Genomic DNA, 144,179 nt, shown 5'->3' with positions numbered 1-144,179 from the left:
TAGGTTGGGTACTTATGTTAGGATTGACCATAAACCATAGTACCGATTCAACCCGACCTGTTTTGCATTCCAAACTCCCACATATCAGGTTCTAGTTTTCAAGACAAGGAAATGACTTTATTTGTAAAATATTCTAAGTGTTTCACCGAAAAAGTCCATTAAAAAAAAGGACTACACCAAAAACATAGAGAATAAAAGTCTTTTTTTGTGGTGATAAAAAGGATTTATAAGCATTGCAAGGGGAAGTGGTATTTCATAAAGTCATAGCTAGGGGTGCAAATGGATCAGATTCTAGTGTCCTTTGGTTCTATTTTGTCGGAATCAGACCTCCTCCTTATTTGGGTCTTCAGACAGATCAGGTGATACGATCCAATCAAAAATAGGATTGGATTCAAATCACCCCTTATTGGAGCTGAGGATAACTGATCCGATATATATATATATTATTTATTTATATAAATATATGTAACACATATATGTTATTTATTTATTTATAAATATATTATTTATATTGCATTTTTAAAACTTGTTATATTAATTTTTGTATAAAAAGACATGTATATATATGATGAAAATAGTTGAAAAGATACTTGTATTTTTTGTTTTTTGTTTTTTAATTATTATATTATATTTTTTCTTTTAATAAATTTAAAAAGAATCGGATTAGATCTAAAAATCTTACCTTTTTTTTTTCATCTGATTCAAATTCAAGTCCATACTTATGAGATCCGATCGGATATTTGGATCGAATCAGATTGACTCTTACTAATGTTGGATATGATCGATTTGACTCTTAATAGTGTCATATCGATTTTGGATATTATCATGATTCAAATCCAATCCGATCCATTTGCATCCCTAGTCACAACATATTGGTGCTTGCTTGCTTGGGCCGAATCGGTCCTGGTTCATCCAATATGTTTTAAAATACGATTCAAAAAATGGAACTGGTTTTGCTATTAGTTTTGTGGTCAACCCATAACATTATTAAATATTAAAAATACTTTTTTATACATAATCATTGTTCTAGTTAAATGATTTAACAGTTCAATCATACGAGTCAATGGTTCATTGACCAATTCAATGTATTTTTAGAAAGTTTGGATGAATAGATGACCAATTTTGAGTGAAATGGTTTAATCACCCGGATCCATTGTGCTTTTAAAACCATGATTCATATATTCATTACTTTTTTTTTCAATCTGTACTATAATTAAAAGTGTAGAGTTTTTCTTTGACTAAAATTAGGGGTGCAAGTCGGGTGAATTGGGCTAGGTTTATGGTCAGCCTAGGCTTGACCCTAAAACTTGGGCATAAGGCTTGAGCCCCAACTAATGTTTTAAAAAACGATTCAAAAAATGGAACTGGTTTTGCTATTAGTTTTGTGGTCGACCCATGACATTATTAAATATTAAAAAAACAATTAAAAATACTTTTTTATACATAATCATTATTCTAGTTAAATGATTTAACAGTTCAATCATACGAGTCAATGGTTCATTGACCAATTCAGTGTATTTTTAGAAAGTTTGGATGAATAGATGACCAATTTTGAGTGAAATGGTCTAATCACCCGGATCCATTGTGCTTTTAAAACCATGATTCATATATTCATTACTTTTTTTTTTCAATCCGTACTATAATTGAAAGTGTAAAGTTTTTCTTTGACTAAAATTAGGGGTGCAAGTCGGGTGAGTTGGGTTGGGTTTATGGTCAGCCTAGGCCCGACCCTAAAACTTGGGCTTAAGGCTTGAGCCCCAACTAAGCCTAAGGTCAAGCTCGATTTTCCCAACTCGAGCCCAGTTCACACTATAATTTGATGCACTTGGGTTGGGCTTGGGCCCAAGATAGGCTCGAATTGGTCAATAAACTCACTCTAAAATTATACATATATAAATACATTTATGCAAACATATATACATATATTTATGTATATATGGAAATATGTACGTAAAATATGTATACAAATGTTATATATATAAATATGTATGTATGTATATATATGTATGCAACATTTACATATATACACATATTATGTATACATGTATATAGTTGGGCCGGGCTTGGGCCAGGTTCGGACTGCCAAAAAAATATAAAAGTCCAACTTCTTGGGCTTGAGCCAAGCCCGAGAACCAAAAATCCAAGCTCAATCCGTGTAAAATTATGAGTTAGGCTGGTTCGGGCTTGCGTTGGGCCCACCCAAGTTGCACCCCTAACTAAAATACCCCAATTTTGAATTTCGGTCCCTCTAATTGTAATGATAGAAATGTAATTTGATCAACCACTTTTCTCGTCGTTTAAATTCCTATCATTAGTTATTATACTTATGGTATTAACTATTGTGGTGTAAAACAGGCCGTGCTGGGCTAACATAACACAGCCTACATGCGGCCCGTGCAAAGTGCTGGCCGGGCCGACATTGTTTCGGCCTGTGGGCTGTCCTGGGCCATGCCTCCCTCCCCTTGGATATTTTGGGATGTTGGCCCAACATGGCCCATGGCTCAAGCCCGCACGGGCCCATGTTGGTCTGTGGGTCAAGCCTTGGGCCAGGCCGGGTCGTGGACCGAGCCAAAGCTATTTATTTAAAAAAATTGAAAAAAAACTTAAAAATTTAATTTTATATGAATTTTGATGTATACAATTGCTTATATATACAATAAGTAAATAAAATAGTATAATTGATGAAGGGGAATTTGGCCCGACCTCGCAGTTACCCGACACGTGGCAGAAACAAGCAACTCGGGACAGTAGAGCGCTCGAAGCAAGCACCGAAAGCAAAGTCCAAGCTCGCTACTGAGCCCGAACTCCAGACCACCCTCCTAGGAGCCCGAGCTCCCCACCAAGGGCCCGAGCTCCCCGCCAAGAGTCCGAGCTCCCTACTGGGAGTCCGAGCTCCCTGTTAAGAGCCCGAGCTCCCTACCACGAGTCCGAGCTCCCTACCACGAGTCCGAGCTCCCTACTGGGAGTCCGAGCTCCCCGCCAAGAGCCCGAGCTCCCTACCAAGAGCCCGAGCTCCCTATTAAGAACTCGGAGCTCCCTACTGAGAACCCGAGCTCCCTGCAAGGAGCACAAACTATATTGGGCCCCAAGCCTCGCAAAGTTGTGACCCGAGCTGGCCCGTGGCAGCTCGGAACATTCCCCAAACCAAACTCAAGACATCTCGCTCACTCCAACACTTCGCCTCCGAAACACCAGGCTGATCAAACGTACATGACGCCAGGGACGTTCGTATCCTTGGGCGACGCACCTGATTGATTTGGGATCCGACGCCTGACAGCCGCACTTCAAACGGCCTCCTGCTACCGCCACCTGCCACCGTCGTTACTAACCGCAGAGACGGCTCTGACAAGGGAACAGTGGCGGTTCTGACCGGCCAGAGGAAATGACATCCGAACTGGCAAGAGTTCAGAAGTAATCATGCCCGATCTGACAGAAGCCTGGGAGTGAGTGCGCGAGGTGGCTATAAAAGGCTCCTACCCCCCAGAAATGAGGTATGCTAACTTTTGCGCTATCTGGTCTATCTTGCCTTTGAGAAACTCTAACTTGAGCTTCGGAGCCCTTACGCCGGGTTCTCCCCGGAGCTTCTCCTTTCCCTCCGTTTCAGGTCCCTGACCACCCGATTCAGAGGCAAGATCGTTGATAGCTAAGATCGGCCGGATCGTGCACCATCAATAATGAAATTGAAAACAATTGTTAATTTTATTAATATATTATATACTATATATTATTATATAATTTTAATTTATATAATATATAATATATTATAAATTATATATAAATCTCTCTCTCTATATATATATATTATATAGGTTGTGCTGGACCGTCCCTCTCTAATTGTAAGGGCACATAATCTAATTTGAGCTACTACATTTATCTTCATCCAATTACCTCTCATTAAGTTTTAAATTCAGTGTATTAACTCATTCTTTCAATAAATCCTATATTAATTAACTATATTAAAGAAAAATAAGTGTGGCAAAGAATAAATACTTTTATTAATGATAGAAACAAAATACAAATTTAAAACCAACCCAAAAATGTATTTATTTTATTCTTTCATGGCAATTCAACAATTTAACACTTTGGATTAAATGTGTCAATCCTTGATACCATTAATAAATAATAATAAAAATTTAAAAAACAAATAAAATATAAAAATTACAACCAAATTTGTAAAAAAACATTTAAACACCTCTCTCATGTCATATATTCATCATATTAAAAAATAAATATGACAAATATAAATAATATTTATAGACATAAAATTATAAAAAAATTGTACAAAAGTTTACAAATATATTATTTATTTTCATCACCATAAAAAATTGCCATATGAAAATCATATGCATACTTAGTAGTTGTTAGAAAACAAGGAAAATCTATGATGCCGATTGATTGATCAACACTGTGATTGGTTATCAGTTTTTTCCGGTATGATGTCTTTCCGGCATCATATCCGTTCAATAAGGTCCCGCACACGACGCCACACAGTACTACAGTGGACCGCACCAGTAGCAGGTATATAAATGGAATCATACTCCAGAATGTTGAAGATGAAAATCTTGAAGGATACCTATGAAATGGACGGCTTAGATAGATCATGTCATTCTTCACGTGCCCAAAAAGGCATTACCACGTGTCGGCTTCTGACGCGGGATGACAAACCAGAAAACATTTCGTCGAAAGAAAAACAAAATCAAGGACGGTCATTTGGTTAATCTACAAGAGTCGTTAGGGTATTTTGGTAAAATCGGAGTGTTAAATGGTGTGGGATCTCGAATTTATGGAATCTAGTAGGAGAGCCCTACTTTTCTCCCACTCTGTTCTCCCGGTTAGGGTTTTTGGCGAGGCGATCTATAGTGGAGGTTTTCTTCGGCCTAAGGTCAGATCTTTGCTCTATCACTTTTTATTTTCTAAATTCTTCAAAATTTCTAATTTAGCTTCCATTTTGATTGCGTTCTTCGTTTTCGTGAGCTTAAATCCTCGTTTCTCATTCCTTCTGTCGTGTTTTTCCCGACTTGTCGGTTTATTTGATATTTTCCAAGCTTTTTTTTAATAGTTTTGCGTTTCAAAACCCTAATCCTTGACTTTAAATGCGTAATAATTATTGAAGACTTCTGTTTATTTTAGCCAACCTGAGTTGCGATTCAAAGGAGAAAAGAAGCTTTTTATTTCAGAATCGCAACCCCAATTGGGAATTCTTCAATCTTCAGTTCTATTTATTTTTATCCTGCTATGTTTTCAATATTCTGTTCGAGTTATCTCCGAATTGTTTTCAATGTATAATGGCGTGACATGAAGCTTTTTGTAATGTTGAATGCGTTCCGCATTGCCGTTTGTTGATTTTCTGTTGCAATAGATATTGCAAGCAGAACCAATCATAAAGTTCATAACCAGTAGATGGTTCAGGTAACTCTTTTAGTTTAAAACTTCGAATATGGAACCTCTAATGTAGTCCCTCTTCATGAACTTTATATATTAAGCTACTAAGAGAAAAACGTTACATTTAAGAACTTCCTTATGGACATTTAAACCTCGTGAGTGGATTTATTCTGCTTTCAAGCCCCAACTATGTTAGTTTTAATTCATTAATTTATTTCTAGAAAATTCTTAGCTATATGGTTCGTTTGTATTGTAATGTCATAAACCATGGAATCTTTACCTGTCATTTAAATTAGCTGTGAGAACTGGGCCTTTTGCAAATGTATGAAGTAATGTATGACTTATTGGTTGGTTTGGAAAGAAACAAAAATCTACGTCTCTCTTTCAGATAGTGTGCATTACCAGATGCTTTAGATGCTGACAAAGACTCAAAGAGGACTATTGTGCCACTAAGGTTTAGAAATTAAGTGACAGTGGGCCACTTAATGCCCTTATTATTGATGGTCACTCCATATAAAATAGGAAATTTTGTTTGGGATGTGCATACTTGATGCTCGTTTCATTCAACCATGAACCAACCTTCCCACATATTGCCTAACTATCTCATTCACTGCCTTACTCTGATTACAGAAAATTGTCCTGTTCCTCTCTGACCACAAGGTCCAAACAATAGCATCTGGCACCAACTCCCAGATCTGCTTACCTTTCCTACTAAAACCAAGCAAGCTGCACCTCCTCAAGGGTCCTAGGCATCACCCAAACCAGATCAGCAGCTTTAATGAAGTGCCACCAAAGTGACTGAGCCACGTCACACTGTAAAAATAGGTGACCCACAGTTCCACACATTTTTGCACCTGACCACAAAGCCCTCAAGAGCAGTCTTGGATCTGCAAGTCTCTTTCTTGCCAAATTTTCCTTGGTGAGACATCTTTCCAGAGAAGGCAGCCACATTAGAAACCCACTTTCAATGGAATCCGGGCCTTCCAAATCACATTGTAGGGAAAATCAGACAGTGCAGGATCTCAGAGGCTCTTCACAAAAGATATGACAGATAACACACCAATTTTCTTCCACATCCATTGCCACTCATCAACTTGCCTGGGGCTGGGGCTGACATTTTGAGACCTCAACAGTTTCATCAGCTCTAACACTCCTAGCGACTCCAAGTCCTGAAAGTTCCTGCCAAAGCCTGGAGACCAGACCCAAGAACCACTAAGAATATGACACCAATCAATCACAGCTGCATCTTTACTCTTGGCAATCTGAAACAGGTGGGGGAACAACTCAGCAAGGGGTCTGTCATTGCACCATTTGTTCAGCCAGAAACACGCCCTACTACCATCTCCAAGTCTGAAAGGCACTCCTTTAGAGAAGGAATTGTGGTACCACACAATCCCCTTCCAAAAAGAGCAGTCATAGGAAGGAAGCGAGTCTTTTGAAATCCAATCTCCTTTAGACACCCCAAATATAAGCCATCAACCTCCTCTACCAACACCCTATTTCTATCTCAAACCTCCACAGCCACATGCCCAGCAGGCCCATGTTAACTTCTTTTTTTTTTTTGATAAATAACATCAATTCCATTAAAATAATGAATAGATACAAGAAGATCCCTTTAGAGGCGCGAGGAGCAGCCTCTCCAAACAGAAAATACACAAACTACAACAGAGAAAACATGAATGTTGAAATTAAAACAATAGTTACAATTGTGCCCAGAACAATGTTTCCCTATTTATCCCTTGTTTTGCCAAGACATCAGCAAAAGCATTAGCTGATCTCCCAACTCATTGTACTGTTATAGACATATTTCTTGTCAGCCATTTGAATTTCTTTAACTCATTTTTGTAGCCCCAAGTGACATCCTCTGGATTATTTAACCAGTCCACCACTGTCTTAGAGTCTCCTTCAATCAGAAGCTGCTCCACGCCCACTTCTTTTGCAAGAAGTATTCCTTGTATTGCAGCTAGCAGTTCTGCCTGGATAGAGTTCCCAACTCCTAAAGGGCCAGAGTAGATTAAGACAACCTCTCCAGCCTCATTCCTCAGTACACCTCCCATCCCAGAGGGACCCGGGTTACCCTGGCTACTCCCATCAAAATTCAGCTTCAAAGAACCAAGAGGAGGGGGGACCCAGCCAGTCACTGCCCTTCCCTTGTAGGAGGAACAGCTTGCTACCAACTTCCAATCCTTCCAACAATCAACAAAAGTAAAATGATTAAATAATTCTAGAGTCTTTGACCAATGTAAAGACCTGGACAAGATGCAGTCCTTTAAGGTTTGACTGCTTCTTCCTTTTTCTTGGAAGATTTTGGCATTCCTTTCTTTCCATACTGTCCATAACAATGCTGCTTGTGAGCATCTCCACATTTTCCTTCCTCTTTTATGGGGCCAAGAGAAAAAAGAAGGGTTAAAGATTGTGCTTACTTCTGCTGGCATATCCCAACTAGACCCAAACAAAGATAGAAGCCAAGCCCAGAGCTCTGCAGTGACACTACAAGATAAAAATAAATGATTACAATCCTCACCATGAGATTTGCAAAGAATGGACCAGTTTGGTGAAATACAAAGGACGGGTCTTCTCTTTTGTAGGTTGTCCATTGTGTTTACTTTACCATGCCACACTTCCCAACACAAAGCCATAACCTTGGGGGGGGGACCGGCCTACACCAGACTTCTTTGAAAGGGAAACTCTGATGAGAGGGAGATTGGCAGATGTACTTGAAAAAGGAACCACAAGAAAAAGACCCTTTGGGGTGAATGGCCCAAATCCTTTTATCAGGTTTCGAGGGATCCAACCAAACCTTATCAAGGAGACATAGAAGAGTAGACAAACACTCAATTTCCTCATCCCTTAATCCTCTACGGAAACCAAAATCCCAAGACAAAGTTGGTAAGGATAAATTCAATGGAAGGAATTTTGAGATCACCTCATTTTTTTACAAGGAAACAGAGTACAATGAAGGAAAAAGGTCTTTCAAAGGGAGATCTCCAACCCAAATGTCCTCCCTAAACCGAATAGAATTACTTGAACAAGCATCATACCTGACACAACTAAGGAACTGCGGAAGAACTTTGTGAATTGCTTTCCAAGGTGTGGCTAGGTTAACCCTACTTGATGCACCAACATCCCAATCACTCTCTGAACATCCATGAATACTCTTCACTACTTCGTGCTAGAGTCTATTCAGCTCCAAAGGCCATCTCCACAACCACTTCCCTAACAAAGCTGAGTTCTTTTTAAGCACATTCCCGAGCCCTAATCCTCCCTCCTCTTTGCTTCTACCCACAACCCCCCACTTAAAATGGCCTTTTTTACCTTCTCTCGGTTCCCACAGAAAATCTCTCATCAAATTTTCCATCTTCTTCGCTTCCCTAGACGATATCCTAAAGACAGAGAGATAATAGGTAGGTAGATTCATGAGGGTAGCTTTTATCAAAGTGATCCTCCCACCCAAAGAGATATAATTTTTCTTCCAAACAGCTTGTCTCTTTTCTAACTTCTCCAAGACTGGGGTCCAGAACCTACTCTCCCTAGGGTTTGCTCCCAACGGAAGCCCTAAGTAAGACAAAGGCCAGGAGGAAATGGAGCACTCAAGACAGCCTGCAATCGCCTCAACCTCCTCAAAAACTAAATTTACTCCGGCTATGCAGCTTTTTCCTTGATTTATTTTCAAATTAGAGACTCCTTCAAAAACTGTAATCAATTCTTTCAAATTTTCCACCTTCTCATCGAAACCTCCCTCACAGAAGATCATCAAGTCATCTGCAAACTGAAGGTGAGTGACTGGAATTCGGTTTGTGCCTACTCTCCAACCCCTTATCACATTTTCCCTATCAGCCCTAGTGATAATTCGACTAAACACATCAGCTACCAAGGTAAAGAGGAAGGGTGAAAGTGGGTCCCCTTGTCTGATTCCCCTACTAGTTGGAAAAAAATCCCTCACCAGCCCATGTTAACTTCTTTGATCTTTCTAATGCCCAAACCCCTTCCATTACTTTGGGCATGCCGCAAACTAAGCTTCTAGGTCATGGTAAAATAGTAAAAGCTCATGGTATTCATGAGCCGTTGGTTGATTTGGTATCTTCTCATTTTCTTTGGGGCACACTGGACTTCTAGGTCTGCTCTGCTCTGTGCTTGTTTTGGTAATAACATAGCATACTTTTACTGGATAGGTTGGAGACACAAAAACTGCTTATTGGTTAGCAGCTTTTCTTTTTTGTCACTATCTTGCTTTTTTGTCCTTTTCTTCATTTGTTTCTATCCTACTTATTTGTGACGATTCTGTGGCAGTCAGTTATAAAAGAAAAATATAACATTCACTTTACTCGATTAAATTTTGGTAACAATAACAGAGTAACATTGCCATGCCATGGAAATCTGTTTTTGCAATATTGCTTACTTTTCAGATCCATCAGGTGTGCCCTGTTGATTTTTAGTATTTTTCTTTCGGGAAGATTTTTGGTGGGGACTGGGAGATCCCACTCATTCAGAAACCTCCAAGCATTTACTTTGTTGTGAATGTGTTGCATGGATATGGGCACAGGAGTTGGACTCTTTACTCATGTCCAAGAGTTTGACTCGAGACAATTAGAGAACATGGATTTGAGGACATGTCTATGGAAAAGTATATACTATTAAAACAATTAATATTTTTAAAGTTCTAACATCACTATCATCTAAGCCTTCTCCCAACTATATCGGGTTTGCTACATGAGTCCTGTTTTACCACTCTATTCTGTTCAGTGCAGTATTCATTGTCAAATAGACTAGTTGATAAAAAAGGAAATGTACATTAGTAGTGTTCTCCAGAATATTCATCAAGAAAAAAAGTAGTGTTCTCCAGAATCTGTAAAGTGTCTGACACTGACATGCAACACATTTAGGAGAATCCATGCAAAACTAGTTTCAATGGTTGTAACTCTTTCTTTGCTCAGATGTTCTTTCTTGGGACCCTGAAAATAATGAGGCCCTATTTATTGTGTAAAGAAGTTTTCCTTCAATCCATTGGCAGGGGCTTAGGTGAATAGAATCATGGCTGTAGATACCAATGGTAAGCTATCCTTCTATTATGGGGTCCTGATGCGCCCCGTATTGGGTGTATTGTATTGTATCTTTGGGGCCCCGATACACCTGTTTATATATATATATATATATATATAAATGAAATTGAAAACCAAAGAAATAAAATAATAGGGGGAGTATCGTTATAAGTACCGATACACCTCTGCCAATACAAGAGGTGTATCGATATTTTGAACCATAGGTTCAATACAGCAGTTAGCAATGTTTGTGTTGATTAAACCCTAATAAATAAGAAAATAATAATGTCTATTTTATAATTATAATGTCAAAAATTTAAAATATAAGTATTTTATAACACAGTGCACAAAACTGCTTGGCGACTGGGAGAGGTGAGCCTCCAAGGGTGCCTTGTCGCCTTGACAACTATGACTTAGACAGGGTTTCATGGTGTAACAGTTGTTGGGCCTTGATAGGATTGTAGGTGGCGACTGATTGGATGGTAACCTCCCAGATGGTTAATGACAATTTGAAGCATTGCAATAAGGATGCAAGATTATTGGCAAGGTTCAAAATATAGGAAACCTGTTGGAAATGTTGTACGGAAATATTGTAAAAATTATAAGCATGGTGGAAAGTTGGTAACATTGTCAGATATGCAAACATATAGAATGCTATTTTATGTAATGATAAAAGATGCAGAGGTAGGTCTTTTTAAATTATTATCTTGTTCCGAATCATCAAATAAAGCTAAGAAACTAAGGTTAATAGGTAAAATGATATGCTACCACGTTGTCCTGTAAGCTTTAAGATCCAGATTCAAAACCACATAATTGAGTGAGTTCAAGCAAAATTTGAACTCATAGATAAAGTGCAAATGATTCTTATAGATCAACCAAATAATTTTTTGTACAACAAAAGCTAAGATTTAAGTTCATATTTGAAAAGAATTTTGAGGTGGCTGAAGGTGGCAATCATGTCTTTTAGGCAGGCAACAACACACTACTACTCCACATATCTAAAATATGGTTAGCAACATATGTAATGATACTATCTCTTGTGCTCCACATAGAACTAGTATATATGGATATGTTAAACCATGATTAATGGTTACATGAATAATGAGCAACTTGTTTAAATTCTTGCCGAGATTCATAAAATCCCTTGCAGGCCTGATAGGGAATGGAGTTTAGAATGGGCACATTTTGGAGGATGAGCTTTTTGAGTTAGCTTGTAATGTGTGTATAATATCTCTTCAATAGTGGCAGTAGTTAATGCTGTGCTGTTTTTTCTTCCATCTCTATGTTGATAGAAAGAGGGGTCCATACTTTTGATATCAAAACAATATACTATTTTTTTGGTAAGTACAATATACTATATTTTACTTCTCTCTTATATATATATATATATACAAACATATAAACAATAGATATTTTACCAACATTGTCTGATCTTGTTACTGATTAAAAAGGTATCCTCTTCTCATTGCAATTCATGTTCATATCTACCTTCCTTATATCCTAGAAATCTTTCATCGCAAAATCTATGTCTGTAACGCTTGAGCAAAATGATGGACCACCAGTGATTAGATAAAGGCACACTTATTTTATTCATAAAAAAGGCACACTTATTTTTGTATATGATTTAGGATTTCTCCCCTCATCTTTACTATTAATACAATACATTTCTTACCACTTATAAAAGAATGCTTGAGCAAAATCCCTTTGTTTATCTGTGAAAACACCCAAAATTTTCGTAAAAATTTCTTTAAATTTGTCATCTCCAAATGTCCCAAAATAGCACAAATAATATAATCTTTAATAAGATTCAGCCCCTCCTCAATAGGGTTGGAGGTGCATGTGATACTACCTATTTTGAGCTAGTAAATAGGAGGGCCTAAATTCATGTCTTTAAGCACCAAGACACATGCTGTTTCTAACTTTAGAGGGTAAAGAGTGATGATCAGATTGTGATAAAATATTGTCATATATTATTGGTATATTGGAGTTTGCAATTCTTCATAAATTATATGGACACACTGGTAGTTTTTATGAGATAATTTTTGAAATAAAATCAGGATGTTACTTTGTTCTCTGTTGCTGACCATCTTCTGTTTCATGGACAGGAAGCTACTATATGGTGGTGATGAGTTCACACAAGATTCAGTGGTAGACATTTTTGTCATTGTAGGGCGTTTTTCCTTTATTAACTGTATATCCCATTCTTGTAAAAGAGATAAACATGGCTGGATTGTTACCTGGGGATCCCTCACATCACGGAATGGTCGAAAGTGGGCCTTACAGTTTTTCTCAGGACAAGCCGGAGCATGCTGGCCGTTGGTATTTATCTAGAAGGGAAATTGAAGAAAATTCCCCATCTAGAAAAGATGGCATTGACTTGAAGAAAGAGACATACTTACGCAAGTCATACTGTACATTTCTGCAGGATTTAGGAATGAGACTTAAAGTGTGAGTTCACCTTAGCTCTTGAAAATTCTCTATGCCTTTTGCATTTTTCCTTGTTCTTTTTCATATTTTCCTTTTCTCCAGTCACATGAGGAATTTGTGTTAGGCTTTGGGTATGGACTATTCTTGTAGCAATTCATTTGTAGTTTTAGCTTTCAACTTTAAATCATGGGGTCAAGAAAAACAGCATAATAATAAATGTGGTGATTTTGGTGCATCCATTTTTTTCACTGGGGATGTGCCTGGTTTATAAAAAAATGTAATATGGGCAAATCTGTCTTCTAGCAATATCTATGGTTCATGTTAATCTGGTTGTATTCTGTCTTGTTTTACATTTTTGATTGATATTATTCTTTCATTCTTTGGTATATTGTCTGTTTGACTTAAGGCATAAGATGATGTTATCTCTTATATGGTTTTACACATCGAATTTATGTTTTTGCTCTTATACTGTAATTGCTATGTGGTGCCTAAAGCATTCATAGTAATTTTGTGAATATTACTTCTGACTGGAGTGTGACAGCAAATAGTTTTGATTGCAGACCCCAGGTAACAATAGCTACAGCGATAATATTTTGTCATCGCTTTTTCCTACGTCAATCTCATGCAAAGAATGATAGGAGGGTGAGTGATCATTGATTATGGTTGTTTTTGAAGCAAATTTAATTCTGTTTCATTTATTGTATGTATTGTTTTTCTTTGATCAGCAACAATTAGATTTCATTGATGAAGAGGGAGAGGAAGCATTTGAGCAAAACAAATATTGTATAAAACAGCTAAGTGTTAGTTAATGTCATAGGAAAAAAAAAGATGAAATAGAATGTTGGACTTGCATTATCAGCCCCAGGGCATTCTGCCTCCCAAGCTTTGGTCTCCTCACCTCACTTCTTGCTTATAGATCAACTAAGGCATTGCTGATCTTGGTTTCCAACTAAACAAGTATGCTAATATATTGGTTTCTCCTACAACAAATTTGAGTCTTAAGGACAAACCTTTCCAGCCCAAGGAATTTTCAAGTTGTAGCCCTAGTAGTAGTGCTAATTGCTCTGCCCTACTGAATTACTTTCACCAACAGGACCCAATAAACTGAGTAAATATTTTTTAAGATAAATAGAAAAGATAATTTATTAATGAAAAAAGTCCCCCTATTTCTTTTTTTTTAAGAGAAGGTAAAGTATTGTTATATTATAATGAACAAAAAAGGTACAACAAGATGATGTACTAAGGAAACAAGAAAAAAAAACTTGTTCCCTAAAACCTTGATCCCCACCCTGCTTTACAAAAAGATTATTCTGTACAAAAAGGATTCAAAACCTACACGGCTACACCCTTAAACAACCTGTGACTAGACAACCAAGAGAACATCTTTCCCACAACTTTCTAAAAAATGGAGTCAGCAGAACTTATCTTGCTCTTGAAGACCCATGCGCTTCTTTCTTGTCAAAGACACCAGAATACCACTGCTGGGGTTATATTCCAGATTAATTTTCCTCTTTTACTCGGTCTTTCCATCCTCCAACCTTTTACAAAGTCCTCTCCTGATCGTGGGCAGCAGTTTTGTACTTCAAACAAGTGTGAAATTCTGTTCCAGATCTCAGAGGAGTAACTGCAGTGCAGTAAAAGGTGATCCACTGTTTCCAGTTGTCCTTCGCATAGAACACAGCTAGCTGAATCCAGTATAGCATCTTTCCGGGTGAGGTTGTCCCTTGTAAGTATTCTGTTGAGGTAGGCCATCCAGACAAAAAAAGATGTTTTTGAAGGCACATTTTTAAACCAGATGATGTGAGTTGGGACTGAATGTCCTGCATTGTCCAATGCCTTGTAAAATGATTTAACTGTGAAGCTTCCAGTCTTCTTCCACTTCCAGATTCTACGATCAGACCTGGCAGACTACACATGTGTACCATTTAAGCACTGCAGTAATTCCATCCATTCATCCACTTCCCAATTGTTTAGATTCCTCCTGAGCTGTGGGATCCAGACCCTACTGTCTTGGATTTGCAAGCCTTCTGCAACCTTGGCTTCTTTGTCTACTGCAACTTAAAATAAAGCAGGGAATCTTTCATACAAGGGCCTCTCCCCACACCGAACATCCTTCCAAAATTTGACCCTCTCTCCATTTCCTACTTTCAACTTCACACCTTTTGCAAACAAGTAGTCAGCCTTTTCAGTATCACCTATGTGGTTTTTAAACAGTCCTATTTCAGATAGTCTTTGGTTACCTAAGGCCCATACAATAAAATTAAGTTTATGAGAGGCTATTTTGTGCCTTGCCTTAGCCTTTTTGTGCGGGAGGTTTACCAGTTTAGGTGTAGTGCATCTAAATTGTATCATACTCTATAAATCAGGCTAATAAGTGTGGAAGTGCATCACAATGGACTGGATTTCAATTTGAGAGGCCATAAATGGGCTTAGGACAAATCACAATAGCAGGCAAGAGTAATGTCTTTGTTGCAATAGCAATTCAAGTGGTAATCTTTATCATGTATATTTTTAATAATAAAGGAAATTTTCATTAAAAATAAAGCAAAAAATTAGAAAATTGGGTAGCCATTTGGAAAGGTCCAATCCCACCTAAGATTAGAGTTTCTGTTGGGAGTAGGGGTGAACAATCGGTTTATTCGGTTAAAACCAAAATAATGAAAAATCAAAATAAACAAAACCGAATCTTTTGGTTTGGTTTTCAGTTAAAACCGAATTTCATATATATATATATATATATATATATATTAACATATTAACTATATGTTGTGCAATGTATATAATACATTATATATTTTAATATATAATAGAATAGAATATTGATATACACACAAAAAAGCCAAAATTACCAAACCAAAATTTCTGGGTTGGTTTTTTTATTTTAACTGAACAATGCTCACCAGGGCTGCCATTCTTCTCCCCTGACCAATTTATAGTATTGGCAGAATCACCTTCAGTGGTTAGGGATTGGTAACAACTTCTCTGTATGTGTAGGTGTAGGTGGCAACATCTATCCCTCCCCAGACCTCGCATTGGTGGGAGTTTCATGCACTAGGCTGCCCCTTTAGTGGTTAGGGAAGACAAACCCAATTCTTTTGCAATTTGGAGCCTTGTGAGTGCAGCCAGACCTCTACCTTTGTAGAATTGACGGTCCCAATTAGTCCACTGGATGCCTACTAAACATGTCCATCCCTCCCCCTTAATGCATCCCAATCCCTGCTACTCCAGGGTTATCCAGGGCACTTTAATAAAAAATTAATCTCACCTCCACCCTCATCCTTCACAGCAAGGCTGTTCATAAAAACACCAAACTGACCAAACCGGCCTGACTTGAACTGATATATCCAGTCGGTTTTGATTCATCAATATGCATAACTGGATCGGTCAGTTCGGTTTTCGGTTTATAACCGACAATAATCCGAACCAAACCGATTATATGTTTGTATATAAAAAATAAAAATTGTCAACAGGTTAGCAATTTAGCAGTCCTATTTTGGTGATGTGTAAAGTTGTATCTACAAATTACTCTCAACTAAAAAAAGAAAAGCTGTAACATGTCAGGGAGAAGGAGAAATTAAAAGGCCATTCCTTTTTCAATTAAAGACTTAAAAAAGTGCAAAGCTGCATTGAAATTCTGTTATTGATAAAAGAAGTGCAAAGCTTAAGTTTTTTGATTTTTTCCATCCATTTTGTGGGTGGTAATCTGTAATCTTTTCAATTCTCTTGTGAAAGTTAACGTTTCCTATAAAAAAAGGTGTAAAGCTGCATAGACTTACTATCGTCTATCAATAGGTTACAGGCCGCCAGGCTGTCAGGCTTATTTTTCAATTCAACAGGCTTGGTTAGTGTTAACAGTTGGTTGGGTTTAAACTGACCAAACCAAGAGAAACTGACTACACATTTTTAAGCCAGTTTGTTTCAATTGGTAGATACCTCAACCTGAGTGGTTTGTTTCTGTTGAGAGAATTGTGTGCAACTGACCCGTGTACAGCCCTACTTCACAGGAAGGCCTGTAGGATTGCTTAAGATGCTGGGAGATGAATGAAGGATCTCCACCACATTCTTTTGTAGGTCATGCAAAGATATTCCTTTGAACTCCAATGAATTTACCACCCACATGTTACATAGGTAGGTTATATGAGAGATCCTATCTTCATAGGATCTTGCTTTGTTTTCAAGGCCTCTAGGATTGCTTAAGATGCTGGTTCAATGGTTTTCTACTATTTCAACACTTTTAAAGGTGGTAAGGTAAATGGAACAACAATTACAACTGGTTCACGACTTGAGTGGTTCAACCTTCCAGGTTAATGGAAGTTTAAAAACATTGGTTTCAAGAAGGTACCTTACGGCCATTTCCCAAGAAGGGTTAAGTTCCTCTCCTTCATGTGCCCTATGCCAACTCCCCCAACTTCCTTGGGTGTGCAAACTTGTTCCCAGCTTACCAAGTCACTTTTCTTCTCTCCACCCCCCATCCCAGAAGAAATCCCGTTCGAGTTTTTCAATCCTATTTTTGACTTCAGCCGAGATTTGGAGCATGGAGAGAGAGAGAGGGTAAATTGATAAAAAAGATAGTAAATTGATAAGTTGGCGAGAGGGGCCTTTGTTAAAGTGAGCCTTCCCCCAAATGTAAATTTCTCCCACAATGCTGCTTTTAGAGAAGTTCACTTGAAGACCAGACACAAACCCAAAACATATGATCACCCGTTTCAGATTGATGATATTCTCGAAGTCAACCTCCAAGAATAATATAATATTAATATTGTCTGCAAATAGTAAATGAGAAATTTGAATTGCTTCCCTTCCCATTTCAAAATCCTTTCAGCAAGTTCAGCCTTTTATCTTTCTCAACAAAATATCTTAGAATAGCAACTACCAAGGTGAAGAGTAAACGGGAGAGAGGGAAGCCTTGCCTAAGACCCTGGCTAGCATTAAAATGACCTTTAGGTTCTCCATTTAATATCACTGAAAGCAAGGCAGAGCTGATGCACCCTTTTACCCACGAGCCTCTCCTTCCTAATCCTTTTAATTTCATGATCATTATGAGGCATTCCCAATACTTTATCATATGCCTTTAGATCAAGTTTAATTACCACACCCAGCTTGCCCCTCTGTCTTGCTTCAAAAAGATGCACATCTCACTTTGCACCTTGGGCACTAAAAGGCCCTTGTGCATTTATTGTGCCTTCAGTCTGAAAACACAGATTTCCACTAGGAAGGAATTTGTAAGAGTGCCTATGAACTCTCTTCTTTGGGGGTGGCAAGTCTTAGCAATCTTTGCACCATATTGTGAAAAAATCTAATTTTAATTTGATGGATGTAGTGTTGAGTCTGTTGACTATCCTTGGCAATCTAGAGTTGGAGCTTTTTTTTTTTCCAGGAATTTTATCGGGATGCTTTATTGAGCTTTTTGGGAAAGGTAACCTTCATTCGGGCAGAACTGTTGGCACTTTTTGTAGGGCCTTAAGTCTGCTTATTGTTCATAATAGTCAGGTTATTGATCAAAAAGATAGTGGTCAGGTTTGCCTTATACTGATGGTAATAGACTTGCTGTCCTCTGATTCAGTGTGTCCTTGGAATTTTGGATTTCACTACACAGGCTATTCCATGTTGAACAGCTTGTTCATGTGGAACTCATAAAAAAGCTTGTTCATGTGGATTATGAGATGAGATAATGCTGATTCTATTTCTTGCAGTGGGGATTCGGAGAATCAAGTCTGGTTTGGGGGTTACCAGGCCCTGGGTAAGGGTCTCTGTGGTGACAGTGGTGTACTTATCCTGCTGGCTTTGTTTCTTAAAAGTGTGTTCCCTTCCATACAATTTTTAAATGGAGCCATCACAACTTACTGACCGTTATTGATCAATTATTTTTGTGCACCTCCGAACATGATATTTTTTATGATCATTATTCAAAATGCTATAGGAGCTGTTCAATGGTTGAGAACATTGGAGCTGTTCAAAGTGTTCTCAGTTGATGAGCTGTTAAGGAATTGGAAGGAGATTGCAGATTCAGGTTTATGTAGAAAGATATTAAAAGTGTGCTGGACTCCTCCATCCCTTGGGTTCACTAAATTGAACTTTGATGGCAGCAGCATAGGCAACCCAGGGCCTTCTGGAATTGGGGGTGTGATAAGGGATGAAACAGGGAACTTGTTAGCCTTGTACTCTGGGCCGATTGGGGTGGGTGACTCCTTGAGGGCTGAGATTTTAGGAGCTATTGAAGGGATACAAAAGGTCAAGGAAATGAATATCAAAAAGGTGGTTATAGAAGGTGATTCTGAAACGGTGGTGAAATGGCTAAAAGAGGACAGTGCTATGATGTGGAAATACAGCAATGAAAAGAGGAAGTATAAGTGGTTAACCAAGGACATGGAAATTCAATGTACATGGATAAAGAGAAGTGCAAATGCATTGGCTGATGGTCTAGCTAGGCAAGGGGTAAACAGAGATACATTATTTTGGGCTGTTTTGTAATCACTGCATGGTCAGAAAGTTTCTTGGGTAGCTGGAGTTAAAGACTTTTTAGCTCCATCCCTTTGTAAACCTGATTTTTATTATTAATAAATTTTCACTGTTACTGATAAAAAAATGCTATAGTTTCAATGACTATGAACATCCAATTCAGCTTTAAAATTTTGACCAGGGGATCTCTTGGTGTTAAACCCCCACTATGCTGCTTACTAAGCATTTGTACAGTCTTCCTCAATTGCACTTAACTTCCTCGTATCTTATTTGATCTTACACTATTTCTGCTATTGGATTGCATTGTGATCTATGTGGCTAAAGATATGCTGACATTTAAGGAATCTGGTAATTTTACTTGCTTGATATGAAGTTTTTCAAGGAGTTAATAGATTTTCTTTATGGATGCTGAGTATAATACATTTCCTCCCAATAGATAACATAATTAGTATTGTTTGTAGATGTTATATTTATAGCAGTAAGAATGGGCACACATGTTGATGTTGGAAGGAGAAGTGATAAATGTTGCTTGTGCTATATTTTTATTGATCAATTTTTAGTTCCTTACTCCTGTCAAAAATGCTCTGCAGACCATTGCAACAGTGTGTATGTTCCTTGCGGGTAAGGTTGAAGAGACACCTCGGCCACTGAAGGATGTTATTCTTGTTTCTTACGAAATCATTCATAAAAAGGACCCAGCTGCTGTCCAGAGAATCAAGCAGAAGGTACTACTGCATTTGGTGCTTCTTGCATGTTTATTCACCTAATTGCTTGTTCTGATGTTGATTTGGTTTTGTTTCTACATTTAGCACATTTCCGTATTTGATTTGAATGGGACCAAGAGATACTGCAAGACTACTTTCTACTCATCTCAAACCATTCCTTCATCATTTGTTTTGTGGTTACTAAGCTCTGTATCTGCATCCATTACACAGGAAGTGTATGAACAACAAAAAGAGCTGATTTTACTTGGTGAGAGGGTTGTTCTAGCAACACTTGGTTTTGATCTCAATGTTCACCACCCGTATAAACCACTCGTGGAAGCAATAAAGAAATTCAAGGTTGCCCAGAATGCTCTTGCCCAAGTTGCATGGAATTTTGTCAATGATGGGTATGCTATAGCTACTGTATTTCTTTTGTACTCCTTATTCCAGTTCCAATATTGTGCATTCAATAGTCTCTCTTCCTTTTATTTTCTTCACATACTGGAGAGCGACATGCAGGCTGCGGACGTCGCTCTGCCTGCAATTTAAGCCCCACCACATTGCGGCAGGTGCCATATTCCTTGCTGCCAAATTCCTAAAAGTGAAGCTCCCATCGGATGGTGAGAAGGTCTGGTGGCAAGAATTTGATGTCACCCCACGCCAATTGGAGGGTATCTTCCCTTTCCATAGTCACATTGAAGACCATAGAGGCAGTATACTAAAGGCACAGTGGTGCACATGATACAGATGGTGGGACCTACCATTAGGAGCGTTCTACCAATACCATTGATGTATGTGTTGCCAAACATTGACACAAGTGGATGAATGCATCCATTCTATGCTATTTTTTTGTGCTTGGCCATTTAAAATGGGCAAGCCTTCAAGCATCAAATGTGTTGAGTGGATGGTTGCAGTCATCAGATAAGGTCAATGGTCTTGACATTTTTAGATGGAGACATCGTAGTGTGTCCCATCAACTTAAATATTGGTTTGTGCATCTCTGTGTCATTTATATCCTGTCCTTATGCGTCTTCCAGACAGATACCTTTTGACTTCTCTAATAGGTTATTATGGCAATATTTCTTGCAGAGGTTAGCAATCAAATGTTGGAATTGTATGAGCAAAACAGAGTACCGCCTTCCCAGGGGAGTGAAATGGAAGGAAGTGCTCAAGGTGGACCAAGTCACCGGGCCCAAGGGAAAACTCCATCTACTAATGACGAACCAGTGTCGGCCAATGGACATGTTCAAGCTGGGGGGGCATCAACAGCAAAGCCTGGAGCTTCAGTGCCATCGTCACGTGCTACTTCTGACCAATCATATGCTGAAAATCAAGGTGGATCTCAGAGGAATAACCAAAACCGGAGCAATGACCATGGGAGCACAGAGACAAGAAGTGTTATTTTGGACCAAAAGGTGGATGCTGAAAGTAAAGAGCGTTGGCATTCTGAACATGATCCATTGCCTTATAACAGGGATATTGGAGAAGCTTCCAACAGGTCAAAATATGGATCAGATGGACATGCGGAAGAAGATCAAGAAAGGAATGGTGGGAGAAGTGAATCTGCTGAACCAGGAGAGTTGAAAAATGAAGGTGCACCATATAAATCCAGTAATGCCCCTAGTCGAACTTTGGAGTTTAGAGAAGGTCCTGTAGGTCAATCTCCACAGGATGTAATCAAGAAGATTGACAAGGATAAGGTGAAGGCGGCATTAGAAAAGCGTAGGAAGTCTCGTGGTGATGTGACTCGAAAAATGGAGTTAATGGATGAAGATGACCTCATTGAGAGGGAGCTGGAAGATGGGGTTGAATTGGCAGTTGAGGATGAGAAAAACAAGCGCGAGAGAAGGCAGAGCTGGTCCAAACCATCGAACAGATCAGAATTTGAGAACCCGGTTTATGGGAAGGATCATAATGATGCTGCAGATGGAAAATACCCTGGAAGAGAAGGGCAGTCGTCGTGGGGTCCTGATGGGGAAATTGTGGAAGAGGGGGAAGTATCGTTGTATGATGAAGCTGAGCATGGACGCCGCTCACCCAAATTGAGCAACCGCAAAAGAAAGGCAGCCAGCCCACCTGATAAACAGTTGGAAGGAAAGCATCGGCATGATTATACACCAGGATATCACCACAGTCATAACCATCATGATCTTATGGAGGATGGGAACAGGATGGGACGTCATGGCTATGCAGAAAGGGATCACAAAAGGCATGCGCAGGAAAATCACGTCTGATGGCGTGATTATTCCCATCATGTCTGCTTGATAGTGTAGTAAAATGGAAACAACATTTATTGGATATATTTTTATCATTCCTAAAAAATGGGAGGGATGCTTCAAGTTTCATTCTGCTACGGCTGTGGAACCTAATAATGCTGTTTATTCTTGTTATCTTGGGCTTTTTCTGTATGGAAAAACAGAGGAAAAAGAAAGAAAAAAGAAAGAAAAACCTTGAAGCTTCAACTCAAAATCATCAAACTGTGGAGATCCTATTCTCTCTCTCCGTCTCTCTCTCTCTCTTGTGCTGCTCTACAACATGCATAGTGAAAATTTTTGACTTGTTGCATTAGATCGGTGATCTCATGTGGACAGTGGAGCAAGGTTTAAAGTATCGATAGCCCATATGTATCGTTCTGGGACTTTTGATACGCCCGCGAGTGTATTGGAGGTTTGACCGGTTTAGGGGTAGAGGACACCTAAATTGGCCCCCTGAACCGGCTGAAAAAAAAAAGACTAAAATGTGTATTGATTCGCCCGATACGCTCATATCTAATTGAACACAAGACAGGGATTGCCTAGCTTTTCAACCTTTGAATTGAATCTAATTGAACACAAGACAGGGATTGCCACTTTTGCTTGGTTCAGCATTGCGTATCGAGATTGAAACTCCTATTTTCTTGGTTCGGCAATTTGTCATTGATTTGAGGTGTCATTTTCAAATACTGTAAACTGGTGATAAGAAATGGGAAAGTGTGCATGACTAATGATGATTGCACCAATGCCGAATAACTGATGCAAGTAGGTGTGAAAACTGAAGAATAAGAGAGGTCAAAGATTGACAGATGGGTATGTTGAAATGTAATAAGGGGAGGTTAAATTCTTGGAGTTCAGAACTGAGGCTTGATATGAGAGGGAATTTTTTGGGTTCTCATTAGGATAGTTGGATTTGATCATGTCAGTGATTGACAGATGGGAGTGAACAGGATAGTTGGGCTGGAATCCATAAGTGTAACATGGATTTGTGGAATTGGGGCTAACATTTGGTGTACCGAAATTGTTGGTGGGTTTCTCATTGCGATGCGGATTAGGGGTTTTAGAATGTTTATGGTCAAATCTTGATTTTGCAGGTGGTTCAAGTTTTTATGTTTTAGTTTCACAAAATATATTTTAAATTCATTTTTACATAATATACAACATCAAAATCAATTTTCATTCATTTTATTTAATAATATGTAATATATTGATTATGGGTAAATTTTGTTTTAAAGTATTCTTGAGTTTTTTGATAATTATCTAAAACTTCCTCTATTGTTAATTTTTTATCACACTCCATTTACATCTATATTTTTAAAATTCTTAAAATACCCTTTCTCAGCATCTTCGCAGAAGAACATTTTGATCCCAATTTCTCAAAAGAACTTAAAAGGATATACGGAGAGAAGATGAGGTTCTCTAGACATCTGAATTTGGGATTGACAATGTTGAAGCGGGCTACAAATCCCTGGAGACTTCAGAGCGATGCTACAACTACCCTCAGAAACAGAGGAGCTCAAAGTAGCAGTTGACTGTTTTCGAAACAACACTGCAGACTGCGCATGTTTCACATCAGTCGTCATTTTCTAGGACAATCACCAAAACCCAACATCCTGATATAGAAGAAAACTAAACAAATTAACTATTTGTGAAACAATTTCATGTAAAGAACTTCTCTATAACTAGGTTTATCAAGCTGGTCGTCAGTCGAAGCCTTAGATTTTCCATTTAACATCGGCTTCCGAGTTGCTGCTCTGTCGAGGACCTCAACTTGTCTCAAACGAGTAACTTTCCTCTTAACTCCCGTTGGGCTGTGAGCAAATAAAAAAAAAAAAATCTGAATCGATCGAAATTGAACTGAAAAATTGGTTAACTGAATTGGTCGGTTCGGTTTCAATTAATCAATATAAAAAATCAGTGATTAACCGAATCGATCGATATATATATATTTCTGTATATTTATATATATTATATATATTATAAATTAATAAATATATATTATATATAAATATATAAATATGTGATATATTATTTATTATTTAAAATATAATATTATATATTTTTTTATAATATATATTATAAAAATTAAAAAACTGACAAACCGAACCGACAGTTAATCAAACCAGTCATTCGGTTAACCGATTAGCTTCAGCTCAGTTTCAGTTATCGATTTTCCAAAAACCAGTAATACCAGATCAGTTGTAAAAAAGGCCCACAATTCGGTTAATCAAACCATGAGCACCCCTAACTTCGATACTATCATCATCTATAGTCTAATGAAATTTGTACAAGTTCTGTGAATTAACAGGTGCCCTACTTAGCAATTTCTATCCCTGCAATAAATGATTATTCAAAGTAAAAACCCTCCGATACATTCGATTATTCAAAGTAAAAGCCACCATATCATTACCGCTTTTTCGGTGTTTTTTATGTTTTTATTCCACATGACCACCAATTCAGAACGATGGTCCTTTACAAGATGGACATACCCAAATGACACACAGAGTCTCATCTTTGTAGTCGGCCATCTCAAAGCACATACTATGGCTGTGTTTGAAAACGATGCAAATATGTAGAGTGTAAAACAGTTCATATAAATTGGAAAGTTGGGTTAGTTTTGCATTGACAAATTTACCTTCTTACCAAACAAACTTTTAGTAGTAACGGATGCAAACATGAATTCCAATAAAACATATGTTTTTTTTTATCAAAAGCCAACTTGAATGCAAATTTACTTCTTTTTTATTGATATACTTTTACATCTTATTATCAATGCAAAAATATGCATTGGTCTGTCATTTGTCAATGCAAAAAAGTAATGTTGCCAAACACAAGCAAAATTGAACCAGAGTGCAAATTTACCCTGAACCGGGATTTACACTCCATTTGCATCATTTCCAAATGCAACCGAAAGAAAAAAAAAGGAGGAAGAAAAACCTAATAGTTTTATAACGGTTACAACTCAAAAACTCTATAGTGGCTTAGTTTTTTTATTTTCTTTCGGTATAGGTTTTACATCCGAAAGAAAATGGTTAGACAATATGTAGAGTGTAAAATGGTTCATATAAATTGCAAAGTTGGGTTAGTTTTGCATTGACAAAATTACCTTCTTACCAAATAGACTTTTAGCAGTAATGGATGCAAACATGAATTCCAATAAAACATATGCTTTTTTTTTCATCAAAAGCCAACTCGAATGCAAATTTACATCTTACCAAATAGAGTGCAATTTATATGAACCGTTTTACACTCTACATATTGCTTAACCATTTTCTTTCGGCTGTAAAACCTATACTGAAAGAAAATAAAAAATAAAAAGCAATTTACATAATGTAAAGTAAATTTTCTTTCGGTATAGGTTTTTTGATGTGTCCAACAGAGTCCCATGTTGGCAACAAACACATGAGCCTCCAATGACATGGCGGGGGTTTTGATAATTTGAAATGTAGAGTTGGTTGTCAGAGTTTTGTTGGTTTTTAGACAAACCTACAACCTAATTTTAAATGTACAATTGACTGTGACTATAATTTTCCCTTTAAATTATATATTTCATTTACATTATATGAAATACTTTTTTACTTATCACACTTAATTTTTGTTTGTATGGTATAATTGACTGTGACTATATTTCATTTACATTTACATTATATGGTATCATTTGACTCAAACCACTAACCCACCATCTAAATAAAAAAATTGTTTGATTTCTAAGTTGACATTAAATTTTGTATTACATTTCCATCATTGATAAAAGTATTCCTTATGTATAAAACTTATTTTTGTTCAATATAATGAATGCACAATATTAGAGATGTACCTAATATTTTATCTTTTATAAATATATAACATTAAATATGTACCCAAAATTTTTCTATCTTTTTTTTTTATTTTTGTGATTCTTTGTATTTTCTATTATTAAAAGTTTTATTATTTGACTATGACATCATTTCATTTCTAGGTAGATTTTGAATTTCACATCCATTTTCATCATTAATAAAAAATACTTCTTATATTTCATAGTTATTTATTTTAATTTTTTATTATTTAATTATGGCATTATTTATTAATCCATTTGACCCCAAATGGTCGAATTGCTTGCCCACCACCAAGAGGGAAGAAAATGGTTTTGTTTTCAAATTATTTTTTAAAATATTTATTTTTGTACTATTAAAATTAATATTGTGGATTTAATTACAAGAATTTAATGATAAGAAAAATATATCTTAAAATATAGGATTTAATGAGAGAATAGGAAAATATTTTTATTTCATTTAATTTTAAATTTTACATTCCATTTCCATCATTAATAAAAACATTTTTTATTTATCATACTTATTATTGTTTAATATGTATGTTAAAATTGTTCCCAATTTTTTTAATTTCTATTTTTTTGATTTTATCTATTGTTTAATTTTATTATTTAATTGTGGTAACATGGATTAACCCATTTGACCCAAAATGATTTAATTTCTTACCACCACCTAGATGAAAACACTATTTTTACTAGGTATATTTTAAAAGTATAAGCTTTTATGTTCTTGGAATTATTATTTTATTAAGTATGGATTTAATTAATAGAACTTATTGATGAGAAGAAATAAAAATGACTTAAATATATGATTCAATGAACACAAATGCAAGTTAGTAACTTAAATGTTGGATTTAATGAGAGGGAATTTAATGCACTGAATATATTTAAATTACCTTTTTTCAACTCATTTATTATCAAGAACCAATTACCCTATTTGCCCTCATTTTTTTAAAAAATATTTAAATATAGAGGGATAAATTTTGTCCTTAGAAAATTCCAGAAATATTCTTGAGGACATTCATGCTTTTTAAAGTAACTAGTAATTATGCACCTGCTTTACACGTGATAACTAAAAATTTGATTTATATGATTAACATATTAAAAATGGTGCATAAGTGAGATACAAAGAAACATACAACACTAAAGAGACAATATCATGTCAAAAAAAAAAGAGACAACACTAAAGAGACAATATTAGGCATTTAATTTAGCAGTTGGGCTTGTGCCCCCTATTGCGAAAAAAAAAAAAAAGGTCTTAGCATTGCCTTTAACCAAAGCCTTAACTTATTTAAAGAAACTTCTAAGGGAGGCCTTAACAACTAAATTCCCATTAAATAAAACAACAAAAAGATGTTAAATAAGACTTAAGAAATTTTAAACAAAAAACATGAACACTATTTTAATAAAAAATAACAATGTAAAACAAAATCAGCATAAATTTTACAAACATAAATAAAAGTGTTTACTTTCAAGCTTTGGCCTAAAAAACAAAATTGATCCTAAAAAATTTTATGTTTTGAGCATTAATAGTTACTTTTGAAAAACACAACATTCTAAAGCCAAAACACTTTTTAAGCCCCAAAGCACAAAGCCTAACATTGGGGCTTTCTATTTTTAGGCTTTAAAAGCAAAATTCCTAATGCTATATCAATGATGGAGGGAAAATTTGAAAAAGTAACAATAAACAATCACATTAAGACAGCTAAAGGTGAAGCTTCACCAGGCAATGTAGCTTATAGGCAACCAATGTTATCTCTTGGAGCATTGCTCGAATTCATCCATCTTTGTGAATGTTTCTCACTTATCCTTTCAAAAAGGTATCCAAAAAGATTTAGATGAAATTTCTTCCAACTACATAAGAGCATGTTTGAATTCTTTAGGAATTGATCCATTTGACAATATTCTTATTTTCACAATGTTTAAGGGATAAAAATAAAAATGCTACAGTTTTCATTAGATAGTTTCTGTCCCTACATCTTGGTGCTTACCAAACCCTAAAATCTTAAAGTTTTTCTCTTACCTCCCCCTGGCACATCACCACCAGTGATACCTTGTTCTGCTATTTCTGTCACCCTAAAAAACAACCACAAGCCCATCAAGTCGGGTTCCTCATGTCTACAATCTATAGTTTAGATGGCAAAGCTTTGCAATTCAAAACCTTGTTGCCGGGGAAGAAATTGGAGGTGCAGGCCACACTTCTCCCTGCCTTCTATCTTTATTCCTTAATGTTAGATCCTATATGAATGGATGGAAGTTTTCTTTCTTTCTTTTTTTTCTTTTTTTTTTTTTTGAAAAGAGCTTGTATAAAACATGATTACCAGAAAAAAAAAAATTAACAAAGCAAGGGAGTAGGGGATCAATTTTTAAAGAAAGTAGTCGTTTATTGTTGTTTTTATTTTTATTTTTATTTTTTACAAATGAAGAGAAATAAAAAAAGAGAAACATATCTACAAAACGTATAGGTATAGAAGAAAATAGCACATTTTAATAGAGAATTTTCCGTAAGAAATAAACAAATGAATGAACAATTCATTCCTTCAATAAGCTTCAATATTAGCACTTTCAAGCCAGGTAACAAACATAGAAAGATTGCTTATCTTCTTGTATCATGTGTTTTTTTTGGACTATATAAGAGAAATGCTGCTAGAAGTGCCTTGTCTAAGCTCTTGGAGATACTTTTGGAGTCATCCAAGAAACTATCCCAAGTTGACCGGTCACATCTCTTTTAAATATGACTCACTCAAATCCTTTCACCGATCACATCTCCTGTCGTCTCTCCTCCCATGTTAACCTATTGGAGGACATGCAAGAGATACCTGAAAGAATCCATCAATTCCGTGAATAGTTTCAATCAGTGTTTTAAAAACTGACGTGGAGGTCAAACCGTTTTTGCCTCTAGGTCATGGGTTATCAGTTTGATCATTTGGGTCAAATGGGTTAGACCGTGACACATTAACAGATGTACATTTTAAATATATATCTTTATACACACATATACGTGTGAAAATACATATTTTATCAATAAAAATGTATAGTTATGTTTTAAATATGATATATGCATTATTTTATATTTTAATTTTTTATTTATAAAAATATTAAAAATTACAATTTAAGGGCAAAAAAAGGATTTTTTTTTCATGAAAATAGTGAGGCAAGGTGTTTATGGCTCATTGGGACGCATAGATCTCAAAAATTACTTTAAATAAAAAAAAAATCACCTCAATTGGACATCGAAGTACAAAGTTATGGCCTCCCAAAATTTATATACACATATAGTGTGTAACACATGACCCAATCACCGAGTCGAATGGGTAAACGGTTCAATTGTCCAAATCGGATGATATTTTACTAAATTTCGGGTTTTGACATAATCGAACCCAAGTCCTGACTAAGTGATGGTTCGAACGGTTTAATCGGTTGAGTCAAGAACGGGTTGAAAACACTCGTTTCAACAACACGTGATGGTCATGAGCACGGTGACGAAATCACAACTTCCAACCCTAGTGGGTAGCCACCACTCACAGACTCCGAGAAGACCCGAGCCTTCTACGTCAGGAGCATGCTTCTAAACAATCTAGGGTTTCCGATTCACAAAGTGTTTGTTTCACCCTTTCCCCAATGCATCCAGACTGCTGCGGAGGCTGTATTCACCCTCTTCACCTTCTAGGACAACCCTTTCAATATGACAAGCAAAAGTTTAGACGTCAATCCCTCCAAACTCAAGACCAGATCACCGGAACTGGATCGTATTAGCTTTCTCCTTTTTCCTTAATCTAGTTTAATTGTGTGACTAATATTAATTAATGAACATTTATATTTTTGATGTAGCGTAATTCCATATTTCCATGGGCTGCTTTGGTATTATTCCCAAGTTGCAAAGAAAGGTTCCTTTGTTTATTTGTTTTCGTATGTGTTTCTGCTATGCCAGAATATTCTTTCTACCTTCCACTAGTCCTTGCCTTCCTCCATTGTTCTGTGTTGATCCCTTATGCGTTTTGCTTTCTGCGCCAATGCTTTCACTTTATGATTTTGAAACACGACAGCTCTCTGCAAAGTGAACCATACATCCGAACAGCTTACAACCCTTCTACCTTGTCCTCCCATGCCCTTCATTATTATTCTTAATTAAGGGTGTCGTTTTGAATCCGATGCAGAATTTGAAACGATGAGGATTCATTCTTTTGCATTTCATTCCGCGAATTTGGAGAAGTCATCATCCAAAATGAAAACTAGAAAAATCCGTTCTTTAAATGCGTTAATTGATATAGGGGTAAAAGTCTTTCAATGAAAATTCCAGAAGCCCCTATATAAATTGAAAATTAAAAAAAGTAACAATATGATTAAAAACATATTTATCATTCAATTATAACATCATGGGTTTTTTTGAAAAGTTGGATCACTGATTCACCATCCAGATAAGAAATAACTTTGTTTTTGAATTAATTTAAAATTAGGGAAATTATAGTTAGAGCCAGCTATACATTTAAAATTAGGATACGAATTGGCTCATAAACCAACAAAACTCTGACAACCAGTTCTACATTTAAAATTATAAAAACCCTTTCCCATGTCATTGAAGGTTTATGTTGTTGTTGCCAATATGAGACTCTTAATCCATGTTGGACACAACAAAAATCTTATACTAAAATTGTCCTTTAATGTTGGGTGATTGGAAAATAAAAAAAAGGGTTTTTACTCTCTCTCTCTCACAATCTCCCTCACACTCTCTCACTCACAATCATCTTTATCTACTAAAAAATTGTGTGATTTGAAAATAAATAAAAATGGTTTTTGGTTTGTATATTTACATTCTCTATATCAATTTCTCTCATTCTCTCTCTACCTATTGTTTTCCCTCAATCTCTCTCATTCTCTTTCTTGATTAATCTCTCATTCTCCCTTAATTTCTATCATTTTCCCTTAGTTTCTCTCATGCTCCCTCTCTCATTTTTTTTTAATTTTCTTACACACATATATGGTATTAATTATATTGTATAAAAGAACATGAAACCAACTTGGTATGATTCAAAAATTATTACACCAATTTAATAAAAATCCACAAAAAGTTCTTGGCTATGAGATTTGCATCAACTAGAGAATGATAAAGATTGAGGGAGAAGAATGAGAAAGATTGAGGGAGAGGGAGAGAGAGAGAGAGGTTTTGATTTGACTACAAACTAAAGCTGAGAGAGTGGAAGAGAGAGAGGGAGTTGGAGATCGAGAGATGACTATGAGAGTGAGAGAGAGAAGGGAGGGAGATTGAGAGATAGAGGGAGTGGGAGATAAACTGTAAACCTATTTTTGGTATAAGTTTATTGTTGTGTCCAACATAGACTAAGAGTCTTATGTTGGCAACAACCACATAAGCCTCTAATGACATGACAGAGGTTTTTATAATTTGAAATGTAGAGCCAGTTGTCAGAGTTTTGTTGGTTTTTGGACTAACTTGCAACCTAATTTTGGGGTCAAATTGCTTACCCATCACCGGGAGGAAAGAAAATGGTTTTGTTTTCAATTTACTTTTCAAAATATTTATTTTTATACAATTAAAATTAATATTGTGGATTTAATTATAATAATTTAATGATGAGAAAACTATATATTAAATATAGGATTAATGAGAGAGAATAGGAAAATATTTTATTTCCAATTGGTTTTAAATTTTACATTCCATTTCCATCATTAATAAAAACATTTCTTATTTATCATACTTATTATTGTTTGATATGTATGTTAAAAATGTTCCCAATTTTTTTTATTTTCTATTTTTTTTTTCATTTTATCTTTTTATTTTATTTTATTTTATTATTTAATCGTGGCAACATGGATTAACCCATTTGACCCAAAATGATTTCATTTTTTACCATCACTTAGAAGAAAACATTATTTTTGCTAGGTAGATTTTAAAAGTATAAGATTTTATGTTATTGAAATTATTAATTTATTAAGTATGGATTTAATTAATAGAACTTAATGATGAAAAGAAACAAAAATGACTTAAATATATGATTCAATGAACATGAATGCAAGTTAATAACTTAAATGTTGGATTTAATGAGAGAATTGAATGTATTGAATATCTTTAAATTACCTCTTTTTAACTCTTTTAATATTAAGAACCGATTACCCTATTTGCCATCAGTTTTTATCAATAGATTTAAGTATAGAGGGGTAAATTTTATCCTTAGAAAATTCCAGAAATATTCTTGAGGCCATTCATGCTTTTTAATGTAGTATTATTCCTAATCCATTATTTGACGTTTGGGCACAAAAGCACTTTGATACGGGGAGATTAAATTCTCGAGGAAAGGTTTTATCCTATTAACCAAGATCTTTGGTACGACCTTGTAGATAACACTACATAGTCTAATAGGCCGAAAATTGTTGATAGTTTAAGGATTCTCCGTTTTGAGAACGAGGGTGATGAAAGTTTTGTTTAAAATTGTGCACAATTTCCTAGAGTGCAAAAAAACTCTAACTGTGTTGTAGAAGGAATCTTAACAATGGCCTAGCATTTTTTGAACTTATGGATTTGAGGTCCTAGGCTTTTAAGGTCCTTTATGGAATTGAGGGCTTCATAAATTTCATTTTCTATGACGTCCCTAATAATGCCTCTATTCTGCTCCTCTAATACATACTATCTTGTCAATTTCTTTAGGGATTTTTGGACTTCAAGCCCCCTCAATTTTTTTTTTTTGCAGCCCCCTCCTAGTCTATTAGTAGCCCCCCTTTCCCTATAAACCACACCCTGCCTGTGAATTTGGCATCAGGTAGGATTCGGTCTACCCCTAGGAAATCCTAGCTCCACCTAGGGGTGGAAAAAGGTAGGGAAAGGAAGGGAATGGTAGGGAAACTCATACAAGGTTTGTAAAGGTTTCCCTAACTTTTCCTTCCTTTCCCTACTTTCTCCTTCAAACCAAACACAACGTTAATGAAGTCATCAGTAGTTCCTTGTGTTCCCTCAAACTAGAATCTCTTTTCAAACTCCTCTTTGAAATAATTGGAAATTCCTACATGATCCTCAATTCTTTCCCCCTAACTATTTTAATGAACATAATTTGATCATTGCCCTTAGTAGCTACAAAACTTATTACTTTTATCTCCTAAGTTCAACCATTTTCTGAGCCCAGAAAATTTCTTTTCTACCAAGGATTTTCGTAATTTGGTTCTGAAGGGTTTTTTCTAGGTTTAAAGAGGCTCTATCATTGTTATATGTATCCATCAAAATTTTCTGAACGTCCTCTATAGCTTTCAAAAGCTCCTTATTTTTTTCGTAAAAATGTTTCCGAATTTCTCTTTGTTCCAAATTTCTACTTAATTAGAATGCCAACGGTGTCGACAAATTTACTATAGTGCCCCTTTATTTATAGCAATCAAAATATTGGAAAAAAATATGCCTTCATTTTGGTTAGAAAATCCCAAAACGGGAGTGTCAAATCTGGGAAGTGTGCAATTTGTGCATAACTAACTATAGAGAAGGAAACAAATCCACTAGTTCATTTGCCAACTTCGTGTGTTATTGTGAATCGGACTCTCTCTCTCTCTTTTATATATATATATATATATATATATATATATTAAAATTGGTGTGTCCGTGTCACAGTATCCTTTGAGTTTTTCAATGCATGTTATTATTACATTTAAAAAGACATTAAGAGAGAGATACCTTTGAATTTTTCAATGCCTCTTATTTTAATGCATGTTATTATCACATTTAAAAGAGAGAGAGAGAAGGAGATTAGTAATAATATAAATCAAGGTTTTTAAAACCGAATCAGTCAGAGGTCCGGTTCCCAGGTTGAATTGTCTGACCGTTCGAACCGAATAGACGCCCCATTCTGACAAATAAATAAATAAAATTAAAAAATAAAAAACGGCCAAAACCATTGAATGGTTCAAACGGTTTGACCGCCCAGGTCAATGGTTTGTTGACCAAATCAATGGTTTTTGACAAAATAATGGTTCTGGGGTAAAACGGAGCAGGTCACCTGACCGGTTCCCAATTTTTTCGGTCTGGTCCGGTTTTGAAAACCATGATATAAATCAAATAATATAAATAGGTTAAGGTTAAATAATCAAAAAAAATTAATTTAAAAATTCACTAAACTTTCACTATAAATAAATATTAACAAAACTTAGTAAATATTAAAAATGTGTTTCAATTCCACTTAAAAATCCAACTTAATAAACGCTGATAAAAATAAGAAATTTAAATATAAAAATATTAATTGATAGTTTTAAAATACCAAGAATTAATTAAAAATCCAAAAAATTCTGAAAAACCTAAACATAAATAAAATACTAAAAATAATTAAAAATTATTAAAAAATTAATAATATTTTATATTAATAAGGGTATTTATTGAAAATAATTAAAAGTACAATTATAGTATTTTATTATTAAAAAATACCAAAAATTATTTAAAAAAATACCCAAGCCATAAATTATTAAAAAATATTGAAAATTAGCTATGTTTTTATTAACTATGGTATTTATTTAGTTATTTAATATATTTTTACTAAAAGCAAGTGCAAATTAATTTTGTAGTGACTAATATGCAAAAATAAATTATGAAAATAATGAAAATTATTAAAAAATACTCATGCAAAAATTACTAAATAATAATGAAAAAACACAATAAATTAATTAAATCCCGAAAATTCTAAAAATCCTAAAGCATAATTAAAACAATAATCATTACTTATCTTAATTAGATTAATAAAACTGCACACTATTAGAGAGACCTTTGGGTTTTCCAAAGTCTTATTTTAATACATGTTATTATTACATTTAAGAGAGAGAGAAAGAGAGATCTTTGGATTTTCAAAGGCCACTTATTTTAATGCATCTTATTATTACATTTAAGAGAGAGAGAATAGTAGAAATAGTAGTAATATAAAAGGTTTCTGGCATATAAGGGCAACTTTTTGCCCAGAATATTAAAAAAGGATAATATTTTTATAAAATAACAAAAATAACATAACATTTTTTGAAAAATGTTAATGACACTATTCATCTTGTATTCATTCGAATACACTGTTCATGCGAGAGGCGGAGTAGGGCACAGTTGGCGTTCTCCTTCGCGGTTGCTGTTCCGGTCTTTAGAGCTCTCACCAGGGGCTTAATTGCTCCCGAGGAGGCCGCCAGAGCTGTGGAACTGTTCCCCCCCAAGCCTATGTAACAGGCGGCCTTATTTTGAGAGCTCTGAAGGCCTCTGTAACAGGCAAGACGATGAACAGGCGGTTTCTGTTCCGGTCTTGACAGGAAGGGCTTAATTTCTCCCGAGGAGGCCATCAGATCTGTTTCGCCAGGCCTGTTACAGAGGCCACCAGAGCATGGCACAGGCAGCGTTCTCCCGGCGACGTCTTTTATATGCTCAGCTTCCGATGATCGGTTGCTGTTCCGCCCATCTTAGTGAGCAAGTCTAGCGGCCTTTGTAACAGCTGCTGCCTCGCCCCCATCCAGAATGGCGACAGAACATTCTGGGCATCCTGGCTTGTATCGTAGCTGCACTGGCTTGTCACTCTGATCGTCGTCGCATCCTGGCTTGTACGCACTAGCTTCGCCGTCGCATCCTGGCTTGTCACCGGTTTATCACGCACTATCTCCGCACCTGGCAGCGTGTATTGTCCAACCACCTATTAAAAATAATCACAGAGGCGGAGGAACAGTGTTATTGCCTTCCTTGATATTTTTACGAAAAAGTTACTTAAAAAATAACCTTATTTTAGTTATTTTATAAAAATATTATCTTTTATTGATATTCAAGGCAAAAAGTTGCCTTCTCTACTAGAAACCCTAATATAAATCAAGGTTTTTAAAACTAAATCATACAACAAACTAGTTAGAGGTCTGGTTCCCGGGTCAAACGATCCAATCGTTCGAACTGAACAGACGGCCCATTCTGACAAAAAAAAATGAAAAAAGGCCAAAAATGTTGGACGGTTCAAATGGTTTGACCGCTTGGGTTAGCGGTTTGCTAACTTGACCGGTTCCCTATTTTTTTGGTTCGGTTTGGTTTTGAAAACCATGATATAAATCAAATAATATAAATAGGTTGAGGATAAACAATAAAAAAATTATTAATTTAAAAATCTACTAAACTTTCACTAAAAATAAAATATTAACAAAACTTAGTAAATATTAAAAATATGTTTCAATTCCACTTAAAAATCCAACTTAATAAACGCCAATAAAAATAATAAATTTAAATATAAAAACAATAATTGGAAGTTTTAATAATATTATTAGATAACTTATGAGTTGAAACCTTAATAAACGCTAATAAAAATATTAATTGATAGTTTTAAAATACCAACATTTAATTAAAAATCTGAAAAATTCTGAAAATCCTAAACATAATTAAAATACTAAAAATAATTAAAAAATATTAAAAATTAATAATATTTTATATTAAAGTTAATATAAATTAACGGTTAAACAATTTATTCATATTAAATTGGACGGATATTCAATATAAATATCAATTTACTATTAGGAATTTTTTGACCTCAACCTATTTATGGCTTGGATGGTTATTAAGGAAGATTCCCCATCCTTTCTTGACATGTTGACATTTATTCGTATTTATATTATTAAAATAATACCCAAGCCAGAAATTATTGAAAATTAGTTGTATTTTTTATTAACTACTGTATTTATTTAGTTATTTAATTTATTTTTACTAAAAGCAATTGCAAATTAATTTTGTAGTGACTAATATGCAAAAAAAAAATGATGAAAATACTGAAAATTATTGAAAAATACTCATATGCAAAAATTAATGAATAATATGAAAAACATAAAAGTAATTAAAATTCTGAAAAGCCTAAAGCTTAATTAAAAAATTAAATTAATTGTATGCAAACCCCAAATGGGACAAGTTTTCTCGAATTTTAAATAGTGATGGGGAAGAAACAAAGTGGGATGAGGAAAATATTTTTGCTCTCAATAGATTCAACATTGATTTTTTAAAATATCTCTAAGTTTTCCTCATATTCTTATAATCCTAGGATCCCACAATGCCATTTATAAAATACCCTTAAATTGTCATAATCCAATCCTAAAATACCCCCAAATTTCCATAATCCTATTTATTAAAATATCCACAAATTAAATTAGATTATTTTTAGGTGGTTGTCTCGAGTGGGGAAAATTTGGAGATTCCCCATCCCTAACAGGGAATGGAGTAGAATGTCCTGACAACAGGGGTGAGGGACAAGGAGTGTGATCCCGTGCATCGCAGGGGGCCCCACTAGTTTACCTTAATATATTCAAAGATTAGTTGGTTAAGACAAGATGGGTTTACTATTCATGCACTGGAACAATCAACAACAGGTGGTATTTATCAAATTTCACTGTGCACGAGTTGATTGGTCAAAGCTCTTTTGGTATCATGTATTTTTCAGTAGCATACATTTTTTTCTAAATAATATATATGTAAGCTAAGAGGGCCTTGTGTGGTGTACGAGTTTTATTAAATGAAATTGATTTTAACTTAATTGAAAATTTTATAAAAGCTAATAAAATTTTAATCAAATGTAAGATTTTTATTTTAATTAAATTCAATTAAAATAAGAAATTAATCTTAATTTAATTATTTTTAAAATTTTATTTATATACTTATTTTAAATGGGATTAAAAATTAAAATGATTAATTTATTTTTAAAATATTTAAAATTAATAAATAATGAATTTTTTATTTTAAAATAGATGTTATTTTCTTCTTAAGTAATTAATTTTAAAATTTATCAATGCAAATGTTTTTAATGGATTTGAAATTGATTCAGAATTAATAAATATTAAATTTAATTTTAAAGTGTTAAAATTTTAATTCAAGGCCCGAAAAATGATAATAAAATATTAACAGAAAACACTAAAATGATAATAAAATTGATGGGTGTGAATAATTGGTGGATCTAAGTAATAAAAGTAGTAAAAAAATGTCGTTAGCAGAAAAATAAGAATTACAACAATCCATCATTTGTGAAATTGATGGGTCTGAAAAAATTGGTGGATCCAAGTAATAAAAGTAGTACGAGTTAACGTGGTTACATGGGACCATATAAATCATGGATCAACTTTAATGGATTCCCATTGATTCATCTTATTCGGGTTATATTAAACCCGATGGAATCACCCTAATTTCAGAAAGGGTTTTGTCATATGTGAACACATTTTTGCAAATTTCCACCCTTTTGTCTCCTTGCATACGCAAACAAAAGGACGAAAACCATTCATGGACCGGCAATATCTCTTGCCTCTTAGGTCCTGTTTATTTTTTCGATAAGTTTTTTTTTAGAAAATACTTACCAGGTATTAAATAAATACACTTTTAACTGGTAAGTGTTTCCTAAAAAAACTTATCCGAATAAGTAACTTACCGAAAAATGAACGGGACCTAAGAGGCCAGAGATATTATCGGTCCATGAATGGCAATATCTCTTACCTTTTAAACACTACAAAGAAACTCCTTGCAGGAAAGCTTGGCACTATCACTGCTGATTTGGAAGGAGCAGGTAATAATGCCTTCATGTGTCCCAACCTTTAGTGTTAGAATAACTTTTCTAAATGTGTTTCCATCCATTGTGCTTTAAAAGGAGTCAGTATGAATTTCCAGTAGACACATCACAAGAAAATGTAAAGTTATAAACCAAAAGCTCTTCTATTGTTGACTGTTGCTAGTTCTTTTTGAGCATCTCATTTATCTCAATCCATGGATAAGTAGTTATGTTTTACCAATAAATTTTCTTATAGCCCTGTTTTCTGTTGCTTTTGCGAAGAAAGTTATCTCTACGTCTCTCATGTTTTGATGGAAACCATCTCTTTTCTTTCTTTCAATTTTATTAAGGTCTGGGCATTTAAATATTAATCTACCCAAGTTTGCTGCTGCTATTTGAAGCAAATGCCTTTTCTTTCTGTATTTCAACCTAAATTTGGCAGTAATTTTTTTGATTGGAAAAGTATTTTTATTTATTAAACTTAAAACAGGTTACAAGTGTTTTAGGCTTTTAGCTACTTTGTATTCTAGAGTACTAAATGGAGAATTTATTAAGAAGAATAAACAAGGTAGACAAGAGGATCAGCCCTCAAAGTACAACTTGGCATAGATGCCGAGCTAGAACTGTGACAGAGATACAACAGTTAATCCCCATTAATGTCTCCATGAAGAGAAAATCATCCATCTATTATCTGATGTGATCATTAGAATATTCATAAAAGTCTTTAGAATTAACTGACCACCTAATCAATGGTTCTTAAATCTCCCAATTAAAACCTCTGTGGTGCTGCTTTTAAGATCAAAGATAATACTGTTCCTGTTCTTCCAGATTCATGAAAATATTGTGAAAAGTAGAAGGTTCCAAAGGATTGTACTTATTTTAAAATATCCTTTTGAAAGCCATGAAAGCAACAGTATTTGGTTTCCTGGGATCAGCCAAGGGCTTCTAAAGAGCCAGCTGAAGTGACACTAAACCTCATAAGTCACCTTGCAATGAATCAGAAACTAAGGAACTTATTCACTATCTTACTGATGTAGGCAACACATCTTGGTCAGCATCATGCCTTTAGAGATCAAGTGATTGAACTTAGCAAAAAAAGATCAGGTGATTGATTGTTAGCATTCTGTCCAAAACTGCGGTATACAAGAAGAGTGGTACCTTGGATGGGACATGGGCATTCCAGATAACCTTCAAGGGAAGAGTCCTAAAGGGGGCCAATTATGGAATTCTAGAAGGAACTCAATGAAGAAACCTTCATCTTTAGTAAGCTTCCAGATTCTTGTGTCATGCTTCTTTTCACAAGGAGAGCAGGGTGGCTACCTCTCAATCATTTATGTTCCATCTCAGCCTTGGGTCACACCACCTGGCCAGCCTCTACTTCATAACAGTCACCATTGCGAATTTTTCTGCACCAATATGGAGCAGATTCTTGTAGGCTTCAGCAAGAGGTCCATCACCATACCAAGAATCTGTCCAGAACAGAATGTGAGAGCCTTCACCAGCTTTAGATGTCATGTGCTTGAGGAACTGTCCCTAAACTTGCATTGTTCCTTTCCGCAAATTGCTGCCATGGGGGATTGTTGCCTGGCATGAGCAACACCTAAACTGAGGAAAACCATATTTACCACAGATAGCTTTCCTCCGTAGATGCTCTTGTTCTTCAGGCTTTATTCGTAGCACTTAATGACCTGGCGCCCATCTCTTCGCTTGCTTTCTTCTTGCCTGTGACCATGCCACAAGGTGGAACTTCTGATTGCCAGGACCATTCCATGGAAAATCATTTCCCATCTTCTCTAAAACAATCACTACAAAGTCAAGCATGTAGAAACCATCCATGTTTCTCCATGCTTTTCAACAAGGTTATCTTCCTGCATTTGAAAATATAACCATCAATGGGAATTGGGAAGAAGGTGGTCCCAATTAGAAGTACTTGAATGAATGGGGAATATGGTATTGCTTATTGCCCTGAAGAATACCTTGAAATTTATGTTGGATAATAGAACTGCCCAAGAATAACCCATCCATATTTAGGAGCCACACCTGCAGGGGGAGGGGGGTGGTGCTCCCATCTACATGGTCTTAATGGAAGATGGATTAATTTGATGTGGAGGATCCATGAGCTAAAAAAGTTGCTATTGGAAACTATAGTAAGTTCTTCACCAGAGAACAAATGGTCTCAACTGCTGATATCTTGATTACCCAACACTGCTAGAACATGGAGAAGAGACTCATGTTGAATGAGGTAAACAAGGAGGAGACCAAATGCTTTCACCAATATCAATAAAATTGTTTCTTAGATATTGGGAATTTAGTTGCAAAAAGACTCATGTTGTTTCCTCTAAGAAGACTTTTTTATCTTTATAATAGGGTTGAGGAAGAGAGATTGGGAATGCCTCTTATGCATACAAGAGAGAGACCTTTGAAAAACCTTTGGGCATACTCAAATACAAAATAAATATAGGTAACCTATTTTTAAACTATGGATCTCAATTGCCATTTGTTAATCTAAATATTTGGACCGTTTTTTGTACATAGGAGGTAATTGTTGTTAGCAACAGATTGGTGGAGCCACGACTCTTTCGAGATATTCCATATCTCAAAAAATGCACATTGTCATACAGAAATTATATAGAGATTCACTTCTCTTTTGAATCACAGCAACATGAGGATATTTGATTGAAATGTTCAAATGACAAATAAGTATGTTTTAGATTGTTGTATTCTTTACCCTCTTTGAGAACCATTTTAAAATTTTTGTGAGTTATATTGTTAATATCTTCTTTTATGGAAATATTAGGTTGTAGTTGTTTCAATGTCATAGGGGTGAGGATGAGACCTACACAAATGGAAATATTAATCTTATTTAAAGGAACATCTCTTTATATATAAATTATTTTTTCTTTATTCTATATTATTTCTATTAAGAATCAAGAATTGGGATTGTCAATATAATTGCTATCAATTTTCTTTATTTTTTAATCTCCCAATTATTCAGTATTATTCGCCCGTACTAATTTCTGAAGGATAAAGAAGATTATTCAGTATCATCTCCAGATGATACTATTATTCGCCCAATTATTCAGTATCATCACCAGAAGTACTGGCTTTACTTGAAGAGGGTGCAAGGACTTTTCTGTAGTGGCGGTGGTGGTGCTGGGGTGGCGGGGTTACCTCCTGCTGATCCTGCGACGGATCATTTGTTTGCCAGTGAACTTCTGGGTTCAGAAAAAAAAAATGATATAGACGGGTTTTCAGTTCAAAGGATAGATCGGTGAAACGAGGAACGAGGAAAGAGGAGAGCAGACAAAATAGAAACACACAGAGAAAGAGAGTAAGAGAAAAGCAATGAAGAAGAAGAAGAAGAATGAAGATTTTTCAGAGCTTGAACTTCTCCTGAATGGATTGTTGAAAGTTTGTTCCTTCGGGGTTTCTTTTCTAATATTACAATGAAGAGCTTCAATTTGAAGATTTTCATTTTCCATGTTTGTGCTGTTCTACAACTATTTTATTTGAACACGCTTCTCAGGCTTTCTTTTTATTGTAGGTGTTTTCTTCTTCATCGTAATCAACCAAATGCTGTATTCAGGTGCTTCAGTACTCTATTTTTTTTTCTTCTTCTTGAAACCTAAAATATGGATTCAATCTCAGTTCATGTATCTATCTTTATTTTTTATTTATTTTTGCTTCTAACTTGATGCTGAAATAGGGTTAAAATAGGGATTCTATCTTCCTTAAAGCTTAAAATAGGGTTTTGATGATTGAACGAGGTATTGTGTTTTTTTCTGGTGGTCCATTTTACTTTCAACCAAGAGGCTTTTCTCGAACATTACCCTGTTCATTTTTAGTTGGTTTTCTTGTAGAAGAAACAGCGAGCAATCTGAGGTTGTTCTCCGTATTTCCTTTTTGTCCTACCTTCGTTTGACAATACGAGTAATGACGACTATTGAAGTAATACCTTTGATATTTTAGTTGTCAGGTTTGAAACCACATCTTTCTTATAGAGGTTTTTCCGTAAAATCTGTTGGTTTGCGTTATGGCTTTAATCCATGTAGGCAAATTAAGTGAGGATGATTGTTGCATGTTACATTGCAAAATCTTTTGACATATTACAAAAACTTACGATGTCATTTACTGTAATAAAATTCTTTTTTCTTCCTTGTACTCAAAGAAGTGCTTGAATAAGGACATGATCAATTAACCCTTTTTTTTATTTTCTTTAATTTGGGTGGGGAAGAAATGTTGTACCAAAGAGATTTTAATGATTTTCTGATGCAGCATTGAAGGACAGGATAGATATTCTCTGTTAAGTACAATAATGCTGAGCATAATGATTTATCAAATTCAAAGGATTTAAGCATCAGAATTTGAAACTATTTTTTTGAAACTGGATGACTTGGCATGATAAGGAATCTTGCATACATGACAAAAACAAACAAGGAATGCAAATTTTCTTTTATTAATGACCATCTTTCTAATCAACAATGTTTTTTTCAATGTTAATTAATTTAGGAAAAAGGTATATGCTTATGTTTTAATGGTAATTGTTGCAGATTTATCTGTTGTTTTATACTGCAAAAGTTATCGGATCTATGCCTCTATCTCCAAGTGATGTTAGAAAGCTATAGTTTCTTTTTGTCCATTTCAATTTTTTCGATGTTCTTAAATTCAGGTTTATGGGTTCTTTCTATTGCAGATCACAAACATGATGTGGCCAGAGCAGAGGATGCCCTGACCCTTTCATATGGCAGTGAGCTAATTGGCATGCAGAGGGACTGGAATGAGGAACTACAGTCTTGTTGGGAGTTCCTCATACGACTCCTCAGGAAAGGTGTAGTTTTAACATTTTTCTGTTATGCATCCATTTCATGTCTACCTGATGTTCTCATCATCCATGGATTTTTAGTTTTAACTATTTATTGATAACTTTCTTGACATTATATCGCCCCCCCAAGTGTTTTGTCAATTACAAGTGGCGTCAGTGGTTTTCATTAATTATCAAGATAATTTTTGTTGCAGGATCTTGCATGATAGGGCTCTCTATATAAGGTTACATCTGATTTTGTTGATGCAGCAATTAGTGGTGCAATTGGAGTCATTAATAGATGCATACCCCTATTAATCCAACAGATCCAGAGTGTTTTCACATATAAGCTTGTACCAAAATATACCAAAATGTTTTTACATCTCATTTTGTTCTAAATGATAGAATAATATTTCTGAAAAATAGGTCTAAGGTGGCATGATCTGTAAAAAACACAGGTTGGGGGAATTTCAACTTGACTCATGTCAACTCAGGAAGCATTGCCCTTGGGAGTCACATTGCAAAACTGAATGGACTAACACACTTCATAATTTAAATGGACTCGGGTGTTTGGGTTGGATTATTAGCTGGATGTTGAACCCAAATTTTTTTTGGTGTACTGCAAAGTTTCATCTGCACTGGTATAATTTGCATGAAAGTGTAAATGGGTTAATTTGAGTTGTGTTTTTTCTTTCTTTTAATTGAAGCTGAGGTTTCTTTGAGGAAGGAAGAGAGAGCTTTTTGATTTCTACAAGTAAGCTTTTAGGAGAGGAATGGATAGAAGTAGACAGAAATACAAAGTTTGGATTCCGAGTATAATGCAAACCTTGCTAAGTGGACAGAAAAGTTTGTTTTACATTCTATGAAAGAAAACTGAAAAACACATTTTTTATTAGTAACAGAGCATTTTATTAAAAGAGAAATATTAAGAGAATAATACAGAGTTGGGAAGTTGTTACTTTGTATTGAAAATATACCAAAGGAAAGTTCCATGGAAGGCATTTCTATAGAGGGCCATCATTATGAAAGTTTCTAATTGGGTGGCAAAATCTTGATCAGCAAGGTCTCTACTCATCTCATAATGGAAGCCTCCACATGTAAATATGATAAAACTGAATTTTGACTGTTGAAGTAGAGGAACCCCGGATATTCAGGTGGGGGGAGGAGGATTTACTGACTTTGGGGGGGCCAAGGCTAGCAAAATCTCTTAACTACACAAGATTGATAGTGGAAGAGGACTCCAAAGTATTGGTGGGTTGGCCGAAAAAGGAAGGACCGGTTCATGGCAATATGGCATTACAGTATGAGGGAGACAGGGGATGATAAGCCACATACAGATTCATAATCAGCTGATCAACCAACAGTTTGCCTGATGCCATGGCTATAAAGGGGTTAACATAAAAGAAAGTTGGGTAACAGTTTCGCTGTCTCCGTTGGTATTTGTTGGTTTATCTTTACGTTTCTCTCTATTTGAGCCGATGGTGTGAGCGTAGTGTTTACTATACACTGTCCTTCCTGAGTTTTTTTGGCAACTGACAATTGAGAAAGGTGGTGGGTTTTTCAAAATCGATGAATTAGAATTTTTAATCATTTTTTAGTGAAATGAGTTTATATGATTCCATTATGATACATATAAAATTTGTATTTCTTTTGGGAGTTATATGCTTAATAACTTTGCAAGATTTATAAAATTTGTATTTCTTCTATTTATTATGTAATATATATTTTTCATAGATTAATTGGTTCATTACATTAGAGACCCGGATTCAGATTCCACAACTACAATTTCTATTTTTTCTTTTTTATTCTCCCACTTACTCGATATTACTTGCACGTGCTGAGCACGCGCGCCCCTCACTAGTTTATTATTAAAAATAGGTCAGAATTTACACTCAAATCATTTGCATTGGCATGGTTTTGCATTAATGCAAATTTATTTGCATTGCAACCAAACACAGCCTTATGTTCAACCACATTTTTGTATTTATCACCTCTCAAGCGCATTTCTTCCATCTTTTGTCTCACAGTTACTGACTCCCTAGTCTCTCTTGCAAAACCCTTTTTTTTCTTGGGCTTTATTCGCCTATTCTGCAGCTGAAATTCAAGGCTCAGTTTGGAAGCAGTACAAATGCAAATATGTACAGCATAAATACATACAAAATATAAGGTTTTGCACTCTATATATTTACATTTGTACTCCTTCCAAACTCAGCCTAAAGGGGTAATTCTTTTTTTTTTAACATGATCAAGGTACAAAGAAGACTGAGAAGACTCATCTTTGCTACTTACACTGGCCATCTCCAACCAACAAATATGTTTGGGTGAACAAAAATGTTGTAAAATGTATGTCTACTCCTCTAATCCCAAATGGGAGTTCTGGAAACATCTCCAGAAGTTGTCAGTGGGAGATGTTTCCAATACATGGTTGGAATATGCTGTGGGGCGCCCTCTGTGGGGCACAGATGTGAATTTGTCAAATGGGTGATGCTATTTGACTGTCCATGCAAAACTTGTTATTCTCTCTCTATTGTCTGAATTCAGATCTCATACTCACAAGAATCCTATTCACGTGACACTACAGCTATGCATTGGGAATATCTCCCCATGAATGATAAATGCAAATACAGGAGATGTTCTCTGTCTTTCCAATCTTCCGTAAAGATGGGAGGTGTTCTGCAGTGTCTTTCTTGTTTTTCCATCAATAAGGGATTAAAGAGGTATACGTTTTTGGATAATTTATTTCTACATCATGATTCTAAATTGTTAAAAGGTAAGATCTTAAGTTAAGGTGGGGTTGGGGAAAAAAAAAAGAAAACCATGAAAATAGGAGATAAAGTTATAAGTTAACAACGAAAAGAAAGCCCATGTGATATGAGACGTGTATTTGTTTATTGGAAAATTTCCTAATCCTTTAAGATGGTGAATGGTGGATTTTGGAACATTTATCAATCCATCACGTTTGTGAATTGTGAATTGGTGGGGGTTTATTAGATAGACAAATGGAAAGCGAGAGGAGCTATGCCACATGGCCTAATGAAAGAGCTAGAAAGGAGTAAGGGAGAAAGGAGAAAAAGAGAGAAATATCATACAAAAATAATCTAATTTGTGAATATTTTAAAAATAGTATTATGAAAATTTATGATTATTTTAAGAATTGGATCATCACAATTTGGGGATACTTTATAAATGAAATTATGGGATAGTAGGATTTTAGAAATTTGAGAAAAAATTAGATATATTTTAAAAAATCAATATTAAATCTAGAGATATTTAACTAATTTACTATTAGATTTTGGACAGATTTTCGGAATTATATGTAAATCCCATCCTTCTACCTATCCCTGATTCAAAATAAAATTATGTTTCCTACCTCCGCTCTGCTACCATTTAAGATCGGAAAAAAACATCCTGCTTGGGATGGGGCTGGGCCGCTTTTACGGCCTGACGGAAAAATTGCCATCCCTAAAATTATGAATTTATTACCGCTATATTAAAATCAGTTAATATGGTTGATTGGTTAGTTGGGTTAGTTTTAGCATTAAAAAGTAATAAATATACCGTTGGACCACATGTTAAAACCCTACCAAATGAACCACCAACAGTTGGTAGATAAATGAAAGGGATTTTCACATAAAAACCCTTGATTTATAATGCTATTCAACAGCTTTTATTATCCGAAATTTGAATATTTGATTCTATAATAGTGAATTGAACTCGGATTTACGTATAACCGTATTCGACCCGATCCGTTTGCAATTCTATTAAATGATTGAAATGGTTAGTTGTGCTGTTGTACACTTGTACTCGCGCCGCGCAGTTGCGCTTAAACTGTCTGAATTCGTGGCCAGTGCGACGAATCCTCTCCTCACCGTCGGTCTCTCGTTTTGGTTTTTATCTCTCTTAAATCACCATCTTTCTTGAAATTTCTTTGTTTTTTCTTTTTGTTTTCAATTCACTAAAGTTCGAAATGTTGACCTTCATGAATTGGTTTTCTCTTTTGTTCCTGGGGTTTTCTCTCTTGTTCTACTTCTACAGTCAACCATCTACTACACCCCAAAACATGGCAGAAGGGTTGCCCAACTCCATTTACGATTTCACAGTCAAGGTAAGCGTTTTCTCCTTCTCTTCGCGTGTGTGGCTTTCTTTTCGTGTTTAAAATTTAATCCACGTTATTGGGTTGAACTCTTGATTGTTCTCGTCTTTGTTCAGTGCTCACGCTTATTTCAGCATCTCTCTGGATATATCAGCCAATAAAGTTACTTGTTTCTTTGGGCTGTGATGCTTTTATAGGTTCTCTTTGTTGATTAACCTTTATTTTGTTTCATTTTTGTTTTAGATCCGGATGGATCCATTTCAGCCTTATTTTTATTTGTATTCAAAGTCACGTTTATCTTCCTTTCTGCTTCAACTCCCCCATATTACTGATCAGTGATCACTTTCCGGTTTTCCTTAGCCGACCCTATATAGTTGGGATAAGGCATGGATGACAATGATGCTTAACCTTTTTCCTCTTTTTGCCGGTTTTTTTTTTCTTTAATTTAATGGGTACATGTTTTTAATCTAGGATATTCGTGGGAATGATGTGAGCTTGAGCACCTACAGGGGAAAAGTTCTTCTTATAGTCAATGTTGCTTCAAAGTGGTATTTGGTCTGATCTAATTTTATTTCTCATGACCATAACCTGGCTTCTAATTATTGATATGTTGCTACAAATTCTTTCTCCATAACCTGAATTTCTGAAACAATGATGAATAAATATTTGCATTTTCCAAATAGTATGGTGTTTAAAAGGATCTACATGTTTGTCTTTTGACCTCAGAGACCAAAAGAATTAAAGAAACCCTCAACCCCCATTCTCCACCACAAAAAAGGGGACAAGTAAAAGGAAGCTCAAGATCCTTATATTTGCTATCTTCCCTTGTAATATAATTTCCAGGTTTCTAAATTACATGTACAGAACCTCTCAAACTTGGATAACTCTGTGAATCTTATCTATCCAATTGAGGACAGAGCCCAAGCCTCTTAAACTTAGAAAGTTAGAAGAGGGTGTTTTGAAATAATCAAAATCTTTTGTTTTGATGACTAAAAAAAAGTATCAACGTTTATACATTCAGTAAGCTAACTTGGCAGAGCATTGCACCAAAAGGATTCAGAGTTAAACTTCTTAACTTTGTAAGCCACGAAATGAGCAACTTTGTTAAACCTGCTATTTACATAATAACATAAACAAAACATGTATAGTCTTACTGAGAAGCAACGTTTTTAATATCATCTAATAAAGCCCAGCAAAACCATGTAATTTTAGACTGAGAGCCATTTAAAGATGAAACTGAGATTTTTTAATCCAACTCCACCACCAAAATTACCCTGATTTATGCCAAGCGTGATTGTTTAAAGCCGAAATAATCAGGACTTAATTTTGTCCCCTGAGTTATGGCCTTCTCGTTAAAATTGTTGATTTTTTTATTATTGATGGTATTTTCTAATTAAATCATAGACAGCTTATTTTTGTATTAAATTTCTTATTTTATGCTTTCTTCATGTTTGGTTAGTGGCCTTACAGATTCAAACTACAAGGAACTGAACATTTTATATGAGAAATACAAAAACCAAGGTCTGTTGACCATTCCTGTTGTATAATTATGCTATTTCTATTATTACATTTTGGAAAGTGTCATGTTTGGGTATTACCACTATTGCTGCTATTTCTTGACAGGACTTGAGATCCTAGCATTTCCTTGCAACCAGTTTGCTGGTCAAGAGCCAGGAAATAATGATGAAATTCAGGAGTTTGCATGCACAATATACAAAGCTGAATTTCCCATCTTTGATAAGGTAACCTGGTGAATTGAACAACAAAAAATCAGAAAGAAAATTCAACTAATCTATAACTATATCAGAGGTTATTAAACAAAGACCATTTTTTCAGGATCTGCTTATCAAGCATCCAAGGTGTTTATATGCTTATTCCTCTTTTCCAAACCACTCATTGGTGCCACCTCTCATGTTGATATGTATGACTAGGATAATCACATTGAGCTTATCAATGGAATCTATGCCTCCTAGGCAGGAAATTTTGACTGCTGAAAATTCAAGTGGATTTGCTGAGCTCCTGGAAAAGCTTTCATGCTAGTATTCTCATTCCATGGTTCTGGGTATTGTAGGTAGAGGTGAATGGGAACAACGTGTCACCCATTTATACATTCTTAAAATCACAGAAAGGTGGGATACTTGGGAACAGAATCAAGTGGAACTTCACAAAGTTTTTAGTAGACAAAGATGGAAATGTTGTTGAAAGATACGCTCCAATCACCTCCCCTCTTAAAATTGAGGTTCAAAGTTCAAACTATATTAGCTATTTTGTATATCTGTCAAACAAAATTATATGCTTTGTCTGATGGTCCTTTTTCCCTGAATGTTGCAGAAGGACATCCAAAATCTGTTGGGAGTTTCCTAAGTTTGGCAAAGGTGGAATCCATTTTGACCAAATGCTTGTATGAACATGTAAGAGTAGATGAAATGGTGGGCATCTCTGGATAGTGCTGTTCAGGATATTTTTCTTGTAATAATTTACATCTTGCTATGATTCATCAATAAATCATGGGGAAGGGGTTGTATTGCTGTATTATCGGCTACATTATTTCAAATTTCTCTATTTCTTAGTTTTCTACATTTCTTGCAGCAATTGAGAATGAGATTTTCTTTTGATAGTACAATAGTATGTTTTTGTTAGTGTGGTTTACTGCTGCCTGCTGAATGGTTGGATAAATCAAAACTGTCACCTGATTCACGGATACCGAATATTGTTTGGGTGGTCAGAGTCCTCTTGGACTGCTAAAACTAGAGTCTATTCTTGGTATTGGATTCACCAGTTGACTTGGATTAAATTAAAAGCACAAATGAGGAAGTAACAATTGTGATGTCTGTTGCATGTCATCTGATAGAGAGCCAGAGCAAGCTCTTCAGTACTTTTACACCTAAGGCTACGGTTAGAGTGCAAAGCACGTATTGGTATAAATGCAAATTTGATCAAAAACCATAATGCAAACTTGGTTCAGTTTTGCATTGATACGTTTTATTGTATTTGGTTGTAATGGGTACAAAGACAAATTTCCTATTTTACATTGACCTCCCGCAGAATTGCTTCCCATTTTGATGCAAAAGTGTTAGAGAAAAATAAAAGTCACTCATTTTCAGTAAGACGTATCCTTATCAAATACCTGCAAAACCAATGAGTACAAATTCATGTAGATTTTGCATTTGCGCTCTTACCAATTGTCTGGAATCAGGACCCCTCCAATAAAGTAACAAACATGTCCAACAAGGTAAGAACATTTCAAATAATTCAAACCTCTATCTAGGGGTGTCCATTATATGGTCTAAACTGCTAAATCGCACTGAATCAAACTGTAATTGGTGGTTTGGTCTGGTTTAGCCTTAAAACAGTTTGGTTTGGTTTGAGAATTTCTTAAGGCTGCATTTGGAAACAATGCAAATGGAGTGTAAATCCCGGTTCAGGGTAAATTTACATTTTGGTTCACTTTTGCCTGTGTTACATTTATGTATTGACAAATGACAGATCAATGCATATTTACATTGATAATAAGATGTAAAAGTACATCAATAAAAAATAAGTAAATTTGCATTCAAGTGGGCTTCTGATTAAAAAAAATGAGTAAATTACAAAGACCCCCTTGTACTATGGGGTTTGTGACAACCCCCCCCCTTGTACTTTGTTTTGCGACAAAGACCCCCCCCTATACTATGACCGTGAGACAAAGACCCCCTTCCGTTAGCCTTCCGTCCAAAAAGGCCGTTACAATATTATTTAATCCTCATGCTATCCTTGTAATAACTAGATGAGAAAAAAATTGATCATCTTCCCTGACCTTTTTATACTATCCTTCCGTTCCTTCACATTTCTCTCTCTCCCTCTCACTCCTCTCTCTCCCCCGATCTCTCTTCTTGCCCTTACATTTCTCCATTCTCCATTCTCAGTTATCACATTTCTATGGTTCTTTCAACAGAGAATTCTACCTCCACGCTATGCATGCATCAGAAATATAAAAACACCAGAAACCTATTCTACCTCCACGCTATGCATCACATTTCTATGGTTGTCTGTTATGCTTCAAAAAGAAAACAAAATGTTGAGAGACTAGGAGGGGCACTTGATCTGGGACTGTGAAGAATAAAGACTAAACGCTAGCTGGTGGTTGCTACACCCTCTAGTAACCCAGGACCTCTAGGAGTCAATGGTCATTAATGGACCATTCTGCTAAGCTGTTCATACCCAATAAGGAAAAGACTTCTTGCCCTCCGCCCTCTTTCAGAATTCAGACACTATTGCTAAATATAATTATTCTTCATATTGGACTGGGTTGATAGTTGAAGGGGATTGTTATTTGTTAATGAGTAGTTAGTTGGTTTCTGATGAAGGAAGATTTGGTCCGACCTTGTAACCACTCAACACGTGGCAAAGGCAACAGCTCGGCACGACAGTAAGCCCAAGGCGCGAGCTCCGAAAGGAGGAACCAGCGGTCCGAACTCCCCACAAGGAGCCCGAACTCTCCCTTTAACCCTGGGCCTTACGAGGAGCACAAAGGGCAACAACCCGAACTGGCCCGCCCTAGGGTAGTTCGGGTCACACCTCTATCCGAACTCAAGACTTCACCTCGCACACCACTCCAGCACCTCGCCTCCAGGACGCCGAACTTAACAATCGTATCGTACCTGACACCAAAGGAGTCCGTATCCTGAGGCGGCGCACCTGACTGACTTGGGATCTGACGCTTGACAGCTGCACTTCAACGGCCACCTGCCACCGCCATCTCCAGTTACAGAGACAGCTCCGACAAAGAGTGCAGTGGCGGTTCTGCCTCAGCAGAGGTGATGACACCCGAACTGGCAGAAGCGTAGAGGTAATCATACCCGACCTAACAGGAGCTTGGGAGTGAGTGCGCGAAGTGGTTATAAAAGGCCCCCTTCCCCCCAAGAAGTTGCGCCATCTGGTTTTTTATCTTGCCTTTGAGGAAATACTAACTTGAGCTTCGAAGCACTCTCACCGGGTTCTTCCTTGGAGATTACTCGCTTTCTCCCCCGTTTCAGGCACCTTTTGCTCCAGCCCGAGGCAAGATCGTTGACAGTTAGGACCGACCGGACTGTGCACCATCAATTGGCGCCGTTTGTGGGAAACGCTTCTAAAAGCCTTCCTCTAAAACTCTCATAACCCCTTTTTTTCCAAGAAACCCCAACACTCGTGGCTTCTTCCAGCAATGTCGGACGTAGCACGGAGATGAACACCACCGGGGAACAACTTCAAGTCCCCGTAGTGTGCATCGAACAGTTCACCATCCCCCTTCCGGTGGAAGGGATCCCCGGCTTGAATGCACCACGAATAGTGGCGCCCGTGAACCTTCCCGCCATGAACGTCCCCCTTCCTCTCCCTGCCGAAACAACCTTTACCGAACCAACTGTTGTCCCCCTGGCGACCAGCTAGAACTAGTTTGATGACTTGATGCAATGCATGCGGGCAATGTAAGACCAAATGCAACAGTTCCAACAGCATCAGCTCCAGTAGCACCAAGTACTGCACCACATCTCTCAATATCACTATCAGCAGCAGTTCCCCCAACTGCCTCTAAACCAACCACAGCTTCCACCGCGGCACACTGCTCCAAAACCGGTTAAGCCCTCCCCTCAGGGCGAATGCCATCACCAAGGAGAAGCCTCCCAACTTCAGAACCCCCCTAACAGCCATGCCTCATCCCCGGGCCGGGGGGAAAGAAAAATCACCCCCGTCTCGCAGCTCACCGGCGGATCGGGAACCTCGCCCGCCAAGTCAGCACCTCGGCGCTCCAAGCCTGAGCTCCCGCTCACAGAGAACCGATTCAGCGTCCTAGCGGCGGACTACCAACAGTCCGGGCCCATCGAGCTCGGCAACACAGAGATCAGTAGCGCCAATACCAGGCCCACCCAGCAACGAAGACGCCGGCGAAGTCACCGAACTGCCACCCGTGTCCTGCCCGAGCTCCGAGGTAAAGAAGAGGCAAGCTCGGACGAGGTAAAAGCTGCCCCTATTCTCTCAATCCGTTCCCCCCTCTCATCAGAACTCCTTGCAGTCCCCATGCCCAGGGATTTTAAACTCCCTCCTTTAGACAAGTATGACGGGTCCTTCGACCCCAACGACCACGTCGATGCCGTCCAGTCCCAAATGCACCTGGCAAGGGCCAGCGAATCATGCATGTGCGTGGCCTTCACTATCACCTTCAGGGGGTGGCCCGCACCTGGTACAGGAACCTGGCCCCCGGGTCAATAAGAAGCTGGACCCAGTTCGTGCAAGTCTTCACCGCACACTTCGTTACCAGCAAGCGGTGCCCCAGAACCGAGGAAAGCATCTTCGGAGTAGTCCAGAGGGAAGGAGAGTCCATCCGGGGCTACATCAAGCGGTTCAATGACGCGTGCTTGCAGATACCGCGACTGGACCTCGCGGTGCAACTCGCGGCGGCCAAGAGAGGAGTAACACACAAGGATTTCAAATGGCACATGGTAGCTAGCCAGCCCGTGACCATAGCCGAATTCCTCAAGCTCGCGGATAAGCCACAAACTGCTATTAAGGCCCAAGCCTTAGTAGATTTTATCGCTGAGTGCACGTTCAACCTCGAAGTCCCTAGGTCGGTTGAGCCCGAGATCCCCAGTTCGGGTGAGCCCGGAGCTCCCAAGCCAATAGAGTCCGAACCCCGTGAAGTAGCAGCCAGGGTGGCATCTCTCCTAGTTAGGCCAAACGCGAACTGGGATGAGGAGTCCTGGATCCTTCACGTAGATGGCTCCTCGAACCAATAGGGCAGCGGGGCTGGAATAGTCCTGCGCGGCCCGGGTGGCACGAAATTGGAATACGCACTACGCTTTGAGTTCACGGCATCCAACAACGAGGCGGAGTACGAGGCATTGATAGCCGGGTTGAACCTAGCGCAAAAGGTAAGAGCAAAACACATAGTTATCTGCAGCGATTTCCAGCTTGTGGTCAACCAGGTTACGGGCGAATACGAAGCACGCGAGCTAACTATGATCGCCTACTTAGCAAAAGTAAAGGAGGCTCTACTCAACTTCGAGTCACACTTCATCAAGAAAATCCCGAGGTCAGAGAACACTGAGGCCGACGCCTTGTCCCGGTTAGCCAGCATCAGTCGCAATGCCATGAGAACTGTGTACATAGAGGACTTACCTCGGCCTAGCATTCTCGGTGGGGCAGAGGAGGTCGCTCCCGTCCTTGAAGCAGAGCTGAGCTGGATCGACCCACTCGCGAGCTTCTTGCTAGATGGAACCCTCCCTGCGGACCGCAATGCAGCCAGAAGGGTGCAGCGCCAGGCAGCCAAATATGTCATAATAGACAACCGGTTGTACCAACGGTCCTACACGCACCCCTACCTGCGTTGCTTGCGACCTGCCGAAGCCGAGCTCGTACTCCGCGACACTCATGAAGGTCTGTGCGGCGGACACTTGGGGGGTAGAGCCCTCGCCCAAAAGGCACTTCGACAAGGTTACTACTGGCCAACAATGAAGGTAGAGGCCGTTGAGCTCATCAGAAAATGCAACAAATGTTAGAAGCATGCCAATATCCACCATCAGCCTGCTGTCGACCTCAAGTATCTCACCAGCCCATGGCTCTTTGCGCAATGGGGCATCGACCTCCTGGGACCATTCCCGCCGGCAAAAGGTGGGAGAAAGTTCCTAGTGGTGGCGGTAGATTACTTCACAAAGTGGATAGAAGTTGAACCTCTTACAACAGTTACAGCTCGAAACGTACAGAACTTCTTTTGGAATAACATAGTATGTCGCTTCGGGTTATCTTGGGTACTGATCTCCGACAATGGAAAGCAATTCGAGGACATCAAGTTTCAGGAATGGTGCCAAGATATGGGGATTTGGCAGAACTTCACATCAGTCGCGCACCCGCAGGCAAATGGTCAAACAGAAGTAATGAACCAAGCTATCCTCCGCGGACTGAAAGCGCGACTAGACCGAGCTAAAGGGTTGTGGGCGGATGAGCTACCAAGTGTTTTATGGGCTCACCGAACTACGGAAAAAACCGCCACGGGAGAAACCCCCTTTAACCTCACTTACGGCACTGAAGCGGTAATCCCGGCGGAGATTGAATTACCTACACTGCGACTAGAAGCATATGACGATCAGACAAACGAAGACGAGTTACGTACCAACCTCGACCTACTGGACGAGGTAAGAGACCTCGCGTACATCCGGACCGCAGCTTACCAGCAAAGAGTATCTCGGTACTACAATGTCAGAGTAAAAAAGAGGAACTTCCCGTCGGCGACCTGGTTCTCCGTAAGATCATGGCACCCAACCCGACGTGGGCAAACTTGGACCAAATTGGGAAGGACCCTATCGAGTAAAGAGAGTGCTCGGGGGAGCATACGAGCTTGAAACTTTAAAGGGCAAACAAGTACCTCGAGCATGGAACGTCATTAGCTTGAGACGGTACTACCTATAGATCACCAAGCGAAGTGGACTAAGTCGCTACCAGAGCCTAAGGGCTAAAATTCCGAGCTAACAAGGACCTCGGCTTGGGCAAGCAAAGGCAAAGTAATAGCAACGAACTAATGAGGACATCGGCATCTCAGAGGACAAGTGTTAACACCAAAACAGGTCGCACGAGTGCAATAACCCGAGCAAAAAATGGATTGGGCATATGCTCAGTTCGGCAATACGGTCAGTTCGGAAGAAAGAGTGACCAACACTTAGCCAAAAGAAAATAATTCCATTGCAAAATACTTTGTTTACATTTCCCAAAAAAAAAACAAAACAACAGAAGCGAGCTCACAAGCCCGGAGGTACTTCTTCACCATCAGAAGGCACTTCAATGATACCCGAAGGTCCTGCCTTGTCCTCAGAATCCGGTTCACCGTCAGCAGCGTTGGCCATCTCCTGAGTAATGCGTGAAGTGGTTATGGCGCTAATATCGAGCTCGGGATATGTATTCCGGATCATCCACTGGCTCAGTTTAAAGCCCCTTCTATATGAGCCCACCATCAAGTCGTCAAAACGCGACGAGGCGATATAGTCATCGACGGCCTTCTTCTTGGCATCCTCAATGCCCTGAGAAAATATCTTTGTCCTCTCCCTAATATCCTCTCGAAGGTATTCAACCTAATGCTGCAAGTCCAGCCTCAGGTCCGCCATATGCTTCACCACCACTCCCACGACCTCGATGTCCCTCTAAGACCTTGCCAACCTGGCCTGTGCAGCGCGAGAAGCCACTTCAGCAGCCCGAGAAGCCGCCTCGGCAGCGCGGGAAGCCTCTTCAGCAGCTCGCGCCCGCCTCGAGCTCCTTTCCGCTTGGGCCACCAAGGGCATGGATGGAAGAGTTCACCTACCAAAATGAAAAATAATGAGTGTTCAAAGAGCAATAGCAAGAAAGGTAATGACAAAGAGCCCGACAAGAAGTCACTGACTTACCACCATGGCATGAGTGGCAGCACGACAGGCTACATGGTTCAAAGGAAGCTCGGTCCACGCCGCGACCTCCTCAGGGTAAACGGCCTCCCTACTTTTTTGAAGAGCGTGGTTCGGCGACAACAGGCACCTGAACTCGCCTTGGCCTCCCGAACCTGAAGGACCAGCTCGCGTATAAGCAGACTTAGTGTAAGCGGGAGCCCCCGTATAAGCAGTCTCAACGTAAGGGGCCCCTGCCGCTTCTTGTACTGGAGGGGCCATCTCGGGCTCCCTGGGCGGATCCACTGACAGGTAGTCCGGTACCTCAGGCTCCGCATCTCGAGGCAGCTTGGCACGGGTTCGTTTGGCGACTCGTTTCCTCCTCTTCATGACATGAAACAGGTTCCCACCGCGAGTCTTCTCTGCGTCCATCGCACCTGCAAAAAGAGCTCGGCATCAGAAAAACGAAAGAACAGAAAGCAAAACAAGACAAGCCTCTGAGTAAGGAACCTACCCGAACTCAGACCGGCCTCGATGAGCTTGGCCTCCGTCAGATAATGGTGGCATTTTAGCCCAAGCCGTGCCCATTCCCGGAGGCCCTTTGCCGTCTCCCTATCAAGCGTAACACCGGCATTGGGGGCAGCCATCCCCCACCCGGTTTGGAACAGCCACCCCATCGCACTTCGCACCCCGAAGTAGTCTCGTTTCCACGTCGGGACCTTGTTGGGAAGATCATGTAAAAGCTTAAACCCCGGGCGAGGAGACAGGTAATACACCCGCCTACGCCTGGGAAGGGGACCCGCTTGCTTCTTAAGCATTAGAATGGAAGAAAAGATCTTCAGGTCTAAAGGCAAGATCTGTTCGCAAAATAGGGAGATAGTCCCCACCAAGTTACGAATAGAATTTGGGTGAAGCTGGCCGACAGTAACGCTGAAGTGGTTCATAATCTCGACAATGAGGGGGTGGAAAGGCAGGCGCAACCCAGCGATGAGCTGCTCCCGGAATATCACGATCTCATCGGGACCATGTTCCCAAGGGAAACTGCCCGAGGGTATAAAGTAAGTGTACTCCCTAGGCAAGTTGAACTGAGTAATATGGGAGTAAAGCCCCTCAGGCGTCATGGTCGAGGGCCCAAACTTGTCTAACGTCCGACCTCGACGGGAGGAGGACGCCAAACTACTCGAGGCGACTCGGCATACGGGTTCGAACTCTTCCTCGAGCTCTACCTCAGGTTCACTAGGGCTGTCGGGGGATGCAACTCGGTTCGTAGAACCTGCATCTGACCCCCTCGAAGAACTGTCTGAGCTATCCGAGCTAGACATCGGGAGGAAAAGGATTCCAGGAAGAAAGTAGACTCACCCGGAAAAAGCAAACGGACTACGAGAACTTGGACGCGAGCTCAAGGAGCAAAATGCAGGAGAATGACAATGAAAAGCGACTAGGGTCCCCCACTATTTATACCCACAGTAACCGAAAATCAACGGTTCTGATCAAGGCAAATCCAACGGCCCACAATCGCGCTGACTGCACGTCTCCTAAGACCGAGACGTGACTGGTCGCATGTCTTTTGAAACTGAAGGAGCGCCTACGCACGTCTCCTCGCGTTAAAGACGGCAGCAACGCGTTTTTTCAAATTTGAAATAACGCCCGATGTCACGTCTCCCAGCGGCGCGTTTTTTAAATTTTGAAATGTACGCGCGTTGTCGCGTCTTTCAACATTTATAGACGGATTGGCGCGTTTCCTGACTTTTTGGTGCTCGAGAAACCCGAAAAACTCCTGACGAACGCGCACTTCGCGCTATCACTCAAACCAGTTCGAAGTACGGGTCAAATCCACCCGCCACCTCGCGAACTCCCCGCGTCAGGGCAAACCCCTTAGCGCGAGGAGTGGGGGGCAATTGATGAAGGAAGATTTGGCCCGACCTCGTAACCACTCAACACGTGGCAAAGGCAACAGCTCGACATGACAGTACGCCCAAGGCGCAAGCTCTGAAAGGAGGAACCAGCGGTCTGAACTCCCCACAAGGAGCCCGAACTCTCCCTTTGACCCCGGGCCTTACGAGGAGCACAAAGGGCAACAACCCGAACTGGCCCACCCCAGGGCAGTTCGGACCACACCTCTATCTGAACTCAAGACTTCACCTCGCACACCACTCCAGCACCTCGCCTCCAGGACGCCGAACTGAACAACCGTATCGTACCTGACACCAAAGGAGTCCGTATCCTGAGGCGGCTCACCTGACTGACTTGGGATCTGACGCTTGACAGCCGCACTTCAACGGCCACCTGCCCCCGCCATCTCCAGTTACAGAGACAGCTCCAACAAAGAGTGCAGTGGTGGTTCTGCCCCAGCAGAGGTGATGACACCCGAACTGGCAGAAGCACAAAGGTAATCATACCCGACCTGACAGGAGCTTGGGAGTGAGTGCGCGAAGTGGTTATAAAAGGCCCCCTTCCCCCCAAGAGGAGAAGTATGTGATAACTTTGCGCCATCTGGTTCTTTATCTTGCCTTTGAGGAAATACTAAGTTGAGCTTCGAAGCACTCTCACCGGGTTCTTCCCCGGAGATTACTCGCTTTCTCTCCCATTTCAGGCACCTTTTGCTCCAGCCCGAGGCAAGATTGTTGATAGTTAGGACCGGCCGGATTGCGCACCATCAGTTTCCATTAAGGACGGAAGGTCCTAGAGCAAAAGGCTTTGGCTTCCAATATGAACTTCTCATTCAGATGGAATACCTAGATATGCCAACAGCCTTCTAGACCAGTTAGCGAGAACATGGGTGAATAGAAAGACAAAGTTAATTGTGGGGAAAGGGGATACCAAGCCTGGGTCTGCATCTATGAATCTGCATGTAGTTCTGTAGTTCTTGGTCCTTAGGGGTTATGGGTCCTTATAACATATGTACTTGTCTGTCATCACTTGCACTAAGCTACCATGAATGGCTCTAACATGAATATCACTAGTCCAAAATTATAAATGCCAAGCGCAAAAATAGAACAACGCAAAGATTTTCAAGGGTTGTTACTATTGGATGTTAGTCTTAAAGTTAAACATGAGAGATGTTATATATGCTTGGAATGCAACATAGCCTTTGATCTATTGGGTTCAACATAAAATTTGTCAAGTGGTAGACCAATATGAGCACCGGCAATGATAAAATTCATCGTTCAAAACCACGGTTGATGACTCTGGAGACTATAAGCATCTATCTAGTGATAGAGGATAAGCTTTGCCTTTTCAACTGTTGATGTACTCACTTCAGATTTTTGGGTTCTGAGGCATCAAAATTTTTAATGGATTCTCGATCATGTAGACCTTTTGATTTTATTTGGGAATCCTTTACACATACATGATGATCCAACAGGCGCACTGGGAAAGGATCGAAGCCAATGTTGGTGAAAGACTGGATGAAGTAATGGCTAAATTTGAATGGGTTCAGCTTTATCCAGATGCCAAATGCTTCTATATCTCAAGCGATTAACTTTAGATCCCCTCTCGCCCCTGTGATAACGTTATTGTGTAGGCTAAGCTTTTTAAGAGCTTGAAGTTGGGCGATCTTCTCGGTGATATGGGCAGGCATCCTCCCTCCTTTCATTTTGGAGAGTTGGGAGAGAGAAAGAATGAGAGAGGACGGTGAAGGAGGGGAAAAGAAGAGAAGAAAGGGAAAACAATAGGTTAAATAAGTTTTAAGAGAAAAAAGGCAAAAAAAGAAAATAGAAAAAGTTATTGGGGTATTTTGATAGTTTAAAACATTCCGTCATCTGACTTAACGGTCAAGGGGGGTCTTTGTCTCATGGTCATAGTACGGGGGGGTCTTTGTCACAAAACAAAGTATAGGGGGTCTTTGTCACAAAATCAAGTATAGGGGGTCTTTGTCACAGACCCCATAGTATAGGAGGGTCATTGTAATTTACCCTAAAAAAAACATATACTTTATTGAAATTCATGTTTGCATCCATTAAAGTAAAAAGTTTGTTTGGTAAAAAGGTAAAATTTTCAATGCAAAACTAACCCAACTTTGCAATTTATATGAACCATAAAGGATAAATTTCTTAAACTACCCCTAGAGTTTAGAAAATCGATTAACTCTACTCTTTCTATTTCAGTATTATACTAAGGTACCCCTACTATTTTTGAAAATTGCCGTCATCTTTAAATTGTAGCAAATACACACAAAAGTCATCTTTGCCCTTACGTTAAAGAAAGGGTGTCAAATAGCAAGGGGTGAGTTGAATCAGTCCATCGAAGGGGGAGTCGACTGATTACATGCTAAATGCCAGTGCTGGTTACAAGTCCCACAATCACAATTGGGGTTTGACATCGGACAAGGGTAGAGCCAGTGAACGAGCGGAGACGGGGAGGTCGATCAAACTAGGGTTATGTACAATTGGGCCCCCGGAAATCAACTATTCACACCATTGTTCACTTCTTCCTCCTGACACCAAGAGGCAGTGGTTTTGGTTTGATCTTCCCCCTCTCTCCTCTTCTCCCTCTCTCTTTCTTTTCATTTTTACTTTATTTCCTCATTCCCTTTTCTCTCATCTTCTGCCCTTCTTATTTCTAGTCGGCGTCATTCTCAAGTCATCTTCAACTCTTGAACTCCAATCAGACATGGAGGAGATCTCATAGTAGTGACATTCATTATGTTTTTCATCAAATTCCCAATGATTTCTCACCATTTCCTCATATCTATTTTTCCCTCCCCACACTTGTATCAGTTCAACATTTAGGCTCCTAAATCATCATCCGCCCCCTGCACTCGATCTTCACTGCATCATAGTAACAATTGCCACTCAAATTTGTTATGTTCTCAATCTCAAGCAAAACAAGCACCCAAGCGGTTGATCTTTTCTTTCTTAAAGAATTCTCCATTGCTTCTTACGATCTCAGGAAAAAGATTAAGCAATTAAATGGTTTATTCCTCAACTAATCAGAAGGCAATCTTGAGGCATCCCATGCACTTAATATCTTCGACTGTTCTAGGCATTCTGCCTTCATCGTAGCAACTGGTTATGGGTATGCTGCATTCATTTGACAACTAGTTGCTCAACCTCACCAAAATGAACATCCTTGTGAATCCCAATGTCTCCTTGGTGACGAACGACACCATAGCAACAAACAACCCCAACAAGACTAGAATAAATATTTATAGGCAGAGCATAAGTAGCAGGAAGAGCATCTTGCTTCCTTTCTCTTGTTGCTACTCCCACCAAGGAGCTTGACAAGATCTACAACGATGCTCTCAAGTTATTGTCTAATGGCCTTTAAGGGTTTTCCCTTGCCGAAATGCCCCTCAACAAGCTTTGCTACAGTCTCTTTAGGTTTGCTCCCAAGAACGTCCCCAATTGTCAGACCTTCTAGACCGAATAGGCTCTATAGAAAGGCAACGGCGCACTCTAGTTGGAGTCCGATGACAATTGTGCCAAACCCCAGTTGGAGAGAGAGAGATCGGGGAGAACTAGAACTAGAGATGAGAGAGAAAAAACCTGTGCCTAAGGTTGTAGTGGCACCAATGGCTTCGTCGATAGTCGATCGTGTTAGGGGTGCTCACGGTTAGGTTAACCGAACCGTGGGGTTTTTTATGACCGAACCGCTATTATCGGTTTTTGGAAAACTGATAATCGATATTGAACCAAAATTAGTCGATTAACCGATTGACCAGTTCGATTAATCATCGGTTCGGTTCATTGATTTTTTAGTTTTTCAATTTTTATAATATATATTATAAAATATATAATAAAATTTATAAATATACATAAATATATATAGAATATATAGAATATGTGTATACGGGTCAGTTCGGTTAACCGCCAATTTTCTATATTGGTTAATCAATTTTTCTGTTCGATTTCGGTTGGTTTTTCAGTTTTTTTGCTCACCCCTAATCGTGTGTGAAGGAGGTGAGGAGAGAGTGTGTGAGAAAGATTGCGAGGGTATTTTTGAAAAAAAAGTGGTAATGTGATGTCATATGTGATCGAGTGTGATGGAATTAGTCAATTTCCTAAACTTTATGGGTAATTTAAGAAATTTACCCTTTCTTAAATGTAACTTTTTGGTTTGGTTTTCTAATTTTTAGAAACTAAACAAACCTGTAAAATGTTAAACTGAATTTTTAATGACATATTTATTAATGTATATAATCTATACTATTTGTAAAAGTGCGAATGAAAAGGTATTGGCTTCTGGAATTTTTCTTTACTGAAATACCCCTCCTCGTGAATTTAGTTCATCTCCATTAAAATAAGTACATTCAGTTACCTCTCATTAAGTCTCACATTTAAGTCATTGAATAAATCACATTCTCTTTCATTGAATCCAACACTTATACTTTTGTTTATCATTATTAAATTCCACTAATAAATCCATACACAATAATTATTAATAGAATAAAAGTTTATATTTTTAAAATAAACATAGAAATGAAATCATATTTTTTAGGTGGTGGGTAAGTAGTTCAACCATTTGGGTCAAATGGATAATTTCACGATGTCATAAATAAATAATACAAATTTAGAAATATAAAAAATAATTTTGTTTGTCATCATTAAATTCCACTAATAAATCTATACACAATAATTATTAATAGAATGAAATTTTGTATTTTTAAAATAAACCTATAAATGAAACCATATTTTTCATCTAAGTCGTGGATAAGTACTTCAACCATTTGGGTCAAGTGGATAATTTCATGATGTCATGATTAAATAATATAAATTTAAAATATAAAAAATACAAAGAAAAATATAGAAAATTTTGAAAAAATTGACACATTTCTATTTTATATATTTATCGTATTAAAAAATAACTATGATAAAATAGACATAATTTTATTAATGAAGGACGTCAAATATACAACTTAAAACCGATGGTAAATTAAACAATTTCATATCTAGGGGTGGGTTAGTGGTTTAACATTTCAGGTCAAATAGGTTAATTCATGATGTATAATTAAAAATATCTTTTTTAAATAGAATAGTACAAATAATATGAAACAATTTTGGGCACATCTATAATATTATATACTAGTAATATAAACAAAAATAAGTATGATAAATAATAATTATTTTATCAATGATATAAATGAAATGCAAAATTTAAACCCAATTTGAAAATGAAACCATTTCCATATCTAAATGGTAGGTAGGTCAATGATCTAACATTTCGGGTTAAATGGATCAATCTATGATGTCATAATTAAGTAACGAATATTAAATACATACATACATATATAAACTCAAATAAAAATATAAGCTTTGTATAAAGCATTTTGATACAATTCTATTGTTATAAATTCATCATATTAAACAAAAATAAATACGAAAATAAGAATTACTTCTATCAATGATGAAAATAAAAATGGAATACATGATTTAATCTATCCATGTCAAATGGATGTTATTATTAAATAATAAAATACATAAAATTCTAGAAAATGTAAAAATTTGTCTATAATTTTGGGTACATTCTATAATATTATATATTCATCATATAAAAAAGTGTGATTAATGATAAAAATGGGATAAAAAATAGGATACAAAATAAAGAGCATCAATGTCTAACACATGACCCGACTAACCATGTCAAATGGTTCAATAATTTAATTAACTAGGTCATCATAAGCAAGTGGTTTGGTAGGGATGCTAATAGATCAGATCATATTTGAACTAAGGTATATTCAAATATGATCTGATCCAAAGATTCGACTAGATCTCATAAATATTGATTTTAATCCAAATCTGATCAAGATGTCGAATATTCAAATATGATATCATCTAATTTAATATTTAAACAAAAAGTAATACATTATTAAAAGAAAAATAAAAATATAACAATTGAAATAAACAAAAAAAAAAAACAAAAAAAAAACAAAAAAAAGTATTTTTTCAACTATTTCCATCATATAAAAAGTTAAAAAGATGCAATATAAATAACATATTTATAAATAAGTAATAAAAAACATATATATTATATATAAATAATTGATTTGACCGCAATATAAAAACCAATGTTCAAACAATATATTGGAATTGCATTACCTCTTGATAAATAAGTAATTTTTATTATCTCATAAATTAAATAATAAAAATATAAATATAAATTTTATAGAAAATTTCGAACATGCATTAATATTATGTATTCTTCATATTAAACAAAAATATGTTTGAAAATAAGAATTATTGTTAGTAATGATAGAAATGGCTAAAATGCAAAGAAAAAATTAATTAATGTCTTAATCATAGTCCATTTTCCTGGTTAAATAGGTTAATGGTTTAACCAGTAAGATCATTTGGTTGCTGACTAGCTATTATCATCATCATCATTTGATATCGCCACGTGCAACGTGCGTACACTTTTACTAGTATATAATACATATATTTAAACAATATATGTATATGTATATATTTATTTAACATTTCATACATTATTGTTGTTTGTTTCAATTTTTAACTTGTAATTTGCTGCCCAAAGAGTTATTTATGTTCACCAAAGTGTGAATGTAATTCATATAATAGTAATAATAAGCGACACTTGTTAACATCTCAATTTGATATTTGAATTATATTTGTTATTTATATATGTATACATGTTATTTAGGTTTTCTAAAATGGTCCAATTTGGTTTGAGAATTTCTTGTTAAAGAAAATTACTGGTTTGGTTCAAGATCCTCTCTATACTGAACCAAACCGGACTGTAAACACCCATACCTCCATCCAAGGGTAGAGCTAGGGGAGGACCCAGGGGAGCCATGGCCCCCCCTATGGTTCAGAAAATCTTCATAGTAATATAGTTTTTTATGTAAAACTCCCCCTCCCCCCACTGTCCACCTTAGTGGTTGGCCCCTCTATGGGTCCATCTATATTTCATTTAGGTTTTGGCCCCCTTATAAAAATTTCCTAGCTCCGCCCCTGCCTCCATCAATGTTTCAAGTGCAACACAGGCCAAATGGCAAATAACTTGTGTCTTTAGCTCTTTGAAGAGTTCCTTTTGAATCCACCACCTTGCATGGGGGGTTTGCCTAGTTGTGGTCTCTTGCCAACAAAATCCATCCCAATAATTTTTTTTTTGATGAATGAATGAAGAATTTTAAAATGATTTTTTTAAGTGCCATTTTGGTCCCCAAACTTGATGACATGATCTATGCCCGCATATCATGTGCATGGTGGATCCTACGCATAATGTGCGAACATAGATCAAGTTCTACATGATGTGTGGACAAAGATCATGTTGTAATGTATTAGCGTGGATTTTTTGTTGGCAAAAAGATTCAAATGAATCTATATTTGCTCCTCATAGCACATCATTATCCATGTTAAAAATGTTTTCAGTTTTTTTTTTTAATTTCTATATTTTTTACACTTTATCTATTTTAGAGTTTTATTATTTAATCATGGCAACATAGATTGGCGTATTTGGCCCAAAATGGTTTAATTTATTATCACCACCTAGATTAAAATATTATTTATTTGGGTAAATTTTAAAATATAAGTTTTTATGTTATTGTAATCATTAATTTAATATGCATAGATTTAATTAATAGAATTTAATAATGAGAATAAACAAATATGCATTAAATATGTGATTCAGTGAAAGTGAATGCAACTTTAAATGTTTGATTTAATGAGAGAGAATTGAATGTACTGAATATCTTAAAATTAAGGGTAATGTACAAAAACCTCCCATAAATTTATGATAATCATAAAAACTTCCCCTATAGTTTCACTTTAATAAAAAACTCCCCTTAACTTTTAAATAACTCGACAAAACCTGCCTTCTGTCACTAACCCAGACGGAAAACCATTAAAATTATGAAAGTGCCCTTAATTAATTGTTTATGCATCATTAGAATATTTCAAAATATTGGAATTGCCCCTGCTTCCCCTTCATTTCGAAGCATAATGACCTAACGAGGGAATGACGTGAAATCCTTTCCCCCAATCTCCCCCCATTGGTTTATGCCCTTAATTTCTTCTTTTTCCATATCTCTTCTTCGTCCCCACTACCCCCCTCTCTTCCATCTAGCTAGAGCAACCGAAAGGCATTGTTCATCTTCTTTACAACGGCAACAAAAAGAGTTTTGACAACTAGCACCGGCAACCTCCTTAAAGCTCTCTCTTTCTCTCCACTCCGCTTCTCTCCCCTCTCCCATTTTCTTCATTTTTTTTCTATCTCTCCCTCTCTTCCTATTCTTCATTCTTCTTCTTTCTGTTTTCCCTTTACTCTATTTCGTTTGACCGCCAGTGCAACTCTTAACAACGGTGATCTGTTTTCTACTCACAAGCATTATTCTTCTCACGAGTTGTTCCAATCCACATCAGCTCTACCAAGGAAGAGGTTGCATTTGGCATCTATTCAATCAATTTTGTATACTCCTCAACTAAAACAAAAACAAGATAAACAAAGTGTAACAACTATTATATGCCAAAAATCTTTTGAAATGTTCAGTAGGGCTGCCCGTGGCATTCTCTTCTATTGATGGATCAGTTGTGGATAGAAGCTTTAATAATTCGAAGATTGTGCCCAAGGATTAAAAAAATGACATGATACGCCCGATATGGGGCGTATCGAACACGCGTATCGCACAGAAACTTCATAGCTTTCACTAGAAAAAATGGTCTTAACGTGATTCAATCCCTCATACCTGAGTCGCGCAACGTCCAAGAGTGTAAGGATATTAACCATCGGGCCAACTTCCATTTCTTGATAATAAGTGAAATAAATTATGTTTTATTATAATTAATATATTATATTTAATCTATACACTATTCGATAACTCATTTACCAAAAAAAAAAGTTCAATAACTCCAAGTCAAATTAACAAGAATTATATTCAAAAATATTATTTTATAAATCAATAAATTAAATAATTTATCAAACCCACATATATATAAATGGTTTTTAATTTCAATATGTTTATACAAATAAAAATATTATTAATAGAATAATCATTTTATAAATTATTAATTAATATTTCAATTTGCATTAAATAAAAATGTATTTATTATTACAAAGATAAAATATTGTTTACAAAATATTTGCGAATATAATATAAATTGAATCTATCAAATCCACTAAAATACATTTAAATAAAATTTAGTTTTTTTTATTTTAAAAAAATCATAAAAATAAAAATATTAATAATGAATAATTATTTTTGTAATCAAAATTTATGAATTTTTATATGATATGAATCTTCAAAATTTCATTTACATTTTATATAAACATATTTATTGTTAACAAAAGTGAAAATATTATTTACTGAAAATTTGCAAATTTATTTTTGGTTTATTTTTTTTTATGTTAAAATTTGAAATAGTAAAATAAATAATTGATATAATAATCCAAATATAATGTTTGCATAATTTTTGTGCCTTGGATTTTAATAAAAATAAAATTTGATGCATTATCAATAAATTTATATAATATTTATGCTTCTCGTTATATCAATAATAATATATTTCTTCAGATATACCATTAAAATATACAATCCCTATGTATTTATACGTTATTTATAGTTATTTTGATATTAAACTTTAAGTTATTAATATAATTATTGAATTTATATGCATTTCCTTAGCTTATCCAAACATTTTCATATTTTTCGTTCGTATTCAAGCGTTTCCCAAGTGTATCCGTATCCAAGTTGTCTGATACGATACCTGATACCGATACTGTAATCCTTAATTGTGCCTGCATCTGCTAAGAAATAATCGTTGAATATGCTTGATTTTGCAAGTAATCGGATCTCATAAGTAGCCTTCTTTCTCTCTTCACTCGTCCCCTTTGTAAGCTTGTCAGCTAAAAACCTAGCTAGCATTTTCATGGCTTCTTGTAGTTGCCATATTGCCAGCAAAAATCGTTCTTGTAATGTCACAACTCCTACCACCTATTTCAGCCACTGGTATTCGGTTGTCGGAAAAGAACTGTTGAATAAGCTTCTTTAAACCTAAATTAGAAACCAGTATTTTGAAATTTTTACAATTCCAATATTTTGAAATATTTTAATGACACCTTGACAATTAATTAAGGGCACTTTTATAATTTTAATGGTTTTCATCTCGATCAGTAAGTTTTTTGTCAAATTTTTTAAAAGTTTAGGGGATTGTTTTTGTTCAAGTAAAACTATAAGGGAGGTTCTTATGATTGTTAGAATTTCAGGAGAGGTTTTTGTATTTTATCCTAAAATTAACTATTTTCAACTCATTTAGTATCAATGATAAATTATCCTATTTGTCATATTTTTATCAATAAATTTATATATGAAAGAATAAATTTTGTCATCTGAAAATTTAAGAAACATTCTTGATACTATTAATGCTTTTTAAAAATAGTATAGATTTATTAAAACATAGGGGTGATTTAAGTATTTTACCTTTTTTTTTTCATCTGGTTGAGTGGAAATCTCAGGATTGCTCATAGAGTGCTCTTACAGACTTCACAGTATGTATTAGCCACATTATGGTACAACACACGGTGCAATGTGACTGTGATGTTGGTTTGAGGAGCAAAACCAGAGTGGGAGCGCTCTATGTAGGATGCATATCTGCTCCTCACACTTGGCGCCTCACACGCACATACTATCATGCATTGGGAATATTTTCTGTATTTTTTGGTTATTATAAACGGGAGATGTATCCATTTGTGAGAGATCAGCTTCAAACAGTGTAAGGCCTGTTCGAACAGTCTTTACAACCTTGCATTGGGAACATCTCCGTATGTATATGTTTTATTTTATGGGGAGATATTCCTAATACAAGGCTATGATGGTTGTTTGAATGGATTTTGCTCTGACTGAATCCGGTTTCCATTTGTGAGGAGCAGATCCCGTTACTCTGTGTAGAGGATTTCCCAATTCCGTTGCAACCCACGTCGATGTGAGACATTGCTGCTGGTGAATTGAGATTTGCTCCTCACACCAACCTCATAAATACATCCCATCGTGTATTGGGAGGAGACGGGATCTGCTCCTCACAAATGGGTGCCTCACATACACATCCACCGTGCATTGGTAACATTTCCCGTGAATAATACCGGGAGATGTTTCCAATGCATGATAGGATGTGCGTGTGAGGCGCCTGTGAAGCATCAGGTGTGAGGAGCAGATCTGGTCTCTATTGGGAGGGAGTATCTTCCAATAATAAGAAAGATGTTTCCGATGTGCGGCTGGATCATGCTGTGAGGTCGGTGTGAGGAGCGATTCGGTCTCGCCGCTGGGTCGGTAGCCAAATCCGGTAGATCAGACCGTTTCGTAGTATGTTATATCATTTATGTCCTTAAAAGCAAAAGATTCCAATCCGGAGGCAATCACACAAGGCCTACAAGCAGAGTCCGATCCTTTCTTCTCATCGTCAACAATTCAATATCCTTTACTTGTGAAGATAACGCGAACGCAAACATCTAAGTGAGTACATGTGCATAAGAAAAAGAAGCAATTAAGCATAACACTCTTCAAATCTCAATCAATCTCCCGCCGGTTTGACAGCGAACGAGAGAGAGAGAGAGAGAGAGAGAGAGGAAGCGATGAGTTTCGAGGAGTTCGACGACTGGGACGAGACGTTCCTGGATCAAGCTATTCGTGTGGAAGAAGGTCTCATGGCCATGTCTTCCACAAACCCTACTCAGAACTACCAGGACCACCATCACCACCACCACCACCACCAGCAGCTGTCTCAGCTCAGTACGGTGGCTTTCGATCCACCACCATTTTACCCTGCTCACCAAGATTTCTTGAGCTTCTCCCCTCCTCGAGAGTTCTCTCAGAGGCTTCCGGACCAACATCACCTCCAACCCTCAGCCATTACCAAAACCACATCAGTCGTTGCTCCTCAGTCTCCTGCTGCTCTTCGGGCTGCGAAGGAGAAAGATTTCGAAATCAACAGATTGAAGGTAGGGTTCCAATCAAATAGTACTTTTCTTTTCTTTCTCCACTTTTTATCTTCTGAAATGAACTGTCTCTTTATCGCTTTCTTTGTGATTTGTTTCTTTTGCTTCTATTGGTTTTATATAGAAAAATTATTGCTTCTAAGATTCGAATCAAGCGCTGATTATGATTTATGGATCGCGAGCCAAAATGAGGTTTATATGATAATGGAGCATAGCTGTAACTGACATTCGCTATTGCCTTTATTTGAATGACAGAGAGAACTGGGGCGTGTTTCGAAGCAGCTAGCTAACTTGGTATGTTGCTCTATGATCTCCTTATGCATAATGTTCAACAACCCGATTGATATTTATGTGTAAAATGCTTCGTATTTGATCTTTGGATAAAGTTTCTTGCTCACTTTTCTTTTCTGAAATACCAATTTATTTTTATTCGTCTTCATTCTTGAGATTCACAAGATTCACAAACTGCCTAAAGTTGGATGCGTGCTTTCTTTTATTTCTTAGGTCTAGGTCTTTATGGGAAATGGAGATGCATCCATCAGTTTTAGACGTAAAGCGAGCGGTTCAGTTGAACAAGACCGGTGTCATGGATGGACGAGCTTTTGATCCTTGTCCGCATAAACACTACACTTTTAAGCATCTTTACCTGTTCCGAAAATATAGCTAACATGGACTTGGAGAGCCATCTTTTATGAAGCTTCTGTCTGATAATTAGAGTCTTAGCATTTGCATCATAGGAGCTAGGACTATAATTTCTTTGGCATCACAGAATCCAGTACCGTAATTTCTTTGGAAAGGTTAAACTCCACTTCTTTGTGGAGAACCTTGCCAAATGGTCGCTGTGAAATGGAAGTGGGATGTAGTACACACTACCTGGTCAAATGTAAGCTGTCTCTTGGTCTAGAAATGCGAGAGGTTTATGTATCTCAAACCTTAAAATAGAAGGAGGGATGGAGGAATGAAAAAGATGAAAAAATGAAACCTTTCCTACTTGGGATGTTATTTCCCAGTTTTCTATCATTTCTATTTGTGTTAGCAACATTTGAGTTGCATTTCCATTTCCAAAGAATGCCACGAGCATCAAAACAATCATCTAAATTCTTGAATAGCATAATAAGGTCAATGATGTTTCTCATTTATCGAGGGACTGCAAGAACCAATATTATCACTGACTTCTAAATGATTGAGCATTTAAATATATTGTTGATAGGCCGTGCTTTACAGAGAAAGTATTTGATAACCATATAGAAGCATGCACATAAAACTGTTGTGTCTGAGACAAGGATTTAAAGCTACATAATTTGGTGGCAAGTTAGGGGGATGACATAAAAATACTGCAACTACAAAAAGTATCTCTGGTAAGAGGTAAACTAAGAGAAATCCCAACTGGAATTGTTTAGTTATGTAAAAAAGACTAATTATGGAACAGATGAAATGAGTTAATTAGTTCCAGTTGAAGTCTCTGAAAGGACAAGGGGAAGGCCAAAAAGGGCATGGGTTGCAGTACTGAGAAGATTACAAGGGTTTTGATTTAATTAGTGAATGAACCTTGATAGATTGAAATGGCAGAATGTTTTTTTTTTTTTTCCTGACTTCTATGAACTTCCTTTTCTATGAAGTTGGCAAAGCCTATCCATAACATTTTCTTGTACTTAAAAAAATTTTGTAGAAAAGGATATAGCTTTGTGGTCTCTTCTATGTGTCGAGTTCTTTTTTTTTTCCTTTTTTGATCATCTATGCATCAAATTCTTACTTTATTGCATTATTATTGATTCTATACCTTTTCTAATTAGCTAAGCTGCTTAAGGATTTACATTCTCATCAAGGTTTGTGAATAAAATGATCATGCATTTTTAGGAACAAGAATGTGTGGAGCTTCAGAAGGACAGGGATAAAAAAGAAAAGCAGCTTAATTCTCTTGTTTCACAGATTGAGGCAAAGGATGCTGAGATTGACCATTTGAAGAGCACAAATGTGTGAGTGAAACTGCAATTCCTTTTCAATTGGTGACTTCAACAAACTTTTAGGTGATGTTTGGCATTGATGATGATTTCTTGAAAATCACTGCCATGTCAGAGCCATATCAGCATTAGAGGAACCAGCGTTGAAATTTCTGTTTGATTTGCTGATTTTCGGAAAATCTGCCAAATATCGATTATTGAAATCAGCCCTTTTCAAGGATCACCTTTTTTGGTAGTTTCCTGATTTTTAGCTGATTCTGATTTTTTGAGGATGACATGGCATTGAATAATAACTCTAATACAAAGATAATTGGCCCTTGAAAATCAGTACCAAACAGACTCAAAGGCTATTTCTTAAAAATCAGCTTACATGGCATAAATGATACCAAACAACAAATTTTGGTGATTTTTCAAAAATCACCGATTTCTGGATAACCGGAAAGGGGGAATCATCATCGATACCAAACATCACCTTAGATGTTTCATAACATTAACTTTTATTTTCTAGAATTCAATTGAGCTTAAGAAATTTGATGTTAAGGAAAGGTAACTTACATGACATTTCTACCTCCTTTATTATTGTAATTTTTGAAGTGTAAATGTATATTTGTGTTTATTGAGTGAACTTTGGCAATGATTTTACTGGTAGTGGCCTGTCTTTGGCATTCTTCCTAAGATCTAATGAGGGTATATATGGGGCAATTATTTTGAGATTTTAGATAACCAGTTGATGTTGTCCCAATTCCTTTGCGTTTTGGGGTATTTTATGGTCTAGTGGTTTTGCACCATCCATGTGCTTATATGGAGCTATTGTTTTTCATGCTGTTTTCATTACTACTCTGTTCCCAGTTGTAATTTCTCAGTTGTAAATGAGATGCATTAAACCCTATAAGTGAAATGTCTAATCCAACTTGATGGCATCTTTAGGGTTGACCAAATATTTTGAAGATGTTCTCTGGTCAGATTGATAACCAGTGTCCAGATGAAGTAGAGACAGGCTGAAATTATGTAAATTTGTATTTATGTTCAGACAAATGGTATGGAGTCATCAATTGATTGGTATTGTGGTCTCAAGAGGTGATAACTTTTTGTGGGGATTCAAGTGAAGTTTATTTAGTTATCCCCTCTCCATGGGAATGAATAATGATGGAGAAAGAAAACATGAATTAACAGTTCTCTTTTTAGAAAAACAATTTCTTAATCAAATAAGCTGGGCAAGTTGGCATACTTAATTTAATTGCACATTAAGAAAAAGAAGCAAGAGTCCTCAGGAGAATTCTTGTTCTTATATTGCACTTGATTGTGGCTTATTTCTGGTTCACCACTTCACCTATATTTTCAGTAGTTGAGGCATATCATTCTTATTGTATTTTGAGTTTTGACCTATGTGAATCTTGTTAGTCCTTTTTAGGGTGTCCATTGATATTTCTTATTTGTATCACGATAACTTAGTTGCCCATATTTTCTGGAAAGTCATGGTTGAGAATGCTGCAATGGCAGGGAATGTGGAGCTCCTGTTGAGGACAATCCTCGCATTTCTTTACAATATCACTCTGCAAATTCTTCAATTGACTTAAATGGTCATCGGATCATTAATGGTAAGAGTTGGATTCAAAATGTGTTTGTAGTTTGGTGTTTCTTCTATCCTGTTATTTCATCACTTGATATTTTTGTTTTTCTTCTATTTTTTTGTGAAGATGTTGGAGCTTGGAGGTATCAAGGCATGCCTCTAGGCAAGGCCTAGCTGAGGTGCCTTGATGTCCAGGTATGAAGCATGGCATGTTGATGAGGCATATGCAAGGTTCAAAATATCGATATACCCGATATGCCTACTGGCGTATCGGTAGCTGTTACTTTCTTTATTTATTTTTTTTCAAATCTGGTTCCGAGGGGTTGGTTTAAGGTCCATCCACCCCCTGAACCAGTTGAGACCCCGAAACACCCCCTCTAAGGGCGTATCGGGAAGCCTCCGATATGTATCAATATTTTGAACCTTGGGCATAAGCTTTATGTGGGTTGCCTACATTTCCAAGCTTCTGGTTAGATCTGGGACCTTGTGGACATGTAAAGTGGTTTCAACAAAAATATGAATGCCCTAAAAGGAAAATAGAAATTGTGTTTTACTTGTGCCTCCACATGGTTTATGCATGATAACCTTAACCTGATAGAAGACACAAAGCCCATGAAGCATAAACTTGTATAATTAAATACATTGTTTTTGGCAGACATGCACACGCAGCTTAGGCCTTACATTTTAGGCTGGTGAAACACCTTGCCTCATGCTAAGTGTTGTAAGATATAGTTCTAACATATTTGCTATTTGGATTTTTTTTTTGTTAGCACAAATGAGCTGTAAAGCTGTAGGAGTCCAGACAGAGACATTTGATGCTTGTACTCCTCATCTGATGTTTGGTAGGCATCATGATCTTTCAAGCAAGTTGTGTTCCATCTGGGATACTGCGAATGAGCAAGGATCAGGAAGAAACCTGCTCTCTAGGTTGTTTTCAACATGCTCAGAAGACCTTCACATCCTTTTTAGTTGCACGGGCATGAACTTGTCCTCCAAATTAACTCAGGAAACTCTAGTAGATAAAAGCTTCTTTGATACTGCCTTACATGATTCTATCAAGTCTGCTCAATCCATTGAAGCTGCAAAAGTGTCTTGGTTCTATTCAATGTTAGCAAAGGTGCTTAGTTAAATGATGCCTGTATATATACCTTTGTGCTAGTGAGATGCATCTTTATGCTTGCTATTGTATGTAATATTTATTTTTTATTTAGTTTTTAAGGAAAAGTAATAACTTATTGTATTCTATTGCAAAAAAGAAGGTGGTTTACATGAAAGAAGGAGGCACAAATCTGCACAAAATATAAAAAATTAAAGACAGTGCTCTCACATAGAAAAGGTCCTCTCAATGCCTTTTTTGTCAAGTATATCAACTGTGGTATAATATTTACTCCCTTGGGGTTCTTCTAGATGGATATTCAACAGAGCCACAGTATTATTTATTAAATTAGCTAATCTCCAGAGTCCACTTCCACTTTTTGGCATAAATTGATTGCCTAAACATGTTATTTTGATTGGCATGATCTTGTTATGCTACTACTATTCTCATGGTATAAATTTGTAGGTTTGCAAGTTTGTCTAAAATTTTGATCCTACATTTCCTTGTATACCAAAAAAAAAAAACTGGTCCTTGAAGTTGTTGTTTGATGCTTCAAGAGCAACCTTGGAAGGCAATAAGGGGCAAGGTTTAATTCATTCATATCCAGAAAATGGTTTGTAGCCATGTTGGCTTCTTCGGTGGTTTACTTAATATTGCCTGTTAGTTTCATCATAAAGGGGAAACATTTAAGTCATTGAAGTCAACTGGAACAATTGCAACAGCAGAATTAAGCATCAAGTTGAGGTTGGCTTCTTGGGAGGGTTAAGAATAGCTTGTGAATGCTTTATGAAGCTGGATGAAAAGGATAAGGATCACCAATATGTTGAGAAGGACAATTATAGGGTAAATGAACATCCTGTCTTTAGTAGATGATTGGCATAGGTGGAAGAAGCTCTTTAAGGACAGGTGGAATAAACCCGAGACAGGAAGAGGAGAAAACAGGGGTAGGGGTTGAAGAGGCATGTATGTTTTTATTAAGTCTGGGTTTGGGGAATTGTGATTAGTTGATTCAGAGTTGTAAGGTATGCTGCAACTTTGGATGGGATCATTTAGTGGGTGGTGACAAGATGTTGGTTTTTCAATTGTTTGGTATTTTTTGCATACAATATTTTTTTCATGAATCTACTAAAAGAAAAAGTAAAAATTTCTTTCAATCAAACATTTCAATGCATATGAAAATTCTCTCCATGAACAAAAGAAAAATTGCAACTATGCATTTTAGATTGAGCTGGGTAGGGGATGGTAATTTCAAGGGCTTGAGGGTTTAGGTGCTCCCTTTTTTGGTGAGGTCATCAACTTCATTGCAGTTTACAAGATGTAATCTTGCTTGCCTTCTTCATGGCTTGCATTGTGTCCTATTCTATATCAATATATTATCTATAGTGACCAATCTGAAAAAAAGAATTTATTTTGAGTATATTTTGGTGCAAATAATCTTATGGAGTTACATTTGTTCCATGTTAAGAAATGGAAAACTATTGGGACATCATTTTTTTTTTTGATAAATGAGAGTAATTTTATTGAAATAAATATCAGAAATACAAGAAGCCTAGGAAGAGGCACGAGATGTTACCTCCCCCAAGGACTGAATCATAAACACTAAACATGCCCAAACCTTAGATACGAATTACAAAGTAGCCCAAAACAGATCACCCCTTGACACCCCTTGCTTGGCCAGAGAATCAGCCATTACATTTGCTGATCTGCTAACCCACTGGAACCTAACAGTCATATTTCTTGTCATCCATTTAACTTTCTCTAACAGATCCCTGTAGCCCCAACAAACTGTGTCTGGGCTATTCAGCCAGCCCACTACTACCTTGGAGTCTCCTACTAACAAATTGTTCACTCCTATTTGACTATCCATTTGTATACCTTGTACTGCTGCTAGTACCGCTGCTATTGGGACATCATTGTTTACATATGTCTATATGTAACCATGCATCAGTTTGCTTAATATGTTCGTGCTCATGAAAGTCCTCTCATCAGCTAGTGTGGAAATGTAAAATTGTTGGTTCATAAGTCCAAAGTTGTCCACAGCATTTGAGTCCTATAATCTATAGTTTTGCAACATGGTGGATATTGATTTGTTGTTGCTGGAGCCAAGGCATTTCTAGTGACAATATCCTTTTGCCCTCATCCTTTGGTTTATTGGAAAGGCTAGACTGATGAAAAGGATATGCATTTCATCAAATGAGGCTGCATTGTTGTCCTAAATGTATTTGTTAAAATTACTGTTGGCATGAACTATATTTTGCTTATTTGGTTTGATTTTTATAATTCTTTGATTGATGTGTTTCTTATCCATGTTACAGCTCAGCAATAGGTTGGTGCATTTGGATTCTGTATATGAAGCACTACTAGACCTCTGTGTTCTTCGAAATGTGAGTGATAAAAATCTGTTTTCATATTTGGAGTTTGTAGAACGAAATGGTGAGTCTTTTGGATGTGGTATTCCAATATTTAAACACATTTTGCATGGCAAGAATCTTTGATGTATCTCCTATTTGTTTTCTGAAGCAGTAGCACTACAATTTTTTTATGAATACAGTAGCACTACATTCACTAATTAATTAAAAGGAAAAAACTCCTTAGATTCTTCAAGGATGTAAAAAATACTGGAAGAAGAGGGAGTAGAGCTCCCTGGGAAAACCAGGAATTTCTGGAACTGGAGTTTTTGCATTCCCCAGTTCTTGACATTCCTGGGTTTCCCAGGGAGCTCCTATCAAAATTCATCTTCATTCTATTATTTGAAGGAGGCTTCCATTCTATGTTTTATATTTTTCCATACGGTTTTAAAAAGGGAAAGTTGTTTCTTAACCTATATTTCCAGTTCTTGGAACCACTAGTCTTGGGCACCTCTATTGTCTTTTAAAGAAAGAAGTTTGAGGTCCAGCTTTCTCAAAAAGTACCACACTTAAAATGAACCAGCAACTTAACACCCCTGGGTGTTGGTCAGTATTTACTGTTTACCACTTTGTTTTCCTCAATTGTTCTTTTAGATGGTAGGGCGTTTATCTCTCTTCTCATCTATGCCTTGTTAATTAAGTCACTTTCATCTGGTTGCTGATAAGAGAAGGATCTAAATGACTGATAAGAAATTTGCAAGTCTAAATCTTGATTTTTATACATTTATGATTATGTGGAACAGTTGATGTTGGTTTGAATTCCACGGACTGTTCTTTTCAACCATTTTGAGTCCTGCAGAAAACATCTAAGAGTAAAGGAGTAAATATGTAACCATGGCATATTGACATATTTTTGATCAATATGAGACAAACATAAAACAAAAAAGAGAATAGTGAGGTTGCTGGGGGGTATTTTTATGCCATTACTTTTTATCATCAATTTAGTATGTTTTCATGTTGTTGATCCAAAAAAGCAGCAGTGGCATGGGGGTATGCAGAGACCATGCCTCACTTTTTCCATATAGGGTCTTCTTTGTCAATTTCCTATTAGCTACCACCAAGCAAAAGGTACACAACTTTCAAGGAACAGGAATATTCCACAATTGTACCTTTTTGGAGGAATAGGGACATTCCATAATTCCTTATTGAGAGGCTGTTCTCAGTCTTTGCTCCCTTCTGGGAGGTCCTTTGTATGGTTCTGATTTCTATTAATAAATTTACCTTACCTTTTTCAAAAAAAAAATCCTTATTGAGGCTGGAGATGGGGGTATTCTCTTTGCAGTACAACACCTTAAGAGAGGATGGTGAAAAGAGCAAAGTGGATTTCAAGATCCATAACATATTACAATTCTTTTAGGCTGCCTACAAGAAAAATAATCTGCTCACCAAATTTCTTTATTTGTAATTTGTAATTTTCTGTTTTGTAGTTTTATCTTTATCAAAACTTCTTTTTAGTGATGTCTGATTTGCATCTATTTAGGTAGCTGGATAGTATTCAGTAATATGTTAATTACCTGGATATATATGCACATATATGGTGATTAGCACCGTCAAATCAGTGTATCCCATCACTTGATTCTATATGTATCCATTTTAATTGTAGTTTTTCCTAAAGGAAAACTCTTTCTACTCACATCATTTCATTGCTAGATGTTCTTGCTCTTTGCAAACTACAGAGGTACGCCTTGTAAATCAGTGTTGATCTTGTTTGTTTATGCAAAAGAATCTATTTCAATGAATATTGTCTGGCGTGTTAATCATATACATATATATCCTCACCCCCTTAATTTGCACCCTTGTCATTCCGTGACGTGAATATTGATTTCATTTTCATTAACTGTAGTGCTACTTTTATGGTATGAAAAAAGTCCTTTCTCTTGAGCTAATAAATCTGACAGTATAAATAGTTTTCATGGCACCAAGGTGAGGCTAGTTGGGGGGGTGCATTATCACCTAGTTGCCTAGGCAATGGATGTTTTGAAAAAAAAGACCATGAATTCTAGTGCAATTCCTTAAGTTCCACAGCAACCAGCGATTATCTTTAACTAGTAATCTTCTAAAATCTTCATAAAAAAGTATGAATTTTTAAAATATAGAAAATCAGTGTATTATTGAGAAGAAAAAGAAGAGAGAAAGGAAAATTTAGAAAATATTGGGGCTAAGCCCCTTTTGTCCTAGGAAGAAGAAGTTCTTTGGTTCTTCCTTGCTTATTGGTTCAGGTTTTGAAGTCTTCGAGGCTTCAAGATAACTTACACTAACATTTGTTTTTACTGAGCCCTAACAAAATGAGAAAATTATGAAAAGAAACTAGTATATAATCCCTCAAAGGCACTTATGCTAAGCAATCCTCCATAGGTGCCTTATTGCCTAGTTGTTGCCTTGTCAATTGATTGTAATGAAAATGACTCGATCATGACTATTATTTAATTCTTTAGCGTCTGTTTTTTGTCTTTTCCTTGGAGTATTCATGCCTGTTGTAATGTCAATTCTTTCTCTATCATTCTGTTTTCCAGTTTTAAATATATTACTCCATTGTGGTGCAGGCTGTTATTGGACATAGATCTCTGCACATCTTACACGTTCTCTTGCAATACATGTTGAAATCAGACAGATATGATGGAAGGTAGGACTTGAGACTACTCGTTTGTCTGATGTTTTCCAATATCTTGTCGAGTATTAGTTTTGATGCTTAAAGTGAAGAATGCTAAAGTTTTGATGCTAAACTACTCATTTAGATGTATTTCCCCCACTTTTCCCCCTTTGTTTCTTGGTTGGATTAGTTACCGTAGAAATAAGTATTGCTTGTGAGATTGAGATTTAGGCAGTGATTGTCAAAGATGTACAGTTTTCGTTATTAGAGGTTATTTGCACCATGAATGAATTAATAATCATAAATTTATACTGGTTGGCTTAAGATTTCCATCCTTGTCCATTTCGTTATTTAAAGCTTATGTAGAGCCTTACTTAAACATTTTCTTTTTGCCTGGGAAAGCTTGTAAACTTAGTAGTAGAAGTGTTCAAATTGATGGGACTACTTGTAGTAGGAGGAGAGGAATTTGTTCAGAAGATGTTTAAAGAATTGGAAGAGAATATTCATCCAAAAAAACAAAAGAATTGGAAGAGAATTGTCCATTACCTTCGAGGGAGACTGTTGTTAACTATGTAGAAAATCTTTCAGGGTTAATGAGAAAACTAAGGATGTAATGGAACTCAGGAAGGGTATTCTTGCAGTTAGAAGATTCAAAAGTTGAAAAAAGCATCAGCCTGTCAAATGTCTTTGGTAGACTAGAAGGAAGGCTATTTGAGTTTTGACCAAATAAGAAGATGCTGAAATACAGGAAAATCCAAAAGAAGTAAAAAGATTTGTTGCTTGTCTTGTTCGATTCGGAATGTTGGATGGGAAGTACCTGTTGGGTTTTTTATTTCATGTGTTCTTTGTATCTGTTAAGTAGGTTTGTTTTGCTTGAGTTTCATTGTTGTGAAGACTGATTGTGGGGTGTGATTGTGTTTTGGTGTGGTTGTTGGGAAACTTGGTATTTGTTATTCTGGTAATCTGGTTCATGTTTGGTTGGGCTATAATTTGATGGTGCTTGGGTGGGTTTGGAACTCTTTTGTGTCTTTCTTTCAGGTGACTTCTGGTCACCTTCCTTGTAATTCTTCTTTTTCTTTTAATAATTTTTTATTTTATTACCAAAAAAATATCCAAGGTGAGCTTTGAAGTTTCTAAACACTCCCAGAATAGCTTACAATAAATATCTTTGGATTTGAAAGGATTGTAATGATGATTACTACATGGCTTAGTGTTCAGTCTGTGTTCTCATTTTCCTGTACAAATTTATAATGGGTTTCTTCTTCCCTTTCAGGTTAGACATAGTCTAAGTTTGGAAGTGCTTAAAAATAAGCACTTGTTTTGGACCAGGACGACACCAATAAGTGCTTATTTGTGTTTGGGAAATAAGCCCAAATAAGTGGGTCCAAATTTTAGGCTTATTTTTAAGTGCTTATTTCATTTCTGGCCTGTCTTGGCCCACCATGTCATTTTGAAAATACCTATATTACCCCTGATTGAAATAAGTTTGTTTCACCAAACGCTCATGAGTGCTTATAATAAGCACCTACTTTTAAACATTTATTAAAGAAGCACTTATTTTTCAAATAAGCACTCCCAAACTTAGCCATAGTCAATTTCATTTAGGTGTATGGGTAGCTTATTATGATGCATCACAATTTTTTCCACTCATGCCCTTAGTTGTAGAAGTAGTCAATGAGGAATGAATTCATGCTATGCATTCATCGTCCTTTTTGTTTTTCTTAGTTTTTAAAATTACTAGTAAGCCCTTAACATGGAAGGTCTCTTTTTTTTTATAATCTTATACACTAAATCATTAGTATCTACCATAAAAAAGTGTAATAGTTATTAAAAAGGTGACCTATCAATACAAAGGTTGAAGGGGGTTGCTTCAGAATCTGAGAAGAGATGTGGGAAAATTATAAAACTAATTTATGAAAAGGATAACTGTTATAAATAAGGAGCTGACTAATTGAATACTACTAAAGTACTAAGTTGAATGGATAACATTGTTCCTTAAAAAATCAGGAGCTGACTAATTGCCTTATGCTGCTTTATGTATATTGTAATTTTTAAAATTATATTTGGTACCATTTTCTATTGTGTACTTTTTCTAGTTTTCTTTTTTGACTGAAGAATTTCCTTTTGGACTTGTGATCAGCCTTATTTTGTGGTTATGCTGCTTTGATGGATTTATGCTCCCAATATTTTCACCTATTTTTAAATGTAGATGCTTATGAACTTTGATTAGATGCTTATAAACTTTGATTTGATCTTTCAGTGTACTCTACTCAGGGACAATGTTATGGTTGAAGGCATGCATCGTATGAATATTTTGGAGCCCTGTGTATCCGGGAGGGTGGATGGTGGAGGCCAGTTTGGTGAAAAAGGGGATGAAACTTTCTTTTCAAATTATATCTCATCTAGTACAAGATTATTCAATGTTGAAACTCTATACAAGGAGCATGAAAATCCTGCCAATGCCACGTTTCTTTCACGTATAAACTGGGTTTCACTCTTTGGGCTGATGCATCAGATTGCTATGGAGAACACAGAAGAATGTATACGAGTGGAAGCAATATCTATCATGAACCTGGTTCTTATGAGAAGTAATCCATATTTAGAAAGAGAAAAGTAAGTTCAGTGGAATCATTTTTCATTAGATGTCTCCGGGCATTTTGCATTATTTTTTCTTCTGTCCTAACGAATACCTTGCAACAGGTTTGGTTTTGAAAAGCTGTTTGAAAGTTTGCCACGGTTGCTGAGGAAGGAAGCTGGATTTTGTGTGCAAAAGCAAGCTCTGCGGCTTCTATTTCTTCTCTTAAATTGTAGGTCCACATGCTTTGGTTTCATCAGATTGGTTGACTTTGGTTTTTTTGATTCAATTCTAGTTGATTATCCATGGGTTGGCAAGGTCATCTTAGGGATGATCAGTGTCCTTAAAAGATCCACTGATTTATAATATACTCAACTCAACTCAACTAGGCCTTGTCCCAGCTATATGGGGTTGGCTACATAAACCCTGTTTTGGCCATTCCACTCTGTTCAGTGCCATATCCTTTGTTAAAGTATGGGCCCTCAAGTCATTTCTTACTATTTCAAACCATGTTCTTTTTGGTATGCCCCTATCTCTTCTGGACCCTTCAACTTGTAAAAAATCAGTTTTTCTCATTGGTGCTGTATATAACCTTCTCTGTGTTTGACCAAACAATCCTGGTTTACTTTCTCTCATTTTATCACCAATCGGTGCTACTTCTATTGTCATTTCAGCAATAAAATTTTACGTTGACATCTTCGAAAAAAAAACCTTTCTAGTTTTTTTCGATCAATAGCAGAAACTTTTATTAATTAAAAGGATATGGAAAAGATACAACAAGAAGGGGGTAAAATCTCTTACCCCACCCAAAAAACATCACATTACAATACAGCTCAAAAGAAACTAGTTCTTCCCACCCCTTGTTTAGCTAGATAATCTGCAAAAGAATTGGCGCTCCTCTTGGACCACCGAAACTGAATTTGCATGTCTTGAGTGAGCTGGAAAATTTTCTTTTTTTTTTTTTTTCATTCGAGAACTTCCATAAATTAACCTCTTCCTTCTGCAGCCAGTTTAGAATCACCCTCCACCAACAGCTTCCTAAAATCCAGCTGTTTGGCTCTTTTAATTCCTTCTAATACTGCTGAAATTTCAGCTCTAAGAGAATACCCCCAGCCTATAGGCCCTGAAAACATAGCCATAATTCGACCTTCTTCATCCCTGAACACTCCTCCAATACCTGAAAGGTCTGGGTTCCCTTTGCTGCTATCATCAAAATTCAATTTAGTGAACCCCATAGTTGGAGGAGACCAAGTTGGAACAGTAGCATTAAACAGCCGAGCAGACCATGCAACTTCTTTCCAATTTCTAATGATGTCTCCTGCTGAAATACCTTCAAAAAGCTCCGTAGACTTGACCCAATGAACCACCCTAATGTAGATTAAATCAATGATGGCTTCTTTGTTCCTTTCTTTTTCCTGGAAGGTTCATTGATTTCTTTCCTCCCACACTGACCAACATACAGCTTCTCCTACACATCTCCACAAGATCTTACCTCTCTTTTTTAAACCCCTCACTGGGACATAGTTAAACAAGCTTAGTACACTTGGGGGAGTGGGCCACCTGCAACCAAAAAGAGAAAAACCAACACCAGATTTCTGAAACAAAAGGACAGGAAACAAATAAGTGATAACAGCTCTCACCATTCCTCTTACATAAGATACACCAGTGTGGGGATAAACACCATCTTGGCCTTTTCTTTTCAATTAAGTCACAAGTGTTACACTTTCCTAGGATAGCTTCCCAGCATAAAGCACCTACTTTGGGAGGAATTGGTCTACCCCAAACTTTCGGAGCTGGGAAAGGAGGATCAAGGGCCGAATGGGAATGGGTTAATTCCTTGAAGAAGGAAGAGCAAGAAAAAAATACCCGAAGGAGTAGGACCCAAATCCTATTGTCCAATCTAGAGGGGTCAACAACTACCTCCTCCAAAATCTTAATCAAATTAGAAATGGAATCCAATTCAGAGTCTCTAAGAGGTAGGGCTGTTCACGAGTTGGGTTGGGTCGGTTTACCAAGATTTTTCCAACTGACCCGACCTGGTCGGGTTACCTGAAATTGAAACCAAAATCGACCTTGTGTTAAGCAAAACCGAGCTGGTCGGTTTGAGTTGGGTTGGGTCGGTTTGGGTCGGTTTCGGCTCTAAGTTCAACCATGGTAATAAATTGGTAGATTGGGCGTCAGAGAAGTAGTTAGCAACATCATCCAGCAAGGAAAACACATAAATTAAGAGAAAACAGGCCAATAACTTTGTGAAGCAGGAGCACCCCCCAATCAAGTTATTAAGAAAATAGAAGACCTTCTAATCTAAGTAAAAAAGGACACCTAATTCTAATTGTAATTGGTTGCCTATTTGGTGTAAAAGACCATAGAAACTAGGATCCTTTGATTCTTTTCTTTAAACTTTTCCAAAAAAATTCCTTGTCTAGTTGTCTTACAATACTTGCCATTAATGTCATTCCTAACTAGAAGACTAGAAATTAAGTTAGGTTGTAACTAGGATAGAGACAACTTAGTTAAGTAGGAACTAAGTAGGTTGTAACTACTAACTAGGAACTAACTACTAAGTCGGTTCGGTTCGGGTCAGTTTCGATTTTCGCACATGAAAACCCATGAACAGCCCTACTAAGAGGCCTCTGAAAGCCCAAGTTCCAAACAGGGCCAAAAGTAGAATAGGTTAGGAAAGTAGCAACAAGTTCATTTTTAAACATTGAGAGAGAGAACAAAGAAGGAAACTGCTCTTTCAAAGGTGAGTTACCCACCCAAATGTGTTCCCAAAATCTTACAGAATTACTAGAGCAAAGGTCATACCTGATAAAAGGAAGGGTGGAAGAATTGTATGAATAGACTTCTAGGGGGAAGCTCTTGTAGCTCTAGATGAATACTTAGGATTATTTTAGCCCACAAATTATCCTTTTCTTTTGCCAGTCTCCATAACCATTTCCCCAACAAGGCTTCATTCTTCTTCTGCAAGTTACCTAAGTCAAGACCACCATCCTTTTAAGCTCTATTTATCAAATCCCACCTGACTCTATGATCCCTTTTCTCCCCCCCCAGGTTCCCATAGGAAATCTCTCATGAATTTCTCCAACACCCTACACACTTCCTCAGGAATCTTAAACACAGAAAATATATCGGGAGGTTCGCCAAGGTTGCTTTAATCAATGTTATCTTACCATCCAAAGGTAGATGGTTTTTCTTCCATGAAGCTAGCCTTTTTGTGAATTTCTCAATCACTGGATTCCAAAAGTCCTTTCTACTAGGATTATCCCCTAAGGGAAGTCCCAGATATTTCAGAGGCTACTGTGCAATCTTGCATCCCAATATTTGGGCCCTTTCTGCCACCTCTTCGGCCCTCATATTAACACCAATCATACAATTCTTATCAAAGTTGACTTTGAGGTTGGTCACATGTTCAAAGACATTAATCACCCGTTTTAAGTTTCTAACCCACCTTATCTCCTCCCCTCCACAAACTGTAAATGAGTGATCTGAATTCCATCCCTTCCAACTTTCCAACCACTTACCAGACCCCTAGAATCTGCCCTCCCCATAATCCTCCCCAAAACTTCAGCAATCAGGGTAAAAAGAAAGGGGGATAGGGGGTCCCCTTGCCTAATACCCCTAGTAGCTGGGAAATGGTCCACCACCCTACCATTCACCAAAATGGAATAGTGACAAGTCCGAATGCACCCGTTTATCCACTTACACCACCTTTGCCCAAAACCAAAGGACCCAAGCACTTCGAACAACACAGACCAATCAACCAGGTCATAAGCCTTTTCTATATCCAATTTACATACCAACCCTTTCTTCCCATTTCTTTTGAAATCTTCCACACTCTCGTTTGCTATTAGTATTTGATCCACAATTTGCCTATTCTTCACAAATGCACCTTGGTTAGGGGAGACAATTGTGGGGAGAACCTCTCTAATTTTGCGTGAGAGAACCTTGGCAATGATTTTGTATAGGCTATTAACCAAGCTGATGGGTCTGAACTCCTTCGAGTGGCAAGCACCCTCTTTTTTTGGGACTAATGCAATGAAAGTAGAGTTCAGACCAGGGTTGGTTAATCACTCCTCTTTCAAAGAATTCCGAGAACACCTTTTGGATGTCATCCTTAATAATCTCCCAGTAGTCTTGATAAAAAGCCATCGTAAAACCATCGGGTCCTGGGGCTTTAGCTCTATCTATAGAGAAGATGGCATCCCTTATTTCCTCCACCTCAAACTCTCTTTCCAACCAATCAATTAGCTCACTAGGGAGCCTGGGCGAATCCAAACCTTCAATCCTTAATCTCTCATTTAAGGGTCTCTTGAAAATAGATTTGAAATGATTCACAAAAGCCCCTTCAATTTCATTTTGTTGGGTTAAAGTTATACCATCAATCTCCAATTTAGAAATGCAATTCTTCTTCCTTCTACCATTAGCTATAGCATGGAAGAATTTTGTGTTCTTGTCTCCCTCCTTCACCCATTCGTGTCTGGATTTTTGCTTCCAACTGATCTCTTCTTTAAAAAGTAGATCCTTCAGATTTTTCCTCAATTCCCACCTCAACTCTCTCTCTCTTTCCCCAAAGCAGCCTTGGTCTTCCTTTGCATCTAGCTCCTCTAACTGGTTAATCAACTGTCGCTTCTTTTCTTCTGATCTCCCAAAGTGAAGAATGTTCCACTCTTTAATTTTATCTTTAAGCTCTTTTAACTTCCAATGGAATCTCATAGTTGCCCAATTCACCTCCGGGTTACTTGCATTCCACCATTTCTTCACATTCTCTTTAAAATCCGGATGAAGCAATCACATATTCTCAAATCTGAATGGGGAAGGTCCTCTATTTCTAAATTCAGACTTGAAGAGTGAGATTGGCCAATGATCAGAAGTTACTCTTGGAAGGGCCCTTGACACCATGTCTCTCCAATGCTCTTCCCAATCTGCAGTGAAAAGGAATGTGTCTAATTTGGAACAAATTGGATCAACTTGGAGGTTTGACCATGTGAATCTGTTATGTTGGAGTTCAAGTTCCTTGAGTTCAAAAACATTTATAAACTCATTGAATCTAATCACATTGAAATCCCCTCCTAGGGACCAAGGTCCATCCCATAATCTTCTAATATCTTCCAATTCTTCCCACAGTTCCTTCCTTTGTTTGTATCCAGTGGGGCCATAAACATTATTTAAGATCCATTCAAACCCATCTCCCACTTGTTTGAATTTAACAGACATTGAGAATCTTCCAACCAATTCTTCAACTCCCTTTACCACTTCATTCTTCCACATAGTGACTAGACCTGTTCATGGGCCGAGTAGCCCGATGGCCCGGCCTGGCCCGCACCCAACTCGGGCTTGACCTCGGACCTAACACAGTAAGCCCGACTGTGTTACGGGCCGGGCTCGGGATTTGTCAAAAAAGTCTGGCCCGAGCCCAGCCCGACCCGACTCAGCATTATATATTTTATAAAATACATAATATATATTTTATATATTATATAAAATATATAAATAATATAATATTTATTGAAATATATATATTTATAATTTAATATATACATTTTTTTATTTTTTCTTTATAATTTTTCTCTCACTCTCTCTCTCTATTCAGCCGCTTCAGCAGTAGTAACAACATGGGCTAAATTTCGGGCTTGGGCCTAGGCCCATGCTTCGGGCTTTTTATGAGGGCTTGGCTCGGGCCCAAGTTGTAGGCCCGATGGTCAGGCCGGGCTCAGGCTCGGGCTTAGAAAAATTCATTAATACAAAGTGAAAGCCCGTCCCGATCCAGCCCATGAACAGGTCTAATAGTGACTAATCCTCCTAATGAGCCCCAAGAAGGGTTCATAGCCCAGCTGAGACCGTTTGCCCTCCACACACTTCTAGCCCAACTCTTGTCAAAAGTCATGAGTTTAGATTCCTGGATTAAAAAAATTTCTGGGTTTTCTTTCCTTAGGACCTCCTTTATTAGTGCTCTCTTACTTGCTTTCCCCAATCCTCTCACACTCCAACTCACAATCTTCGTTGTACCGGAAAAAATCCACCCCACCCCTAAACTTTTCCCTTAATCTTCTCCTTCCCTTCCCCTACCCTTCCTCTCACTAAATTCCTTGTCACCTTCTACATCCTTTTTCAGCCTCTCAACCTCACTTGACCTTCTTTTTCTGACTTCCTTTCCTCTTTCTTATTCTTCAGATGCACTTTCAGCTCATTCAGATTTTTAATCTTGCAGCCTAGCTTTCCTACAAATTCAACTAAGGAATCCTCTCTTTCAATTCTTTTTTCAACGCCTTTATTTTCGTCCTCTCTATGCCTCCCGTACACCCCCTCCTGTTCCATTCCTCCTCTATCTTCTTAGAAATTGGCAGTGAGGCAGGCCTGGAATCTGGGAGACAACCATCAAGAGCAGAGCAAGGATTAGTTTCAAAACCCAAAACCACAAACATACCTGGGTCTGAAAGAAGAGGTTGTTCAACAACAATCTGGGTTTCACAATTCGGTGGCAGAGTATGCTTATGCTGGTCACACCCTAGGCATGATTCACCCTTGCTGGTACTTCTGGGGCTCTGTCGTTCATCTCCTCCTGATATATCTCAGTCTGAATTCTGGTGTTCAGTCATTTCCATCTCATTTATTCCCAGCCCCCTGTTCGTTATCTTGTTTGATTGTTTCCTTCCCAAGGTTCGGTTATACCCCCCAGCCTCCAAGTAGCACGCAGCATCATTTGTCAGCTCACCATCAGCAGGGATTCTCAGCGTGGAGGTAAAGTCTTCCCCCTTCTCAACGGCGGGTCTTAGCATAGATGAAGCGTCTTCCACATTCTCAGCAAAAAGAATGTCAGTGTTGAAGGTGTCTTCCAGCATTTCTATCCCATCCTTAACTTGATTTTCAGCTTCCAAGTCTGTTTCAGCATCGTCCTCCGAAGAGTCGCAACTTACCCAACCTGCGTCTTCTTCTTCCAATTCATCTCTCCCTGTTTTGGAGTATCTTGGGTTAGGCCTGTCTTCACCAGAGATTCCTTGTTCCCCCTCATCGGATTTGGCGACTGGAAGCCACTGAAGCTTCTGCCTCACTATAGGCTTACTCTCTGCGCGCATCCTGCGTTCTTTCGAGTGCAGCAGAAGTTGAGACGATGATAGACCAGCAATATGGTCTACCATCAAAGATTTAGGAGCCCGACTCACGTGACTACTTAAAGAGTCACCTGAGTCGGCATTAGCACCCTGGGCCACTATCAAACCGGTTGGGTCAGAGTGGGTTAATTTAACTCCAAACCCGGCTTTACTTGAACCCCTCCCTATATCTGACCGTATTCCCCTTTTAATTAGATCCGCATAGGACAAACCGGCTATTAACCTTTTTTTTAATTTCAAAATTACTTGAGAACTTTTCATTAATTACTGCTGTATTTTCTGCGCAAGACTTTTCAGTTCCCAAAACAATCTTCGCCTTTTCTCTAGAAGGAACTTCTTCTCTCCTATTTCTGACGTGGCTAAGCAACTTATCTTTGTTCCCGCCAAGTGTTATCCATCTTGCCAATTCATTGTCATCCTCAAGCTTCTGCCTCCCACACCATTGCAACGCTTCAACTTCTGAAGCGACCCAAACCTTGTGCCAGTATCTATCTGCACAGATGTTGATCGTTCTTGGCACAGCTTCAGCCATTAAACCAGCGATCTTTAAGTGAACTGCTCTCAGTTCTGAAGTTTTATACGAGAGAAGAACACCGCCCATCGCCATGACTAATTTCTCCAAAATGGTTCTCCACCATAGGTGAAAAGGTAAACCCAGGATTTTCAATCTGAAGTTTCCAACAACAGGACTTACTGAGTTAGCCAAAGGACACCAATTTTCAATCACTACAGTTCCTTCCTTTGTTTCCACTGTGGTGAAGTCAACTGTTGCCTCCCCCACATCAAGCAGTGCTCTCTTTTCATTGAATGGGATTAGAATAACAATCCCAGGGAGCCTTAGTTTCTCCGAAACCTCCTCTAATAACCCTTTCCAATCTTTAACCTCTGTCTTTGTTGAAATTTCCAGTCTCTTCTCCCAGATTCCTTTCTCTCCTACCAGTGAGAGTTTTGGTTCTGAATTTGTGAAAGCCACCGTTGGTTGATCTTGGCTTTCCACAGGCTCGTCTAGGCCCAACTTTTCTAATCTTTTCCTTCTTTCTGTCATTTCCTCCTTGCTCAATCCATTATCAACTCTATCTACCTTATACTTCACCGTCCCTGACTCCAACTTAGCAAGTCTTCCATGGAGTGCATTAGCCATCATGATCCAGCCCTGTAATTTGTCACCTTCAGGGATGATTATTGTTTGTTTCTTCTTTTTTTTCGAACCTTTCTTCCAGAGAAACAAACCATCCTTTATCATTTCTCCTTCTCTCAACATGGTATTCCCTCCGTAGCTGTCTGAAAGTACTACACCATTTTTCGCACCAGCTTACATGGATTGCTCCGTCCAGAAAGCTTTGAAACCAAGGAACAGCTCCACCCACAAGCAGTATCGAGCCTCTTCTTCCTTCTCTTATTTTTATCGTGAACTCTTTCTGATAATAAATCTCCTCCAAAAGAAAGTCTTTCCTTTCCACTATCAGTGTCTTTCTCCATTTTCTAGCCGGTGAGAAACCGTCGGCCTCCATCTGTCAACAATCTTCTTTAAATCCACACTTCCTTGCTTCAGCTTCTCCCCCCTCTGAAACCCCCTCCTTAACTTCCTCCCTTCCTCATTCTTCACCTCTGCCTTCCTCTCCTTTCTTCACCAACCTTTCTAGTTTTCTCACTCATCCATCTGAATTTCTGCTACACATTTTTTATTATTAATCTTTAATTGTATTGATATGAAACAGGGGAAAAACTTTTCCTTATCCAAGATGATAGAGAGGAATGCTACACCCATTGTTTTGGACATGTTTCTTGACTGCCCAAAACCTTGTTCCACAACATGCTGTATCTTTGATAGTAGAAGGTGATTCCAGGGATGTGATTGGCTTGGCTAATAAGTTTGGGGCTGGCTCATCTTCTCCATGAAATGAGTGAGACGTGTGTCCCTTGGCTGTAGTTACAGATGGATCCCAAGAGAATTGAACCAATTGTCTGACTCTGTGGCTTAATCTGGTTCAAGGAATTTTTTTAATAGTGCAAATACTTTACCTATTGCTTGACTGGGCTTTTGAATTTGTTTTTTAGTGGAGCCTTTTTTTTTGTAATAAGGCAATTATCTGGGTTTGAAAAAGTGTTCGAAAGCGCAAGGCGCAGGGGCCAATTTGCGCCTGAGGCGCAAGACGCAAGGCGAGGCGTGTGCCTTTTTCAAAAAGGCGCACAAAATTTTTCAGAAATGCATAAAGATAGAAAAAATATGTAAAAATTAAAAAAAATCAGAAAAAAATACAAAAACAATAAAATCTAAATTTCTAAGAGTTAATAGTTAAGATATGAGTATGACAATGCCATCTAAAGTTCTAATTTCTATTCTAAAGTCTAAAGTTCTAAACAATTGAATAATTAAAATAACATAGTATCAAAATTAAACACAGTAAAACCTATTAACATAACTATTAAGTTACAAGTATAATTATATTGAAAAAGATAAAAAAAACTATACACAGATACAGCAGATCTATAGAAAATTAGTGTATTTACCTGAACTGAATGTGATGTGAATCCCCAAGACTTCAAGACCACACCACAGTAAAACCTATTATGAGTCTAAGACAGAATCAATGTTTTAGTATAAAAATTAGAGAAAAAAAGAATAAAATCAGTAGCAGAAATAAAAAAAAGTGTAAAATGATAAAATCATTGGAAGAAAGAAAGAAAAATAAATGGAACTTGCACCACTGTTTTTGGTGTAAAACTGATGAAGGATACAGTGGAAAGATGAAAATAAAAACTAAGAAAGAAATAAAGAAATAAAACTAAAAAAGAAATAAAGAAAATAGGGAGGAAGAAGAAGAGGGCTGGAGCCGTGGAGCCCCTGTTTTCAGTGCAAACAGCAGACCAGTGGAACTGTGGAAGAAAAAAAATGAAGGGGTGGAGCCCCTGTTTTTGGTGCAAAACAGTGAAGAATGAAAAAAAAAGAAGTAAGAAAGAAAGAGGAAGAAGAAGAAGGGCCAAAGCCCCTGTTTTCGGTGCAAAACAGTGAAGAAAAAAATAGAAAGAATGAAATAAGGAGGAAGAAGAGGCGGAGCCCCTGTTTTCAGTGCAAAACCGTGAAGAACAAAAATAAAAAAGAAAGAAAGAAAAAGGAAGAAGAAGAAGGGGCGGAGCCCCTGTTTTCGGTGGAAAACAGTAAAGATGAAAAAAAAAATAGAAAGAAAGAAGAAGGGGTGGAGCCCCTGTTTTCAGTGCAAAACAGTTAGAAGAAAATAAAAGAGAAAGAAAGAAGAAGTTGCCTATTTCTGATTGAATGTGCCACTGGAAGATTGAAGAATGGATTGAATCTGGATGATCAAGAAGGTTTGTGCATGGAGACTTGGACTGGAGTTCGACGATCAGACTTCTTTTGCTTTTTTGGGAAGTTTTGATTCATTTCCCATTACTTTTTTTTATTCTTTTACTATATGGTATGCAACAAGTGTAAAAAAATAACTGTTATACATGATAATAACTATCTATAAACTGAATCTTTAGAGAATTAAACAACAAAATTCGAATACATGCATAAGGCATTCAGACTGAGCTGCCTGGCACCTGGCCTGAGGCGTGTGCCTAGGCTCAGAGGCGAGCGCCTTCCTGAAGGGCATGCACCTGGACCTGGGCGAGGCACAAAACCTGAAATGCGCCTTGCCTCTGCGCTTAGGCGTGACTTTTAAAACACTGGTTTGAGGTGATGAATCCCATGTAGGGTGTGCCCTTCATGAGAACCAGGACCTTGGTGGTGCAGGGTTCATGTGGGTGGGTGATTGAGACTATACATGTTCACGGGTAGCTTTGGGCTTGGCCCATGAACATTTTACACTGCTTCGGGCTTGGGTTTTGGGTCTGGCCCATTCAAAATTTGTCAAAAGCTAACCCTGAGCCTGACCCATGAACAGGTCTAATTGAGACCATAGGGAGCACGGTCTATGTTAAGGAAAATCCCACGAGTACTAAGAGCTGGTCTTTGTGCCATCTTTACTTGATGACTTTGGACCCAAGATGGTTGGATGCATTTATGGGCATGTGATGACCAGAAAAGAAGAAGTCATCTGATGCAGTGTAGATTGGATTCTTGCAGTTGCAGAGCTTCCCATTTATGAACATTGATCAGAAAATAAGAATATTTTATCAAAAAATCAGAAAAATAAGAATACAGTTTGGTAAAATTACACGAACTACATTTGAAGTGAAGTATATTTAGTTTCTGGTTGTACAATCCCTCACTGTAAAACTTTGATGATGTGTATTTTGGGGTTTTATTTCCCATTTTAATGAAAGTTATACTTTGCCTCTTCTCAAGGAAAAATTCCTATATAATCAATGTTCTCTATGGATTGTATATGTATATACGTATGTATTATGTGTTTGAGAAAGAAGAAAAACAGTGGGCAAGAATGGGCTTACTCTAGTAATTGAAGTAAAATATGACAAGAGGAGCATGAATATACCGACTGCTTTAGAGTCGTCAATGACATAGAAGTCTTGCAATGGACTTGGTCAGAGGCTAAAACAGCTTGATAGCAATGGGTCCAAGGCCCAAGAACCCATTTTCCACTTATAGTTTCTATTAATATAGCACTCTTAACAGAATAAATTGCTTGGTTGATGGGTGAGAAGGTTAGCATTAGAACCATGCCATTTGTAACATGAAGCCAATGAAATAGGATAAAGCACCTGCTTTGTTTATTAGAATACACATTCTTCAACTGCTTCCATTTCTTTTGTATCTTGTTCTTAGACTCCAACAATTGCAAGTTCTGCACTTTGCTTGAAAAGGGATTATCCTTGTTAATCCTTTTAAACTGCTTTCAAGGACCAACTCCATACAGATCCTCTTGGTTTCCAACATGTAGCAGATCCTCATCAAATGAATTGATGGCACTTTGTATTAGTTTCCTCCAATTTAATGTTTAAAATAATTAGTTTTACCCCAACTATCTGCTAATCTCACTCATTCTGTCCTCATAAAATATACAACCAGGTCACTGACATGTCATTTGGCTTTACTTGTGCTCTATTGAAGGTCCAAACCTTTTGATGATGTTCTGTTCTGCTTGTAAAGACAACGATGGTGCTGGATCACCAGTTTATGGTACAAAAGATGCTTCAGCTTTTCAAGGATTTAGTAGTATCCTGGACGGCTTGAGTGATTGCTTAACATGCAGTGGAAATGGTGAACAGGTATGCATTATGACAGAAAGATGTCATTGGATATTCTACTTTACCCATTTGTACCAGTTTGGCTTCTTATTTTATTTCTTCAAAGGCACCATGGTTATAACTTTATTCATAAAAGTGTACCTTCTAAGAGAATATGGCAATACTTCAATTCTAAAGTTGTTACTCATCTGCAGTAGGCTGGTAGGCCTGCTACATGTAGACAGTGGTAGACATGGATGTTGGTTTGGGAGACAGGGATATAACCAGCTATGTATGACTGTTGTAGCTGATAATGATTTTCTTGCTTGCTGCCAAATTCTGTGAATTTGTTTGGGGTGAAGTGATTACAGTTGAAAAAGGAGAGGCAGTTATACAATATACAGCGGTAGTTTTGGTGTCATATTGGGATGTTATATATACTTTATGGTGTTGATATTTCTAATACATTTTTCTGTTATGGGCAGTATTTTCAAACCGTCATTGATCTGGGTGGTCAAACCATTTGAACCATCACACAGCGTTAATTTTGGTCCGGGCGGTTAAACTATTAGGTCAAAACCTGTTTGACCCAGTTAAAATGTTGACCCGCTTGACCTGGTTGGTTGGTCATGAGTTACAAATTATGATTTGTAAGAAAACATTTTTTGGATGAATAATGGAAACTGAATTATTAAATTAATAAAGAAAGTGTACAGAGAGGAAAGAGGAGGGGTAAACTCTCTTAGCTCTCCCAAGTACAAACAATATAATTACGATACATCCCAAAATAGATGATCCCTTCCCACCCCCTGCTTTGCTAATGTATCAGCAAGGGAATTAACGTTCCTTTTCACCCATTGCACATTGATTTTCGTTCCTTGAGATAGCCATTTACACCTTTTCTCATTTATATAACACCATCCAGCCTCCTCTTCCTTTTGCAGCCATTCAATAACTATGAGTCCTCCAGAATTCCTAGCTTCTGGATATTCAGATCTTTAGCCTTTTTAAGTCCTTCCAGCACAACCATTATTTCAGCCCTCAAAAAATCTCTAGCACCAATTGATCCCGAGTAGGCAGCAATGATTCTTCCTTCCTCGTTTCTAAATACCTGAGACCCAGATTTCCTTCACTACTCCCATCAAAATTCAGCTTAACAAAACGACATGGTGGAGACCATATTGGTTTAGCCACAACCTTGCTAGGCATTGAGTCAACAACTACCTTCCAATTCCTCATCAAGGCATCTGCATGGACACCCTCAAAAATATCAAGAGGCTTCACCCAGTGGATCACCCTAATTGTAATGACTTCAATTAGGGTATCCCTACTTCTCTCCTAATCAAGAAAGATCCTTTGATTCCTTTCTTCCCATGCTGTCCAACACACAACTGCCCTTGTACATCACCATAAGGAACTTCCCCTCTTCTTTGGCCAATTAACAAAGATAGAGGCAAATAAGCTTCGAACATTTGGTGGGGGCCTGGGGGGTTCCACCTACACCTAAACAAAGAGAGAAACCAATTTGGTTTTTTTCTTTAAAGTAGGTCAAAGGTGTTAAATCTCTCCAGAAAGGCTTCCCAGTGAAAAGCGCTTACATGAGGAGGGGTAGGCTTGCTTCAAACCTCCCCAAACTATCCTTTGGCTGAACTAAGGCTGAAAAGAAAGAGGCACACGAAAGTGATCCAGAAGAGGAAAGACTCCAAATTCGACTATCCCTTTTAGAGTGATCAAAAAGACCCAATCCAACTGAACACGATGGAATGACGGATCTCTTCACTTTCCTGGGTATGTTAAGGAGAATGGAACGGGAGGAGAGAAACTTCCGGTCGGTGGGGAAGTGGAGGTTGGAGCTGGGCATTGAAGCTAAACACTTTCTGTTCGAACAGGGAGGGACAAGAGGTAAGGCTTATCTGAAAATCAGGGAAGGTAGTAGGGCCACACTATTATTACCAGAGGAGGCTTGCTACTGGCTGAAAGGCTTTGTTGATGGAACAGTAAACTCTATCAAGGTAGAAGGGTGGAAAAACTCAGTGGTATGTTGTGGGAAAAGTTATGAATCGGTTTTGAGAAGGAATGAGAGAGGATGGTTTATCATGGTAACAGAATACTTTGGTACTAACAAGAAACAAGTATTATGCATACCGGAAGGTTTGAGGGGTCAAAGCTGGACTTCCTTCGCCAATAATATCCAGGCCTTTCTCTTGGAATTTGAAAGGAAGGCTGTAGGAGGATTGGATAACAGATCGGTTGAAGATGCTCCTTTAAGCTGTGGTACCCCGGAGCAGAGCAAGAAGCATAGTCCCTGCTGTCAAGAGACTTTGATAGCAAGTTCGTTTGGTATCCGAAAGTTAGCACTTGAAGTAGGGAGAGGCAAATGGGAACACAGAATGGTGTTAATGGCTGATAGGATTGTAAGGGATTGGACGAAAGTGCTAGATGCAGTTGCAGAAAGACTGGGTTTAGAAGGTGATACAATAGTTCTACCGTTTGATGAGAAGAAAGCCATCCTCGATACAGGTGATGAAAAACTGAGTTTCAATACAGTCCAAGTAGATGGAGGACTGATACAAATACAAAAATGGGTTCCGTTGTGCAACGAAGTTGTGCTAAAGGACTGCAACTTCTGGATCAAACTCTTAGGACTCCCTTTTAATATCTGGAATGAACAGACCTTAAGAAGAATTGTTAGAGCCCTAGGGGGTGTTCTTCTGGAGCTGAACTTGAGAAGCTTGCGTGCTGCGGAGATCAGAGTTGCAGGGCTGAAGCCGGAGAGCTTGCCTCGTGCTCTCGAAATTCTTTCAGATGGAGCCTGGTATAAGGTTTGGCTGGCGACGGAAGTTGGGGGAGACGACCAGAGGTAGGGGATGATGACATGGCAGCGGGATGGAGCACATGTGGCACCCAAGGAGTAGAGAAGCAACCTGCTGCGCGTGACAGAGTAATTAGAGATAATGAACAGTTGCAGGGCTTTTCCACCTCTCGAAGCCTTCCTTTGAAAGCAATTAATTCAATTTTTTTTGAATTAAATTCAAGAGTTTTAGGTGGCCCTTCCCATGCTGACGTGGCCAGAAGAGATTGTAACTTGGCACATCTTAACAGGGCCACCACTTCTGAACCGGGTGTAAAATTGGCCGAGCCATCTTTTGGTCCACTCACCACTTGTAGTGGGCCACGTGACGACTTAAGTCATCACGTGGGGCGGGACAAGTTCTATTCGACTGTAGAAGGAAACGTCCGTCTATCTTCTTCCAGAAAAGAGGGGATTTCAGATGACTGTGCAAGTTTGGATGGCTCTACACAGGAAGATTCCCAAGTAGGACAGATCAGAGATGAGTTAAACTTAGAGCAACTCTTTCTTGAAAATCCGATGGGTGTACAGAAGACAGATTTGGAGACTCTGGTAAACTTGAACAGGGTAAACTTAAACAAGGTTCGGCCCCTTGCAAGTAGCTGTTAAGGTGGTAGGTCATGCTTACCCAGATTTGAACAAGAGTACATCACAGAGAGGTGGACAAACGGGTAAAGAAAAAGGTATTTGTGTAAACCAGTTGACGGGGAATAGTTCCCTCCAACCCGAGGAGACGGAAAGCTCCAATTGTTCTTTACAGGGTTTGAAAATCAACCACCCTCCTCTGCTTCTTTTCTACAACCCTCAGTTGGAACCAGGTAACTCTGACAACTCTGTCAATTCAGCTTGTGCTACTGATGAGTGTTCTGTGTCCATTGTTTCAGATTCCTTTTCCAACCAAGAGTCAAAAGCCCATGGATAGGAAGCTGCAATGAGATTACAAGGGGAGGAGGGGGAGACAATAGTAGGATTACAGGGCAGGGATAAAAGGATATGGGGTATCATTGAGAGGATAATGGGTGAAGTGGAGAGGAATGATTTGCAAAGGGAGGGTACAAATGGTACAGAAAGAGTGCCTAGTGGAGAGAAAGAGAAAAGGAATGAGGAGAGGGGTGTAAACTAAAGAACCAAAATGATTTAAAAGCATTTCTATGAAAAAAGGAGGATAGAAAGTAAGAGAAAAGAAAATTGAGTGAGGTTGAGAGATTAAAAAGTGATATTGAGGGGGATAAGAAATTTGGGGCCAGAGGGGACAGAAGGAAAGGGCCCAAGTAGATTTTGGTGGTGATAGGGTAGATTCTTGCAAAATTGTGATGAGAATCATAAGTTGGAATGTGAGGGGGCTAGGTAGTGCTAGAAAGAGAGCAACAATCAAAGAGGTGTTTAAGAAGTTCAATCCAGATGTGGTATTACTTCAGGAATCTAAAAGAATGGATTTTGATTGTAGGTGGGCGAGAAGTGTCTGGAGAGCTAAGGGGATTAAGTGGGCGGCTGCTCCGTTGTGGGGGTCCTCAAGTGGTAGTGACTTTGTGGAAAGAAGATGTGCTTATAGGACTGGAGGAGTTGATAGGGGATCATTCTGTTTCTTTGAAGTTTAGGCAGGTGGAAGATGGTTTCGAATGGTTTCTAACAAATGTTTATGGGCCCAATGACTATAGGTAGAGAAAGAAACTGTGGGAAGAGTTGAGTGATATTAGGGGCCTTTGGGAAGGACCATGGTGTCTGGGAGGGGATTTTAATGTAATGAGACTCACAGAGGAAACCAACAACCCTAGACAGAGAGTCACAACAAGTATGAGGAGCTTCAATCAGCTTGTGGATTCGTTTGAGCTTAAAGAACTCCCAATGCTTAACAATACCTTCACCTGGTCCAACCTCCAATCAAGCCCAATTTGCTCTAAGATGGACAGGTTTCTCTTTTCTATAAATTGGGAGGCACATCGAGGTAACTTAACATCTAGGGTGCTCCTGAGGCTTACCTCAGACCACTGGCCTATAGTAATGTGTAAGGAGGATTTGAGAGGTGATGGTCTTGCCCCGTTTAGGTTTGAAAACATGTGGTTGACCCCCCCGGGCTTCATTGAGAAAATCAAGGAATGGTGGTAGCACTATAATCCGCCAGTACAATGGGAAGGAATGAGGTTTCATAAAAAGCTTCAGTTCTTAAAATCCCAAATAAAGGAGTGGAACCGGTTGGAGTTTGGGAGAGTTGAGGAAAGGAAACAAGTGTTGGTAGAGCAGATAGAAGAGTTGGATAGGAAGGAAGGGGTCTTTTTGGTGAAGAAGACAGAGAAAGGAGATGGAGTGTAAGGAAGCAATTGGAGGATCTTTTGATTAAGGAGGAAATAAGCTGGAGGCAGAAATCTAGGTGCAAGTGGTTGAAGGAGGGGGATAGAAACACCGGGTTCTTTCACTTAGTGGCAAATGGTAGAAGAAGGAAGAATTTCATTTCAAAGTTGGAAGTCGAAGGAACAATTATTTCCCACCCGGTAGAAATAGCAGAAACCTTTGTTGGCCATTTCAAATCTATTTTCAGAAGATCTTTAAATGAAAGGATCTGGTTGGAGGGTTTAGATTGGCCGAATCTAAGTCCAGAAGACAGAGAGTGGTTAGAAAGGAGATTTGGTTTGGAGTAGATAAAGGAAGCAATCTTTTCAATGGATAGAACAAAAGCTCCAAGTCTGGATGGGTTCACTATGGCTTTTTATCAAGATTGTTGGGGTATTGTGGAGGAAGATATTGGGTCAGTGTTTGAGGAGTTTCATAGAAGGGGAATAATCAACCCAGGCTTGAACTCCGCTTTCATTGCTCTAGTTCCTAAGAAGAAAGAGGCTTCGCAACCAAGGGACTTCAGACCTATTAGTTTGGTGAACAGTTTGTACAAAATAATCGCAAAAGTGTTGTCTCTAAGGTTAAAGAAGGTTCTTCCTTCTATAATTGCACCTAACCAAGGTGCTTTTGTGATGGGAAAACAAATTACTAATCAAATCTTGATTGCAAATGAGGGTCTAGAGAGTTTTAGGAAATCCAAGAAGAAAGGAGTGGTGTGTAAACTGGACTTGGAGAAGGCTTATGACTTGGTTGATTGATCCTTCTTGTTGGAGGTGTTGAAAAATTTTGGCTTTGGAGACAGTTGGTGTAATTGGATTTAGGGTTGTATTAGAAGTTGCCACTACTCAATCTTGGTGAATGGAACTGTGGTGGATTTCTTCCCTGCCTCGAGAGGAATAAGACAAGGTGATCCACTATCCCCTTTCCTATTCTCTCTGATTGCTGATATACTTGGGAGATTGATTTAAAGAGCAGATTCAAGGAATTTAATAAAAGGATGGAGAGTAGGAAGGGAGGTTATACCTCTTACTCATCTACAATTCGCAGATGACACTATCCTTTTATGTGAAGGTGGGGACATTGAGTGGATTCGGAACCTAAAGTTGGCAATACAACTCTTTGAGCGGGTATCCAATCTCAAGGTGAATTTGGATAAAAGTAGTTTGGCGGGTGTGAATCTGGAGGAGAGGGAGCTTAGAGAGTATGTAGATGTCTTAGGGTGTGCAACCTTGGATTGGTCGATGGCTTACTTAGGCCTCCCCCTGGGGGATAACCCTAAGAAGGTAAGCTTTTGGAACTCGATGGTGAAGAGATTTGGGAAAAGGCTTGCCTCTTGGAGGAAAAACTATCTTTCCTTGGGGGGGAGAATCACTTTGATTAGATCAACCCTAGCTAATCTTCCTGTGTACTTCCTATCTGTGTTTAAGATCCCCACAGAGGTCTCTAACACATTGGAAAAGCTTATGAGGGATTTCTTGTGGGAGCTTGGAGAGGAGAAACGGGACCATACGGTGAGTTGGGAGGTGGTAACTAGAGGTAAAAAGCTAGGAGGTCTTGGGATTGGGAATCTTAGGAAGAGGAACATGGCATTATTGGGGAAATGGCTATGGAGGTTTCCGTTGGAAAGAGACAAGTGGTGGACAAAGATTGTGGCTAGTATACATGGGTTGGAAGACAATGGTTGGGAACCTGGAATCTTGGCAAGGACTACAACCGCTTCTCCTTGGTCAGCCATACACAAACTGCTTCCAGTATTCTCCCCTTGTATCAGGTATGGCCTTTACTCCGGTAATAAAATAAAATTTTGGGAACAACTTTGGGTCAGGGCATCACCTCTAATGGACCAATTCCCCTCTTTGTATGCTCTTTCTGATTTGAAAAATGAACCCATTTCTTCCTTCTTAACCCCCTCAGACTCTCCTTCAGGGTTTGGGTGGAACATAGGGCTGAGAAGGGCAATTAGGGACACAAACTTGGACCACATTTTGTCTTTGTTAGCCATCCTTGAAAATGTCTTCTTGGATTCCATTAAGGACACCAGATTTTGGGTTCCCTCCTCTTTAGGTGTTTTCTCTTGTGCCTCATTTTTCGAGACTTTAACTCAGCCTTCTGATCCCATTGGGTTGTCTTTCCTGGTTAAAGAAATTTGGAGTAGGCCCATTCCTCCTCGGGTTGGTAGTTTTTGTTGGGAAACTTTCTTGGAAAGAATTAACACAAATGACCTACTTCAGAAGAAGAGACCCTGATGGGGAAACTGGTTACCACCTTATGGTCACTTGTTCGGTTGCTAAATCAGTTTGGGAGTGGGTCTTTTCCCTTTTTGGGTGTGTTTGGATTCCCCCTGGGAGTGTCCAAAGCTTGTTCTCTCCATCTTTTTTCAGATGGCCGAAGAAGAGAGGGAAGACTATGTGGAGAAGCATTGGGGCTGCAGTGTGTTGGTCTCTATGGGAAGAAAGAAACTCACGAATATTTTCTGATAAGGAAAGAATCATTTGAAACTTATTAGATCTAATCCTGTTAAGGGTGGCACATTGGTTGAAAACTATGGAATTGCTCTTAGATTATTCTGTGGCTGATGTGGTGAGAAATTGGAAGGAGATAGCCTCCTCTGCCCTCTGTTAGAGGACCTGTAGTCCTTCGTGGTCCCCTCCTCCTCCTGGGTTCATAAAATTGAATTTTGATGGTAGTTGTATAAGGAACCCAGAGCCTTCTGGGATTGGGGGAGTATTCAGGAATGAGGTGGGGGCTATTATTGCTATGTTCTCAGACCCAATTGGGGAAGGAGACTCTCTTAGGGCTGAGATCCTCGCAGCCCTAGAAGGTATCCAAAGAGCAAGGGAGTTGAACATCAGATGTTTGGTTCTTGAAGGTGACTCGGAGGTGGTGATTAGGTGGCTAAAGGAGGGAGGCAGCGGATTATGGAGTTATAACAATGAGAAGAATAAATTTAACTGGCTGAGAAGGGATATTGTGGTTCATTACAACTGGGTGAAAAGGACTGCTAATTCTTTTGCTGATGGGTTAGCAAAGCAAGGGGTGGATAGGGTTTCGACTTTTTGGGCTAATTTATGAATTTTCCTTGTATTCTTTGGTGGGGAGTTAAGTCTTTTTACCTCCCCTTTGTACCTAAGCTTCACATAGTTTCATATCTTTAATAAAGTTTCTTGTTATTGATAAAAAAAGGACCAAATCCAATTGTTGGAGAATAGACAGGTGTGACAACATCATTTCCGATTCACGAAGCCCTCTCCTAAATTCAAAGTCCCAGTCAAAACCAGATGGTGAATTAGAAGGTTTGTCTCTATGAAAGAAGAGAATAGGTTTGTCTCTATGATTGGAAATGGCATAAAGAGAGGGAAATTGCTCCTTTAAAGGCAAATTATCCAACCACACATGATCCCAAAATTTGACACAATTTCCAGAACAAGGACTATACCTAACAAATGGCCAAAAAAAAGGTAAAATTTCATGGATGGACTTCTAGGGAGAAGCTCTAGAAGCCCTAATCAGAATCTGGGAATCGCAGCCATTAGCCGCAAGCTCATGAATACTGATGATCACTTTTGTCCACAGCTTGTCTCTATCCAGAGGTGATCTCTATAGCTATTTTCCTAACAGGGCAACATTCCTCTTTTGGATGTTCCCTAACCCGAATCCACCAAACTTCTTCCTTCTATTAATCACTTCCCACCTAACTCTTATGGTCCTTTTCCTTACCTGTCTCCCACCAAAGAAAAGTCTCTCATCAAAACCTGATTAGCATGATTCCTCCTCTTCCATGACACCAGTTTCTTTGTGAACCTTTCATCCACAGGATTTGAAAAATTACTTGTTCTTGGAATATCCCCCAACGGTAAGCCCAAATAGGTCAACGATCACTGAGACACCTCACAACCCAAAACCTGAGCACTTTCTGTGATCTCCTTCTCTTCCAAATTTAGACCCACAAGGCAACTTTTATCAAAATTAATTTTTAGGTTAAGACATCTGTTCAAAAACTTGAACCAACATCTTCAAATTCCTTAACCCAAGATTACCACCTTCACAAAACAAAATAGTGTCATCAACAAATTGTAAGTGGGTAAGACTAAGAGGCACTTCAGTCCTACCTACCCTCCATCCCTCACCAAGTTCCTATTATCAGCCCTAGTCACAAGTCTTCTAAAAACATTAGTAATCAGTGTGAACAGGAAGAGCGAAGGGGATCTCCCTTGTCTAAGACTTCTTAACATCGGAAAGTGATCCACCATGGATCCATTCACCAAATTGAATAATGGGAAGTCTTAATGCACCCTAAAATCCATTTGCACCATCTATCACCAAACCTGAAATTCTTCATTACCTCACACAAGAAGCCCCAATCAACCAAATCACAAGTCTTTTCCAGATCCAGTTTGCAGATGAAACCCTTTTTCTAGTTCTCATCTCATCAACACTTCCATTGGCAATTAGGATTATAGTGTCATCAGAAAACTTTTGGAGGTTACAACTTTGTGCTCAGTGGTTGGTTTGGGTTGACCTTTATTCTTTTTCTGATTTTGGGTAATTTTTCGTGGTCTATGCATTGCAAGGTGCCTTGACGCACTTTTTTTTGCCAAAGAATGCTTTTTTTGGCCTCAAATCTTAAATTTTAGTATAAAAAAGCTTAAACTAAAATAATAAATATATATAATATACAGAATATAATTATATATTCTAAATATTATATACATTTAATTATATAATTATGAACATCATACATAATTTTGTATATTTAACTATTATGTATACTATATATGATGACATGTCACGTGCTGACCCATTTGACCTGGACGGTCAAACTGCTGATCTGCAACCCAGAGGGAAAAATGATTCAGCCTCTTGCTGAATCAACATAATACATTTTAAACAATACAGCAATAATACATTTTAAACAATTTTAGTTGAAGAATTTGCTGTAGAAACAGCATTAAAAGAAAGAAAATGATAAAAGTACTTTGAGGGCTTGATACATGTATAATAAGGTTGTGCTCAAAATAATTGCCAATAAATTAGTTATACAGCTACTGATTATATGCATTCACATGTATTATGCATATATATGATACTATGATGTATACTGTGCATTTCCATAAGTGTATGTATACCGTGTGTAATAGAATCCACATTCAACCATGCTTGCCAATCTCTGAAATTGAACATATGAGTGAAATTTACAGGAGCTAAAGCTTCGTAGGCGTGCTGTCATCATTTTGGCTTTCATTGCATCTTCTGGAAAATTAGGCTTTGAAATCCTGTTGGGTTCAGGAATGTCCAGAAGGATCAATTTTTTAGAGTTGATTATTCGAGTTTTGGCATCAGAGTTGGACTCAGAGGAATCAGAATCAACTGAACTATCAGAAATCTGCAGAGAGAGGTAATCTTAATTTAACACCCAAGGATTTCTTTTTACATATTGTTTTTTTAAAGCCAAATTGAACACTCGTGAAATATAAATCAGAAAATGATTGGTTTCAACAGACACCAACAATGCTGAAAAACAAAATTCTTTTAAGAAACTAAAGTCTTCCAGGAAAGAGGACATTGAAACGATTAAGAACTACTAGGAATCATCCCTAGTTGAAGGATATCTTCTTATGGGTAAGATGTTATCATCAGTTCAGGGTTCTCCAGTTGATGGATGATTAGAGAACCTAATAATTTTTTCCAGTCATCTGAAGCCCTCAAAATATGCTTGAGCTGACTTTGAAGCCATCCTAGTCTGGGGGAAAAAAATAAAATAGAAAATATTAATAAATACTAATTGATTTTGAAGTTGAAAATTGGAGATAGGAAAATGTGAAATAAAATGTTCTAACTTGTAACGTTGTCTAGTATGCAACATGATTTGAAAAGGCTGTAAGCTGAGGTATTATGGTGAGGTGGAGCCAAGTGGTCTTGCCCCAGTTGCTTACACCTCACTCAACAATGCCTGATGCCTTTAGGTTATAAGAGGGCGGAAACTTTTTCTGTCTGGGAGTTTCCTCCTGCATGACACATATTTATCCCACTCAGTCCCTTGTTTATCTGTTTTGGCTAAATTGCAAATATTTTTTTACCCGACACCCATGGTAATGTGTCATGTGCAGGAAGCTCTCAAAGCAGCCAAAGTTTTTCCTGTAAGGGGTCTACACCTAAATGAGCGCCCATCCTTTTTTGTTTTTTGTTTTTTTTTTGTTGATGTCTTTAGAACCAATATTGTCAACCTTGGACCAGACACGATTGTTGCCGTCACTGGGTCACAGATTGAACAGTCTTTCTAGTTTCAGATCATGTTTTAAAGCTATTTTGTACCAAATCAAACTTAAAACACTAAATGGCAAGCGTCAGGCAAGGTGCCTGAAATCCATTTTGGTATTCAGTTTGGATATCATGTGCACATCTTTTTGGCAATTCACAAGTATTCTGTAACTCATGTTTTGATGTCTATTTGATTATCAGTGAGTTTTGACCTGTACAGGACCTTGTTCGTGCGGGAAGCACTGATTCTTCTGAATAGACTGGCATCAAGTCCTGCTTACTCAGCAGCCGTCCTAGGAGCACTAACAAGCAGTAGAGACGTGACAAGCTTGACCATAAATGTTGTAAACAGGAAGTCGCGGCAAAGCTGGGGTTTCCAAAAATATGATGTTGATGGCACAAAAAAGAAAGTGCAGGTGGAGGCTGAAATTGCCGATTTAGCTCGGGTGTTCAAGTCGAGAGTTTTCAACTATATGGGGGACAACATTTCGTGATTACATCCGCACATTTCTTTTATTTCTTCAACAGATTACTAATGAATGAACGCTTCCAGTCGCAATAACCGCGGCAACCAAATACCTATGGCAAAATACTTCTGTCTCAGAGGTGAGAAAGTGAAGCATCAAATTGGTACTTGGTAGCAAGGGACCCTTCATCATCAGGAGATTCTCGATAGGTGATATTAGTGACAATAATGATGGATCATGGTGGGGCGCATTTCCTCATTTTTGAGTTTGTGAGAGTATTGGGTCCCTTCTGTAATTTTGGAATTGTATATAAAATTTTATTATTATTTTTTATCTCATGCGGCATTCCAATTTTTTATTTGCTTCATCCCTACATTTTTTTTAATGAGGGCAGAAGTGACCAAGAGAAGGCCAACCCCAATATTTTCTTTTTTCTCTTTTCTGCAGTCTGGACAACTGAACTGCCTTGTAGTTTTAGTAGTTGCCAGAGTACCAAATGTTATTTGGCATTGTTCCAAGTATTCAGGCGGAAGGCAGGGAAAAGCTTATGAATCCCCAAAATATCAGTAACACTTAAATTGAGGTCCAAATGACTATAAAAGTATAAATTATAAACAAGTGTGAACTTGAGAAAACATGTTAAATAATAGAAATATTAATTTATTTTTTAAATAATTGTATATCAACCCTGCTTTTTTTTTTCCATTTGAAATAGACAAGAAATATCAATTATTCTAATACAAAAAACCTGCATAAATTATTGTTCATGTTTGTTGGGGAAAACCTCTTTTTTTGTTTGCAATTTCAGTCATAATAGAAAATTGCAGTCGTATAAAAATTCCACTAATTTAACGTGCTAAATATAATGAAATCGATACGACTAATGCAAATCCTTTTGACTTGAATTAGTTTGATTAAGCAAAACACTTTTCATGTCAACCTTAAAACATCAAATCCCAATGCTCAGAATTGGTCCTTGAGTTAGAATTGTGTTCTCTATTCTAGACGGAACAAGGACTTTGACATGTGGATAACAACTCGAAGCTGATCTATGACTAGTTTGAGATGCTGATGTTTATTTGCAAGCTAATTTCTTAAATTGGTGGCTCTCTTCCAAATATTAAATTTTAGCCTGATCTGCTTGGGGTTCAGAACTGGCAACAATAGAAACAGTTTTATATGCTTTTGCTTTCTGGGAGTTGGAATTACAGAAAGGATAACACGTCGGAATTTGTATAACCAAAATTCAACTTTAACCGGGTGGAGCTTATCGATCGATGTCAAAGTTAAAGCCTCTCAGTCTCTCACCATCTCACGCTAATGGTTGGAGGGAAAATGTTATTCTGTGCTAAAGTCACAAGGTATCTGTAAGTTCTTTTGAAAAACTATTAGGTTTTAAATCTTTCACCGAAAAAAAGATATCTATGTTCGGCATCAGGCTGCTTGTAGGATCCATATGTACAGATTACAGAATCATCATGATTGGTCCTGTATTATAACTGCAACTGTTATCAGGAGATTAACAAATAAAACTATTCACAGTGAATAAACGTGATGCGCAAGCAGGATTGAATAAACTTTACCTCGTAAGAGTAGATTGATCAGTCACATTGTATTTATTGACTTGTGATGAGCATGAAAACCATTTGGCACAAATGACAAATAAAAGAAACATAGCATATATTAATTCCATCAGGGGAAAAAACCCAAACGGGAGTCTTTGCTCTGCATGGCCATCCCAGGAATTCATCTCAAAAGATAAACCCTCGACACAAGGCTAGTGATGATGATGCTGAACATAGCGAAGCCCACAATACTTGCATACAGCTGGCTCTTTCAGGTCAAGGCATATGAACTCAATTGGGTGCCCCAGTGCAGGATTGTTGTCTGCAAGTAGAACAAGAAGTAAACAGTAGAAAGGATCAACTGAAGCAATCCATTAACTTGGTTGAGCAGATCTATCAATTTATATAAGCAGTTTTAAAAGGGGTACCTCCTTCACAGGCAACAATTCTTCCTTCCACCTCGATGGGTGGAACTTCACTGATCAATTCCATTGGTGATTTCTTACTTGTATCCTTTTAACAAAATCGTCAAGCAAATGCTCTTCAGTACAAATAGTTCACCAAGTTCCAGATAAAGCAAACTCCATAAAGCAGATCTAGAATATGAATATGTAGTAAAAGGAACTATATAACAAATCAACTTTCAACTACTAAGGACTATACCCCAGTGGTTATTTCTTTTCCCTAGAGACAAAATTAGGACAAACCGCACCTAAAAAAGAGGTGAAACAAGGCTTGCACAAAGAAGGTGGACAAAAGAAGGTTATTAAAGGAACAAAATAGCCCAACCGTATTGCCCCACAGAAAGATGTACTGGACTGCTGTAAAGGTACCCACCTTCCCCACTATCTTATTGGCTGATCTAGGCACTCCATACATCAATAAACAGCATTTTCATTTAGTAAAGCAACAAACTAATCTCTTCCCATTACCACATTACGAAAACTTCTGGCTCTTCCCTAATCTAGGAAGAAGCAAAGCCTTATTTGAATAACAATCCTCTCATGGACCTGATATGGCAAAAACCATCAACCTTCTCTGATCTTGAAACCAGCAAGACCACAATGCCTTGATCACCCACACAAGCATCAACTAAAATATTTACTAAAACAGTATTAACTTCCTATCAAGAGGAGTCAACAGTAAAACAAACCTTTCAATAGGAGAAAAGGCAGATGAAGAGTATTGCTCTAGGATTTTGTATTTTCTTTTAAAAAACCCATCATATAGGCAACGCTTAGGTGGGCACCTAGGCACTAGCTCCGCCTTGGTGCTTTGCAACTATGGTTAGTTGTATTGTTGCTTCATTAGTGGAAATTTTGCTACTTGAGATTCTGTTTGCAACTAAGGCTTCAAATATTGAATGATCTTTGTTTTCATTTATTTTAAAAGTTAATACTTATTAGGTCACTACTAGTGTACAAACAGCAATAATGGTGATTCAGAAGTTGATAAACCATCACAAAGCTGTAAAACACATAAGAATCGACAAAATAACAAAAGCCTAGGCTCAAGGTGCACTAGGTGCAGGCCTTTTGAAAGGGATGCACCTGGGCTTAGGCAAGGGACATTCCTTAAAATGCACCTCATTTTTGCACCCAGCTGCATGTTTCGAAACAATGACAATTATTAAAGCATGCTCATAGAAAAATACTTAGTGATTTGATTGAATTTTAGAATTGAAATTGATGAGGGGTGATTTGGCCCGACCTAGTAAACAGCAGACACGTGGACTCAATCAGGTGACTAGACACATGACTCAACATCCTCAGCTACCCGGCAGATTAACTTAGCATTCCCAGTCACCTCGGCATGTTGGGTCTACACCCCCGACCACCTCGATAGGTCGAATCAACACCCTCGGACGCCCCGGCAGGTCGTTTCACTTTGGGTACCTCGGCCACCTCGGATAGCACCAAGGCCCGGGTATCTTGAGATGACCAAGCTTGTCAAGGTGACACGTGGTGGGTATCTAGAAGACTGATAGTTGTCTCCGAGCCTCTCGGGATCACGCTGTGTAACCGTAGGCATTAATCTTATCCCGTCCAAATAGGAGGGAAGCAATAACCTTCGTCAGTTAGCAGAATCTCCGCCTTCCAGAAACGGACCCCAACGGCTCGAGCCGAAGATCCCGGGAGAGTTTTGCAAGACCTACGACAACCCAACTATATAAGGGCATCAACCACCCGAAACCCAGGTACACACGATCATTTGCTCTATAGCCTACTAGCACACAACTTCCAGCTCGCACACTAAGATACTGACTTAGGCATTGGAGCGACCTCGCCGGGTTAGCCACCCTGGGTTCTCTGATCTGTTTGTCTTGCAGTTCGATTAGCCAGCTAAGCCGTCAGTGTCCGAGCTGTCCTCCAGCTAGGAGCATCCAGGTCGTGCGCCATCAGAAATCTTGCTCAAATAGATTCCAAGGTAAGCCAATTCTTTACCAGTAGCTTTACCACTTAGGGAGGAACAATCCTTATAAGATGGTTTACTTGTTTGTGGTTATTTTTTTGTCAGGTCCTCTTTCCACAAGGATGTGACAATTTTACTATGCTTATAAAACCAATTGTACATGGTTATAGCAGGTTACCCATAATGTACATGATCCTATACACCACACCATACACTAGCATGCACTTTAAGTCTCATAGCAGTCCTCACTCCTCAATGGCCGTTATCCAATCAAGAGGTCGTGTAATTCCATTTTCCCCAAGAAATTCACTATATCAGTTCTTACCTTCTTGGTGATTCCATTCATCCAATGGTAGGTTCAGAACTCTCTGGACAAATATCTTATTTACTATGTAGGGAATGTCTCGCTAGGAGTACTAGACTGACCTTGAGCTGCTACCTCAGTGGGTAGATTAGTGAGCATTGCTGATTGCTCATGATGTTTGCCTTCAACTTCATCTCCCATCACATCAATTGGTAGTCTAGACTTGTGTTCATCTATAGAAGATTCATTGGAGGCTCTAGGTGCATGGGGAGAACACTGTTGGGTCTCCTTGGAACACACACGATTGGTTAAGCTACGTAACTAATGAGATAGTTGAACACTGTTGGGCCTAAGACCAGAGGATATACCACTTTTAGTTGTCATGGTGGCTGACCTAATTTGATACCATAAATGATGCAGGACCCACCCAAAGAGCAGCTACTTATGTGGCTGGAATAGGCCGAGCAAGCTGGAAACAGGCCACAAGGTCCTCGGATTGTTAGTTTGAAACTTAGCCTAGATTTCCCCAAGAAAGTAGGCTGGACAGAATTTAGGAAAGTTAAACAATTGACCAACTAGTGAAACAAAACCAATAAATTGGTGAAAGTTTTTTTTTAATGGATAATGGACCATTAAACATAAATCTCTAATCTAAGAGAAATGCAGAAAGCCAAAATATGGAAGAACAAAATAATCAAGAGAGAAAACAGTGAGGGAATAATAAATAAGAAATGAAGTAAACAGTCAGAATAAGAAAAAATAAAGATAGCTAGAGAGATAAGTTGGCAATGGAAAAAGGTTGACCAGGAAAAGAAGAATAATTCAATAAAGTTTAAGAATAATGACAGGTTCAACCAAAATAAGGATAACACCAATAAAATATCTCTTGTAAGGATAAATAAGATTCTATTGGAGTCAGCATCATTAGGCTCAAAACAGTTTTACAATGACATATGTAATCAAATCTTTTGAGTTTTACACGATAATCATCTTACCAGCAAATGTAACTAAACAGTGAAAAACTTGCTAACAAAGAAGATAAATTGAAACCTAAATAAATTTAACATATTTTCCCAAACTTTATCAAATCCTTGATTGAGAGGATTCTCCATCTTCATGGGCTCCACGTGACCTAGCCAAAACTGCTAGAATGGGCACAGTGCATGGAATGTCTTGTGTGTAGGCTAGTATTGGATCCGAGGACATGGTCTTAAGACTTCATCCTATTTTTAGCCCATTCTTCTCTTTATCAGCAATTGCTTGGTAAACTGTTGGAGGTCAAATTCCAAACTGCTAGGAACACTAAATGTTCACAGTAGTTCCTATGGAATCTAATCCAGTATAATAAAGAGTCTTCTAGGAAGGAGAAATTTCCAAGGTGTTAAACAGGCCACTCAATTTCAGGACTTCCTAGAAAGCAGTCGTGATAGGCCCTTGAAGGTGCAACCAGGCAATTGGCTAAATCTATGCAAGTGTGCTAAGACTCTATCAGTCATTGAACCAATAGCTCAATTTAGGGATTAGGGTGGCCAGAGCACCCAAAGGAGAAGGGGGTGGGGACGGTATTTCCTTTCAATGCATTTCTGAAAATTTAGATACAGAATCATAACATTAAAGAAACAATTAATAAAACCTACAACTAAAGCCTGCCTCAATGACAGGAAACAACATATTTCATACTCAACTTATTGACGATTGTAGGAACCCCCTTTAACAATCAAAAAAAAAAAAAAAAAAAGCGTAGGAACCCTAGATCCCGCCATTCTCAATAACAAAGAAACAGATCAAATTTTTGAAAAGGGAAACGATGGGAGGAATATAAATTATAGAGTACCTGCATCCATTTGGCAGTGTGATTGCTAATATGGCTTCTGACAAGACTGAGATTTCTGGAATTCGAAGGAAGACGAGATGCAGAAGAAGCCGTTAGGGTTTGGAGGAGATTCGACGCCATGACGAGGCCATGTCTTCTCCCTGCTGCCGCCATTGCCGTGTAAGAGGGAGAGAGATTGATCTTTTATGATCTAGAAAACGAGCTTTACTGAAGGAAGAAAGGACCTGTGAGACAGAGACGAAACCGTTTCAGGAAGAAATTCCGTTGCGGTGTTCTAGTTGTCCATAAAGGGGTGTGCTTGTAAATATAATATTATTAAGGGTATTTGGATCATAATCCTAATTTGAATCGGACCTTTACGAATCTTGCCACGTGTAGGATTTGTAAACCAGCATGACTAACTAGTGGCTAGGACACATACCGAAAAGATATGATACCTAAAAAACCCGATAACAAATCAAATTCAAGGAGAGAGATGATACCTAAAAAACCCGATAACAAAGGTTTAAGGTATCAATATATATCATATTTTGAGTTTTCTTTTTACTTTTTTAATTTTTAATTTATTTTTAGGTTGTTGATACACGAAATAGGAAGATTTAGGGACTATATGAGTAATTTGGGGTGAGACACCTTGAATTTTAGATTGATCGATACAATTTTGTGAAAAAATGTGTGTAGTGTCATTTCAACTAAAAAAATGTATTTGTATAAAAAAAGTAAAGAAACGTCAAATTTAATAATTTGGTAGAAGGGATTTTACAAAAGAAAAACCATTTTAGGTAAAAGAGCTTTTATAATAATTTATATTGATCAACTCAAATGGTTTTCAAAACATTTTACATAAAAAAATCTCTTGCAAATTTATATTGATCAAATCAAAACATAATAGCAACTAGCGAGGACCTGTGCATCACACGGGATTTGTTAAGTGAAAGCTAAATAATAGAAATAATTATTTACTAAAACACCTTCTATAGTTTAATGGATTTACTAAAATCTACCCTATAGTTTGTATTTTACTAAAATACCACTTATAATTTGCAATGGATTTAATCAATCTTCCATTAGATGACAATGGAAAATGACAACGTCAACTCTAATGTTCATTTAAATAAATTTAATAAAAAAATAAAAATATCATTTTTGTTCCTAATAAGACACATGCAACCACTCTATTAACTATATTTGGTCAATTTTGTTTTCTGTACAAAAAAATGTTACATGCATTTTTGAAATAAAAAATCATGGGCCTAATGGCAAAACAAACACTTCTTAACGAAAGGTTGATTAAACAAATAAGTTGTAAAATATATGGGATATTTTAGTAAAATGAAACCTATAAAGTAGGTTTAAGTAAATATGTAAAAGTATAAGATGTGCTCTAGTAAATGACCCTAATAGAAACACATAAGAGTATACAATTGTTTTATATTTTCAACTTTTTAAATAATTAATAATTATTCATATTTTATATACTACTTTTAATATTTTTTTATAATACAAAAATAACATTAATTAATTTCAGTTAAGCTTATTCATCAAACTGATAAAACTGATCAACCCGATAAACTCGACCTGAATTGGTCGATTTTCTAGTATTTTAGGTTGGCTTTGGTTCAAAAATTTCCCAGCTCGACCAAGTTGGATCAGTTTTGCTTTGGTCATTTGTAAAAACCAACCAAAATCGGATGACTTGACCATTGATATATATTAATATTTTATATTTTAAATATAAAATTTAATATGGAAAAGTGGGAAATTTTTCATATTTCTTAGTCTAAAATGTTTTATATCATAAATTTATTTTTTAACAATTGCATTGTAATTTTTAAAATTTAAATTTAATCTTTAAGTTTAAATATTTTGAATTGACTAACTAAACCAAAAAATGGATCCAAACTAAATACAACTTTAGTGGGTCGATTTTCACAAATGGTCACTTGGTTTCAGCTGACTAACTCCCCAACTTGACTATGTCAATTTTGTTGACCAAACAGCTTATAACTGAACCGAACCAACTCATGAACTCATAATTCCAACTAAATTAATAGTCTCATCTCTAACAAATAATAATAGTTTAATCTCCAATAATTATTAAAAATTTATAGCGAAAATACACAATTATTAAAAATATATTGATAATGAAATAATACAATAATTACAAAATACAATAAGTACTAAAAATATATTAAAATAATAGTTTAATCTCTAATAAATATCAATCAATAAGTTATAACAAAAATACAAAAAATACAATATGTACAATAAACAAAATTTAAAAATTTCAATAATAGTAATTTAATCTTCAATAATTATTGAAAGTTTCTGTTAAATAACAAAACAAAAATAAATTTATACATAATTATTGAAAATACATTTATCACAAAAATAATAAATAATAACTTAAATACAACAAATATTAATATTATTATATATAAGTATATAATAAATATATATTAAGAGTTTAAAATTATTATTAATAAATATTAATTTTTATGAACGCTATTTTCTCAAATTATTAATTGATATAATTGAAATTAGTTATTTACAATATTATGTAAAAATATTAATTTATTATTAAAGTTATTTCATTATTAATTTTGTAAAATATTAAATTATTATTAATTTCAACATTATGTTATAATTATTTTTCTACTTTTTAGATTTTTTAAATTTATTACAGAACTTCTATTTTAACTAATTTAAAATCTAGTTATGTTAAATATTTTGTTATTTAAATATTTAAATAATATGCAAAATATTTAAATTTTAAAATATTAATTATTTATTGAATTTAATAATCCATAAAAATATAATTTATACTATTATTGCATAATTTCATTATTAGTTTTGTATGATATTAAATTATTATTAATTTCAATATTATGTTATAATTATTTTTCTACTTTAAGAAATTTTTTAAATTTATTACATAATATCGTTATTTTAACTATTTAAGATATAGTTATGTTAAATATTTAAATAATGTGTAAAATATTTAAGTTTTTTGTTATTTACTGAATCTAATAATCAATAAAACTACAATTTATACTATTAATACATAATTTCATTATTAATTTTGTAAGATATTAAATTATTATTAATTTCAATATTATGTTATAATTATTTTTCTACTTTTAAGAAAAATTTTAAATTGATTACATATTTTCGTTATTTTAACTATTTAAAATCTTGTTATGTTAATTAATTAGTTATTTAAATAGTATGTAAAATATTTAAAACTTTTTGTTATTTGAATTTTATTTATATAAGGCTATTACATATTACTAAATATTTTGTTATATAATCATTTATATTTTTATAATGTTTTGTTATTTAAGATATTTTTTTATTTAAATATTTAAATAAGATTTTATTTTTTAATGTTAATTTTTTATTATTTGAATAGCATTTAATTTGAAAATCAGGAAAAATAAAATTTAAATTGTTAGTACATAATTTAATGATATATTTTGTCAAAAGATAAAATTATTTTTTATGTTTTTAATAAATATTTTAAAGTTATTATATAAATTTGTTAGAATATTTAAATAATTCTTAAATTTTTTAATCCAAACTTTCTTTAGATATATATAGATAAAAAGTGGGGGAGAGGGTAAATAGGAATTAGAGATAATTTAGAAGATAAATAGAAATTAGAGATAATTTAGGAGAAATTTTAAGAGAAGAGATTATTTAGGTTATTGGGAAAGTACATTTCATTGGTTAGGGTTATTGGGATAGCAGGGTGCACAACTACACATGAGGCCCTTTGACCATACAAAGAGCCTAGGGTTATTCTATTTGTGGGTCTCATCACATGCTTCTTATGGAGGGGGTGCAATGCAACCATCTTGACTACTTGGTCATCAGCAATATCACGTAATCACAATAATGTGAACTTTAGCCACATGGAATCACCATCTAATTTGTGAGTTGGGCCGGGTTAAGTTAGTTTAAGGATAAATTTAACCCAACACAAAAAATCCCAGGCTATACTTAGGCCATGTTTGGTTCAACTTTAATTCTTATCCAAGATGAAATTCCAAAATGGACAAAAATGGGTAGAATGAGAAAATATTGCTATGAACCAAACACTTTTATCTTAAAAATGAATTCTTTTCAAATTGGCCAGTGTTTTATGTTGTTTATTTTCATTCTTAAACAAAACTGCGTTAGCGGTCATAAACCGCCAACCTAAGTCTCCAAAATTGAAATTGTCGCATAAATGTTTTTCGGTGGATGGCCGGTGATCAATGCCCATTGGCATATGTTTTCATGACAATGACCATAAAAATGAAGATTTTTTTTTGGTAACCAAATAAATAGAAGATAATGACTAAAAACTGAGACCAGCCCAATTCTCACAATATCAGCAGTTCAGCACCCATTCATCGTCGAGATGGTGCCCAGGTGCAGATTGATCTTAAAAAACCAATAAAGCCCATTCCCCAACCCAGATGATCCATTTGGCTGGTATATACTAGCTGCTCTGTGCATAACGGGGGTAGCCCATTCCCCAACCCAGATGCAGGCGGGATTCTATCCCAAGTCTCTGCTACGACCCCTTACAAACCAGTTGGCACCTTGCTTAGGCCTATCTTTTGAACCCACATCGGTCCTCACCCATGTTATTCCCCAACACCTTTCACTGGGAGGTTTGATAAGTTGATAACCATCCACCTGCATGCACCAAGGCATTCTCCAAGCAAGCGGTACAGATTCATAACTGCTTTTTAACTTGTTACGTTTGCAGCCTACATCATTACAATTGCTTCTGCTGTTACTTCCCGTTATTACCACTGGCAACAGTGTGATCAAGATTCTCATGGCACCACTACCTGTTTTGCCCAATAAAGAATTTAGCTTCTTTTTACCTTAATCCATTCAGAAATTCATTTGCTATATCCCCATTGACATCTTCATGAATCTCTGGGGGCTTCATGGCTCTCATCTTTATATTCTTACAAGAAAGAACTCACATGATTTTTGTCTTTGATCCAACTTCAAGGTTCTCCAGGAATGAGATTCCAAGCCTATTCATGGAATCCAGAATGCCACCAGCTTTGAGGTCCTCACCCTCTGATTGGTAAAGATGAACAGCTGCACTCAGAATAAACCTATCTGCTTCCACTGACTCTTTAATCTGTTCAAAGAAGGAAATTCCTTTTGCAATATGTCCATGGTCCACATAACCCCTGAGCATGGTTCTATGACATGCTAGGTCAGGACTTAACCCACATTCAATAATTTTCCCATAAACCCTTTCAGCCTCCAAAATAAATCCTGATTTCACAAAACCAGAGATTAGTTGGTTATAATGAGCACAAGAAGGGTCAATCCCTCCATTCTGCATTACACTGAGAGTTTCCTCTGCTTTTAAATACTTCCCACTCTCTGTATAGGCACGAAGAAGTGCAAGGTAGGTTAAGGAATCAGGATGACAGCCATCTCTTTGCATAGCCTGAAAAAGTCTTTCTGCTTCATGATCAAGCCCACCATTAGCACACACATTGATCATAATATTGTAGCTGATCTGCATTTCCAGAAAAACGAAAAAAAGAAACAGAAAAGGAGTAAGCACCATGTCAATGGATTCAGTCAATGAAGTTATTTGAATAGTGAGACACATTCAGTTCATAGATGTCCCATATTAGGCAATATTATTTATCATTAAATAATGCAAAATCCCCCTAGAATAAGTAACCATAATGTACCTTGACGTCTTTAAATCTAAACATACCTTCTGTTTGTAATGTTTCATGTATGCATCAAATGCCCAGACATAGTATGGACCATGGACATGAATACAGGAAACAAAGATATGACTCCATTTCCTAAGATCCAGAACATTGATATGGGTTTGGATATCCTACTTAACATGTTATACCATGTTTCTTTATCTAGTTTTTTAAGACCAATGTTATGGTATGCAGGGGGACACAAGTATAAGAATTTAAGTGGGAAAGAAAGAATGGAAGTTGATGAAAGGAGAGAATGGTACTCTCCCTTTTATATTAGGTAATAGATACATCTATACATCTTGCCAGATCCACTCGAACTTCCAAGGCATATGGAGTTTTCATAAATATGATTCGTCAACCATTTTACATATTACTGTAGATTCTAAAAATTCTAGAAAGTGTTCATACAGTCTCCAGTGTTGTATCAGGTAAATATTGTGTTTGACACCAGCACACAGGACATGTATAGGTATAAAATACCCAATGTTGGTCCCAGCTATATGGGATCTTGGGAGGAGTGGTCTGGAAACAGACCCAACCTTTTGCATTTTTTTCACACAAGGTGACTGCTCTCAGACTCGAACCAACGTTCTCACACTTGACAGCTAACATTTTACCATTACACCAATTAATGGCCCTAGGACATGTATAGGTATCCTGGTATTATATGTGTACATACCTTCCCAGGTTTTATTCCTTCTTCCTGCATCTTGCTGAATAAAAGGAATGCCTCTTGACTCTTACCTGCAACATAATTAAGTATTAGATAAAAGGATGATTGAGGCAAAGAAGTCTGATACTTGACCAACATAAAAGATTGCTAATATAAACTAATAAAACCAAAAAAAAAAGACAATCTCCCAAGGAAATAAATGATTTGACATCCAAAAATTCAATTTCTATACCCTGGTAAGCCTTTTACCTGCTCCATGTGCACTGGTTGGTATTGCACTAAAGTTCACTGGTTTACTCTGAAAGAAACTTCCCAAGGACCATCACCCATTAAAATAAACAAAATTTTATAACCATTTGCAGATTAATAGAAACCAGAATAGTACTCTCTTTGGATGGAGCTCACAGTATCAGGTATGACTCTCATTAAAATTCTCAATTCAACATTCCAACCCTGCTGTAATCCCTAGTATTTGGTCAGTAATGTGAATCCTATCTCACCATTGTACTCTATGAAGAGCTATGTTTTCTGTCAAATGTTAAGTACTTGATCATTTCTTATTACTTCAATTCCACATCTTCTTTGGTCTTCCCCTTGTTCTTTTAGAGTCTCTACTTGCACCAAGTGACTCCTCATTGATGGAATCATCCTTGTCCATGCACATAACTGCTTGAAGTTTTTATTTCTCCTATGAAATTTAATTTAGAGAAATGTATACTGCACAGTCTGGGGGTATATATTCATAACAAGTTAAGAATGAATTATTACCAGCCTTCCCATAAAAGCTAATCAGATTGGCATATGCCTTCTCATCTAAGGAGAAACCCAAACCACGTGCCATGTTGAACATCTCTGTAGCCTTGTCCAACTTTCGACCTCGTCCATACACACTGCACCCATTAGAAATAAAAAGCACATCCATCATCCACAAGGTAAATTCCCTTTCTTGTCGTTTCACCCTCTTCTTGACAAACAAAAGCATGCCAACTGCTTACCTTATCATGGTGCTATATGTCTGAAGTGATGGCACAACTTCCAAGGAAAGCATGCGATCATAAATGCTGGCTGCAAAGTGTAACTTACCTGCAAATCTTGAATCTTTATTTGTGATATTCAACTTCTTTACGTTATAACAAACAAAACACACACACACACACACACACACACACACAATAACCTGCTTCTAGCATTGCCTTGATGAAGGTATTGTATGCCACAGTATCCAGCTCAACACCTTCCTGAAAAATTGACTGAATAATGTTCTGTGCCTCTTGATGTTTGCCTGAGGTTGGATTATAATTCATCAGTACAAAGATAAAATCCAAGAATAAAGACATAAAAGTCACTAAATTACTTCATTGTTTAGCATGTGTCACATGTGGTACACACATAAGCAGTAGATATTACAAAGGTACAACAGAAATGGGTGTTAAAATTTGATAATACATGGATTACCATGCTGAGTAAAATCTTGAAAAATTATTTATTGGTTATAGTGTATTAGGTTTAACATACAATTAAATACATAACAGGTGACCTTTTATTGTCAAGGGGTAAACCTTTCAATGCTTAATTTTAAGAACCATAAAAAAGTAAATCAGTTAGTTTTGAAACCATAATCATGGAAGTGTTGGATCCCATGACATCACAAATTCAGGTGCTTTGCCCATTTAGTAGAATATGTGAAATAGCTTGGTCAATTGAGCCATCTGGGAATTTGAGAATCAAGTGATAGCTCCCATGCCTATTGTCCTCAAAAAGGAAGAAAACTGGAAGAAAATAAAACATTTACTAGCTCACATGATACATACCATTATTAGTCAAAGCATTCACAATTATGCTGATGGTAACAGCATCCAATTCATGCCCCTTTTCAATCATTTCTTTGTAAATGTTGTATGCCTCTTCTGGTTTACCACATTTGACATATGCATTTATCATGGAGGTATATATAGGTTTGCTGACAGAAGGAGAACCAGAGGACACTGCAAAGACTTCTTGGGCATGTCTAAGTTGTTGTCGCTTTCCATATGAACTAATCATATATGCACATGCTGCATTGTCAGGTCTGAAGCCCATCTTGATAAAATGATCATAGAGAGATTCTGCTTTACAAGCATCACCTGTAATGGAGAAAAAATCAGTGCTCAAAAAATACAGGAGGATCAAGTTAGCTTAAACTTCATAGCTCTGCAACTGATCAGCCAAAAAACATCCTCACTTTGAATACATGGACAAGAAATCTATGCCATCATAAATCAGATGACAGGAGACTCTGAGAAAACATTTTCTGGATCTAACAAGAGAAAATATTCTAGTGAGGAAGAAAAAACTGTATTAATTAGGCATGGTCTTAGATGGAGTGGATTTGCACAGGTTTTAAGCTTTGGTTTCATTATGAACTTCTATTCTATTCTTCTAATCAAATAATATTCCTAATGACACCAAGCCAAATGGGAAAATTTTGATGTTCCAAATTTTTTCCATAGGTAGAGTGACAGAATTTGGACTGTCCTCTCTTCAGTTACAGCTTTAGGGTAAGAACTTCACCTACAGCATTGAATATCAAATCTGCTAAATCCAGCATCACTTGGGATCTTCCTCTAATATCAATCCTAATTTCTACATAACATCCTTATCCACCAAATTAATGCAACTCCCCCTCCCCCCCGCCCAATCAATCACCAAACTGCCAAAAATGGTTTTTTCTAAAAGTTTTTGGAGTTTATTAGTGCCTCAGGGTTAACTGTCTTAAAGGGTCCAATTAGTTAAAGAGTTATGTTAGATTTAACCTTAAGATACAACTACCACTTTCCCTTCAGCTTATTTTGTTGGTGTTAAAACTTAAAACTTGTTCATTTGGTGCCATTTTTATGTCACTAGATAGTTTATTGAGTTATCTAGCCAACAAGACCAAGATCTTATAAAGATGACATATTTTAGGAAAGTTACGATTCTCATGAAATTTTTTTTGATCAAGTATTCTCATGAAAATTTTAGTAATAGAGTGTATGTCCATGATGTCTATCTTGAAGTTGTGTTTTGTTTGTTTAGTTTTAGTAGGATCTATAATGTATATCTAGAGTTAGCTTAGCGGTTAGAGTCCATATTTGAGTGTCAGTATGGGTAATACATGGGTTTATCTTAGTTCTAAAGTAATTAGAAGTAATTTCTGACCACTTTCCAAGTTAGAATTGGAGTCTGGAAATGTAGAGTTGAGCCCTAATATTGAGTACATAAACGGAGTCATTGTACATTATAATTGAACTTTTTTTAGAGGAATAGTTAGGACACATTCTAATTGTGATAAACAGGGTACATCCCAAGTGGAAAGACTAAAAGCGACCCCTAATATAGGTGCATGGGGTGCCTGTCTTTTCAAAACATCACTTTTGACTTATTCATTAGGGGTGTACACCTCTTTATCAAAAATTGGATGCACAATAATCATAAAAAGTCTTTATTTACAATAAATAAAAAAGAAAAACCATTAAAAATACAAAGGAGAAAAATACCAAAAAATCACAATAATATTCTCAAGTACACCCTTTTCAAACTTTCTCTCCATGCAACAATAACATCAGTCACTAAAAAGAAAAAGAACAGCTATGGATTCATCATCCTCTAACATCACCTAATCATAGCAGGAAGCAATCACTAAATTCTTGGACCATGAGCATGACTCATCTAGAAAAGCCTAACACTATGTGGCTGTTTAAATGTTCAATAACAGTTAAAGTGGCTGCCCTGAAAAACTTATTGCTTTATCTTTTAAAGAACAAGTTTTTAAGGAGGTTGTGGGCTCCCTAATAGCTTAAACTGAAGTTGTGTATATTACCATACCCTTGAACATTTTATTGTTTTAATTATTTTATCCACTAAAAGACAAAATAATAAATCCTTCAGTTCAGCAACTTCACATGTTATCAAACAGCCCCTATGCCAAAGCTCATACCCTTATCAGTCCATTTTTTCACATCAACCATCACAACCACTACATACCATATTTGAAACAACCACCTTATACCTCAGCAATTTCCAGCTCATCTTTACCCCTTCTTTAAACATTTCTCTCCATCCTGCTTATTGGCCTTCAAAAAATTGGATTTAGCAGTTCTCATAATCTCCTTTTCTTCTAGTTACAAAAAAAATACTTTTCTAGCATGTTCCTCCCCTATGGAAAAACAGTCCTACTTTCTTACTCACCTCTACTTCTTTGTCAATCACCACATTTAGTTCCACCTTAAATCTTTTATCAACTAGTAGCTTTACCTCCATACTCCTCTCTCATGTGCTTCGAGACCAAATTGTCACTGCTGTCTATACAATCTCTAATTAAAATTCAAAACATCAGCATTGTCAACTTCTGACCAAGTTCTGTGTTTCATCTTCAGGAAGCCACAATCAGCTATCAAACTTGAGAAATCATCATCTGCTTCCCTAAACCCAATGCTACATTATTTGAAATAATGTTCCATATATGTCCACTCTCTTCTTGAGATTTGCTCTTTGAGAGGACACTATCTCCTCTAACCCTAAAGGGAAACAGATAATGGACTTATGGACCACTCTGAGTTTTGTCCGTATGTTCTGCTGCTTGCTTGATCGAGGATTATCCTTCAATGATTTTCTCCTCTAAATCCCTTTAAACTGTGTGCAAGGACCAGCCTCACACAGACATTTCTTAGATGGGAGAAAACTTTTCTGGTGTGTATCAGTCTCAAATGCTTCTGTTCCTTAATTCATTAAAATTAAGGAATTCTGGTTATATCCCACCACACCAATTTCTTCCTCTAAAGTATTTCTCTGCTGTATGTTTTAACAGTATAGTTTCCCTTTTTGCATTGCTATGATCTAATTTCTTGCTCATTCTTTGGTGAACAACAAGCTATTACTTGCTTCTCCATCTCTATAGTCTATTCTTAGTCATTAATCACTAAAATTACCTTCCTTTACCCTAGAAAGCATGCCATTGGATCTGAAAGTTGTAGGATCTACCTGTCCATCACCACTCTGTAGTAGCAAAGTTAACATGATGAATGGGATACTAAGTTGAGAAGTCTCCAAACCCCTTGTAATGGAAACAATGGATATCAACATTAAACTTAATCATGCATCTCCCATTGTACATGCTGGTAGAGGGACTACTTTAACACTAAGGCACTTCAATTCTAACTTGTCATGGCTGGAGTTGATAAAATGCCTAAAAATCATGATATCCTTGTCCCACTCAAGTTCCAAACAGGTGGTAAGTGATAGAACCTACTTAGTACTAATATACTCAGTTGACACGTTATCCTGTACGTGTCAGTAAAACTGGATGTGAAGTCTCTAATTGTAGTTAAAAGGTAAAAACTGCCTGGTCAAAGCTTGCTTTGCATGCCATGTTCTTACTTAAGCAAAGCAAGATTTTCTAAAATTTATCATCTCTTGAAGGACCAAGTTCTGACCAAGCCAAATTTTCTTTGCATTGAATTGTTCATCCTATACCAATAAAAAAAAGTAACCAAATATCTGATTGCAAATGCACCAAGACTGTTTTCTCAATGATGGTCTGACACATTAGGCTTGATCTTTGTTGAACTCCAGTTTATATTCTGCCATTGATTATGAAGGAGTAAGAATATAGAAACCCCTCCTTGGATCAGGAAATTGAAGAGGACTCCATTTTAGTCGTTGAAAAGCAATATAGTCCAGGTATTTTTTCTAAACCAACATCACACAATAATATTCTTACCTTAATACCATGTTAATGTTATCCAGCATACATAAATATGTTTCTTATTTTTTTTTTAAATCAGCTTCCCTTAAGTTATTATATACCATAAAACAAAATTGGAAAGGTAAGGGGAAAAAGGAAAAAAAAAGCATAAAAATGGAAAGGCATGTCATAGATTTCTTGCCTTTCTAATATGCATGTATCTATTTATGTGTTTATGTGTGTACAAATGTACTCTTCCACTATTTACCACAAAACAAAGTAGGAAAGGGAAGGAAGAAATTAAAAAAAAAGTTTTAGATTTCTTGCCTTCCCTAATAAATTTGCTGATGAGTTGGCTAGCCACCGACAAGCCTCCAGTTGTCTGCAGCAACAACTTTAGAATTTTTTCAGTGTTATTGGCATCACCATCCGCTAAATACAGACTAAGCATCAGTCCAAGAGCAGTAGTGTCAGGTTGGTCCAAGGACTCAAATGTATCTTTCACTTTCTCAAGTTTTGTTGATTCTCCATGCACTGCCATCAAAAAGGTCTGTATGAACCTGCTGTCTTTGGCAAACCCAGTCCTTTCCATCTCTTCTAGTAAATTTTCAACTTCTTTTACCATCCCCTCTTTGCAAAATACTTTCATAATTGTCTTGTAAAGATCTTCATTAAATTGTACTTGATCCCTCTGCATGTTAACAATGAATGCTTTGGCCTTTTCTAGAAAACCCAATCTATAGTACAAATTAAGCATTTCCTTACAGGATGCAGCATCAGGAACTCCAGTCTTTGAGAGTGCCTGAAATGCAACTTCAGCAGATGTCACATCTTCCTTCATAACATAACACTGAAGCAAAACAATATACGCAAATCTCGAGAACCATATATTCCTAGATCTCATAAGCTCCAAAATATTTAAGGCTTTGTCAAAATTCCCTGCATTCAGATGGACCTGTGCCATTGCCACATAGGTTTTCTCATCATTTAGGATGCCTAATCGTTCAATGTCTTCAAATGTCTTCTGTGCATCCTCATACAGACCGAGTTTGCCATATATCCTAATTAGTAAACCATAGATGACTTCATCAGCGATAGTATTATTCTTTTGCATCTCCAAGAAAAGGGAAAGAGCTTTGGAGTAATCCCCATATTTGTAGTGTAAAGTTAGAAGTGAAGCACATGTATAGTTACTAGGAATAATTCCTTGAGACCTCATGTCTTCATAAAGTTTAAATGCTTCGTCCCGGTTACCATGCTTGGCACTTAAACTGATAAGGAGGCTGTATGTTGCCTCCTCAGGTATGAGTCTAGAGTTCTTCATCCTATCAAATGTCTCAAAAGCCTCTTCCACCAGACCTTCTTTAGCATATGAACTGATGACAACTGTACAAGTAAAATGGTTTGGTGCAACCCCTGAATGTATCATCTGCCTCCACAACTGAATAACCTTTCCATGCAGCAATTGTTTTTGCAGAGATGAGATCATGAAATTGAAAACAGAAATGGAAGGTACAATTCCTCTCTGTTGCACAGCAGAATAAAATGACAGCATAGCTTTGTGGCGTCCCCATCTAGCGTACGCGCAGAGCATGGTACCACAAGCAATTTCATCTGGTTCACACCCTGCTTCAAGCATCTCCAAGAAGATCTCTTCAGCAAGCTTTATCTTTCCAACTTGGCCATATACACGAAGAACAATTGTGTAAGCGATAACGCTGGGCCGATAACTTAACTGCATTCACAGAGGCATTTACCTTAACCAGCTTTATGACATTTGCTTCCGGTGCCACATCTAACATTAATATGCAATTGCATTTTATCAATTTACCTCTTTTTTTTGTCAAGAAAGCATTCAAACTAAGAAGTGACAACCAAGTGACCTTCAAGGCTTTAATTGTTGCATATATTGTAAAATATTGAACAACTCCCAAAGAGAACCAACTTCAAGAAAAATAAAACCAATAGCCGATGTATGTCTATGACTGCTAGCTTCTAATCAGTATCACTACTCCGCGGGAACAAAATGAGGAAATGTCAAAATAATACACCAAAAAAGCAAGGAAAAAAAGGAATCTAGTAATCACAAAGGAACAGTTTAAATCAACAAATTATCATCTCACCTAACTTTTTCTCTCTACACCAACTTGTCACATAAATCAAAATTGAATTGAAACATCCAAGAAAAGATTAATACTAAACAATCCAATTGGTTAGGAAAAAGAACACCCCCCCCCCCAATCAAACACAATCAAATCAATATTGCAGGCATATGCATAGTGGCCCAATTGCAGGAAATCTACTTTTGTGCCATACTCCATCAAGTCTTTCCCACATTAATCTATTAAGGGTTCTCAACTCCTCATCAGTTTCAAATGATAAGACGAAATCCAACATATCAATGAAAGCCCAGGTGAAATTAAGCCAGTTACAGCCATTTACACCATTTCCGCATTCCCACGAATAAAACCAGTTCAACATAAATTAAGAAAAAAATGGGAATCAACAAAACCTACCTGCAATTTCATCCAGGCAAAGAAATCCCGCACCTGTCTCCACCCCTTCTGTTCCTTCAACACAACACACATCTCCCGGAACGTAAGCTTCGTGACAAAAGAAGCCATCACTTCCCTCATGTTATAGGATCCTTCAGGCTTCGTCGACAAGTTTCGAACAATTCGAATCGCCGCAACAACGTGCTTCCCGTAAAGATGACCGTTCCTATCATCTTCGAGGTACTGGACCATCTGCTCAGGCGTTCTCCTAATCCACTTAGGGGTCTGTGCCTGGGAACCTTGGTTCCTCCTGAGCACGCTCAGGTAGCGAGCCTTGGCTTTGATTATTCGGCGAGCGTTGTCGTCGGACAGTGGCTTCTTAGGGTGGCTCCTGTAAGGATTGGCTTTGGGATTGTAGTTGCCATTGCCATCGCTCAGGGTCCAAGGATCAGGAGTGATGGAACAGCGGATGAGCCCAGGATTTCTGGGTGATTTTGAAGATGACTGGTTTTGGCGGGAAGGAGAGAAGGTGGTCGTAGTGGATAAGAAAGGAGTTTTAATGGAATCCATTTGTGTATTGACTTGAGGGGTTTGCGTTTGAACTTTGTAGAAGGGTTGAAGAGAGACAAAAGGATGAGCTCCACGGCTCTCAACAATCAGCACTCAGCAGCAGTGAAGAAGATGAAGTGGAGACTGGATAGCACATGAATTGGTTGCTTTTGGTTTGGGTAGAGGCTGAGCTGAGCAATCTTACACCACAGAGCTGGAACTTGGAAAACCTGGAGCTTGAAGCTGGATTTCTGGTCTTCTGGATACTGGAACAGTCATTTCAAATGGGTCCCCTCGGGCCCGGCAGACGTGGATGATGGATCACTGTACACAATATTTCAGATTTACAGCCTATTGATTATTCTTATGGTAGAATGATTAGATTGGAATCGGCCTAAGATTTAGTTAGTTGTATAAAGAAAGAAACTGTGATTGAGAATTTCCTCCGGGGTCACTTGATGGTTCAGTTATTCGACCCATAGGACCCGAACCCGTTGACACATCAGTTAATGCAATTTTATATTTTTTAGGGAAATTATCTATAAAACTACTTTTCAGCAATTCTCTTAAATTCATCATAATATTTCAACAACTCTAATATTCACTAACAAAAGTTGTCCACGCCACAATAAATACAATTCTCATAGCTAAATTACCCTTCACTGGAGAATTAGAGAAAAAATGTTCATTTAGGGTTTCTCTTTCTCTCTCCAACAGGCATCGACTGTAGCTCTGGTAATATATCCCGGTGAAGGTTTTCAGTGTTTTTTCTTCAAAGAACAAGAAGCGTCCGAATGGCTCAGGAGTACTGAAACCCAAAATTCCTTGACCTTGCAAGACCTTCTGGAACCTTAAAGATTCCCCAAAGTCTGAAAATCCTGTTCCATTAGGAACCAGAAAATCTAGTTTGGATGAAGGCAGAGTCATCCTGGTTTTTTTTTTTTTTTTTAACCAAGTGCAGACAAAGTGCTGCAAGCTGAAGCTGGATCCAATTGTTCAATCTCCCATGGAGAAACCCCATTATGCCGATTTGTCTCCAGAACATCACCCCGCCTCACCAATAGGCATCACCATTTTGAGCCAGGCCATCTAACAGGGTCCATGTCATTAATCCCATTTACCAGACCAGTGTATCTTCGCTCTACTGCATCTTCAGTTTCAAACCTCATTTTAAACTTCATTCCACTAGAAAATGGCTGATTAAGGCATTTAAGAAATTTATAGAAAGGAACTATGAACTCAAATTGGCTCGCCCTTGGATTATAGTAAATGTTGAATACACTCTTTGTGGACACAGCATTGGCCACAGTTGTGAGAGTCCCACCATTCATGCTCTAGCTATAGAGAACTGGAAAAGGAATACCACCTTTCACTTGAGCAGCTCTCCGGATTCCCAATCTCAATTCCCCATTGTCACCTTTGAAAAAGAGGACAACATCCCCAAAGACTAGCTTCTTCTTATTGACAAATGCACTCCATCCAGTCGTAAGCAAATGTCTCCGTGGCTAACCCTTGTAGATGTGCCGAAACTTCCACTCTACACGACTACACCATGTAAATCTTTTGCTACAAGCTCTTGGGATGGTCTTTATTGCTTATAATCCAGAGGGGGGAAGCAGTATTTGGTGGTTCATTGAGGAACGAAGAACTCTCCATGAGTGTGCTCATATCAGAAGCAGTGAGGGTTTTGCAGAACATGTGTGAGGCGTTGTCAGCTTGGCCGAACCTTCAATTTCCTCGTCTTCACCATTAGCTTCCATATCTCCTCTCAGCAGTTTCTGCTCAATCTCAGTTTCAGGAAGCAGGGAGACTTGTGCGTAAACTTCATCCGTGGCAACTTCAGCATGAACCTTGATGTTGACGACGCGGCAGAACACATGAGGCAGAAGATTAAAAACCGTCGCCGGAAATTCAGTGATTTTTTTTTTTTGTCTTGTTCAGTTTTCAATTTTCTTTCTTTTTTTTTCATTTTTAGTGTTTTGTTATAATTTGCAATAGTTTTTATAATTTCTATTTTTTTTTACATTTTTCTATTTTATACAATCTATAAATTTCCTTGTGTTTTTCTATAATTTTTGTTTTTTTTTTAATTTTTATTTTCTGATTTTATTTTTCAATTTCTATAGTTTTTATAATTTAAAAATACGTTTTCTCTTTTTTATGTATTTTTAGTTAAAATATTAAAATATATGTATATATTTTATATTTTTCTATGAAGGGTAAAATGGTAAGTTTTAGATATTTTGAAAAGTTATAATGAATTTAAGAGAAATACTGTAAAGTCATGGTTTTAGATAATTTCCCTACTTTTGATGCATTGGGTATGGGTTGAACTTGGACGCAGGTACAATGGTACAAATTAAGGGAGATTCCATATTAGTATCTGTATTTTGGGCGTAATGTCATTTTGATTCCTGAACTTTAAAATATATTAATTCACTATTTAAGCTTTCAAAAAATATATATTTTTTTGATAAATTAAACTTTCAACTTTCAAAATATATTAATTCAGTATTTATCATTAATAGACTGTCAGTTATATATATCATATGATTAATATATGTGAATTAAATATTTTAAAAATAACAAGATTACTGTTCAGGATCTATTTATTGACATTGCGCTCATGGCACTTAGAGGATCCCTTCTTGCAAGCAAAAAGGAAATAAGCAAACGACTCCAGATCTCTTGCCCAGTCTACCCACAATGCATTATCCCCCATGAATTGAGAACATCTCCCCCTGCATAATACTATGTAGGAGGATGAGATGTTCTTCATGTGTAGTTGTGATGGTATAGGGTAGACGTGGGCAGGAAATCCTAACTCCAATGCAACAGCCATTAAGGATACACATGCAATAGTCTATAGAGACTTCTATTGGCTCAAACGAGGATAATTCAAGTTGAAATCCACTCCCCACAAGATAGTTTTCCACAATATGCTACAGTACATTTCCGCCATGTATTGAAAACATCTCCCAATGATGCCTCATAATTTCTGGTATTATCACCGGGAGATATTCTCAATATACAGCAGAGATATACTATGAGACACTGTGGGAAACCATCTTGTGTGGGACTGATTTGAACTCCATACTCTGTTGGCTCGGTGTTATCATAGAGCTTAATTACAGCACGATTTAGAATTTGTAATCCATGCCCATTGGCTTTGTCTCACCCAAGTTGACCACTTAATCGTGTATCACAATGTTAAGTCGATATCTCACCGACTTACTGTGAGTAGAAAAGGTTTTTCTGGCCCTCTCTGTACAATCTGATAACTAAAAGCTTGAAATTATTTGCATTTAAATCGGCTAATGGCTCTATCAGCTCTCTCTGATGCCCCGTAGCTTAAGTGGTGAAAATGCTGGAACTGAGAAGCCGAAATAGGTGAGAAGGCCCTCAAGTGTCTAATGTTCATGAAGAAGTGGCATTTATGTCCTTTCATATGCCATCTAACGGTGATTAAACAATTTTGTACTAAATTAATACACTTTGGAAGTTCAAAATTTCAGATACTGGATTAGCACATTTTAAAGTTCGGGGACCAAATTGTCTCTATGCCTAAAGTATAGGATATTAATCTAGAATTTTCCTACAAACTAGAATTTAGAAAGTGCATAAAAGAAAGTCCGGACTCTATTAGGAAGCCCATATATATAATCCAAAAAAGGCATTTTTTAAAAAAGCATGAATTGTAGTTTGGTTAAAGAAATCGGTTGATGTGTTTTGGATGATGTTTGACATTGATGCTTATTTTCCAAATATTGGTGTCACGTTGAAGCCACATGGGATAAAGAAAAATCAGTGATTTTCAATCTATTTCGTTGATCCATTTTTTGCGATTCGATTCTTGGCACAAAAAATAAATGATTCCTGAAATCAACCCATTTTGAGGATCACCATTTTTGTTGATTTCATGATTTTTAGGTGATTCCGATTTTTTGAGGATGACATGGTATCCAGCAATCAACATGTCTCTAATGAAAAGAATGATCCCAAGGAAAAATAATTAACCACCCTTGAGAATTATTACCAAACAAACTGCTTATATGGCATAAGTGATACCAAATGACAAATTTTGGTGATTTTTCAAATCACCAATTCCAGAAAATCAATTGACAAAGATGAATCATCATTGATGCCAAACATCACCTTCAACTACACCATAGGTTCAGTGTGGTTGAAAATACACAATACCACATTAGAATAGGTATTTTGTACTGTAATAAAAAATGGGTAGTCTGAATCACATCACACCTCATAACCTAAACCTAGGGTGTTTATGCTGCACCCTTAATATGGTGTTTCTTTTTAATTTTAACTGAAAGTCCATTCTTGATATATGAACTTGAAACCAATGTAAATTATAGAGATGGCTCTAAGATACTAGTAATTGGATCGGATGTGAATACCTCGAATTCGAATTTAAAACCTAACGACCTCAATTTGAAAATAGATTTAATCTCACTCCACTTTATTTTTTAAATACAAAAAAAAGTTAATTACTTTTTAATTTTTATATATAATAAATTAATATATAAAAATATATTCTTTATAATTTTAAATGTAATTACATCAGATTTATATATCAGAATCAATAAATATTATAACATAATTGAATTTGATGAAATCAAATCCAAATCAGATCTAATTATATAAACCCATAATCCAAATTCAAAATATTCACCTACTTTCCGAGTGTTTCCTATAAATACAGTGTCCATTTAATTGTATGATATCGTAATACATAAACCTAACAATAACAATAATACCCAATAGTCTTGAAATTAATAATACCTCCCTTGTATTTTGACCTCCCAAAAACCTCCCTTTATGTTTTATATAAACATGTGGATAAACTCCCTCGTGGCGGGAAAACATGGCATAAGTTTAAAATTCCATTTTTGCTGATGAAAAATTTTATTAGGATGTAGATTTATTGAATTACTCAGGAAAAAGTACGCTCTGTTTGGTTCGTGGGAATAAGGGCTTGGAATTGGAATCGGAATGGATTATTCTGATTCTAATTGTTTGATTGGGTCAAATTGAAATTTCATTTCTATTTTTACTAGAATGGCATTCCTCTATTAAGGGAATGGTCATTTCTTACCCTTCCAATAGAGAAATAGATCATTTTGATTCTGATTCGAGCTGCCAACCAAATGGACTCTTATTGACATCAGCCATCAGTCCAAGAGCAATAGTGTCAGGTTGGTACAATCGTACAAGTACTCCAATGTATCAAGGTTCAAAGTATCGATACGATACGATACCAGGAGTTTCGATCGTATCGTATCGATACTTAGAAATGGCCGAAACTTTAATTTTTTTATTTTTTTTTTTACATTTTGGTTTTTTGGAAATATTTTAACATGTTTTTTATTATTAAAAAAATTGGGGGTCCGAAACACATGGAAACAGGTGTTTCGGACCGTACCTTTTTCAAAAGATACGATACGAAACGATACGCCATGTATCGGGCATATTGTATCGATACTTTGAACCATGCAGCGTATCTTTCACTTTGTCTCAAAGGTAAAGTTTCATACGAAGAACAATTTTATAGGTGATAACACCAGGCCGATAACTAAGCGGGCAGCCTGGCACTTACCTTAACCGACTTTATGACAGTTGCTTCCAATTCCACATCTAACATGAAATTCTTTTATTAAAATCATGGTTTTAAAAAAACAACCCAAAAATGGAATCATTTTGGGCATCGGTTTTCGAGTTAATGGTTCGACCGTCTAATTCGAATGGATGGCCCATTTTGACAATAAAAATAAAAAAATAATTAAAAATAAAAAACACCCAAAAACCGTTGAACAGATCGATGGTTTGATTGCTGGGTCAACAGGTCATTGACTAATTCAATGGGTTTTGGCCAAGGACCGGGTTTGGGGTAAAATAGAACCGAATGCCTGAATAGTTCTTGGAACAAACGGTCAGACCATCCGAGTCAACGACGGTTCAAAAACCATGATTAAAATCAAAATGAGGGGTGGTTTATAGAATTGTCGAAAAACTCAACGAAGGTTTTTAATATTTTACCAGACGTATTATTGGATTTAATTATTTGTATACCTTATATAGTCCATGGTCTGTGTAGAGTAATGCTCTTAGGTGGTGTTCGATGACACTTTTTAGATGCCGTTCAGATTTAGGTTTAGATCTAATTAGAGGGTCTGAAACACAAATTCAGATCTAAATTGGTAAGACCCGATTTCATGTATTGTCAGAACAAGACGCCTTTTAGGGGCAATACATTGACATTAATGCCCTCATTATTGTTATCTTTTTAATAATAATAAGGGTAAATTACAAAGACCGCCCTATACTATGGGGTATGTGACAAAGACCTTTATACTTTGCTTTGCAACAAAGACCTCCCTTGTACTATGACCGTGAGAGAAAGACCCCCTTCCATTAGCCTTCCGTCCAAAAAGGTCGTTGCAATATTTTTTAATCCTCATACTACCCATGTGACGAGAAAAACATTGTTCATCTTCCCTAACCTCACGATACACTAACAACAGCGACCGACAAGCGGTAATCCCCTACCTCAAATTCCTTCACATTTTTCTCTCTCTCCCTCTCTCTCCTCTCTCTCTCTCCCCCGATCTCTTTTCTTCCCCTTCCCCTTAACAGTGGCGTGATTGAACCCATTTAATTCAATTTGGCTCCGTTTCACTTACGGTATTCCGATCTGTGAGTGATCGGTTCAGATCAATTGAGAGAGAGAGAGAGAGAGGTTTTGCTATTTGAATTGTTTTTGAATTGAGAGAGAGAGAGGTTTAGATCAATTGAAGTGATCTTCAATTGAGAGAGAGAGAGGGTCAGATCAATTGAAGTGATCTTCAATTGAGAGAGAGAGAGAGGTTTAGCCATTCAAGCTCTGCAACGAAGGATTTTCACGGATCGTGAGGGATCGAGAAAGCAGGTAGAGAGATGGAGATACAATAGATAGAAAAAAGAGAAATACTGGAATGAGAAAGACAATCCCAAGACTAGACACCCGATTCCCTTGGGTCTTGGCCTTTAATAACACCCCCCGCAACTATTGCAAAATCTCTAACGTATCTGAAGTCCGATCATTCGAGCTAAGCTTCCACAGGAAGTATAAAGACAAGGTTTTGAGTTCTTACAACGGCTATTACGATAAGAAGACATTGAAGCAATTAACCGCAAATTACAACGGCTATTACGATAACCCATCAAACGCATGGAGATCGATTAACCTGGATCACCTAGTGAACATAGTTGTCGCCTAGGCGACTAGGCGCCTTGCCCAAATGCCTTGACTAGCAATTAGGTGCCCTTTTAGGCGACTAGCGCCCGCCTAGGCGATTAAGCGCCCGCTAACAAAAATGACAAAGTGGGCACCTTTTATGATATCATTTATATTGTTGTATCTTATTAATGTATGTGTTAGTACATTTTATTATATGTTATATATATCATTTATATTTTGTTTTAATGTTTTACTATTAAAATTTAAAAGATCAAAAGGTTTTGAGAAGAGAAAAAGAAAGAAAGAAAGAAAGAAAAGAAAAGAAAATGGAAAGTAACAATAGAATAATAAAGTTTTTTTTTTCTATTTTCTCTCTAGATAAATAAAACAGAAACTCAATCCTTGTTTTTTTTCTATTTTACTTTACATCTTGAATATTTATCATATAATGTTAATAACCTTCTTTAGCTACTAATTAATATGCATTTGCTCTATTAAATACTTATTATAATAGTATTATTTTTTAAAATAATGAAATTAATATATGTAAAAGATTTTTATCTTTTAGATGTGATGATTTGCCACATTTTTAGAGGAAATTTAATGTTCTTAATAAAGAGAATTGTTATTTTTCAATTAACATACATGCTAAATGGTATATAAAACTAGGAAACTAGCCAAAGGTCAGTTTTTCATATTATAAAATTTTTATCGCCTAGGCGACTAGGCACCCCAATGTCGCCCAAAATTGCCTAGAAGCCTTGAAAACTATGCCAGCTACCTTCATGATGCTGGCCATGGAGCCGGATCTGAAGAAAGCAGTAATGGAGAGAGAAAGAGATCGGGATTGAATTAAATGGGTTTAATCCCAACGCTGTTAAGGGGAAGGGGAAGAAGAGAGATAGAAATGTGAAGGAATCTGAGGTAAAGGGGATTACTATTGGTTTGCCGCTACTGTTAGTGTATCGTGAGGTTGAGAAAGATGAATAGTTCTTTTCTTATCCAAATAGTTATTACAAGGGTAGTATGGGGGTTAAAAAATATTGCAATGGTCATTCTGGACAAAAGGCTAACGGAAGGGGGTCCTTGTCTCATGGTTATAGTACAAGGGAGGTCTTTGTCGCAAAACAAAGTATAGGGGGGTCTTTGTCACAAACCCCATAGTACAAGGGGGTCTTTGTAATTTACCCTAATAATAATGATTTATTATTATTATTATTAATTAAACAATAAATAATAATAGTTAATAATAATATAAATGTTATTAGTATTAAATAATAATTTGTTTATTAATAATGATAGTAATAATAATTTATTTAATATCATTGACTAATAATAATAAATCAATATTGTTACAAACTTTACTTTTGGCTTTTTGGAAAGCTTTTAACATGTTTTTTATTATTAAAAAATTGGGGGTCCGAAACACTTGGAAACAGGCATTTTGGACCGTATCTTTTTCAAAAGATACGATACGAAACGATACGCCCCGTATCGGGCGTATTGTATCGATACTTTGAACCATGCAGTGTATCTTTCAATTTGTCTCAAAAGTAAAGTTCCATACAAAGAACAATTTTATAGGCGATAACGCTGGGCCGATAACTAAGTTGGCAACTTGGCACTTACCTTAACCGGCTTTATGACAGTTGCTTCCAGTTCCACATCTAACATGGAATTCTTTTATTAAAATCATGGTTTTAAAAAAACAACCCGAAAATGGAATCATTTTGGACATCGGTTTTCGAGTTAATGGTTCGACCATCTAATTCGAATGGATGGCCCATTTTGACAATAAAAATTAAAAAAATTAATTAAAAATAAAAAACACCCAAAAACCGTTGAACAGATCGATGGTTTGATTGCTGGGTCAATAGGTCATTGACTAATTCAATGGATTTTGGCCAAGGACCGGGTTTGGGGTAAAATAGAACGAATGCTTGAATAGTTCTTGGGCCAAACGGTCAGACCATCCGAGTCAACGACGGTTCAAAACCATGATTAAAATCAAAATGAGGGGTGGTTTATAGAATTGTCAAAAAACTCAACGAAGGTTTTTAATATTTTACCAGACGTATTATTGGATTATTTATTTATATACGTTATATAGTCCATGGTCTGTGTAGAGTAATGCTCTTAGGTGGTGTTCGATGACACTTTTTAGATGCCGTTCAGATTTAGGTTTAGGTCTAATTAGAGGGTCTGAAACACAAATTCAGATCTAAATTGGTAAGACCCAGTTTCATGTATTGTCAGAACAAGACGCCTTTCAGAGGCAATACATTGACATTAATGCCCTCATTATTGTTATCTTTTTAATAATAATAAGGGTAAATTACAAAGACCGCCCTATACTATGGGGTATGTGACAAAGACCCCCTTATACTTTGTTTTGCAACAAAGACCTCCCCTGTACTATGACCGTGAGAGAAAAACCCCCTTCCATTAGCCTTCCGTCCAAAAAGGTCGTTGCAATATTTTTTAATCCCCATACTACCCATGTGACGAGTAAAACATTGTTCATCTTCCCTAACCTCACGATACACTAACAACAGCGACCGACAGGCAGTAATCCCCTACCTCAAATTCCTTCACATTTTTCTCTCTCTCCCTCTCCTCTCTTCCTCCCCCGATCTCTTTTCTTCCCCTTCCCCTTAACAACGTCTTGATTGAACCCATTTAATTCAATCCGGCTTCGTTTCACTTATGGTATTCCGATCCACGAGTGACCGATTCAGATCAATTGAGAGAGAGAGAGAGAGGTTTCGCTATTTGAATTGTTTTTGAATTGAGAGAGAGATCGGTTCAGATCAATTGAAGTGATCTTCAATTGAGAGAGAGAGAGAGAGGTTTAGCCATTCGAACTCTGCAACGAAGGATTTTCACGGATTGCGAGGGATCGAGAAAGCAGGTAGAGAGACGGAGATACAATAAATAGAAGTATAAAGACAAGGTTTTGAGTTCTTACTTTCCATAAAATCAAAGGCCATCAAGGACGAAGAAGACATTGAAGCAATTAACCGCAAATTAAACGGCTATTTCGATAACCCATCAAAGAACCCACAAGAAGAAGTATAAAGACAAGGTTTTAAGTCATCTTTTTATGAGGTTGTATAGCTACGCCTCAGCTGGGGCTTGTGTGCACCAGCTGTATCTGGCCCATTATCAATATCAACCCTATGTTGTTTACGTTGCTGCACCCTTAATATGGTGCTTCTTTGACTGAAGATCTCTTCTTGATATCTGAGCTTGAAACCAGTGTAGATCACTGCAGAGATGGCTCTGAAATAACGGTGTCACGTAGACCAGATTTGATCCAATGTGAGTCCATTACAGATAGACCAGTTGATGAATATTTTGAACTAATTTGGCCCCATCCCGTTCAATCTCTGAATTGCCCAAATTGTTCAAATTGGTTGTAATTTAGATCGATTCCAACCCAAACATGGTCCATTGACATCGACACTTGCATTCAGATCTTTTATCAATAGACCAGATATTGGCTCAATCTAATCATTACGGATGGATCAGAACCAACTCAATCAAATAAATGCTTTGGACCATTAAGTCTGGACTGGTCCAGTTCAATGTCTTATCGGTCCCTTCAACATGTCGAAATTAATTTTGATTTAGATGGGTTCCAACTCAAACTGATCCATCAACACCCTACTCTAAAATGGGCTAGGCCCTACAGAGCTGGGCTTGGATTGGTTTCAACAAGACAACTAAGGAACAGCACCTTAATGTATTTGCAGAAGCACAAACATCTCCAGTTCTCCACTACTAGGTGATGAGCATGGCAGTCCCTTCTATTAACAAGCCCATAAACTTGGTTTAGTACAATAAATTCACTTCTTATCCAGTTATCTCATATCTGTAATGATGACTCAAAAACAGCCTTTGAATTTCAGTGATCAATGGCATCTCAAATCTCTGATGGGGCTGCCCCCATTCTATTTTCTTTTTTCTCATAATTGAAACTAGTCTATAAAATGTAAACTTTTTCTCAAAAAGAAGGAAAATATATCATCAATCTCCCCATATATTGTCAAATATTGAACTACTCTCAAGAACCAACTTCAAGAAAAAAAAAATCAATAGCCGATGTATGTGTATGACTGCTAGCTTCTAATCACTATCACCACCTTTTGCGGGTAAAAAATGAGGAAATGTCAAAATAAAACAGCAAATTGGGTACCCATTTTGGCCCATCCAAGATTTTGATGAATGTTCAACCCAGACCCGCCAAATTGAAATAAATTGGGTATCCAATTTAGTGATACTCGATTTGACATTCGATGAATGGGTGCATTTTTTTTTTTTTTGAACATGGAGTATTTTGTAGAGGTTTGTACAGGGAAAGTTTAAGTATTTTTCCATAATAATAGTACATATTCTTAAAGGTTATTCAGCCATGGGTGGTTTTTCCTTCTCTTTAAAGTTTTAATATTGATATTATCTATTTTCCCCCTTGCAATTATAATTATGTAGAGTTTAATCCCCTTTGACCATTCTACATAATTAAGTCTATCAAATGGAATTACAGCCATAAGCAAATTCATGTCTAATGACTCACTCAATCCGCTGTGACCAGAAGACCCACCAGAGACTACCGAATCTTCAGAAGACATTGATAGACAGAGCTGACAACACTACTTTGGTCACAAAACACAGCAAGGAGTAAGACAAAACTATTCACCACTGTCACAAGAATGATCTGATTCACAAAAACAGAACTATAGGTCAATTCCTTTTCGATCAAAACAAAGAATGCACACTGCTATACTGCTGAAAAGAACTCCAGAGAAGGACCACTACACTATATTTCTGGTCTGGACAGCTCCTACAAGGACCAGAAAAGTTATATTTCTGGTCTGGACAGCTCCTACAGCAGAACCACTACACTATTTCAAGGCCACACGAGCACTCCAAACACCACAAACAACTCATAAGACTGCTGTTACAGCAGACACAGGTTGTCCAGACCAGCACAACCCAGTTACAGGGTACAAAACAGGAACACACAATCCACATAGGTCTGAAAACACCCTTCAGTCGATGTGTTTTTTTCAGGGGGTCCTTAAGGCACTTACAGGTCAGTCGATGTGTTTTTCCACTGGCTTCAAACAGAAGAAGAAAACTGAAGAGAAAAGATGGTCGAGCTGCCTTTAATATCAGAATCGATATACCATGTTTTCTTAGTAAAATAGTTGAAGAACAGAAGGAAGAAGATAGAAGAACAAAGAGAGAAGAGAGAAGAAAGAAGAAAGAAGAGGAGGTTTTGGAGTCAAAAAGATAGGCTGGCGGCGCCAGCACATCTATTTACATTAGGGTGCCACAAAAAAATAGGTAAAATGATAGAAATACCCCTACGGCATAGTACAACTACTGTTAACAGTTTTATACATTTAAAACTATTACTTCAGGTGGGTAAGGTGGATTGGACAGTGGACCTCACAAATGAATTATTTGATATAGAGGCAGTTGACATCAAATGTGAGATAACACACCTTATCTCGTATAAATTGAGAAAAGAATGTAGCAAGCCATTTCATGGGGATTATAAATCTCAAGAACTTTCAACTTGATTTGGCAAAGATCTATTTTATTTTACTACATAATTATTATAAGCACAAGTTTGAAACAAGCTCTACCATTACATTTTTAATTATTCGACATTTGTTTCACATCAGAAGTTCAAAAGATTACGTAAGATTTGATGAAAGCAGATTTGGCCCTCCAGTGAAATTGCGACATGTGGCACCTCGTGACAAATAGGCAACAACCAAGCAACAATTTACTAAGTTGGTCCCACCCGGGCACCGGCCTGGCCGGCCTGGCGTGGCCTGCGTGACCAAGCCGACCTGGATCAGCTTGGCACATGATCCGACCTGGCCGACCAAGCTGCCCATAAGAGGCCCACCGATAAACTCGGCATGCATACCCCACGACCTAAATTAGAAGCCAACCTTTATAGGAAACTATACAAAAAAGGAAAAGATAAGATTAAGAGATATATGTACAGCTAATTAGAAATATCTCATCCTAGAATAATGATAGAATACTAATTGTGGTAAAATACGAATTGTGCTAACAATAACAAATGCCTTTAAATTCAAGAATTTTCTCTTAAATGTATGAACAATTTCTAGTTAGATTTCCACATGAAAACTATTGTAAATTCGTTGTCTCAATTTAACTTAAAGGTGAATTCTCTTAGCTCATAGATATCTGAATCATTAATTTAATCCTCTCAATCAAGTCTGAAACCGTTAATATTAGTCCTCTGAAGTCTGAGCTAGTAGCACTGAGAAGGAAAATAATAAAGCAAGTAGGGATTTTCATTTTTATCAAATTCCAATATTAGTTCCCTTTCAGCCAATGCTTGCGGATAGGAACAAGGTTGATACTCGAGAAGCTAAAGAATACCTGAATACCGAACAACGTTAAGAAGGAAAAGAAGAAAATACTTGCAGTTTCAAAAATTTTCAACTTCCATAAGATTACAAGAGAACATTTGAAAAAGAGAGAGAGAGACAATATATTGGGAATAGATGCCTCCTTTGCACCGTTTTCGACCAGACCAATCACAATGCTCGACTTCTCTCCACCTTCGCCTTCCATTCTCCCATGGTTTTTAAAACTGGACCGGACTGGACGGTCGGACTGGAAAAATCAGGAACCGGTTATCTGACCAGTTTTGTTTTCCTCCAAAATTGCTTTTTTCCCTTAAAACCATTGATTTTGGTTAGCAAACCACTGAACCGAAAAATTAACTGTTTAAATCATTCGAACGGTTTTGACCATTTTTCAATTTTTTTTATTTTTTTTAAATTTTTTTAAAAACAAGTCAACCGTTCAAATTAAACGAAAGGATGATTTGAACTGATAACTGAACCCCTGACCGATTCGGTCACCGATTCGTTTTTAAAAACCATGCATTCTCCTTTTCTAGCCAATGATAACAGTGACTTCTACCACTGCGGAAAGTATATACATGCCTCGTTGCATCGGGTATTTATCGTGGGATGTAGGAACTTGATATAATTGGACGAATATCCACGACCATGATATAGGAAACATAACCCTTAGATTGGAATCTACATTCTTGCCTACACGTACATATCCAAAACCTTTACTGTATCAGCAGAAGACATGTGCTTGTTCTTTAGTAACAGGGAGGATTTCATTTCATTCCCACCAAAGAAAGTGAATGCTTGCAGTCTTGCAGCCTCCTCTATATACTGATGATGGCAGGAAACAGAAAAAGATACACCTCAACTTAAACTTTTTGAGGTCATCCACTAATTTAAATTCTTAAAAGTTAAAATAAAGGACATGAACTCATAGATTAAGGGTTTTGATTGCTGATTTGAGCACATCCATGTTGTTGATGGTGATAGTTTTTTTTTTTTGTTAATTTGATTTTAACATGTTTATGACTTATGAGTAGGGTTGTGCACCATTTTACCAAAAATTGGATATTGCCCAAATTATTCTCCCACGGTTAAACCTAAACACTAGCAAGAAATATATTATTCCTAAACATCTAAAGGTTTCGTTTAGATAGTCTTTTGCTTTTGAACTATGGGTTGTGGAAAAGAATAGAGCCAAAAAAATGTTCTGAGTGTTTGGTAAGATTTGCTTTTAAAAACATTATAATCTGAAGCTAAAACACTTTAAAGCCCCTATAGGTTTACCCATATATAGATAATATATAATCAATATAAAATTTATAATTTTAATAATTTTATATTTTATATTTATAGTATTATACAAATGATTTGCCTACACCCCCAAGTTGAACAACCAGTAAGCTCTCATAAATAGGGGTGCTCACGGTTCGGTAACCGAACTGTGGGCCTATTTTTGAAACCAAACCAGTTTTATTGGTTTTTGGAAAGCTGGTAACAGAAGCCGATCGATTAACCGATTGACCGGTATGGTTTTTCGGTTTTTTGGTTTTTTATATTATAATATATATTACAAAAAACATATAAATATATAATAAAAATAGAAATTTATATATAATATTATATTTTAAATAATAAATAATATATTATATATTATAAATATATATTTATCTATAATGCATATTTATATATAATATACATAAATATATATATAAAATAAATAGAAATATATTTATATCAGTCGATTCAGTTAATCATTAGTTTTCTATATTGGTTAACCGAAATCAAAGTGGTACCTACGATTTTCTAAATATACCAAACTGACTGATTCGGTTAACCGAATTTTCAATTCGATTTCGATCAATTTTTTCAGTTCAATTCAGTTTTTTGGTTTTTTTTGCTCACCCCTCATATAGGACTTGAACTGCACCATTCGCTAATCTAGCCCGTAGATAGGTTATTTACCAAAAGGCCTGAAACAATGCCAATTTATCTTTTGATGGGGCCGTGGGCTAAAGGTAGCTAAGCTCATATTAAAATTCAAAAATTTAAAAGCCTTTGAACAACGTGCTCATTCATATGGAACCCAAGCTCACCTTAGGGTCTCATCAGAAAAAAAAAAAAAAATCACCTTAGCCCATGGCAACATGGGCATATTGTAACGATAGGGTGGGTCC

At 37.1% G+C, this 144,179-nt stretch overlaps 6 protein-coding genes across 10 annotated transcripts; 4 read left to right on the top strand and 2 right to left on the bottom strand.

Annotated features, from left to right (window-relative positions):
• The first annotated feature begins 4,744 nt into the window (after positions 1-4,744).
• On the top strand, positions 4,745-22,480 carry LOC104600388 (cyclin-T1-3-like). Of its 2 annotated transcripts, none has more exons than XM_010263304.3 (7): positions 4,745-4,882; positions 12,527-12,869; positions 13,409-13,490; positions 19,898-20,032; positions 20,243-20,418; positions 20,531-20,682; positions 21,101-22,480. In XM_010263304.3, the coding sequence occupies exons 2-7, from the start codon at positions 12,643-12,645 to the stop codon at positions 22,243-22,245; spliced, it is 1,917 nt and encodes a 638-aa protein (XP_010261606.1). In that variant the 5' UTR covers positions 4,745-4,882; positions 12,527-12,642; the 3' UTR covers positions 22,246-22,480. The 2 variants fall into 2 exon arrangements, with proteins under 2 accessions (XP_010261606.1, XP_019053822.1); XM_019198277.2 differs by having other exon boundaries at positions 20,519-20,682.
• Positions 22,481-38,435: 15,955 nt separating this feature from the next.
• LOC104600389 (uncharacterized) lies at positions 38,436-44,033 on the top strand. Of its 2 annotated transcripts, XM_088895402.1 has the most exons (4): positions 38,439-38,592; positions 42,119-42,160; positions 43,268-43,402; positions 43,591-44,033. In XM_088895402.1, exons 1-4 carry the CDS (start codon positions 38,502-38,504, stop codon positions 43,617-43,619), a joined length of 297 nt encoding a protein of 98 aa, XP_088751528.1. In that variant the 5' UTR covers positions 38,439-38,501; the 3' UTR covers positions 43,620-44,033. The 2 variants fall into 2 exon arrangements, with proteins under 2 accessions (XP_088751527.1, XP_088751528.1); XM_088895401.1 differs by lacking the exon at positions 43,591-44,033 and having other exon boundaries at positions 38,436-38,592; positions 43,268-43,584.
• Positions 44,034-47,114: 3,081 nt separating this feature from the next.
• Positions 47,115-50,047, top strand: LOC104600390 (putative glutathione peroxidase 2). 2 transcript variants are annotated; one of them, XM_010263308.3, is made up of 7 exons: positions 47,134-47,262; positions 47,411-47,480; positions 47,940-48,016; positions 48,928-48,989; positions 49,092-49,210; positions 49,540-49,707; positions 49,800-50,047. In XM_010263308.3, exons 1-7 carry the CDS (start codon positions 47,141-47,143, stop codon positions 49,830-49,832), a joined length of 651 nt encoding a protein of 216 aa, XP_010261610.2. In that variant the 5' UTR covers positions 47,134-47,140; the 3' UTR covers positions 49,833-50,047. The 2 variants fall into 2 exon arrangements, with proteins under 2 accessions (XP_010261609.2, XP_010261610.2); XM_010263307.3 differs by lacking the exons at positions 49,540-49,707; positions 49,800-50,047 and adding an exon at positions 49,305-49,533 and having other exon boundaries at positions 47,115-47,262.
• Positions 50,048-70,153: 20,106 nt separating this feature from the next.
• SUV2 (protein dimerization) lies at positions 70,154-107,435 on the top strand. The gene is made up of 12 exons (XM_010263310.3): positions 70,154-70,711; positions 70,964-71,002; positions 72,566-72,684; positions 74,170-74,267; positions 75,010-75,356; positions 77,651-77,719; positions 80,287-80,366; positions 82,608-82,946; positions 83,034-83,140; positions 95,053-95,210; positions 105,549-105,745; positions 106,829-107,435. The coding sequence occupies exons 1-12, from the start codon at positions 70,346-70,348 to the stop codon at positions 107,100-107,102; spliced, it is 2,193 nt and encodes a 730-aa protein (XP_010261612.1). The 5' UTR covers positions 70,154-70,345; the 3' UTR covers positions 107,103-107,435.
• A 1,208-nt stretch (positions 107,436-108,643) lies between these two features.
• LOC104600392 (NADH-ubiquinone oxidoreductase-like protein) lies at positions 108,644-113,466 on the bottom strand. Its single transcript, XM_010263311.3, has 3 exons — positions 113,191-113,466; positions 109,069-109,153; positions 108,644-108,962 (listed from the first exon to the last, which is right to left on the bottom strand). Exons 1-3 carry the CDS (start codon positions 113,341-113,343, stop codon positions 108,853-108,855), a joined length of 348 nt encoding a protein of 115 aa, XP_010261613.1. The 5' UTR covers positions 113,344-113,466; the 3' UTR covers positions 108,644-108,852.
• Positions 113,467-117,275: 3,809 nt separating this feature from the next.
• EMB976 (Tetratricopeptide repeat (TPR)-like superfamily protein) lies at positions 117,276-128,578 on the bottom strand. Of its 2 annotated transcripts, none has more exons than XM_010263313.3 (8): positions 127,828-128,578; positions 125,639-127,046; positions 121,422-121,733; positions 120,788-120,892; positions 120,606-120,693; positions 120,379-120,500; positions 119,617-119,681; positions 117,276-118,729 (listed from the first exon to the last, which is right to left on the bottom strand). In XM_010263313.3, the coding sequence occupies exons 1-8, from the start codon at positions 128,374-128,376 to the stop codon at positions 118,172-118,174; spliced, it is 3,207 nt and encodes a 1,068-aa protein (XP_010261615.2). In that variant the 5' UTR covers positions 128,377-128,578; the 3' UTR covers positions 117,276-118,171. The 2 variants fall into 2 exon arrangements, with proteins under 2 accessions (XP_010261615.2, XP_088751526.1); XM_088895400.1 differs by having other exon boundaries at positions 125,639-127,106; positions 127,828-127,968.
• Positions 128,579-144,179: the final 15,601 nt, after the last annotated feature.

This window comes from Nelumbo nucifera, chromosome 1 (genome assembly GCF_055504915.1).
Source record: "Nelumbo nucifera cultivar China Antique chromosome 1, China Antique-T2T, whole genome shotgun sequence".
Lineage (NCBI taxonomy): Eukaryota > Viridiplantae > Streptophyta > Magnoliopsida > Proteales > Nelumbonaceae > Nelumbo > Nelumbo nucifera.
Note: the sequence above shows the minus strand (reverse complement) of the source record. Positions and strands in the feature narration are given on the sequence as shown.

Coding starts and splice junctions, on each gene's coding strand:
- LOC104600389 (XM_088895401.1), top strand. CDS start 38,502: ATGAATGGCAATATCTCTTACCTTTTAAACACTACAAAGAAACTCCTT. Junction 38,593..42,118: donor TGCTGATTTGGAAGGAGCAG/GTAATAATGCCT, acceptor TTTTTATTGTAG/GTGTTTTCTTCTTCATCGTA. Junction 42,161..43,267: donor CAACCAAATGCTGTATTCAG/GTGCTTCAGTAC, acceptor TTTCTATTGCAG/ATCACAAACATGATGTGGCC.
- LOC104600390 (XM_010263307.3), top strand. CDS start 47,141: ATGATTGAAATGGTTAGTTGTGCTGTTGTACACTTGTACTCGCGCCGC. Junction 47,263..47,410: donor ACCGTCGGTCTCTCGTTTTG/GTTTTTATCTCT, acceptor CTACTTCTACAG/TCAACCATCTACTACACCCC. Junction 47,481..47,939: donor TTTACGATTTCACAGTCAAG/GTAAGCGTTTTC, acceptor TTTTTAATCTAG/GATATTCGTGGGAATGATGT.
- LOC104600392 (XM_010263311.3), bottom strand. CDS start 113,343: ATGGCGGCAGCAGGGAGAAGACATGGCCTCGTCATGGCGTCGAATCTC. Junction 109,154..113,190: donor ACACTGCCAAATGGATGCAG/GTACTCTATAAT, acceptor TTTTGTTAAAAG/GATACAAGTAAGAAATCACC. Junction 108,963..109,068: donor AATTGTTGCCTGTGAAGGAG/GTACCCCTTTTA, acceptor TTCTACTTGCAG/ACAACAATCCTGCACTGGGG.
- LOC104600388 (XM_019198277.2), top strand. CDS start 12,643: ATGGCTGGATTGTTACCTGGGGATCCCTCACATCACGGAATGGTCGAA. Junction 12,870..13,408: donor TTAGGAATGAGACTTAAAGT/GTGAGTTCACCT, acceptor TTTTGATTGCAG/ACCCCAGGTAACAATAGCTA. Junction 20,033..20,242: donor TCCAGAGAATCAAGCAGAAG/GTACTACTGCAT, acceptor TCCATTACACAG/GAAGTGTATGAACAACAAAA.
- SUV2 (XM_010263310.3), top strand. CDS start 70,346: ATGAGTTTCGAGGAGTTCGACGACTGGGACGAGACGTTCCTGGATCAA. Junction 72,685..74,169: donor CATTTGAAGAGCACAAATGT/GTGAGTGAAACT, acceptor CTGCAATGGCAG/GGAATGTGGAGCTCCTGTTG. Junction 82,947..83,033: donor CCATATTTAGAAAGAGAAAA/GTAAGTTCAGTG, acceptor ACCTTGCAACAG/GTTTGGTTTTGAAAAGCTGT.
- EMB976 (XM_010263313.3), bottom strand. CDS start 128,376: ATGGATTCCATTAAAACTCCTTTCTTATCCACTACGACCACCTTCTCT. Junction 120,694..120,787: donor CAAGGCAATGCTAGAAGCAG/GTTATTGTGTGT, acceptor CAAGATTTGCAG/GTAAGTTACACTTTGCAGCC. Junction 120,501..120,605: donor ACATATAGCACCATGATAAG/GTAAGCAGTTGG, acceptor TAATGGGTGCAG/TGTGTATGGACGAGGTCGAA.